The sequence below is a fragment of the Pseudoliparis swirei genome, chromosome 13 (genome assembly GCF_029220125.1).
Source record: "Pseudoliparis swirei isolate HS2019 ecotype Mariana Trench chromosome 13, NWPU_hadal_v1, whole genome shotgun sequence".
Lineage (NCBI taxonomy): Eukaryota > Metazoa > Chordata > Actinopteri > Perciformes > Liparidae > Pseudoliparis > Pseudoliparis swirei.
In genome coordinates, this window is record NC_079400.1 from 2,844,881 (window position 1) to 2,989,059 (window position 144,179).

The 144,179-nt window shown below is 42.1% G+C and overlaps 2 protein-coding genes across 5 annotated transcripts; both read right to left on the reverse strand.

Annotated features, from left to right (window-relative positions):
• Nucleotides 1–7,360: 7,360 nt before the first annotated feature.
• Nucleotides 7,361–62,746, reverse strand: svild (supervillin d). Its single transcript, XM_056429111.1, has 29 exons — nucleotides 62,390–62,746; nucleotides 47,705–48,176; nucleotides 42,435–42,469; nucleotides 36,140–36,192; nucleotides 33,722–33,813; nucleotides 31,377–31,476; nucleotides 29,826–30,352; nucleotides 29,162–29,279; nucleotides 22,066–22,213; nucleotides 21,077–21,160; nucleotides 20,389–20,475; nucleotides 19,551–19,734; nucleotides 19,288–19,460; nucleotides 18,317–18,478; nucleotides 17,642–17,778; nucleotides 16,667–16,814; nucleotides 15,857–16,002; nucleotides 15,134–15,309; nucleotides 14,876–15,005; nucleotides 14,102–14,402; nucleotides 12,385–12,539; nucleotides 12,185–12,287; nucleotides 11,539–11,746; nucleotides 11,315–11,448; nucleotides 11,023–11,178; nucleotides 10,465–10,608; nucleotides 9,807–9,916; nucleotides 9,225–9,380; nucleotides 7,361–8,611 (listed from the first exon to the last, which is right to left on the reverse strand). Exons 2-29 carry the CDS (start codon nucleotides 48,025–48,027, stop codon nucleotides 8,525–8,527), a joined length of 4,377 nt encoding a protein of 1,458 aa, XP_056285086.1. The 5' UTR covers nucleotides 48,028–48,176; nucleotides 62,390–62,746; the 3' UTR covers nucleotides 7,361–8,524.
• Nucleotides 62,747–64,554: 1,808 nt separating this feature from the next.
• LOC130204102 (glycylpeptide N-tetradecanoyltransferase 2-like) lies at nucleotides 64,555–73,292 on the reverse strand. Of its 4 annotated transcripts, none has more exons than XM_056430618.1 (12): nucleotides 72,972–73,269; nucleotides 72,773–72,875; nucleotides 72,388–72,532; nucleotides 70,396–70,514; nucleotides 70,187–70,278; nucleotides 69,214–69,330; nucleotides 68,883–69,053; nucleotides 67,925–68,033; nucleotides 67,602–67,772; nucleotides 66,672–66,839; nucleotides 66,417–66,554; nucleotides 64,555–65,489 (listed from the first exon to the last, which is right to left on the reverse strand). In XM_056430618.1, exons 1-12 carry the CDS (start codon nucleotides 73,178–73,180, stop codon nucleotides 65,466–65,468), a joined length of 1,566 nt encoding a protein of 521 aa, XP_056286593.1. In that variant the 5' UTR covers nucleotides 73,181–73,269; the 3' UTR covers nucleotides 64,555–65,465. The 4 variants fall into 4 exon arrangements, with proteins under 4 accessions (XP_056286593.1, XP_056286596.1, XP_056286595.1 ...); XM_056430621.1 differs by having other exon boundaries at nucleotides 72,753–72,875; nucleotides 72,972–73,261; XM_056430620.1 differs by lacking the exon at nucleotides 72,972–73,269 and having other exon boundaries at nucleotides 72,773–72,886.
• Between the last annotated feature and the right edge of the window lie 70,887 nt (nucleotides 73,293–144,179).

A 144,179-nucleotide genomic window follows, 5' to 3' on the forward strand; every position in this document is an offset into this window, starting at 1 on the left:
TGCCCGGCTATAGTTATAGTGGCTCAGGCTGTCAAGTCAATTCAGTTTATTTGTATTGCCCATTTTCACAAAATACATTTCCAGGAGTTTCCAGATCCTGCTTCCAATCTCGTTAGTCCAACTCCCTTCACCTGTTCTCTCACCTTCCTCTGGCCACGCCCACCTCGTTAGTCCCTCATTCCCTTCACCTGGTCCTCATGCCCGTCTCACCTGTTGCTCATTCCCTCATTAGTCAAATCAATTCAATTCAGTTTATTTGTATAGCCCATTTTCACAAATTACAAATTCCTCTCAGAGGGCTTTACAATCTGTACACATAGACATCCCTGACCTTTGACCTCACATCGGATCAGGAACAACTCCCGAACAACCCTTCAGGGGGAAACAATGAAGAACCCTTGAGGAGAGAACAGAGGAGGATCCCTCTCCAGGATGGACAGGTGTCATAGATGTCATGTGACCAGAAGGAATCATTACACACTAATTAAAACACAGGAACAACACAATGAAGATGACAGAGTGGATGAATAGTTGGTAGTCGGCATATTCCACCATCCAGACCTCCACGGTCCATCAGATGGAGGTAGAGAGGAGGAGTGGGCGGAGCCTCAACAGTGGGCGGAGTCTCAACAGGGCCATGTCGGCTTCACAGCAGCCCTCGCCGAGACCTTTCCCGCTCCCCGGGCTCATGCCGCTGCCCTCTCTCCTGTGGGGAGTGAAAGGAATGGTTTCCAAACACTGACCCTGTCTTGTTTACGACGCTTTGTGAGCAAGACTTTGTTGTTGTTGTTGTGTCATCGCCATTCATACGGTGTTTGGTAGACTGCAACGACACAGCAGACAGAATAAAGGAAACTTCAGCTCAGCCGAGTCCCCAGAGCCAGGATGAGACGCTGAGGTGGAGGAAGAGGAGGAGGAGGAGGAGGAGGAGGGAGGGGCCTGAACATCTGAGGCTTAAAGAGAAACACAAGTTTTCAGTGAGATGAAACAATGAGAGGCTTTTGTGTTCATATTGAGAGGCAGACGCACATTTCTCCAAGTCAACGAGCGCCTCGACCAGCTCTTCATCCCAAGGCTCCGGCGACGAAGAGGACGGAGCCTTGGGATGAAGGGACCAAAAAGAGAGGCTGTAACCACATAATGAGAGAGAAGGAACACACACACACACACACACACACACACACACACACACACACACTAATATACAGGCATCCAAGGTTGTTGCAGGCTTGTCTAGGATCAATAGTGTCTGTCTTGGATTTCTAAAACTACTTTTTGTTATCCTCTCAACTGAATCAGGAATTATTACTTTTGGAGTTTTGAGAATCTAAAGAACTGATTTATCTTCCTCAAAGCCATTTTAATCACTTCTTCTCCAGCTATAAACCATCTTGCAGTGAAAGAGAACTCAAGAAGGGGAAGTGAATAGTCCTCACACATATCTCTATTGTGACGTTTATTATGTATTTTATATTTTTCTTTTGTTCTCCTGCGGTTTTGTTGATGTATTCTTCTCAGCAGTTATGACCTCATCACATCTTTCTGTATTTTTACACACTAAAAAAACATTATACTGGTTTTAATGTCTGGTTTCATGATCTATTTTGATCTTTAAAAAAAAAATGTAAAAGCACGAAGAGGCGCCCCGAGTCAGCAGGGAATAGGTCGGCTAAATGACCGTTTTGGAAAAGTGGAAAAGCTTCGTTAAAAAGAAAGAAACAAACAGAAGACCTCCAGTCACACGGGGTGAGCACACATGGTCAACAGTGACAGCTGGTTTGACTTTAGTGAACCTGACAACAACGTTCATGAGTCACTTTAATGTGGAAAAGGACGCCTGCAACGAGTTATTCTGAAGACTTGGACCACATTTAGGGTTGTGCCAGTTTTGAAGGAGGGAGAATCTTTTTTAACCCTCCGGTGACCTTCAAATGTACCAACATCTTTTACCCGTCGGGTCAATTTAGAATGATCAGAATTCATATTGTTTCCCACGTTTAGGTGCCAGGTACTTTATGTTTGTTTGTTGACTACCTAAATAGCCCATTAAATAAAAAGCCCCCCCCCCCCCACACACACACACACACCCGATACATCCAGAATACTTCTTCACGACGATGGCGAAATATGCAGATCACCATTAGAATCTCACCGATTGACCTCAAATTGGAAATAGATATCTTTTTGGTGTTTTAATGGATTTACATTACTTCTAAATACATATTTTTTATGTCAAATAGACCCCAAAGAACACCGATGCGTCCAAGTCGTGTTCAGGACATTGGAAACACATCATGTGAATTTTATGTTTACTCAGTTGTCCCCAAAAAATTAGGAAAAAGTCAAGAAATGTGAAGCAGAAAAAGTGATGTTAGTAATTTGTTTCGAGATGTTAAACATTGAATGGGGTCAAATTGACCCCAAAGGTCACAGGAGGGTTAATCGGGTTTAGTTCGTGACATATCGCTGAGGCATGAATTCAGCCTCATGCTCAGTCAACATTTGGATCTTGATCCAAAAAAAAAGTGTCTGCTCGTTCAGCTCCATCATCTCCAGGGAGTCATTCCTCAAGGCGATGGGCCTTCTATTGGCAGCTTCATTGTTCGCCAGCGCGTCGGTTGCATTGTGGGCCGCTGTGGCACCTGAGCCAGAAGGCATGAGCGATGCAGGTGATTAATACTCACAGGACGGAGAGCAGAGCATAAATAAACAGACGAGGAAGCAGCGGCTGCCTCCTGCCATCTGTTGTGGAAACGACTGCTGCTGGCATCCATGTGACAGAAGAGAGAGAGAGAGCAGCTCATGTTTGATTATAGATAGATAGATAGATAGATATATACTTTATTAATCCCCAAGGGGAAATTTGTCGAGTCAGTAGCAGCAACACACAAGAATAAATAAAAAAAAAAAAAAAGATAGAAGAGGGGGTAGTGTGATCTGGCAGAGAGGAACTGTGTAGCCTCATAGCCGCCGTCGGCAGGAATGTTCTCTGTATCTCCTCCGGAGCGCGGAGGCGTGAGGAGAGTCTGGAGAAGTACTCCTCTGTGAGGAGAGGTGGTGGTGAGGGTCGTGTTGGTAAGTTTATGGACCAGTTTCTTCAACGACCTCCCTCTCCACCACCTCACCCAGGTGTTCAGCCAGCCAGATGATGGGCCCGCCCTAACCACCAGTTTGTTAAGGACTGTTACTGGTGCCGCTGGTGTCCTGCCAGACAGCAGCACCCCAGCAGACACCAGCACACTGGCCAACACTGGCCACAACCAGCTGCCGCATCAAAGTGCACATCTTGAAGCAAGAAGAGAGAAAGACGAAAAGCTTTCTTTGTCTTGGCGTGATGTGGCACTCAGTTTTTGTTGGCTGTCGATGGTCACGCCTTGGTACTCTGTACTCCACACTGTCCCTCCACCTCCCAGGACACCCAGAGTGTAGGAGCAGTCGCCTTCCCTCCACCCTCCACCACCACCTCTTCTGGTCTGGTCTCCACCATCTCTCTGGTCATGGCCACTTTACCACTTTAGTCACTCTCACCTGCCACACCTCCTCCTCCCTCCCCATCCCTCCCTCCGTCCTTCTGCAGAATCACAATCCACTTCTGCAGACTGCAGAGAATACAGAGAGAACTCACACTGGGCATGACTGGTGTTGTACTGGAAGTCACTGTGGTAGAGGGACAGAGACTGTGGGAACAGACAAGTTCCACCACGGCAGCATTCTGACAAACTGGTCTGCTGTGACTGGGTGACAGTGATCTGAGATGATGGTGGTGTGTGGTGATGGGCCACTGGGCAGGAGATGGCAGGCAGGGGCGGTGAGCAATGCACTGGAGAACTCAGTGAAAGAAGGGAGTCACAGACATCGTTCACAGAGAGTGCGAAGCATGGCCTGCTGCAGGGTAGTGAGTGGCCACGTCACTCCCACTCGAGGCTGGTGTAAGCAAATTGCAGGTCCAAGGTCCACCAATGTTTCAGAGGGTCCATTGGGCAGGGCAGGGCTCTCAGCACTCCAGCACCTTCATCACATGGGAGGTGAGTAGTCGAGGCGATGAGTCGTTGACCTTCTTGGGGGTGGGACCAGGCACGACGGTTTCCACTCTTTTGGGACGGGGACCTTCCACTGGACTTGGCAGCCGCAGACAGACCTTGAGAGACGGCGTGGTGGAGGTAGCTGGGTCTTTAGGACCTGCTGACCTGGGACCAGCTGCTTCAGCTCTGCGCTGGTGTCATCAGGACCTCCAGCTCTCACCTGGTCAGCCTGAGCAGAGGGTCAGAGGTGTCAGAGGGTGGAGGAGCCCATTGTTATTGAGGGCTCGCAGAGAGGGGGGAGGAGGGGGGTGGTGAGGGAGGTGTGGAGGAGGGAGGGGTGAGGGTGACGAGGGGTGAGGGGAACAGGAGGGCTGAAACAGTTCAGGAGCCCTCTGGCTGTCTGAGCCCCTCCCTGTCTCCCTCTTGAGGAGCCTGTTATCTTTATGCCAGACACACACCTCCCTTGTGTTGTTCAGCTGGAGTTTGGCCTCCAGCTCCCCCTCAGTCCTCCCTCCTCCTGCCTCACCTTTTTAGGTTATAGGTTATGCTCTCATCTCCTCTCCAGACAGACCTGAAAGCAGCTTGCTTCAAGCATGTTGTGGTCCCTGGTGTGTCCCAGGATCATGTTGGGAAGTTGCAGCACAGTCCGTGATGGGATGGTGGTGTGTTCACAGTGTTCATGTATTTTGATGTATTCCGTGATGCATGTGATGTCATGTCCCTCCTCCACCACACAGCACATCCCAGTCCGTTGACTCGAAGCAGTCCTGTAGAGCGTCGTTAGCCTCCATAGAGGAGGCACACCTTACAGTATTTCAGTGACCCTGGGTGTGTTTGTTCTACATGTTGGATGTTCAACTCATCACTTTTTGATTATTCATGGCCCAAAAGGAGGAGCTTTGCACTAGAGGATGGGCAGACATCGCCCCCTGGTGGTTGGATATCAACACCACTGTTACGATAGACGTTATGTGTGAGCTTTAAAAGAAGCATTACTGCTCAAAAAAGGGCCTCAGAAAAATTACAAAATATATTGTCTCCCCTTATTACACAGCAGCATGTTGTACTTTTCATTGTCTCTTTGTGTCCTGAGACAAACCCACAGAAAGCTGGATGTTCGTTCCCCTCTGACGCTTTTCAGCTGTTTTATTCACTTCTGTGTTTCCACGCCCACACATTTACTGCTTTGGGCCTTTTACTGTTTTCATAGTGTTTTATTGGCAGTTGGCCAACACATGTTTGGTGCATTACCGCCACCAAATGTTAAGCTTTTATCAAACTGGATACAGAATATTTAGCATTTAATTATCAAGTATAGCTCAACTGCCACGATGATGGTCGTCTGCTACCTTTTTTAGGAAGCCAGGGCCAAGTAAAAGCCACTTTGTATTAAATCAAGTCAAGCAAATGGTGGCCCTCTTGTCCCCTGGAAGTAGTTATGCCAGAGCCACAGAAATATTTAGTCTACAACCCCTCTGGGGGACTTGATGATCAGAGCTGGTCTAAATGGATCTCTCTCTCTCTCTCTCTTCCCAGCAGATGGATTGAACAGCAAGAAGATGATCAACAGGCTGAAGTGATGGATGTGTGAGGGAGGAAGATCTTTCGATCAATCTGTCATCCGTAGTTCCCCTCTCATCGGCAGGAAACAGGCAGGCCTTTGTCCTGTGTGTGCGTGTGTGTGTGTGTGTGTGTGTGTGTGTGTGTGTGTGTGTGTGTGTGTTGTAAGGTATCTACTTTTGTCAGAGGGTGGCTTAGGAATGGGGAAGTTCTGAATGTGTTGGTTGTGGTTTGTTTGTTGTTGTGGAAGTGTTTGTGCGTGGGCTTGTGTGTTACGCTGAAGTCAAGCGGGAAAACTGTCACCATCTGCTGCTCTGCTCATGGAAACATGTGTGTGTGTGTGTGTGCCTGGCAAGTGGTCGCTTGTTTTTAAATCTCATTTTCTCACAACAATTAAGTTCACTTCCCGAAAGACTTCAGATTAAATTAAAGGGAAACAAACAACACATTGAGTTTTTTCATTTTGTACTTTTTTAACAGAATTTATTTTGATACGTCAGGATAGGAACAACATAATGCAGTTAATGATGGCTCAATTCTATTCAGTTTATTTGTATAGCCCATTCTCACAAATTACAAATTACCCTCAGAGTGTTTTACAATCTGTACACATAGACATCCCTGACCTTTGACCTCACATCGGATCAGGAACAACTCCCAAACAACCCTTCAGGGGGAAAAAAGTGAAGAAACCTTCAGGAGAAAACAGAGGAGGATCCCTCTCCAGGATGTGTGTGAGTAGTATATCAAACATTTTATTGGTTTAAAAAAGAAAATGGATATTTAGAAAGTTGCTGCGTTGAAATTCTAATTCATTCTCGGAATTAAAGCCGGGATATTTCGGGCTCTGATGCTTTGACCTCTCTTCTGTGACCAATTTATTTAGTTTTGTGACTATGACGTAAAACAATACTACATACATTTGTGAAGTGCCCTTTTGAAATTGCATGGATATCCTTAAAAAAGAAGAAGAAAGGAACAATTGATATATTCTACAGGAAGCTTCCCTCTGCTCTCTGAAGCATTTCGGTGCCATTTCAATTGTAGTTCTGTCTTTTCATAAAGAGGAACACACACACACACACACACACTATTATTCCTCTATTTCCAGCACATCTTCACATTCTCAAATGTGAAGATGTTGTTCCTGAACACATTTGTGCTTTTTATGTTGTTTGACAATTTGACAAATCATTGTCCGACATGTCTGCCATTAAAAAAAACCTAAAAGGTGGTTTAGAACATACTATATATGTATGTATGTATTTATGTATTATCAGTGATATCTTCTTTCTTGTTATTTATGAACACTTTTTTGGATAAATGCCTGGTTAGATGTCTTTGGTTGTCATAAATAATAATGCATTTCCGTTGGTAAATATATTGATGTCTTTATTTGATCAATTAAATGTGTTGTCCAGTCATAAAGAGGAACACACACACACACTATTATTCCTCTATTTCTGCTTTTCTTTGTCTTTTAAGAGAAAGTTAACTGAATCTTTGTGTTTTGGACTGTTGTCGGACTAAATAAACTCTTTGAAGATGTCACTTTCGGCTCTAGAAAATTGTGATAATGAAAATAATGTTGAGTTGCGGCCCTACTCCTCAGCCTGAAATGAATTAATACGTCTAGTCATATCAAAGAAGTATTCTGATATTTCTACTGGCTGTTCTAATGTTGATCCCAATGAACCTTGTATGCAGAAAGCATAATCAGTTCAAGATCTGTTTTTTAAAGCAATGCTATGACAACTGTTAAAAAGACAGTCAGAACATGTTTTTAAATACTTTATTTAAAAGGGAATCTGGAGCTTTAATATCTCATTTCCCTTCCACCAATGTTTACTGTAATGTGCCATGAAATACAAGCTGGCCTGGACGTCGTCTGTAATGCCGACTTTATGCATCACAAAGAAAAGATGCTGCCTGTTGCAGCCAAATCAAACACCGTGAGTGGGCAACATGTTTGTGTGAACATCATGCAGAGAATTTACTCATCCGGACATCACAGGCAGCCATCCTAACAGTATCGTTGATGTGTAACACACCATTACATCACTTCTGCAGTACGCACTTGTGGTGTCAGCTCCAGCTATAAAAGGCAGTTTATACTCTTACACACACACACACACACACTTAATACTTTTTAAAGTTGCACATTCGCACACTCTTGCACACACGGATACACAACAACATGTAGGACAAGACAAAACGATTTGGTCCCTATCAACCAGATGATCAGAGACTGGTACACAGGAAGTATTCAGTACCGGACAAAAAAGTTATGGCCAGTTGCAAAGTCCCAGTTTCAGTTTTCTTTCGGATTTTAAGGTACATATTCCACATACAGATGCATCTACAATTACAATCAAAACTTAATATATTTTCTGTTCCGACTATAGAAGTGAGTATACCAACACGTTTCTGTCAAACGTCCACTCGTTATCGGGATTGCTCTGTGAACTTTGACTTGTTTGGCTTTTTTATTTCGTCAATATTTTTCGCTGAAGGACTTTATCCCATTACACACAGCTGTTTTATTCCCCATGCAATATAAAAAAATCCATGAATAACTCCCTTATTTTTAACACCACAGGCAATTCTCATACAAACACAATCTCATGAAAATTGACACATTAAAAAACATTCATTTATAGTATATTACATATTTATAATGTGAGGGTAACTGTTCTTACAATACAAGGAAAACATCTTGCCATCAAAAAGATTAACAATTGCACATAATGATTGGCTAAAATATTTCAGTGACAAGGGGAAACATACAAAAATGGGAGTTTTTCAAAATAGATCAATAGCTCAACTAAATTGTATACTTGCTGTTCTTATACATTACAAAATGAGGACACAGTCTTCTCTCAAATGTTTAAAAAAAGCTGCTGAAAACATAAAAAAACCAGAGTTGTGTACAAAAAGATGTTTTAAAACAGGCCCTTGCTCTTCTTCAGATTCTTCTGTTTCCAGTTTGGGAGAGCGTTGAACTCAACTCGACTCATCTCCAGAAGTATCTGAAAAACATCAAAGTAAGCGGAGAACACATGTTACATGAGGTCTGATATAATAATACACACGTGACGACATTGTGGTCCAGGTGAGCCGAGTTATATCATAATATATCGGATGACTCAACAGGCCTTACTCATCGGATCGGTTTGATATACAGGGTTCTTACACATGTTGACCAGTGGATTTCCAGGACTTTTCCATGACTTTAAACCAAATGTCCATGACCAAACTGAAATCTCGGTATAAACATGAACATTTTTTAAAATGTTGCGTATTGAGAGCGTACGCCGGCTTATATTTTGAGCGTCTTTCTTTAAAAAACGTATTAATTATTTCAAACTCGGCGTAAATGAACATGTGATTATAACAATTTTCATGACTTTTCCCAAACTTTTATGATTTAAGTTTTTTTCATGACTTTTCCAGGCCTGGAAATAACCATTTTAAAATTCCATGACTTTTCCAGGTTTTCCGTGACCGTACGAACCCTGGATATATTAAAAATAGTCTTTTCTCTCCGTATTTGGCCAGTAGTTTAAATCAAAACTCTCACACACTTTAAATAATTAACGTTAATGAAATAATGGAGCTAACACTTCATCTTGAAGTCCCTACCTTGAAGTCCGGGTCCGACAGGTAATCCTCCAGCCGGAGGGGGTCCACTCCCTCCGGCAGCGGCTTCCCGGTGAGCTCGTCGATGGAGTACTGCAGCTGGCTGAGCTGCGACAGCGCCTCCTTCACCAACACCACCTTGTTCCTGGAGCTCTGCGTCTGTGTGCGCTTTACACGTCAACAAATGACCAACTGACCTATTGCACTTTCCTCTATTTGTGAAAAACAGAATTATGAATGGCACATAGCAGATGTAAGTGAAATAAAAATATGGGCACATGGATAATTCCTGCAGGAAATAATAATAATCTGGAGTTTACTGAGGCTGAAATCACATTTTTTATTTAAAATCTTTGTTGTGCTCTGTTTCACGGTCTTGAATTTATACTTTACACTTTTAGTTTTCTTCCCTGACTTTACACTGAGCCTGATTCTGCATGCCAGGTTTACCCAGACGTCTCTGAACAGATCTGGTTGAGTGAGAGGATTTTGATTCCCTCCCGCGTCGACACAGAGAACAGCGGTCTCCTGTCTGTCGGACGTACTGGGACGTCACAAAACATCTCAAAAAAAGAAGTCTCCCACCTTCGTGATGCTGGTGTCCTTCTCCCAGTATGGGAAGATGTTGGTGAAGGTGAGAGGTTCACAGCCTGCCAGGATCAGATATGCCAGAGGGGGGCGCCGAGGGTTCTTCTCTATAAATCATTCCACAGTGAAGAAGAAATGACAAAAAAATATATTTTGATTTCAGTTCCATATTCAGATATCCGCTGTCCGGCGATGAGTGATCCTGACGGCGTCTAAACAAAAGTTAAAGCGGTTTATTTTTAAGACTAGGTGGGTCAGTGTTTAGCTCCTAAACATTTAACCCTCCTGTTATATGACTTTTCCTAATTTATTGGGGACAACTGGGAAAACCTAAAATTCACATGATGATATGTTTTCAATGTCCTGTACACAACTTATACATTTGTAAATTTGACCCCGGGTGTAAAACATATAAGAAATATCAACCTTTTTATTTATTTAAAGGGCTATTTAGGTAGTCAACAAACAAACATAAAGTACCTCACACTTAAACTTGGGAAACATTATTAATTCTAATAATTTTCTGGAGGTTTTAATTGCTGGGGTCAAATTGGCCCCGAGGGTAAAAGATGTGAGTAAATGTGAAGGTCACAGGAGGGTTAAAGACACACTGCTGTACACACGGACTCTTTCTCTCCGGTGGGCGCCCTCTGACCTTTGCAGTACTGCAGCACGGTCTCCATGGCACACTTCCTCTCGCTGTTCCAGCGCATCTTGGCAGAGCCGGTGCACTGCGTGTCGTCCGGCTGCCAGCCCTGCCACAGGTACACCTCCATGCGGTTGTCCAGCAGGAACAGGGCTGGAGGAGTTAGACGGGGGAGCACTGACATGAACATCCAGCAGCACCGAGGTAACATAGCGCCAATACGCCACGGCCCTGCTGAGGCTCCGCCCACTGATGAGACTCCGCCCACTCCTCCTCTCTACCTCCATCTGCCTGATGGATGGTGGAGGTCTGGATGGTGGAATATGCCGACTACCAACTCTTCATCCACTCTGTCATCTTCATTGTGTTGTTACTGTGTTTTAATTAGTGTGTAATGATTCCTTCTGGTCACATGACATCTATGACACCTGTCCATCCTGGAGAGGGATCCTCCTCTGTTCTCTCCTCAAGGGTTCTGACCTTGTTTCTCTTAATTCTCTGAAATGTGACATAGCTGCAGATGTGTGTGTGTGTGTGTGTGTGTGTGTGTGTGTGTGTGTGTGGTACCTGGCTGTGGTGCGGAGTAGAGGTTCTCCTGCAGGAAGGGCATCGCCATGACTCCCTCGGCCGCCCTGGCGGGACACAGCCGCTCCTCCCCTTCGAACACCCCGGAGCTGGCTCCCAGCCAGAAGAGGCGCGGTGTGAAGTTGTACTTCCCTGGATCTGGAGACCACACACACACACACACACACACCTGGTCAGCCATCGGCTCACACACCGAACACAAGCAGCCAGCATGGATCTCTCTCTCTATTGGTTGCCGATGGCTCGGCCTCGGCGTGTGACCGCGAGGACGCACCCTGCAGCATGACGTCGTAGGCCTTCTTGTCCTGCGGGCCCAGAGCCTTCTTGAACTCCGCGGGTTCAGATCCTTCCTCCACCTCCTCAAAGTCCACGCTGCCGCTGCCACTCAGACCCAACTCCGAGGGACACCTTGAAGACCCGGACACAGGACGGCCGTCAGTCCGCAACACTCGGTCCATCCACAGGTCGTCTCTTCAGCCACGCGCCGTGTCCTCTCACCTCTGGGTGAGTTTGTCCGCCGCTCTTCTGGCCACCTGCCTGGCGCCGGCGTGGGCTTTACAGCCGTGCCACAGGAAGAAAAGGCCTTTCTGAGCGTGAAGAAGGACCAGGCTGGCACGAGAGCGCAGACTGGCACGCTGGCAATCGACCTCCACCAGCGAGGCCTCCGCCTCCGCCTCCCCCCGGACACAGAACAACCGCCAGCCGACTGCAGAGGTCAACCAGACATGGTTGGGATAATTTAGGGTTTATGTGACGTGAGGAACGAAAAAGCGTTCAACTGTTTATGGTATTTCATAAAAGTAGTCGAAGTCTCAGTAATACGGTACATCACTGAAAACAAGAAAAACTAGAATGGGCACTCGGTAGAGCGCATACCTTCGCACATCATAAGATTGGGCATTGAATTATGAACATTTTGGCATTAGTTGCATGACAATTGGATAACAATGGTAAATAAGATTTTGACCTTTTCATGACCTTGACCGTGACCTTTGACCCGATCGATCCCAAAATCGAATCAAATGTTCCCCGGATAATAACCAATCATCCCACCAAATTTCACGCGATTCGGTTTAATACTTTTTGAGTTATGCGATCAAAACATAACCTTCCACATTTTCAATGCGAAGGTAACCATATGTACCTGTGTTGTGGTCATTATCGTCTCTGCTGCCCTTGTGGATGATCAAACCTCCCTGGAAGAGCTGCAGGAAGCACGGCGACTCGTTGCCCTCGCTGACCAACACCTGGACGGTCCATCAGATACAAGACACGCTGAGATGAAATTGTACTTGAACTCACAAAGGACATTTTCTCGATGGCGTGTGATGAGCCGATACCCACTTGTGCCCCCCTGTGGCTGCCCAGCTCCACGGTCATCAGGGCGGAGGTTCCTTTCTCGCTGACGCTGGAGTCGCTGCCTTGCCAGAAAAAGCAAGCGGTCCTCTCTCTGCCTGGAGCTCCGGCACTCAGCTCCCCGGGTTTCTGCCGCTTCCCCACTGACGGCACAAAGCGAGAGTCAAGCCGGGGGATACAATCTGAATTGCTGCTTCCACATCTGGACTGAAACGGAAAAAACACGAAAGAATTTCTTCTTTCAGACCTTGTTAACCGCACTTAAAACACGCTTCTGTTGTTTCTTCTCGTCGACCGGAGAATATTGAAGAAAATGATGACGAAGAGGAAAATTCGAGAGGCTCAGCACTTGATAAGAATACAAAGTGTATTCTACAAGATACAGGTGAAAAACAGACGCCTAGAACAACTGGAGACTTCCAGGAGCCGAATTGAGAAAATCTAAAGATATGGCATTTTGCTACAGATTATATACAAGGAAGAAAAGAGGCGACTAACCCTAACCCTCAGGTGGGAGGGCTTCGAGCGGGCTTCTAGCCCCCACCCACATGATCATCTTCTACACAAAAGGCCCCTCAGAGCTTCCTCCGACCTACAGATTTTGATCCCTGACATCTTGTGTGGTGGAAATTACACGACGCTTCTTCAGTTGCACTCCATCACGACGAAAGAAAGTGAAGTCGGGCAGATCAAAGGCATCCATCTTCTGCCAGGTCTTACCGCTCCGTCACCATATGCATTGGTGAAGCATCATAAGTAACGGTTTATGGGGACAAGTTTTATTTGTGTTTTGTTTATTGTTTTATGTAAATATGTATGTGTGTGTGTGTGGTGTATGTGTATGTATTTATGTATGTGTGTGTGTATATGTTTATATGGGTGTGTGAATATGTATGTACACTACCGTTCAAAAGTTTGGGGTCACTTAGAAATGTCTTTATTTTTCAAAGAAAAGCACTATTTCTTCAATAAAGATAACATTAATCAAAAATACACTCTATATATTGTTAATGTGGTAAATGACTATTCTAGGTGGAAACGTCTGGTTTCTAATGAAATATCTCCAGAGGTGTATAGAGGCCCATTTCCATCAACTATCACTCCAGTGTTCTAATGGTACATTGTGTTTGCTAATCGCCTTAGAAGACTAATATCTGATTAGAAAACCCTTGTGCAATTATGTTAGCACAGCTGAAAACAGTTATGCTGGTGATATAAGCTATACAACTGGCCTTCCTTTGAGCTTGAAGTTTGAAGAACAAAATTAATACTTCAAATATTAATCATTATTTCTAACCTTGTCAATGTCTTGACTATATTTTCTATTCAATTTTCAATTCATTTGATAAATAAAAGTGAGTTTTCATGGAAGACACAAAATTGTCTGGATGACCCCAAACTTTTGAACGGTAGTGTATGTGTATGTATAGGTATATGTATGTGCATGTGTATATGTGTATATATATATATATATATATATAGGTATATGTATATGGTTCTCTGAAATAAGTTTTTTCGTGAGATCATAGGTTCGGGCACTTATAAGCTTGATAGCTTCAGCCTCGACCCTTTCGGTCAGCCACTTTCTTCTTTTGTTGAAATTTTGATTTTTGTATATTCTTGCTGATCGAAATAAACTAAACTAAACTAAACATTGACGTCTCCTATTTGACACATCGGCCGTCCGCGAGCTCGGTGCCCTCACCGAGCGTGGTGACGGAGTACTTCCAGCGGATGATGTAGGCGTCGCCCTGGTGCAGTTGGCCCAGGCTCTCCGGAGGCAGCTCCTCCTCCCCGTGCTCCTTGATGTGCCAGGCGTCCACGGCGACCGTGGCCAACTCCGCCTGCCGCCCGTCGTCCGCCCTCACCAGGCCGTGGCCGCGCTGGACGTTCACCCCCTCCAGGACCGTCTTCACCGGCTCCGGCTCGTTGTCCAGCAGGGCCTTGGCGTCGCACGGCTGCAGCTCCAAGTCCAGCGAGGGGCGCTCGATGCAGTGGATCGGGCTCTGACCGAGAACATTCGTTGTTAGTTCAAATGTGTCGCGTCAGGCGGGATATTCATTATTGTGTTTCTTCTTAATTGTTTTTAAAACAGATTGTCAGATACCTGCAGACAAAATAAGACATGCAGATTTATTGGCGAGGACTATGCCGACACCATAAGAAGAGGCTTTGCAATCTTGGGACCCGAGTGATTCTGTGAATGATGGTTATAGTTGGTTCAATATGGAAGATGATGATTTATCATTGATGTTTTTCATTTTTTTCTTCCTTGTCTGATTGTTCGTATCGTTGGTTGGTTGTTATGTCATTTTTATTTATTCACTGTTGTTTTTGATTGTCTGGTGTAACTTGTAAAAACTTAAAATAAAATGATTAAAAGTGCAGATTTATGCAAGACGTCACCGATTCATGTATTACATGAACGCGGAGTCACTGCCGGATCAAACACCCAAACACCCGAAGCCCAATCACAGACCTTGATTTCATCAGCTTCCTCCTCCTTCTTCCTCTGGGCCCAGTCCAGGAACTTCTCTCTGAACAGGGCCGTCTCATTGTGCTCCGACAAGCGGCCGAACAGAGTCCAGCTCGGACGACCCTCCCCTTGCCTGGAAAATCACACGGAAAAAAGTTCACCTCTACGCAGCTGTACCGGCAAGATAAAACCACTAGGGGGCTACAACAGCACAACCGATATCGCAATTCTGTTCGGTGAGGATCAACACGTGATGCTCACTGAGGCACATCCGAATCGGCGAAGGAGGCATCCAGAGGGTTGACCCGGCAGCCGCTGTAGTCGAAGCTGCCGCTGTAAAGCTGCTTGCCCAGTTTCACGGCCACTTTCCTGTCGCCCAGGGACACGTCTTTCCCGTGCCATACGTACACTTCGCTGCCAAAATCAAACACTAAGACCTGGTGTGGGGCAGCGGGAGAGGAGATGAGGAGCAGTTATTAAAAACAACGGATACAACGTGTATTCAAATGTCTGTCTGGATTATCACGGCCGCTTTGTGAATGTTTCGACCATCTTTTTTCAACCTTTCTAAGCAGCCGCTAGACTTTCGCAGGTGTAGAATGGTCATTATTTCCCAGACAGGTGAAGTCATAGTCAGGGTTCTTACACATTTTGACCAATGGATTTCCAGGACTTTAAACCAAATTTCCAGGACCAAACTAAAATCTCAGTATGAACATGAAAACTGTAGAAAATGTTGCGCATTGAGAGCTATCGCTGGCTTATAATTTGAGCGTCTTTCTTTAAAAAATATATTAATTATTTCAAACGCGGCGTAAATGAACATGTGATTATAAAAAAATTCCATGACTTTTCCAAAACTTTTAGGATTTAAGTTTTTTCCATGACTTTTCCAGGCCTGGAAATGCCCATTTTAAAATTCCATGACTTTTCCAGGATTTCCATGACCGTACGAACCCTGCATCGTAGAGAAGGGGGCGTTACCTCTTTGGAGTCGAGCAAGGAGACACTTGGAATGGAGGCCCAGGCCTCTTCATGAGGCACCAGTTTCTCTCCCTGCAGCCTGTACACCCCGGTAGAGTCCAACACCCCGCTCTCGTACAGCTCGTCCTCGTCCGGCTCCCCGGCCCCTATAACACACACACACACACACACACACACAAACCGGCAACACGCAGAGTCAGCATATATGTCGGCCATCAGGGTCAAAACAAAAAACAGAACGCGTTGCATTCTGAAGATGTGTTATGAGACAACAAAAGACATCGTGATGACTTATTTTCAGTGTCAAGTATTTGTGCCTGAGCTATATAAATACTACTTTTAATGATGTTGGAAAGACAGATATTAAGTAGGACTACTTAATATCTGGTGATATTCAAGAAAAAATTTAAAGACATGACTCTGGAGAAGTACAGGCGTATCAGCATTGATGAAGCATCATAAGTCACGGTTAATGGGGACAATTTTTGTTGTTGTTGTTTTGTTTATTGTTTTATGTAAATATGTATGTGTGTGGATTTATGTATGTGTGTGTGTATATGTATATATGGTTGTGTGAATGTGTATGTATATGTATGTGCATGTGTATATGTATATATATGTATATAGGTATATGTATATGGTTCACTGAAATAAGTTTATTCGTGAAATCATAGGTTAGGGCACTTATAAGCTTGATAGCTTCAGCCTCGACCCTTTCGGTCAGCCACTTTCTTCTTTTGTTGAAATTTTTATTTTTGTATATTATTGCTGATCGAAATAAACGAAACTAAACTAAACTAAACTACGAACCTCTGTATTGGGTTTGTCCGCCCAGCAGGCTCCAGAAGTCTTTGGCCCATCTGCTGTCGGTGTTGATGCCCTCCTCCAGCACCGTCACCTGGGACGCCTTACAGCCGAGGTCCCTCTTGGCCTGGACGAACGCCACCATCTCTGACGCCTGGCCACACGAAGCACATTGTACGCGTCGCATCGGTGTTCAATTCAATTCAGTTTATTTGTAGAGCCCATTTTCACAAATTACAAATGTGTCTCAGAGTGCTTTACAATCTGTACATGTAGGCACAGGGTTCGTACACATGTTGACCAGTGGAATTCCAGGACTTTAAACCAAATTTCCATGACCAAACTGAAATCTCGGTGTGTACATGAAAACTTTTTGAAAATGTAGAATTCAAACAATGAGAATTACAAAGCATACAATATACCTTAAATGAAACAAGTGAATGAGAGACAATAGTTTGATTAAAAGAATATGATATTATATATATGATACATGATATAAATGGTTATTCTTTTAATCAAACTATTATCCTTTATGTGCAAATCCACCTGTTTGGACTTGGCGTACGTCGGCTTATTTTTTGAGTGTCTTCCTTTCAAAAACATATGAATTATTTTAGACTCGACGTAAATGAACATGTGATTATAACACATTTCCATGACTTTTCCAAAACTTTTGTGATTTAAGTTTTTTCCATGACTTTTCCAGGCCTGGAAATAACCATTTAAAAATTCCATGACTTTTCCAGGTTTTCTATGACCGTACGAACCCTGAGACATCCTTGACCTTTGACCTCACATCGGATCAGAAACAACTCCCAAACAACCCTTCAGGGGAAAAAAACCCAGTGAAGAACCCTTTAGGAGAAAACAGAGGAGGATCCCTCTCCAGGACGGACAGGTGTCATAGATGTCATGTGACCAGAAGGAATCATTACACACATTATACATGTTCGAGTGGAGCATCTCTGGTGTTTCCTCTACCTTAGCTTTCTCGATCACGTTGGCAAACTCTCCGCTCCACATGTAGCACTGCTTCGGCGTGATGAGGAGGAAGCAGTCGCCGCTGTTTAACGAGTGCGCCGTCGGCTCCACCAGGCGCACCTGGACGTGCCTCCGCCCTGAAGACAAAGACGGAGCGGCGGATACTTCCAGACGTCAGGAGCCTTCATCGCATGCATATAAATCTGTAATTAATCATTTGTTTGTGGTTTATTAATTAACTGAACAATTTAACCCTCCTGTTACCTTTAGGGTCAATTTGACCCCATTCAATGTTTAATGTCGGTGTTCTTTCGGGCCAATTTGACCCCAGGCTGTTTTTCACTGTGTCAAACATATAAGAAATATCAACTTTTTTATATATTTAAAGTAATTTAAAGGGCTATTTAGGTTGTCAACAAACAAACATAAAGTACCTCACACTTAAACTTGGGAAACAATATTAATTCTAATAATTTTCTGGAGGTTTTAATTGCTGAGGTCAAATATGTGAGTAAATGTAAAGGTAACAGGAGGGTTAAAGTAATAACACCTCGGGGTTTCCCTTGAACAGCGTTTTTTAAACTACGTTTCATCATAGAAGCTCGTGGGTGATGAGCGCCGTACATAATCCAAAACAAAGACGCAGGTGACGTGCACGGTGCACGCGTCGCTGACCTTTGATGCGGATGAGCATGAGCTTGTTGAAGGGCAGCGTGCTGTTGTTGGTCACGACGTCGGTGGATTTCACGCTGCGCAGGCTGACCTTGCGGAAATTCTCCTTGCTGGCGAGGCCCGCCAAGGCCTCGTCGGCCAGGTTGGATTTGGAGTGTTTCGCCACTTTGAGAAGAGAAAGAGGACCGGAGACTTTAAAGAAAGAAACGCAGCTGAGTTCACACACCGATCAGAGATATTGATCTAAATCTGCTATCTCACTAATTGTAACAAATAAAAACCAGATAGAGCATAAGAGATATAACATGTTTTCTTATTACTTCTTTCATGTGAGCATTGCTCGAGTTTCCTCTTTAACTTTTGTTATGCCAAGAGTTTATTAATAATAAACAACGTGAGCTGTGTTTTAGGAAGGGGACAGGAGATAACGTGCACGTGAAAATATAAAAAATGATCATTTCTGACAAATGATTCACCTCTACAACTGTATTTTTGGTTAAAAATAACAAAATAATAAACTCATACTTTTTAAATAGTTTTTGCCGTTATGCAGAGCACAGTGCAGCCTTCAGAAACCACTAAAAGCCACTGGGTTGTTGTAGGTTTACCAGGAACAACACAACCGGCCTCGGGATCGTCGTTAGAAAGCAAAGTTTGGTTGTGGCTTCAACTTTTGGTGAAAGCTGTTGAGCCAAATAAGAATCTTAATGGAGTTTTACAGAAGTTAGCTCGGGAACAATGACCACCCCGCCGACCTTCTCCCTCTCTCTCTCTCACCCATCTAACCCCTCTACCTCCCTTACCTCTTACCCCTCGACCTCATCCCCACATCCCTTCCCCTCGACCCCTTTTCCTTTTTCTCTCTTTCGCAATAAACCGTTCAAACTCATATCGCTCCCAGCGCGCTCATCGTTCGTGAACCCGAGCTCAGGGGAGAGCGTCCGTCGGGCCGGAGTCGGCGTGAGCGGTCTTACTCCTCTCCACTTGGATCCTCTTGGTCTCCAAGGAGGCCACGTTCAGCCTCTGCTCGGTGTAGACCTGGCGGAGGTCGTTGCGGGCGGCCAGAGCCCGCAGAGGGTTCCTGGAGCCCTGGTTCCTCCGGTTGGGTCGCATCGCTCGCTTGTGCTCCGTGACGGCCGAGGTCAGTCTAAAGACGGCACGCGGCGGTCATTGATCGGATGAGAAAAGTAGGGAATCACAAGTCATTCGTTATTGTTTACGACTTATATGAACTCACTTTGGTGAGTCGGCCTGAATCTGGCTGAGATCCTCCTCGGTCAAAACCACGCCGGAGTCCTGGAGGATCGACGGGGACACGGATTTGTAGAAGTTGCCGAACGTCTCGTCGTCGTCCAGGGTCATCACTTCTTTCTCCGTCTCGGCCGTCACCTCCACGGTGGAAGTCTTGCCTTTGCCCACGCCTGAGCGACCCGCCGGGGCAGGAAGCGGGAAGGGGAGAAGGCGACTCGGAGATGAGCAAAGTGTTTGGGATCTCCTGTCCTGTGAGCTCGCGGCTCGTCTCGTAAACGCTCATCAAGTAATGTTTCACATGCACTGAGTGGAGATGTCAGTGAAATAGTGTTCTGATTGAGATTATACAGATGTGGATTAACAAATGTGTAGACATACATCTAAAAATAGATCCTCCTTCACGACACATTGTTACCTTCTCATTGAAAATGCGGAAGGTTATGTTTTGATCGCCGTGTATTTATTTATTTGTATGCGTGTTATTCGCATAAGTCAAAAAGTATTAAACCGCATCGCATGAAATTTGGTGGGATGATTGGTTATTATCCGGGGACCATTTGATTAGATTTTGGGATCAATCAGGTCAAAGGTCAATGTCAAGGTCATGAAAAGGTCAAAATCTTCTTTTTACCATAGCGCGGTCAATTTTTATCCAATTGGCATGCAACTAATGCCAACATGTTCATAATTCAATGTCCAATCTTGTGATATGCGAAGGTATGCGCTCTACCGAGTGCCCATTCTAGTTTGAAATATTATTATCTTGCGTGGAAAAACAACGACAAACGTGTGTGTGTGTGTGTCGGGGGGGGGGGGGGGGGTACCTTTGTTGTGGAGCTTGTCGAGGAAAGACTCAAGCTTGTCGAGCCTTTTATCTCCTTCCACCTTGACGTCAGTTCTGCTGGAGATTTCTGTCCCGCGATAACAAACAGAGGACTACATGTCACAAAACAACACATTTACATTAATATTGTTTTAAAAAGGTACCAAATGCTCTCATTTAAATCTGTCATCCTTTGCCCAGAAGCGTGCGGTTCAGGTGAAAATATACGAAACAAAAAGTTACAACATCTGCTGTAACAACAGACGTATCAGGTGAATGAGTTTATGGATGAACTGAAAGCAGGGTTCTTACACATTTTGACCAATGGATTTCCAGGACTTTTCCAGGACTTTTCCAGGACTTTAAACCAAATTTCCATGACCAAACTGAAATCTCGGTACAAACATGAACATTTTAGAAAATGTTGCGTATTGAGAGCGTACGCCGGCTTATATTTTGAGCGTCTTTCTTTAAAAAAACATATTAATTATTTCAAACTCGCCGTAAATGAACATGTGAATATAACACATTTCCATGACTTTTCCAAAACTTTTATGATTTAAGTTTTTTCCAGGACTTTTCCAGGCCTGGAAATAACCATTTAAAAATTCCATCACTTTTCCAGGTTTTCCATGACCGTACGAACCCTGTGAAAGGTTTTACTGGTTGTAAGTGGAATGTTTTCCGACCTTCAAGTGGCTTCACAGGCGTGGTGTTGGACTTCCTGAGGGAGGTGGGAGCAGACTCTTCCTTTACGACGTCTGTGACGAGACCTGGAGGAAGACAAGGGGAAGATTTAGGGGTGCAACTGACACAAACCATAAACAATGTACCATGAACCTGCCGATCAATTGTTTGGTCTGAAAACAGGGGAAAAGCCCGAGGTAGCATATTATAACCGCCAAAGAATAAAATGTGGACCAATAATGACCTAATCAATGCAGCTCTACAGGGAATCGTACCCCACTAGCATTACACTATCCTAGTCATCCTGATACACAGGGCCTGTTTCTGGAGGGACACCAACGTGAACGATTGTTTATTTTCACAAAATCGTAAAAGTTAAGTTATTTTTTACTTATTCATTACTTCTTTTACTCAGCATTCAGCACAAGCTGAACACGACGTGTCCTCCAACGTGACTGTAAAGCAGAGGTGGAACGACAGGAACGTTACATTCACACGCAGGGATCTCGTATGTTTTGTTTCTATTTTAGGTCACGTTATACTTCTATTCCACGACATCTTAGAGAGAAATATTCTACTTTGGACTCCAAACTACATTTACTATACATACAACAGCTTTAATGCCAAGAAACTTTTCAGAGACATATTTTAATGTCCTTCCGAGCCAATTAAAACCGTACTTTTCCAAATTTTGATTCGATTTTTTTTAGAAATTGAAGAATCGCTGGAAATCCTGGCAAACTCGGCACTTTACTCTGCACTTTACTTTATTTTCCCCCTGTATATTTAGTATTTAGTATTAGTATTTAGTTTTTTTGTATTTAGTTTTGTGTTTTATATTTATTTTCATTGATGCTCTGATGTGCACCGCTGCTGTGATTTTTGACATTTCCCCACTGTGGGACAAATAAAGGAATATCATATATCATATCATGAGTAAATTTCATTCCAGAGAGTCTGAAGACGCCGAGTTGACGCACTGCCGGCTCACCTTTCTTGGCCATGCGTCCGGCCACAGTGAACTGGACCGAGTCGTTGGCGGCCCCCCGGCCTTTGCTCTTCCATTGCTCCTCCTTGTCTTTAAGGACCTTCATCCTGTCGGCCAGGGACATCTTGGGCCCCAGATCGACGCTGGACTTCTGTTGGAACATTCGGACGTTTATTTCAAAAAGGAAGTCGGCCACCCGGTCTACTGCCCGTTGGTTTCACCCGCACAGAGTTCAGAGGACACGGTGAAGAACTCACGGGGGAGCAGGAGGGACCACAAGGGGTGGGAGATGGTCAAGCAACGGAAAATTTATTTAAAAGTGAATTATGAATGATGTCACTACTTTCTTATTATTTCTGTGGGAGCGAGGCTACTCCCAAAAACAACACCCCGCCCCCCCCCCCCCCTCAAGGTTCCGAGTTACAACATAAACATGAAGAATGTGGAGTCCGAGACAATAAAAAACCTCAACTGCACTGGGGCCACATCTATCATCGGCTACTCATTATTCCTGACGTGATTTACTCCTGCTGCCATTTTTGCACCTGAACTCCACCATGAAACATTAATTAGCGGAGGTTTACTGCCCCCCCCCCCCCCCCCCCCGGTCCCACTGGACCCCAGGAGCCGTTTTAAAGTAATGAATGATATTCCACTCCGAAATATTTGAACCGTTTTACGGCCCTGCCGGAGCTTTTACTGGCTGCCACCCCTCATCCCTTCACTAATAATGAGCACATCCCTGCATGTGAAGCACCATGTGCACAGGACAGACCGACAGTATCTCCAGTCCACAGGGTGACTGCACAGGAGAAGAATTCAGTGCTGATAACACATGAAGAAACGTTGTTGATTGGACCTCCGGGTGTGTATTGGGTGTCTATAAAGTATTACATTGCTCCTTATTGGCTTTTGTTCAACTCTTGAATGACAATAATTTCTTCCAAACAATACGTTATGTTCTCTGTGCAGTTTGTTGATGCACTACTGATTTTAATTGTGTTGTGTAAATACTTATTGTTTTTTTTGTCTGTTTTCTTGAATGATTTTATGATGAGGCCGGTATTTTATCGTAACCTGTATGTTTATTGCATTTTTATTATGTTACTGTGTTAACCTCTCTCTCCTTTAGTGAAGGCTGTAACATCTGGCCACAGGGACCACAGCTGGAATTTAGCATTAGCTAACGTTAACACATTTACCCCTGGGTTGATGAATGTGTACGGTCCCTGTACAAATAAATAAATAAATGAAAATGAAATAATTCCTCGTTAGATAAAGCAAACTGTACATGTTTCGGCATATTAAGGCAAACGAGTCAGTACAATTGCCTTCAATTTGCACGTTTACTACTTATATTTAATACTATATGCCTCGTTGATGAGTTGTTTCTCAGTGAAAACTATTTTTGTACGAGCCAAAACATGCAAAACGAACAATTCAATCATCAGAATCCGTCAGACATGCATGTATATATTCTATAAATAAATATGACATGTTGTTATTTACTGTGATGTGCGAGGCACAGCATCTATTTTGGTCTTTACAACTGACAATGATGCATATTTACAACCCACTCTATTTTGTTCCTTTCCTCTATCGCTAAGTTTTCTTCTCATTTACCTTGAAAGGTGATTATTGAGATTTAACAATCAGAAGAGGGCCTTATTTTACAAAAAAGTATTGAACACCTGCACTGACATGTAACACACATCTAAAAAAGAAAAATAACAAGCCTAAAGAATCCTATGTGCTATGTTTCCTGAATTAATGTAGTCACAAAATGGAGAAAAACCCACCAGTGTCCCTCAAACCGACTTCCACTCACATCGTACCACGCCTGTTTCTACTATAATGCTGAACATGCTACACAGAGTGGTCAAATAGTAGCCTGGCATGAGACAGAAGTTCAAAGCATCGCATTGGATCCCACTGGCATGCACACGGAGACGGCACACTGGGTCCCAACTTCAAAGTGAACGCTTGCAGATTTCCCAACATGAGAATACGACACATCCAGAGCCGTCTCTGCACACGTCTTAACCGAACGAGACACACAGGAACTGAGGAATTCCTCTTTTATTACTTCAAGCTATTAATACAAGAAAAGAAAAAAAATCACATTAGTCCCTTGGTATAATAATGCGAGTGCTTATTGTGTATTGTGAGTGTATTGTGTATGCATATATGTTGTATATATACATATATATTTTACTTTGTATACTTCTTGTATACATCTATATCTTTCACTTGTATACATCTATATCTTTCATCCCTGTTTTTTATATTTTATGTTTTATTTTTTATTCTTGTGTGTTTAGTTTATTGGTGCTGCTACTGTTACGACAAATTTCCCCTTGGGGATTAATAAAGTATATATCTATCTATCTGTCATCTATCTATCTTATAAACAGGGTTCTTACACATTTTGACCAATGGATTTCCATGACTTTTCCAGGACTTTAAACCAAATTTCCACGACCAAACTGAAATCTCGGTATAAACATGAAACATTTAGAAAATGTTGTGCGTTTTTGAGCGTCTTTCTTTAAAAAAACATATCAATTATTTCAAACTCGGCGTAAATGAACACGTGATTATAACACATTTCCATGACTTTTTCAAAACTTTTATGATTTAAGTTTTTTCCATGACTTTTCCAGGCCTGGAAATGACCATTTAAAAAATCCATGACTTTTCCAGGTTTTCCATGACCGTACGAACACTGACTACAATATCTGTCCTCTCACTCAGGCCTAAAGCATTCTCACACACATATAGACTCACACTGCTCATCTCTGGAGTCAATCAGAGAGGGGAAATACCTTGGCCTGACAGGACCCTGGAGAGAAGGGGTGGAGGGGAAAGGGCCTGGGCCTCAAACCCACAGGAAACCATTTTTCTCAGCCGTGTCTCACAGGCAGCACCTCAGCCAAACCTCAAACACAGATATCGGCCGACTGAAGGCCGGCAAACGGCATCCGTGTACCGACAGCGAGTGTGTCGGCGGCTCTGATGTGTCAGTGAGAAGTTACCCAGAGCGCAGGTAGAGAAACAAGGGGCCACCATTACATTGAGATGATGTCCATGCAGAGAGGAACATACAGTACAGACACACACTCACCTGAAAGGGGCTGGGAAAGGTCAAAGAAAGGGGTAGAGTCCACAGGTGAGGACAGAGGATTACTGAAAAGAAGGGTTTAAGGAAGGAGGAGGAGGAGGAGCAAAAGGAGATAAGGAAAAATGATCAGCAAAGAAGGGGGGAGGAAGAGAATAGCAGGGCTACGTTAGACTGCATGGACGACTGGAGAGGAGACGTGGGTCATTTAAAGTCTGGCCAGATGGTTGGGAGGATGGGAGAGAGAGGAGAAGGGAAAGAGAGAGAGAAAACACCAAATAGTGGAAAAGCAACGCAGGGAATGAAACTCATGGTTTCATTTAATCAGGTGAAAATGTCTCTTTGTTGGTTTAACGCAAAAAGTTTGATTTCTTCTTGATATCTATTTTTTTATTTTTATTCCCTAATTCAAGGACATCCTTCAAATCAGTCGTAAGTATTGAAGAATGGGAACACACTCATCTTCTGTGGATTTCCTGGATTTAGATTCAACAAAGCAGCAGATTTCTGTAAATTGATTGATGATTATTACGAGCAACACTCATTATTTAAGACTCTTCAGCGTGTACGGCGAGCCCTCGCTTTACGACACAGCTGTGAGGTCGAGAACAACTTAGCAGGCTTAACAGGAAACATCTGGAGCGGGTCGAATACGACCACGGTGGGTACCGTGCATGTTACATTCCCTGGTCTCCCACATACCGAGCAGCAACAACATCTGCTCCAGATTGGCAGCGTCTGAGATACAATGACAAACCCACTACGGAGAGAGAGAGAGAGAGAGAGGAATGTAACAACTAACAAGAAGAGACACATGAAAGGGAATGCCCCATAGATAACTTTGACATTATTTCAATGCTAATTATTTAGCCCAACCTTGAATTCTCTACATCTCGTTGGCGAGTTAGTTTCGTAGAGTTCTACGGGAACGGCCACCGAGCGCGGCGGGTTCCAGATGAATTTACAGGCGGAAAAAACAAACTCGGATTGAATTAATGGAAGAAATGCGCAGACAGTTTGGCCGTCTTTCATGCCTGCGAGTGTCGAGGACGCAGTTTTGACTTTGTGTTGATCTATCGTAATGAAGACCGACTACTAGGGATGGGCATCGAGAACCGGTTCTGTTTTAGAACCGGTTCCCGGTGAACCGATTGTTTGGGATCGTCAGCCAAATTCTTTAACGGTTCTGCTAACGGTCCTCTGTGGCGTTGCGCATGCGCACATTTTTTTAGTTTCTTCAGACTGCAGCAAACATGACAACGAGGCAGAAGCGCTCTAAAGTTTGGCTCTATTTCACACGACAAAATGACAACTACGCCACTTGTAACGTGTGTAAAAAGTCTATTTCGTCGAAGGGAGGAAATACAACAAATATGAAGAAGCATTTGAACACAGCGTGGAATTAAATGACAGGAGTGTGTTCGCTGCAGCAGCTCAGCTGACGTCGGCGCTTCATCTCTTTCTGTCCAAGGTAAACTCCTCAGAAGTGATCACAACACTCACTGTGTGAAGCCATTTGCCTTTATTGTGTGGAGTCGATCAAGTTCTCTTCTGTCCCTTCGTTTGAAGCACACATTTGAGCTCCGGCATTGGTCCCATTATTGATCACTTCACGTTTGGATTGAAAGTCCAGTTTTGAGAAATGTTTGATAGTAACGGTGTTAATGATCGGAGGGCGTGTGTTATCAGCAAACGTTCGCGTTATCGTGTTAACCTATTATTAAACTGAGCATATCGATTTTTAATCCATAATTAAATTTAGCATATAGCTACGCTAGTTTAGCTATATAATCTTCCATTTTCAGCCCCCTACATTGAGGTTGTGTTCGCCTCCCCTCTTAATGTGGCTTTATGTCAGCTCAGCAAATTCAGCGATTTTGTCCGTGCCATTTGTTTCATTGTGTAAACCAGCTTTCACTATATAAATAATCTCCATTGCCATCCAATTTAGCTGATGAGGTTCAGAGTCAGACCGGTTCAGAGGCTGGTCGTCTGTCTGGGTCTCAGGCTACAGCACGTCTTGTCCACCTCCTCATATCTTTGTGTTCATCCTCCAGCCCATCTGAGAGAGTGTTCTCCACGGCTGGAGACACAAGAAGTCCTGAGAGATCGCGTATCCTCCCGGACAAAGCAGACATGCTTATTTTTCTGCACAAGAATTGTTGATGATCCATACAATTGATGGTTGCACACTTGGTATTTGCCACTGCTAGTTTCATTTTTGGCAGCTCAGTTCAAATACCCTTTAAAAAAAAGGAAGGAGCACTGTAATTTCTAGGAACATGTTTAAATTAAACAGAATACATTTTATTTAAGTTATGGAAGTTTTATTTTAAGTTCAAGAGGAATATGTATAAATGTTTTTGGTTATTTAAAAAAATGTAAATGTGTATGTATACATACTGTATATGGTGTGTGCAGCATTATAGAAAATTATATAAAAGAAAATTAATGTAAATAAACCCGTTTGTGCTCTTTTTTTCACCCCTTGCCCAATAAGAATCGATAAAAGAATCGATAAGGAATCGAATCGATAAGCAGGAATCGATAAGGCATCGGAATCGTTAAAATCGTCTCAATTCTCATCCCTACCGACTACGAAAACACAAAATCACGATTCAGTATTTAATTTATGGGGGTATTTGTTCAAATTGATGCCTCTCTGTACGGACTTATTAATGGCTTTTTCCAGACTATTAGAGGATTCATTTGAAGGTGAGCTCATCCTTGGATGAGAGATGAGCCCCAAACCAGAAACCCCAAGAGGACCATCAAACCAACTGATGCTCCGTGTGAATAAACATGACATCACTGCAAACTCAGGGTCCAGTGTTGACCCTTTTGGGGATCTCCATGTGCAGTGGTCCCCAAACTAAGGATACGGCCCCCTGAACAACACCAGAGCCGCGTTATGATTTTTTTATTTTTATTTTGGCCTTGCCACGCAAATCCTCGACTAGCCGCTCTCAAATAGAACGGAATAATGGCGAAAAGGTTAAGTAAGAGAATAAATAATGTTATTTATTTCCTGACTTTTTTCTGTGAAGATCCCGGAAAGGGTTATTAATATTTGGTTATGTGGCTTTCTGGAAAACAACACGTTTACATTTAGGCACCCTGCGTTCGTCACACTTTTTCTGTTACAAACTGACCCCCACCAGAGAAGGGACACGTTATGTGGCCCTCACAGGAACAAGTTTGTTGACCCCTGTCCACGTGCCACTCGTTGGGTTCTTCCACTGCTGCTCGATCTTTCGCTCGCACGTGGAATGGTTATCACGTTGTTTTTCCACTTCAAAAAACTCAGCAAGGGTGGTCTCGTGTGAGCGGGAGAATAGCGTGTAGAAACCTGCAAGCACTTCTATCACCACTTCCAAAATGCATCAGTTATCTTAGCATGTGTGAAACGTTGAAGTCCTCGACGCAGACCCGTGTAAAATTGTATGACATGGGTGTTTATATACATTTGTGAGACATGGAGGTCTATAAAGAACAAAACGCTCGGTTATGGAGGGGATTGTTTGTTTTTTGTACTTTGCGGCCCGGGTAAGAGAGGAGAGGGCCAAAACCCAAAAAAAGAACCGGGCATTACATTGCAATGTTTGCAGGTGTTAGGTCACGGTGTAGGATTGTATTTTCACAAGCGGAAGGGGCGTGTCTCCCTTTCACTGTGGCAGGCCAGCTAAGCCCTGGATCTCTGGGCTTTGGCGTCACCACTTCCAAATCGGCTGCAGCCCCAAAGTCCTCCTAACCTCACATCCTGATGGCAACAAGTCAGGGAAATACGCTGATTCAGCAGTGGAATCTTTCTTTTCCCTGCACACAAAGCTGAGGGGAAACCTCAGCCTGTGGCAGAAAAAAAACATGCACTCCAACTTCAGTCTTGTATACCTGTTATTTATTCTAACTAAACAACTCTCTCACAAACTACTGAACCAGACAACAAAAGGAAAGAGTCTGCTCAGAAAAGCAAAAGCCTACCTTCTTCATCCAGGCGTTTTCAGCATCTTGGAGCTTCCCGAAGCGGTCGGACAGCGGCGTGCGGCTCAACTCGGATGTTTTGGGCTTCTTCGGCGTTTCGCTCGTGAACTCTGCCAGTCTGAACACAGCAAAAGACACATTAGTTATTTCCAGGGTTCCTACACATTTTGACCAATGGATTTCCATAACTTTTAACCAAATTTCCACGACCAAACTGAAATCTCGGTATAAACATGAAAACTGTAGAACATGTAGCGTATTGAGAGCTATCGCCGGCTTATATTTTGAGCGTCTTTCTTTAAAAAATAAGTTAATTATTTCAAACTCGGCGTAAATGAACATGTGATTATAACAACATTTCCATGACTTTTCCAAAACTTTTATGATTTAAGTTTTTTTCATGACTTTTCCAGGCCTGGAAATGACCATTTTAAAATTCCATGACTTTTACAGGTTTTCCATGACCGTACGAACCCTGTATTTCCCCCCCGTTGAAATTAACCTTCCAACCTCCCTTTGCGATGCATTTCAGAGTCCGAGTATTAAATACATTTGTTTTGAATATTTTAGTAAATTCTTTTTTTCTCTGCAGAGAAACTAAAATGCCACATTTCGGCGTGACGATTCATCCCGATGCCTGCTGTGTTTGTGTACATCCGGTGACCTCTGTTTGAGGGAGGAGCCCTGGCTTCCATCCAAACTGCTCTCCAGTTCCTCCACGTCCTCGGACACGGAGGACGTCTTCTCCAGGCTCTCGCCAGGCGAGGGGCTCCTCGTCTCCTCCAAGCTCCCCCCGCCGCTGCTCCCCTCGCTCGGCTGCCTGTCGATGCTGAAGCTGCCTCCGTCAGTTAGTGACTCATCCGCTCTGTAATGTTCCCCATTGACATCATCCTCCATCTCCCTCTCCTCCTCCTCCTCCATCTCCTCCTCCATCTCCATCTCCTCCTCGCTCTCGGGGTGGTTGAGGGTGACGCCGGTTTGTCGGGCCGGCGCGCAATCCGCCGCCGACTCCTCGCTGTGGTCCGACTCCATGCTGGTGGAGCGGCTTTTCTTTAGGATTCCCTTGATGCCCCGAGACCCGGAGGAGTCCTGGCGCTGCAGCGAGGCGAGCTGGCAGGGAGGAGAGGGAGGGGGGGAGGCGTCTCTGGTCCTGCTGAAGGGGGGAGCTCTGTCGGAGAGGAGACTGGAAGGCTGATGGAGAGAGGGAGAAGAGAGAGAGAAAGCGGTTTATTATTTTTACTACCAGCTATAATATTTACAAGAGCTGGAAAAGCGGATTAAAGTTGCAAGACTACTGTGAGTGTATTCTACGGCCCCTGATTATGGCATGTAACTCCCTCTGACCAGACCAACTTTTCCACACAAACTCATTTTGACTCATTACTCCTGGACGTGTTGGAGAAGAAAAGAAGAAGGAGACTGAAGAGCGTGAGAAAAACAAAAGCTTTGTGATTAGAAAAAGAGATCAAGTGAATAAAATCTGCAAGACTTGTTTGAGATGTCACTCTTTTTTTTTGGTGTGTCATGTTAAGTTGTGTTTTTGAGACACAAGCTCTTTGTAGTCTGAGCTAACGTAACATATTAACAGTTTTATGGATGTGACTGAGTTTAAAAAGCATTAAGCACCGTTAAGCTTTTAAAAGAGTAATAGTTTAAAAATGCCATACAGACACGTATAGCAATAAACATGAGCATAACATGACACATCTAGACACACCCTTTTGTGTGTGTAATATGCCGCGTAGTAGATTCAACAGCAGCTGGAGCAACAGCAGACGTCCTAGTGACAACAGGTCAAAGGTCACGGGGGAGTGTTGATTTAAGAGGAGATGACGGAAGAAGCAGTTGATTAGCCAGCTGAGTGTGAAAGTGCAACGCAGCCTGGTGGTCTTCTTAAATTAAAGACATCAGTACAAAAGTGTGTGTGTGTGTTGCAACTGTACATCAGTGACATAAAGTACAATCCACAAGTTAACTTGAAAAAAAAATTGGAAATTCTAATCCAAACCAGACCCGGAGGAGAGCCAACGTTAAGGTGAGTAAGCGTTTTGGCTCGCACGCGGTGCAAAAAGCAGTGTTCAAAAATATGATCTTTCCAAAATACAATCCAGAGAGATGACTTTTATATTTCAGTCTATTGAGTTATGGAAACCATGTGCCATTTAAAAAAGAATATATAAAAACTAATGTATGAAATGGAAACAAAAATACTGACTTTCTCTTCGGCAGTGGAAGCATTCTCATGCCGCTCCTTCCACGGAGGTTCATCTGGGGCCTCCGTCTCATCCAGGAACTTGCTCTCCGCTCTGGGGAGGCTGAAATATGGGAGGAAAAAAGAGATGAAGATGAAGGAAACCAAGAGAAAAGGGAAATGTATATATACACTACCGTTCAAAAGTTTGGGGTCACTTAGAAATGTCTTTATTTTTCAAAGAAAAGCACTGTTTTTTCAATAAAGATAACATTAATCAAAAATACACACTATACATTGTTAATGTGGTAAATGACTATTCTAGGTGGAAACGTCTGGTTTCTAATGAAATATCTCCAGAGGTGTATAGAGGCCCATTTCCATCAACTATCACTCCAGTGTTCTAATGGTACATTGTGTTTGCTAATCGCCTTAGAAGACTAATGTCTGATTAGAAAACCCTTGTGCAATTATGTTAGCACAGCTGAAAACAGTTATGCTGGTGATATAAGCTATACAACTGGCCTTCCTTTGAGCTTGAAGTTTGAAGAACAAAATTAATACTTCAAATATTAATCATTATTTCTAACCTTGTCAATGTCTTGACTATATTTTCTATTCAATTTTCAATTCATTTGATGAATAAAAGTGAGTTTTCATGGAAGACACGAAATTGTCTGGATGACCCCAAACTTTTGAACGGTAGTTTATGATGTAAAATATCCAAATTATTCAGGCATTATACAAATGGACTTGCAGGAAAGAGCTAGCAGGCCACACATATACGTCATGCTCATTAGCACATCTTGTTTCTGTTATGAGTGCATCACTAGTGCTCAAGCACATACTTTAGTACCATTTGTATTTATGAGGCTATACAGTAAATAACTGGGGCCAGCATGATGATAAATACACTGAACTTAAGAGTTTGCTAAAACACCACCGAGCTCATCGTCATCTCATCTGTAGCGAGTGTTTTTCAGCCTCTCAGGCAGCGATGTCATCTCCTGAGCGATGTCTTTAAAAAAAATATTTATATATTTATTTATATTTGATAAAATAACACAAGACAGGACTTTAAGGATAGAATACAAAGGGAAAGGAGAAATTAAAAAAAACAAAAATAGATCAAAAATAATTCGAAAAACCACAGCAAGTAACACATTCACACATCACCAGTCTGACATAAGTACATCTTTAAGGTTACATCATCAAATCAAGTCAGCATCGGTGCCGGTGTTTTCCACCCCGGAGGGGTCCACCAGGTCTAAGACCGGTTTCCATATTTTGACAAATCCCTTTGACGTTGTCGTGGAGGGTGTGGGTCAACTTTTCGCGATGTCTTTTTTATGCAATCATTTTATTTTTGTCACAAGCTTAACTATCTATATGAAAACATTTGTCTTGTTGCAAGCAGAGCGGAGCTTTGCTGAAAAGCTCATCGACACCTCCACATCCGCCGGGTTCAGTTGTGAATAGTCCAACGTCCTGAAGTCCCCTCTGGGAACTGGAAGCAGTTTATCAGGGTTCTTACACATTTTGGCCAATGGATTTCCAGGAATTTTCCAGGACTTTAAACCAAATTTCCATGACAAAACTGAAATCTCGGTTTATACATGAAAAAGTGAGAACATTTAGTATTTAAACTGTGAATAACAAAGCAGACAGTATGAGAACTTTCCAGTTAAGGTGCGTTCACTTGCAACGCGAAAAATAAAATAAATTGCGCCGCCAGTAAGAGAGCGTGTGCCGGCTTATATTTTGAGCGTCTTCCTTTCTAAAACATGTTCATTATTTCAAACTCGGCGTAAATGAACATGTGAATATAACAAATCTCCATGACTTTTCCAAAACTTTTGTGATTTAAGTTTTTTCCATGACTTTTCCAGGCCTGGAAATGACCATTTTAAAATTCCATGACTTTTCCAGGTTTTCCATGACACACACACACTCACACACACACTCCAGCTCAGTCTCCAGTGGTCACAGTGCTAAGTACAGTTCTGCTCTCGCTGCTGCAGCTCTTAACTTCGGTCTGGTTGTGTTTGCGTCACCATGGCGACATCACAGCCCCGCTGTGTCTTCATGCGTGTGTGTGCGTGCGCGAGAGAGTGTGCGTGCGTGCCATATTAAAAAAGGCAAGCTCGGCAGGTTTATCTGGTTTATTCCTGCATCTGTTCACATCATTTGACGGCCGGTCTGTAATTACCTCTGCGCCTCGCTCTGCCTGTGTGTGAGAGTGCGAGTTGATTTGAATAAGTTTGTTCTTATCCGCTCGTGTTGCGGCGTACGCGTTGCACCGCAGACCACGGCGCCTATTATGCCAACTTGTGAAAAAAGAAGAGCCCATTAAAAAATTCAAACGCTACCTGGCGGAGGGTTCCTCTTCGTCAGTACTCATCATCTTCACCCAGTCGTCGGCAGGCCGGCCGCTGCTCCCATCCTCCGTCTCCTCCTGGTCCTACGGGCAGAAGGAAGGGCGACCGTAGCCTAAAGGTCGGGATTGTGTTTGCAAGGAATTCCGCTTGCGTCCTACACTAGCTGTAAAAAAACAAACTTTAATAGGGGGAGTGAATTAAGGAATGAGGCTCTGCCCACACACTTAAGCGAAGCAGTTAACCCGTCACATGCTCAGCTGAGGCGCTCGTGCCAACGCTGTAGTGTGTGAGTGATTGTGACGTAAAGCTACCCACCCAGAGCGCATGAAGAAAGAACTGAAAGAGAGAGACGAGCACAGGGTTCTTACAGGACTTTTCCATAACTTTTCCAGGACTTTAAAATCAAATTCCCATGACCAAACTGAAATCTTGGTATAAACATAAAACATTTAGAAAATTCTGCGTATGGACCGCGTACGCCGGCTTATATTTTGAGCGTCTTTCTTTAAAAAACATGTTCATTATTTCAAACTCGGTGTAAATGAACATGTGATTATAACAAATGTCCACGACTTTTCCAAAACTTTTATGATTTACGTTTTTTCCAGGACTTTTCCAGGCTTGGAAATGACCATTTTAAAATTCCATGACTTTTGCAGTTTTTTCCACGACCGTACGAACCCTGCTGGCACTGCATTTTCTCCATTGAAGTAAAGTCTCCTCACCATCTTCAAAAGGCTCAAACTCCCCCTCCAGACATCGAAGTCTGCACAATTTGTACCCGGTTAAAAATCCTTGAAATGATATCTCCTCCTCCCTCATGGAAAAATTCGGAATTTCTGAAAGTGCACATGTGTATCCTTACAACAGTTTAAACGTGTCCTGCTGAAAAGTCCATTCTCAGCGGCGTTCAACCTCACACGTGTGCATGGTGCACTTCTTTTCACACATGTACAGGGCAGACCATCCAGCTGTGTGAGACGTGTGTCAGTAAACACTTGACTGAGAACCCGGTGTGACTTGAAGATAAGTGGATCTCCAGCTGTTAGGCAAGCAATATTATACATGAGAGGCCTCTTTCAAACAGACTGATATTCTCTTATTATAACGAAGGAACCCCGGCACGGTCGCTCCGCTCGGCAACAGCCAACCGACTCGTGACTCCTGCACTTCGAGCTAATCACTCTACATCCAGACCTTATTGCTGTCCTGGCTCCTGATTGGTGGAACGAGCTCCCCACTGACATCAGGACAGCAGAAAGTCTCTACATCTTGCGCCGGAAACTAAAAACACATCTTTTCCGACTATATCTGGATTAAAACACAGATTACCACTTCAGTGGCACTTAAATAGCTCTTATTATGGTACTTTTGTCGTTCAACTATGTTGTGGAAATGTTACTTTCTGTGTTCTTGTTGTTCTTAGTTTGTACTCTAGGTTGAATGCACTTATTGTAAGTCGCTTTGGATAAAAGCGTCTGCTAAATGACATGTGATGTAATGTAATAACTTATTTTCCACCCGGCTGAAATGCACTGCTTTCTGAAAAACAAACAACCTTATTATTGCTGACGTAAATGAGCTGTGTCGTTCTCCACAAGTCGACATTTACAAAGTGTGCTGGGGAGCAGACATGCTGTCACCTCTGCTGCCGGAGACACTGACTCACCGGCCTCTCGACGGGGATCGTGCTGGAGACGTGAGCGATAAGGGAGAAGCGAAGACAGCTCGGGGCCATCTGTCACCGCCGATGGCTCTCGAGTGAGACGCGTAACAATAACACACGACTCGGTCAAAAACCCAGAGAAAACCAAAACTATCGTGTGATTGTGAGAATGCCTCTTTGTGGGAACTTGTTTTCCCAGCAGGTTTTCCTGCCATCTGGGTTCACTTGGCCAGCCTTGGCACTGCTGCTGGCCTAAGAAGGCCAAGTTAGAACAGCTATTTACATCAAATATGATGAAACCTAACCACTTCTGAAACAAAAGCAGCCTGGGAAAGACCGATTCATTTCAAAGCACACGTGTATTTCTCCCGCAAGATTGGGGGCGTTATCAAGCTTTTGATCCCGAATGGATCTTTTGGATCTCCAGACTTCTTCTTCCCGACCGTCGCTTTAAGACCTCCATAAACTACGTGTGTGAAGTCATGACGTTGGCCAAGTGTGCGTCCAGGTGCGGGGCGCTTCAGCGCTGTATGAAACGGCTCAACCGGTTATTAATGCAGCAAAGATCCAGCTGTGGTGAAAAGGGCTTGGAGTAAATCAGCAGGGGGAACTAAAAAGATCGAACCTCAGACTGTATAAAAACATAATTTACAGGTTTATTACACAAACAGACGCACTAAATCCATCCACAGTACGAAACATTTGCATGAAAGAAACAAGAAGACAAACCGAAAATACCGTACCTTTAAAAGAGACACCTTGGAAGTCCTCTTGGCAGAGTCCACATACTTCTCAACTGGAAAGAACACACACACACACACACACACACACACACACACACACACACACACACGTGGTTGACAATGAATACAACTTTTTGAATGACAGGGTGTCGCCTGAGAATGAAGGTTTAAGGAGGACTTTAAGGACTATAGATTTATGTTGATCTGCACTTCACACATTTCATTTATTTACACTACACACATACACACACTTTGCATTTTGCACACTGTCTATATTTAATATTTTTATATTTAATTTAATTTGTCATTAGTATTGTGTATTGTGTATGCATATATGTTATATATATACATATATATTTTACTTTATATTTTACTTTGTATACTCCTATATCTTTCATCCCTGTTTTTTTTATATTTTATTTTTTATTCTTGTGTGTTTAGTTTATTTGTGCTGCTACTGTGACGACAAATTTCCCCTTTGGGATTAATAAAGTATCTATCTATCTATCTATCTATTAATTCAATGCATGCCTGTGCATGACAAACATATCACCAGTTTTCCTCACTGTGGATAACGTCTTGAAAAATGTAGACCGGAAAACTGAAATTATTCCATTTCACTGGCTTTAATGGCGCTCCTAAGGCGTCTCTGGACCAGACAAAGGGAATGTACGAACGATATCTCGCTCTCCTCACGATGAGTGCATTCAGACAGTCAGTAAAGAGTTAAAAGTTTTAAAAAATGATGTTTTTATGCGAGTGGTCAAATCAAAAACAGCCCTGAGAGAATATACTCTTCTAATCCGCACAAAAGGAAACCATTAAATTTAATGATATTCCAAAACAACATACATTTCTTAAGTCAGCAGCACACTCAAATCCATTCTTCTCTTCCAAATCGTTTTGTATTGCTCACCTCCAAAGAAAACAAATTAGAAAAAAAAGTGTCCCTGGCAAACTCCCCATTTCCAGAAGGAGAAACAAGCTGCTCTGTCGAGCCCTAATACTCTAGATTTATGTTCCCGAGCTCCTTCTGCCGTCCAGAATTGAACGTGATTTAGTTCAGATGATGACACATTACACATTGCAGACTGTACTCTCTTAGTTTTGAATCAAGTCCAATATATATATTCTTCTACATCAGCATCCGTCCAACGTCCAAATGAAAAACTCAAGAGATGAAAAAAAAGAAAAAAAATCCACTTCAGTCCTCTGACTTCTCCATAAGTGTTTTCATCCATCTCACTAGACTGCTGAGTCACGGCTGCTGAGAGCTTATTGGATGGGCATTTCACCTCGTAATGACCAGGAGAGACGCACACGGTGAGTATGAGCCATGAGACGCCGAGGAGCTCGTCAAATCGGATAAATGTTCCATTTTCATCCGGTTATACCGGGGGCGGCGGACCCAGCAGGCCGACCCGGACCGCCACATGTTCCAGCTCACCCCGTCTCTAAGGCTCCTACAGAGGAAACTCATCTCCTCACCCCGTCTCTAAGGCTCCTACAGAGGAAACTCATCTCCTCGCCCCGTCTCTAAGGCTCCTACAGAGGAAACTCATCTCCTCACCCCGTCTCTAAGGCTCCTACAGAGGAAACTCATCTCCTCACCGCGTCTCTAAGGCTCCTACAGAGGAAACTCATCTCCTCACTCCGTCTCTAAGGCTCCTACAGAGGAAACTCATCTCCTCACCCCGTCTCTAAGGCTCCTACAGAGGAAACTCATCTCCTCACCCCGTCTCTAAGGCTCCTACAGAGGAAACTCATCTCCTCACCCCGTCTCTAAGGCTCCTACAGAGGAAACTCATCTCCTCACCCCGTCTCTAAGGCTCCTACAGAGGAAACTCATCTCCTCACCCCGTCTCTAAGGCTCCTACAGAGGAAACTCAGCTCCTCACCCCATCTCTCTAAGGCTCCTACAGAGGAAACTCATCTCCTCACCCCGTCTCTAAGGCTCCTACAGAGGAAACTCATCTCCTCACCCCGTCTCTAAGGGTCCTACAGAGGAAACTCATCTCCTCACCCCGTCTCTAAGGCTCCTACAGAGGAAACTCATCTCCTCACCCCGTCTCTAAGGCTCCTACAGAGGAAACTCATCTCCTCACCCCGTCTCTAAGGTTCCTACAGAGGAAACTCATCTCCTCACCTCGTCTATAAGGCTCCTACAGAGGAAACTCATCTCCTCACCCCGTCTCTAAGGGTCCTACAGAGGAAACTCATCTCCTCACCCCGTCTCTAAGGCTCCTACAGAGGAAACTCATCTCCTCACCCCGTCTCTAAGGCTCCTACAGAGGAAACTCATCTCCTCACCCCGTCTCTAAGGCTCCTACAGAGGAAACTCATCTCCTCATCCCGTCTCTAAGGGTCCTACAGAGGAAACTCATCTCCTCACCCCGTCTCTAAGGCTCCTACAGAGGAAACTCATCTCCTCACCCCGTCTCTAAGGCTCCTACAGAGGAAACTCATCTCCTCACCCCGTCTCTAAGGCTCCTACAGAGGAAACTCATCTCCTCACCCCGTCTCTAAGGCTCCTACAGAGGAAACTCATCTCCTCACCCCGTCTCTAAGGCTCCTACAGAGGAAACTCATCTCCTCACTCCGTCTCTAAGGCTCCTACAGAGGAAACTCATCTCCTCACCCCGTCTCTAAGGCTCCTACAGAGAAAACTCATCTCCTCACCCCGTCTCTAAGGCTCCTACAGAGGAAACTCATCTCCTCACCCCGTCTCTAAGGCTCCTACAGAGAAAACTCATCTCCTCACCCCGTCTAAGGCTCCTACAGAGGAAACTCATCTCCTCACCCCATCTCTAAGGCTCCTACAGAGGAAACTCATCTCCTCACCCCGTCTCTAAGGCTCCTACAGAGGAAACTCATCTCCTCACCCCGTCTCTAAGGCTCCTACAGAGGAAACTCATCTCCTCACCCCGTCTCTAAGGCTCCTACAGAGGAAACTCATCTCCTCACTCCGTCTCTAAGGCTCCTACAGAGGAAACTCATCTCCTCACCCCGTCTCTAAGGCTCCTACAGAGGAAACTCATCTCCTCACCCGTCTCTAAGGCTCCTACAGAGGAAACTCATCTCCTCACCCCGTCTCTAAGGCTCCTACAGAGGAAACTCATCTCCTCACCCCGTCTCTAAGGCTCCTACAGAGGAAACTCATTTCCTCACTCCGTCTCTAAGGCTCCTACAGAGGAAACTCATCTCCTCACCACGTCTCTAAGGCTCCTACAGAGGAAACTCATCTCCTCACCCCGTCTCTAAGGCTCCTACAGAGGAAACTCATCTCCTCACCCCGTCTCTAAGGCTCCTACAGAGGAAACTCATCTCCTCACTCCGTCTCTAAGGCTCCTACAGAGGAAACTCATCTCCTCACCCCGTCTCTAAGGCTCCTACAGAGGAAACTCATCTCCTCACCCCGTCTCTAAGGCTCCTACAGAGGAAACTCATCTCCTCACTCCGTCTCTAAGGCTCCTACAGAGGAAACTCATCTCCTCACCCCGTCTCTTAGGCTCCTACAGAGGAAACTCATCTCCTCACCCCGTCTCTAAGGCTCCTACAGAGGAAACTCATCTCCTCACCCCGTCTCTAAGGCTCCTACAGAGGAAACTCATCTCCTCACTCCGTCTCTAAGGCTCCTACAGAGGAAACTCATCTCCTCACCCCGTCTCTAAGGCTCCTACAGAGGAAACTCATCTCCTCACTCCGTCTCTAAGGCTCCTACAGAGGAAACTCATCTCCTCACCCCGTCTATAAGGCTCCTACAGAGGAAACTCATCTCCTCACCCCGTCTCTAAGGCTCCTACAGAGGAAACTCAGCTCCTCACCCCGTCTCTAAGGCTCCTACAGAGGAAACTCATCTCCTCACTCCGTCTCTAAGGCTCCTACAGAGGAAACTCATCTCCTCACCCCGTCTCTAAGGCTCCTACAGAGGAAACTCATCTCCTCACCCCGTCTCTAAGGCTCCTACAGAGGAAACTCATCTCCTCACCCCGTCTCTAAGGCTCCTACAGAGGAAACTCATCTCCTCACTCCGTCTCTAAGGCTCCTACAGAGGAAACTCATCTCCTCACCACGTCTCTAAGGCTCCTACAGAGGAAACTCATCTCCTCGCCCCGTCTCTAAGGCTCCTACAGAGGAAACTCATCTCCTCACTCCGTCTCTAAGGCTCCTACAGAGGAAACTCATCTCCTCACCCCGTCTCTAAGGCTCCTACAGAGGAAACTCATCTCCTCACCCCGTCTCTAAGGCTCCTACAGAGGAAACTCATCTCCTCACTCCGTCTCTAAGGCTCCTACAGAGGAAACTCATCTCCTTACCCAGTCTCTAAGGCTCCTACAGAGGAAACTCATCTCCTCACCCCGTCTCTAAGGCTCCTACAGAGGAAACTCATCTCCTCACTCCGTCTCTTAGGCTCCTACAGAGGAAACTCATCTCCTCACTAGGGATGGGTATCGTTTGGGTTTTTTCCGATACCGGTGCTAAACCGGTACTTTTAAAACGATACCGGTGCCTAAACGGTGCCTGAACCGATACTTTTTTTTTTTAAACGCACAATGAGGACATTAAAAACCTCTTTGGTCATATTCCCTGTAGAAGCCGTTATCATGGAGCACTGACACACAACAGATATCAGACTGTTAACATACACAATACATGTTCTCCATTATATGATGTGATATGTATTGTCATGTGCAGACTTTATAGGGTTAATCCTGTCACTGTGTTGATGGGCAAAGAGAACAACCAATCAGAGGGACTGAAGATGACACGTGACAAATAAAGTTTTGCTTCTGACAGCGAGAGTTACACTGAAACAAAGTGACGCCCCACGGTCTTTATTCCTCAGTCATTATATTCCCGGTAACACCGGGTATACAGCCGGGACCGCTGTACATCAACACATCTGCTAGCAGACTGTCACGCTCGTAGCTAGCGCTAGCTACGAGCTAACGCTAGCTACGATCTAGCTTAAGCATGGTTATAATGGCTAATTTATTATTTCTTGGGCTACTTTTATGAATGCAAGACTTGCAATCAACGATACGGTACTAATCTGAGTTAAGGCTGCTCGTCATCATCGGTCTCCACGTGTTCAGGGGACCGGTGACTGTCTCCCCATCGCGCCCAGCCTGACGCTGGTGTGCTCGACACGGGCTCACAGTCACACACGGCGCAGCCTCCGCTGTCAAACTTAAATATGAGAGGCTCGCAACCTGCTGACAGGGCGGAGTCACCAGAGAAGTTCACAACAATAGTTCTTTACAATTTCAATCGGCTCAGGCACCGGAAAGAAGCACCGAAATGTGCGTTGCGTTTCGGTCCGGGTAATACCGGTTGTATTGGAACCGGTACCATATTGGCACCGGGTTTCGGTACCCAACCCTACTCCTCACCCAGTCTCTAAGGCTCCTACAGAGGAAACTCATCTCCTCACCCCGTCTCTAAGGCTCCTACAGAGGAAACTCATCTCCTCACCCCGTCTCTAAGGCTCCTACAGAGGAAACTCATCTCCTCACCCCGTCTCTAAGGCTCCTAGAAACTCATCTCCTCACCAGTCTCTAAGGCTCCTACAGAGGAAACTCATCTCCTCACCCCGTCTCTAAGGCTCCTACAGAGGAAACTCATCTCCTCACCCCGTCTCTAAGGCTCCTACAGAGGAAACTCATCTCCTCACCTCGTTTTACGTTCCACAACACTGCTTCACATGCCCTGAGACACTGAAACCTGGGACCTTCCTGTCACCTCTCTCTGTCACTTTCTCTCTGTCTCTTGTGCGGTCGAGCGTTCACACACACACATAGACACACACACACACACACACACACAGACAGACTGACAGACTGAGGATGTGGGCTCAGATGGATGAATGGGTTTGTAAAAGCAGCCGGTGGGCCGTGGGTGAACTGAACTATTTTCTCTTCTCCAACATTTGTCGATGATGCTTCCTGCATGTGATCTCACAGAAAGAGTGTAAGCTCGCGCCCGCTAAGCCTCGGCCTTTGGACCGAACTCGTCAGACACGTGTCAAACATTATCTCCTTTATTTTTGGAGAAAGAAATCCATCACTCGGGGCCCAACATTCTCTTCACATTAGAAAGTGAACAACACAAAGCCAGAGACACCAGCAGATTGTTGTTTTCTTTCACTCCTCTAAACCAGCGAGGTGATCTGACGTCACCAGTGAGCTCAGTATTCCTTCAACGTCGAGTAGCAGAGACACTAGAATGAGTTCAGGGATACAGCCGTGGAACAAAGGAGCATCTGAGTGCAGTGAAAGTGAAGAGTTCGTCTTACCCGTTGGCTCCTCTGGATCATCAGTTTTCAGCAGACTGGAGAGAGAGGGGGGGGAAGGAAGAGAGAGAGAAAGACAAATGAGGTCACTCTAACACACTGATGTGATGACAGTGATTCGAGGTTTGAAAATTAGACGGAAAAAATAGAATATTAAGTCAACTATAATCCAAACATGTTCACTAAAGCCACATCAAAAGGTTTAATACAAGCCGACCCGTCACCAGCATGCGATGTGCGTCTTAGTCATCACTCGTGCCGCTCCTCCAGTCCCGCGTCGCCGATGTTAAACAGCGATGCCTGTGCAGCCTCCAAAATACGGCCTTTCATCTCTAAGTAGTGGGCGTTAAATATGGATGGGGACGGCAGCTGCCCGTGGGGTCGCAGCGATGATGTAACGGGAGGAGGGGAGAGGGCGGCTTTTAACACAATGGAGACTTCTGGTGGACATCTGGGAGGGGTCAGAGGTCACCGAAGAAGGGGAGCTGCCGCGAGCTATTGTGCTGGTTCAGGGGGAGGACGAGAGGACGAGAGTTCGGTCAGTTTCCGAATCCCCCGGTCCGGTCCGGTGTAAAAGCTGAAGCCAATTACATTTGATGCAAACCGGCTGAACCGCCATTTGTCCTGGCAAATACGTCTTTAGTCTCATGATGTATGTTTTAGTCTCATTATGGGAGCTTGGTATCTCACTGGTTGGAGACATTTGTATTTCCCAACCCTGATAAGGACGAATGAATCAAATGTAATATATTTAAAGGCTCCGTTTAGGCTAAACACAGTCGGATTCCATTTCTGATCCGTATAAACTTTTACGAGACTCCATTAAATTGCAAACCCGCAGCGCTGTGAGCGATGGATTATGGAGGATTACAAAAACACGAGAGGATATCACATAATAGAGCAGACGTCATTGAAAGCTGTGATGCAGTTTTCATTTCTCAGAGTTATTCAGCCGAGACGCGTGTTAAACCCCTGCTTTCGTAACTTTATTGAGCGAAGGCATATCGAGTCCAAGGCTGTCAGAAAGCTGTTGTTACCTTCGCATGTTTTGATCGCCGTGTATTTATTTATTTATTTGTATGCGTGTTACTCGCATAACTCAAAAAGTATTAAACCGAATCGCATGAAATTTGGTGGGATGATTGGTTATTATCCGGGGACCATTTGATTAGATTTAGGGATCGATCGGGTCAAAGGTCAAGGTCATGAAAATGTCAAAATCTTCTTTTTACCATAGCGCGGTCAATTTTTATCCAATTGGCATGCAACTAATGCCAACATGTTCATAATTCAATGCCCAATCTTGTGATATGCGAAGGTATGCGCTCTACCGAGTGCCCGTTCTAGTTGTTGTTGTTGTTGTTGGTACCGAAGCTATTTGACAGTCCGACGAGCACCTCTAATGGAGGATACTGGCCCCTAATGTATTATATAGGAAATGACAATAATTAACTGGATCTGACCTGTCATAGTCTGACTTTGAGTCCCAAAACAGTGTTGAAAAGTAGTTTCTACAGAGCAGTATATTATGAGTAAATGTGGGCTTGGGTTTGGCCTTCACAGAAGGTTTTGTCAGTTTCGAGCTGGCACGCTTCAGGCCAGCCGTGTGACGGAGAGGAATCTAAAAAGTACACGCCACGGTACTTATTGCATTTAAATGTGGTGTATTTGGAGATGGGGAAATACGCTGGTGTCGGTGTAACAATAATATAACGAGTCATAAAATACACACGTTACTCTTTTGAGGCTTGCTTTCTAAAAACACACAACCAGCCCAACTCAATGTTTCCAGCGAGCATCCATGTCGTCTGGCTGTTAAACAAACCACTGGAAAGCGCTTGCGTTTTGATGTTTACCCTCATTTTTATTACTTTTTTTTTGTTTAACTTCCTCGTTCCAGAGTTGTTTTGGATCCCCTGCCCAGGCGGCGAGACACGGGGATGTTGACTGGAGGCTAATCTCTCACGGACCAGCTGGCTCCGTGATTGGCCACGCCGTGTGGCGTCCGGATGCATTTCCTCTGTTCCGTTTAGCCGCACGACCCTCACTCAGACCTGACCTGACGTGAACGCAGCCCGACACCCTCCTCTGCTACCCACACTTTATCAACCCCACTGAGGGGGAGGAGCTTCATGCACCGGCCCTACGCTGCCACCAAACTCACCATAGAAGAAGATTAAAAGGAGCAACAAGTTTAAGGCTAATTGAATTGAAGACAGGGGATTCATTAATCAAATAAAGTACAACTTCTCACTCTTGTTCTTTAAAATAATGTCAGACACACAACACATTAAGTGAAACAGGAGGAGCAGATTAAGTTAGAATATAGAAGGATCCTGAATTTGGCGTAGTTCAAATATGACATTTTTAATGTCTCGTATTTGTGCATTTTAATGTTGGGAAGCGATCAGTTCTTCAAACGTGAAAAGTGTGTCATGATTCAGTCACGTAAACAAGTATTAGTCCAAATCCCATTCAGTCCTGTGTATAATGCAATTGCCCAATTACTGGTGTTTACTACACATGCTTGATGACACGCCCATCAAACCCGACATAATGCAACATGCTCTTCACACCGTAGGGGAATAAAACTACGAATCAACCGCATGTGTGCCCTATGTAACATGCTTTGACGTAAAGATAGTTTAATATCCATTTCCAATCGTATCCCTTTCCCACAATCTCATCGTTTTTGAAAGAATAATCACATTTCTCTACAAACGGTGCACGTACATTTGCTCTACGGCTCCGTTGCTAACATTAACCAGGGTTCATACACATGTTGACCGATATATTTCCATGACCTTTCCATAACTTTAAACCAAATTTCCATGACCAAACATTTGTGAAATCAAACTTTTGTGTAATCTCGGTGTATACATGAGTATATCGCTTAAATGACACAAATTAGACAATAGTTTGATTAAAAGAATAAATATTTATAAAAATCTTTATTCTTTTAATCAAACGGTGTTAATTAACATATGAATATAACAAATTACCATGACTTTTCCAAAAGTTTTGGAGTTTCATTTTTTTTCAAGGACTTTTCCAGGCCTGGAAATAACCATTTAAAAATTCCAGGACTTTTCCAGGTTTTCCATGACCGTAAGAACCCTGATTAACGTAAACTACCAAAACAAGGAGCCTTATGTTCCTGAGTTGTCTCTGAAATGAGAGCAAAGACCAGAATGGCCAGAAAGATGACACTAAGTTTCCGTGGACAGGTAGTTAGGGTACAAAGTCTGTATTTTCCTAAAATTACCATGGGTGATTTTTCAGTAACAGATCATTGTAAATGTTTTGGAATGTCACCGTTCAACTGTGACTTCACGAGGAGAGGATTCTCGCCGGTTGACAGACAGTGTTCATTATCGACGGCTTCCGGTTTCCTTTGTGCTATTCCTGTAACAGACACACGCCGACGTGTCGCCTCCGGAGGCGCTGAACATGTGTGAAGTCATGTTGTCGTAACGCGCTGACAAGTCACCCAGGAATCTTTAATATTTTGTTAAATCTACAATTCAAGATTATCTGAAAGGACGCTTAATGAAACACACACTCCAATGACCCCTTATTCACACACTCTGTCATATTCATTGAATGGGTTTTAACTCTAATCTGTCCTTCTGGTCACATGACATCTGTTACACCTGTCCATCCTGGAGAGGGATCCTCCTCTGTTCTCTCCTGAAGGGTTCTTCACTTGTTTCCCCCTGAAGGGTTGTTTGGGAGTTGTTCCTGATCCGATCTGAGGTCAAAGGTCAGGGATGTCTATATGTATAGATTGCGGGACAAACACGCCGAGGCGTCGACCCCCTGTGGTGTTCTCTGTCATGACGGATGTGGTCCGTAACTTCGCGACGGACTGTTTGCCAACTGTTCTTTCTGCTGTGAAATAATTGCTTTTGCATTTCATCGTGTGCGAAAAGCCAAAAAAAACATCCTCCATATGCTCAATTAGACAAAACCGACGCTTTGACAAAATGTCGAACAATCGATTTAAATACTACATTTTGCTCTGAACGCATGTTTGACATACGCCGGGACATTCGACAACAACATGCACGAGAAAAAAAAAGCGTTCGGCTATCAACTCGAGAGCTGAGATTTGCTGAAACACGGCATTGCGACACACGTCTTTCCCAATCTCACGAAATAATTGGTCCGTAATATTTAACAAGCCATCCCTCCTCCTCCTCCTCCTCCTCCTCCTCCTCCTGCTCCTCCTGCTCCTCCTGCTCCTCCTCCTTTTTTCAAGAACAGACATGTCCGGCTGCGTGCGGCTTGATTGCAGCTCAAACATGTTTTTTTACTCCATCTATGCACACAAATCTGAAAAGAACATTCCTGGCAACCAACAAGAACAACTCCAAAGAGTCCTCCAGCTTACCCCGGCTGCCCGGGTTTTGTTACTCGCAGACGGGCGACACGTGTGAGGTCGCTGTGACTGTTAGGAGAACCAAAACAATCCGCAAAACATGGCAAAATAAACGCGGCCGTCCTCCGCTTGGCACGCACGGACAAAGCTGGAGATGTGAGCGGCCGTGTTTAAAGTGCTCTCCGAATGTGCCGACTTGCTGCCTCCCTCTCAGCCCTTTTATACCATATGATAATGTACACTTGTATTGATCCCACAGTGGGGGGAATTCTTCTCTGCCTTTGACCCGTCCTGAGTGATGAAGGAGCAGTGGGCTGCAGTGAAGCGCCTCTGAAAGGGATACTGGTTCACTTGCAAAGTGTTGCACTATTACTGGAGTCAAAGCTAAGATGCATACACGAATATCTAAAAAAATAAATGATTTATTGCAATCTAGCCGGGGTTCTACTTGCAGGGTTCTTACACATTTTGACCGGTGGATTTCCAGGACTTTAAACCAAATTTCCATGACCAAACTGAAATCTCAGGATAAACATGAACAATTTAGAAAATTGTGCCTATTGAGAGCGTACGCCGGCTTATATTTTGAGCGTCTTTCTTTAAAAAACATCTTCATTATTTCAAACTCGGCGTAAATGAACATGTGATTTTAACAAATTTCCATGACTTTTCCAAAACCTTTATGATTTAAGTTTTTTTCCATGACTTTTCGAGGCCTGGAAATGACCATTTAAAAATTCCATGACTTTTCCAGGTTTTCCATGACCGTAGGAACCCTGCACTTGTACTGGCCGTCTGATTCTCTTTCCTGGACAGCTTTGTGTTTCACGTCTCACGGCCAAGTTTGAGAAGTGTGCTCCGTCTTTATCTTGCGACAATGGGATAAACTTACCTCAAATGAGAGGACGATGACCCGGTGTCTGTTTTGAATTGAGCGGGCTCCTCCACAGCTTCTGCTACTTTGTTCCTGGAGCCTCTCCTGGTGTACGGTTGCTCCGATTCATTATCCTCGCATTTTTCCTTCTCCTTGGTTTCTGACGACACCGTTTCGGACGCATCTCCGATTTTCCTGTCCCTACGGACGTATTTGGAGGTGATTTCGTCCGTGTTGCCGTAGCGCTCCGCCAGCTCCCTCCTCCTTTCCGCCTTGTATCTCGCAATTCGCTCGGCCTTGGTCTCCGGGGCCGAACTCTGCAAGGTGCCTATTCCATCCATTCTCAAAGCTCGCTTCAGTTCAGGGTTTGAAGGCGGGGGGAGAAGCTTCCACGTTGCCGCTTCAGTCGTCCTACACCGGATATGTGGATCGGCTTTCTTGCAGATCTCCCTTGTCAGCAGTGTCTTACTCCATTCAAATCATCCCAGCGCTGTAAACGACAGAGGCAGAGAGGAAGACATCATTAAAGCGCCATGATCTTAAGAGTACAGTTTCAGATGACACGCACTCTAAACCTGTGTCAAACCTCTGTGCACAAGCAGCGCTCGCTCTCTTCCAGCTTTCGTAGGAAACTGGCTCAGCTGCAGAGCTGCGAGCCAAGCCCTGCCCCAGCTAACACCCCCACACACCACCCCCACTGTGAGAATGATGTCAGCCGGCTCTGCTCAAAGAGCGCCGACCACCGCAGCGAGACTCTCATATAACCTCGGTTCCATCGACTCACTTGGAGCCGGTTGGAAAGAGGGAGGAGAAAAAGTGAAAAAACACACCAAATAACAACTTCATCCCGTTTTATTCCAACGAGAAACCTTAAATTGCCCCCCCCCCCCCCTCCACCGGTCTTTTCACCTTCCCTGACCTCATCGAGCCATCTAGTCAACTTTGACTTCTCAAATACAATTTAGGAGGGTAAAAAGAAAATCAGGAGGTTGAGCTGAGCTCATTTTGTGCCCTTGAGTTTTCACACAGAGCAGAAATCCACACGTGTGGCTCAGATGCAGAGGTTTGAAAAAACCGCACTCCCATAAACGCACCGCCAAGCTGACAACGGCAAATAATAAACTATGTGCGCAGCGCTTCTGATTGCACCAAACCAAACACAGGGGCTTTCACACGGCCATTCGCCATAGAGCAAGTGCACTTAGGATGCTTTGGGCCTCCTGACCGAGGATGGCCGAGGAGAACAAAAATGATAAAGGGAGGTGTATTTATATTAGAGAGGGGCAGAGGTATGAAGTGACCCCCGAGCATCCCTCACACAGGGTTCTTACACATTTTGACCAATGGATTTCCATGACTTTTCCAGGACTTTTCAATGACTTTAAACCAAATTTCCACGACCAAACTGAAATCTCGGTATAAACATGAACAATTTAGAAAATGTTGTGCGTTTTTGAGCGTCTTTCTTTAAAAAAAACATATCAATTATTTCAAACTCGGCGTAAATGAACATGTGAATATAACATTTCCATGACTTTTCCAAAACTTTTATGATTTGAGTTTTTTCCATGACTTTTCCAGGCCTGGAAATTACCATTTTAAAATTCCATGACTTTTCCAGGGTTTCCATGACAGTACGGACCCTGCTCACATTACAGGGCATTCAGCACATCGGTTCTCACATGTATGGCCAGGAACAAGGGGGTAGGGGAAACATACAAATGAAAAGCACGATGTCTGGACCATGTTAGCAATGGGAGAAGTAATAGGGAAGGTGAAGAATGAGTCAAGACGAGAGGGAATAGAAAAGTGATTGTGGTCATAAGGTGGAATAAATGAGCTGCCTCCTCTGTAATGATGACAAACTTGAACCGATCTCTGACCCCGGCTCTGACCACCTGCAGGGCCATAAAACAAACCCACAATCAGGACTCGTGGTCCCTTTAAAGAAAATATATGTCTTTGAGATATTGCAGAGGCTAAACAGTGCTTCTCTTGAAACTTAAGTCGAACCATAAAATGTAACTCTGCGGGACGGCAGCGCACTCTCTTCTCCACGTTCCAGAACGGAGACGTCCAAGACGCCTTCGCTCTGGGAGATGTATCCTCTGCGCTGTGTGGAAATAAATTCACCATCTGCTTGCTAAATTAACAAATGAGCACCAAGCACTTACTATTACAGGGAGTACCCCCGGCCAGTTGAATCGAGCCAGAACACACCCTAGAACATTAAACCAGAATCAGATGCTAAAGCTTTTAAAAAAAAGAAGTTATTGGATATAATGAAAAACAAATGGCCGATATGCAGGCCTAATCAATCGGGAGCAATAAATCCACCTCGAGTCGGCCCTGGAGCCTTCAAGAGCTCTGCGGCCCAAAAATAAAACAATTTTGTTGGAGTTGTGTTACATTTCGGCTCTCGGTTATAAAGGCTGAGCATTTCAAGATAAGGTTCGTAATATAACGATAAAAACATCTCAAATTGAGGGAAGCGGCCGTTTTCCTCATCAAAACCTAATGCGGATTTGTTTAACTGGTCTCTGGGCAAAACGGTCCCGACTCAGGACGTCGGCTTCCGTCCCGTGCCCTCGCTCACATCATTCGCCGAGGTCGCTACCTATAAAAGGAGTGCTAACGCTCGTCCTCGGAGACCCAGAACAGCGAGGCTGCTTTGTTTGGAAGCTGCTCGTGTTTTTGTAAGTAAGGGGGGGGGGGGCTGAAAACACAGTTGTTAGTCATACAAGAACAATTATCATCCCTATCAGAAAATGTGAACTCACCCGGGAATTCGTTTCGGGAGGAGTTTTTACGCCGCCGAAACAGCCCGAGGTGTCTTTACCGATTTATGGTTATTTATTTAGAAGTACAGATAAGTGGAGCGAGCAGAGACGTGCAGGAGGACCGAGACGCAGCAAGACGGCTCCGAATGGGCTTTAGTGTGCTTGTATTGTTGTTGTTGTTGTTGTGTATTTTATTCAGTCAATCAAATCAAATACAATACAATATTATTCTATATAATATACAAAAGAGAAAGACTGAAAAGGTAAAGGTAGAAGCAAAAAATGCTTATAAATTCCTATCCTAAATTAAAATCAAATAAATCAGAAAATGAATATAAAATAAAGAAAAAAAATAACATAACAAAGAAAATAAAAGAATATATATATATACACATACATACATATAAATATATATATATACATACATATAAATATGCATACACACATACATACTTCCACATACATCTTCCATATAAATACGTTTTTAATCGCATTTATAACTCTCAAGAATTGTTTTATAAATAATTCCCTTGAAAACCAAAAAGAAGTTCACCATTCTCACATCCATTTCAACATTATTCCATATTGATCCAGCGAGTAAGAATGAAGGCGGACGGGGGGAAAAACCCTTATCACCGTCGAGGGGTCGCTGTCGAACAGAATGAAAAGAGATGGAACTGCTTTTGTAACTCCGGCGAGAGTTCGTCTGTCTTGCTCAGAATGCAGTTGTACCAGTCCTTCCAACAAATTCATACTGGCAAGAGGATTCTGCTCCTCTAGGGCATGTAAACAAACAGAGTCGTCCGTTTCCAATCACGGGAGTTTTCTCTGACCCTTTTCTGGCCGTTGGGAGTCGCTCCGAAAGACGAGAGGAAGATCCGTCCCGACAAAGCGCAGATGTGTCACTTCCTGACCCGTATCCTCCTTCACGAATACTGGATTCATCAGGAAGTGTTCCTCATAACGCTGGCAATCGTCCAGAAGCTTTGAGGGCAGTGAGAAAGGCTTTAGACATCCCGTTGGCTTTCAAAACACGATCAGATTTAGCATCATCGTTTCCTCTAATAGGGCTAAGTGCTCCATGATGGCCTCATATTCAAATATTTACTCCTCTGCAGAGATCTCCAGTGATTGTCAGCGGTTACTTTACATTGCATAAGCCTGCTCTCGGCCCACTGACCAATGCAATATACCACAAAGGCAGAAGTTGCAGAAGACGGTTTAAAGACGATTTAAAGTGTGTGAGGGGGATTGTTGTGCCGTTTTTCATTGAAGGTCAATTAATAGTTTCCTATTTGACCCACAGCCCGGTCATCAACTCCCCCCCAATGTTCCAAAGGTGTTCAGTTTAATTGATTACAAACTAGAAGATATTTAATAGTATGCGTAGGAGCCATTTTCTTATGTTTTTGTTACTTTGGACCTCCCACCACTAGGTGGGGCAAGTTTGCTTTAAGGTGTCGTTTGTCCCTCCTTAATGAGGTGAAGTGGGAGGCCAGGTGTTGCTGATTGACGAGACCTAACAGTTTTTGACCGTCAGAATGTGAGCCAGGTCTGTAGGTAATGTCTGAACTTAATGATTGTTAATAAAACCACAGGACAAATTATTGGGACTCTTGGTCTTACTAAAAACGCATCTAAACCTTCGACAATGAGCAGCCAGTAGTGGCCCACGTTAAGCAGGTAACGGGGCCACTACAATATGCATTATATAAACAAGTGTGTCCATACACGTGAACTGTTAATGTTTAGGTCAATTTGGTTAAGTCCCCATTGTTTTTAGATAACTCTTTAGCCAATGCACTATGTATCTATTACTTTTATTTCAGTTGTTTATCCATTTGTTTCATCTATCTATTTTAAAGGTAGACATTACTTTTCTCTGCGATCCTGGTTGTGAAGACTCACTGTGGTCTGTGGTGTGACTTACATTCTGTGTTTTAATTTATAGCAACATTTTGAAAAGGTGAGTGAGCTAAGAACATCAAATGCCAGGATGTCATTGTTACTCTCAGGCCACTGATGTCATCATCTCGATGGGTAATGACAAGCAGGCCTGCAAGGGGAAAGTAATACCTGTCACACAGATCCCAGAGCGAGCACATGCTCATTAGCTCACTGATTCATTCCAGGAGTTAGACAGAAAGCTGACCTGCGGCCCGCCAGCCTGTGTGTCTTTACTTCACATGTCCACACAAGAGGACAGAGCAGGAATGAAGGCTGCACCCGACACAGAGACAGTGGATTTGCATTGAAAGTATAGTATAGTATCGTATTTGACTCTTCGAGAGAAGCTTGAAGAGACAGAGCGATCTGGTCTCCTCATTGGCCCGGGCCAGAGGAATGCGCTTGCCAAGCTCAGCTTTTACATATTCAAATCGCGTGTCAAGTTGAACTCCACTGGATGTCGCAATGTTTCTATTATCTTCCCTGAAACTCTTCAGTAAGAAGATTTACACCTAAAATGTCCACCTCTGTGACGTTGCCCTCACGCTCCACACCGTGTGTGTTCCACGCTTTGTGTGAAGACATGTTGCCACTGAAAAGCTTCAGGAATCCACATAAAGTCACTGCAAACAACAAGGAGACCTTCTGTGCAAAGAGAGAGGAGGCGGTCTAAGACACGGCCGGCTCCAAATAAAACACATTAATTCCAAGGGAAGAGGGCGGAGAGAAGAAACTTTGCTCCGCTGAGAAAACCAGGTGCCGGTGCAAAGTCGGCAGGCCAAAACAGACCGACTGGCGCAGCTCGAGGGGAGTTTCCACCAAGGTCAGCGACAAAACAAAAGATGGAAGTCTCTTCAAGGCCGAGGAAATCGGAGGGAGTTTTTAAAAGTATTTTTACCTTGCCTTGAGGTTTGGTCACGTAATATATCCCAAAAACTGTCCAACATCTTGGTGTCAAGGTGGGAGTGGAATGAAAAACACTTTTAAATATATTATTCAGCCCATGCATCTTTAGAAAAGTACCAAACCAGACGAGTAGTTTGGTAAGGGCCCTATGATCTGTACACTGCACAGTATGTTGCACGTTTCTGTGCATGGATGTTTATGACTGCAACCAGGTCATGTGACCAATCATTGGTCATCAGTCCCTAATCCAATAACTCCATCTTGAAAATTACGCATTAGCTCAGGGGTCAGGAACCTTTTTGACTGGGAAAGCCATAAAAGCCAAATATTTCTAAATATATTTCATTGAGAGCCATATAGTATTTTTAACGTATAATAAATTAAATATGTCTTGCTTTTAATGCGACTTCTGGTGCTGCATGATGCTAGGGGGGGGGGGGGGGGGTGCAGGTGACTTTTTCTTTGCTCCGCCCCGATGTGCGCCGGCACGGCGAGCCGAGAAGTGTTAACGCGACACGTAGAGACAGAAATGACATGCTGTTGTTAGATACGATCAACAACACGTTTAGTTTAATAAAAGAACAAAGACGTCTTTAAGAAAAGGACCTTAAATTACTTCTGCTGTAATCTGGCGCGATAGAGAATATTACAGGGGGGCGGGCGGAGATATATATTTTTTTTAACTCAAAATTGTCTGGGAGCCATATGCCGTCACCGGAAGAGCCATAGGTTCCCGACCCCTGCATTAGCTGCTCAAGGATCCATCCAACCAAACGAATGCATCGGAAACCGTCTGGAGAGGGGGCGTGTCCAACGTTATCAAGCCGCCCTCAGACGACAATCAACCACGAACTGAGTGGGCCGTGTTTCTCATGAAATATAAATCGCTCGGGACGTGGCGGTTTAACTACTTTGCCTGAAACCACAAGCAGAGTGCAGTTTGAATTGCAATGGTAGAAGCTCTCCATCCGGTTGAAACAGGCCTTCTCTAGTGAAGAGCTTCAAAGCCAGATTGTGTTTGTTCCTCGTTCACATGACTCAACTCTCCCCTGGTTTAAAACCGTAAGGAATGAGGAAAGCGGGGGAAAAGGGGGTGTAGCGACAGGGAGTCGGGACCCGCATGTGGGGCGGGGGGGCGGGGGTGTTATGAGGGTCGTTCAAACCAATTGAAGGTTTATCTATGCGTTGAGCGTCTGAGCCGCATGAGGGAGCATGCAGGTTCGGACTGTTCTGATAATTCTAGCTTTCTTGTATCGAGTGGAATATGAAAGGCTAGCGTAGCTTCTCTTTGTTTTGCTGATAATACTACCAAAGGCCGTTAGCTCCGCCTAAATGCATTTATTTCGTCTAATTTATCAAGTATTTAACACGTGTGTTTTCAATCACACATGCAAAACACAGTTTGCCTTTTTTTTTTAAACGAGTCCCCAGAAAATATTGTTTGGGAAAGATGATGCAGGGTGGAGGACAACATAGGAAGGAAAGAGAAGGGCGGGTCCAACAAAGAGAATGAAGAGATCGGAGGACCAGGAAAAGAGGAAAAGAGGAAAGAAGATGGAGAGGGTTGAGGAGCGAATGGGATCGTGTGTGGGTGGATGTGATCACTTTGTGGGGGCATGTGTCTCCGGGGTGCCAAGGGGCCCCAGTCTGGTGGTACGTGGGTGGAGGGAAGACAAGATTTGCTGCTGAGGAGGAGGAGGAGGAGGAGGAGGAGGAGGATAGGGCAAATGCCTGGGCCCGAAACTAATCCACCTCTCCCCCTCCCTCCCCTCTCTTTCTCACACAGACACAAACTCCCTCAAATCCCTTTTACCAGAAGTCCTGCTGACTGTCGCCAGTCACCCGAGAGGCAGTTGACATAACAACCCCCAGGGTCCTGATGCCTGCGCTCGGCTCCGGCTCAGTAACCGACACTGTGAATACTGACCGGCTGGAGGCGGAGCTTCCTCTGTCACCGGGCGAAGAAGGTGTGCAGCTTTCCCTCCTTGAGGTCTTTGTCAAGGGGGGGGGACAACAGCACATGTCAAACTCAATAAAGCAAGAGCATTTACCACATAGGAGCATCTGTGTGCTCCTCTATTTATTTAGTTTTGCTTTTTTTTTTTTTACAGGCTCGCTCTTTGTCCGAGCCTTCCGGCTTTCTGTTTGTCGTATTCAAAGGAGCCAGTAAATGTGACGTATGGGAAGGCAAAACAATCAAACTAGCACACACACACAAACACACGCACACACACACACACACACACACACACAACTAGAGAATCACAATAACAGGCCAACAGAAATACACTCACACACACACACACACACACACAACAAGGCTGCAATCATGGAAGCTGCAGTGTGGAGGGAAGGGCGGCTTTACGAGGCGTTATCTCGCTCTGGGATCGTACGACGGCGCGCTACGTTGGATTCTTTTCAGGAGTTCCTGAGGGCCGGGAGCAAACAGCCACGCGGTTGTTTTACGGGACGGACGTGCGATAGGAGCTCGAGTTTGCTTCCCTTTGTTGCTCTCTCACGTACAGAGAGCGTCGCCTCGCTCGAGCAACGCTCCGAGGGCGCTCCATTCGCCACTCTCTGACCGAGAGTCTGAAAAATGTGCGGACCGACCGAGACGTTCGTCGGGACGCTCAATCAAAGTCTTTAACTATTTTAAAAGTCCAACAAGGCCAGAGTAGAACTGATGATGCATTGTTCCTCTTCTATGTATCCACCATTTATTTCACCGGTTCCTAAATGAAAGAAGAAAAAAATGGATGACAACGATTATTTTTATTCTATTTAATGTGTTGTACTATCTGGAGCTCGAGTCTGGAATAAAATATGAATATTACACTCACGATAACGTGCATTCATTGACATGTTTTAATCATTATAATAATATGACGGTGGTTTGACTTCTGCACCAACGCCATTTATTTCGTCCGTCGCTCTTACTCGCACGTCACTACAGTGAAAATACGGAGCTGTGTCGCCATAGAAACGCATATATATAACGCAATTGTCCCGCTTCTCAACAACTTCCCAACATTGACTTCATCCCCAGAGTGGGCCGCCTGGAGGAAACAGACAAGAGCGAACAGTGAGGGCGACATTAGGGCGGGGCGAGGGGGGGTGGGGGGTCAGTGGGGTGGAATGTCTCATCCGGTGAATCCTGCTGGTGGGGTCTCTCTCTCTCTCTCTCTCTTGCTCTCCGCTGTGCAGAGCAGACACCATCTGGCCGGCTGGAATGCCACCGAGCAGGGGGTGGAAGGGTTAACGGGGTCCTTGCAGGGGGATGGGTCTCTCTGGCTAGGAGATGCAGTGTTACACCGTCGTGGCGTAAACCATGTAATGCCAACTAAACCCCCTTTAAGTGAAAAACAATGCGCTACTAGCAGTGTCATACTGAAAATATCACATTTTACAGTATAAAACTGTCCGTGGAGATTACAGTTGGAACACTAACATATTGAACCATTGAAATCCTAGTACAATACATACACTTGTGCACATTTACTGGCAGAATAAGCGGCACGAGGGCAGTATTTCGAAATAATTTGTTGCAAACGTGTCCCTTAAAGATTGATGTTGAGACAAAATGACTTTGACTATATCCCTTCATATGGTTTACAAAGATACATTTGCATGTGTATGTTTTATTAATGGGCGACATCTGTCGCTCTCGAACACGAAGGCGATGTCACCCAGGTCGCCCAGATGCTCACTTGTTTCCCCCCCGAAGGTTTTACTTTCAGTCGTCGATGGCGTCGGATGAATTTCTGCTCTGGCGCTGAGCTAAAACAAAGTGAAATGTAGGATGGAGAGAAGCAATGCCGCTGCCCCCCTACACATGGAAACTATTATGGGAGCGCAAATCAAATGTAAAACTAAAGTATAACCATATGTTTATGTGCCATGCACATATTACACCGGCTGAAGGCGCTATTGAAGTGGGCCTCGTCTGTGCAGTTGCTGACCGAAAGCAGTTAGTGTCTCGGTGATGAAGCTGGACGCGGTCCATCCTAACTGCTGGCGAGGTTTATAAATATGTCTTGGGGGGATTAGCCTGAGGGTAACCCTCGAGCGCGCTCGCCTGAGTTCCTATTGCGCACTTTGTCACAACCCTTCCTGCTTTCTATAAATATTTGTACTGCAGAATTTCTTGGCTGTGCAGCGGACATCAAACCCTTCCGAGAGGAGAGCGGGTCAGACGGGAGAGGAGGGCCGGATCTCTCGCTGGACTTTCTGCTGCCAAGTTTTGCAGTTCATCTGCAGCCTGTTAAGTAACACATGGAGGTGAAGCTTCAGACTCACAATGCTCAGGTCAAAGATGAGCTGACCAACCAATACTTTCATGAATGCACTTCATGTTCTGGTGCGAGACGGATTCACAGTGGAGGACGTTTGAAGAAGGGCCACTGTTCCTGAGAGGTTTTATTAAGTAGGGCCGCACATATGAATGCAAGATAAAACACTGGGAAGCCTTGTGCTCCTGCGCTCTCGGTTTGAATCAGACACAGAAGCAGCTTTATTGACCGAGTATTGCTTCCACACAGCGGGAATCTGATGTGTGTTGCATCTCTGTCAATGTGCTGAAACAGAGAGTTAACAGCGAGAGACGAGGACCAAACAGTCCTGGGTAAAGACTCGACAGGACTGTTATGGAGACAAGTAGTAAAAAATATAAATATTATATAAGCATATACACCAAAGAACAAAAGTCAAATTAAAACCAAATGATTTTATACAATCCAAATGTTCTTTAAATTGTAAACAATATGAGGTTCGTCAGATTGACGGCCTGTGAGAAGAAACTGTTCCCCTGTCTGGTTGTTTTGGCGTATAAAGTTATGTCACAATAGTTGCAGGTATGCATGATATGAGAAGTTTCAATGAACTGACAAGAGGGACATTCGTTCATATGTAAAGCATCACAGCGCCGATCCAAAATCAATATAAATGTGAAACCGTGCTCATTTTGAACTAAACGGAGGCAATCTGGGCACACGAGTGCTATTCTGTTTCTTTCCCTCTCCAATCCTTGTTAAAAAAACAATAATTACTGATTTAACCCTCCTGTTATGTTGCGGGTCAAATTGACCCGTTTCAAAGTTTGAAAATCTAGGAAAAATACTTCTAAGTACTCTTTCTGTATAAAACTTCTTCTGCTTACCTTATTTAGTGTAATCAACGTTAAAAAAAATACAAAAAAAATATCATGTATTTGCAACCACCCCATGCAGGTATATATAACTGATGTTCCCGGGTCAATTTGACCCGGCTGTGAAAGTGAAGGCTAAAAGTCTTCAGAAGAGTCACGTTTAGACTATTTCTTTCTTTGTAAATGTAGGACAGTCTTTCTTACTCCCTCCCACCAAGTTTCAACACACACACTCACACCAACACACACACACACCAACACACACACACACCAACACACACGCGCACAGACACCAACACACACATGTCAGCACACACACAAACACACATATCAGCACACACACACACCCCGTTCACAACCCCATATATAAAGTTGTACACATTTCAAACTTCAAACAAAAGAATCAGGTGGTTGTTATGGGAACCATCTCTATCCTGCTGTGTGCCCATCACCCTACATGAGAAGCACACTTTACAGACTAAACAATGTTTATCATCTTCTAACTTCCCCCTAAATACACCTTTATTGGACATGGGACACTAATGTGAGGGTTTCTTTCATGTCTCAACTAATACATATGTAGTATAGTACTTCTAATATACTGTCTGTCTGACTGGGAGAGACACACACCCTGTCTCATCCCAATCTCAGACCCACACACATTCTCTTTCTAACGACCCCAGCTGTGCGAGAAATACAGATACTATTTTGACGGGAACCTTTATTTTTCCCTGCGGGAAAACTCCACGCACGCCTTAGCAGGGGAGGGCCAAACATACAAAATGGTTGCTGAGCAGTCCTACAACATTACACTCTGCAGATACATACGACTGCACCAAGAGGATGACTGTGTGCTGGCCTTTGGTCATCATTTTTCATATAATTTATGCATCTTAACACTAAAAATAAACATAACTAAAGTTTACTTTCAATACAAATCCTTTATGACTCATTTGGCTTGATTTTTAGTGGGCGGGTCATTATGACCCTGAACAGCACAGGTGTCTCATCTCTATTTATCTACATCACCCCATGAAATTTTTTTTTTACAAAATGCAAATAAAATTTAGGAGAAAATACATGTTATGGTAGACTAATGCAATTTAGATTTAGATTCTTTCAATGTTCCTAAAAAATTGTTTGAACATGTATTTTTCATTAAAACGAGTGAGTGCTCCTGATTGAAATCTGATCTATGGAGGGGTAAATAACTCAATTCCACTAAAAACTGATTTAATTGTTAGGAATGTTGTTGGTGATGATATACAAACTATAGTTTTTAGAATTTTTTGGTTTCTGACCACTTTTGGATGATTCAACATTAACCGGGTCAAATTGACCCGGGAACATCACGGCTGTATGTAAGAAACTAACATAACAGGAGGGTTAAATCTAATTTACAATCCTAATTTAACAAGAGGGTTGTTGACATCCTTTCGAGGTACACTCAGTCAGTGCACCGGACCGACTCTCGAACTTACGCCTACATGGAAGGAGGTTGGCAAGACGGCAGCAGAACCTCCACAATAAAAGCCCAGTGAGAGACCGAGAACTGCTCTGAAGCTCCCAGAGCGGGGGAAATCCTCCCAGGAGCCAACAAGCTAAAGTGAACAATTTCCCTCTTGAGGACTTGTTCTAAAGAAGAAACAAAAATAACAGCAAGTCGATGTGACAAGACAAGTCTCTGCAGCAGGAACCCTCGTCCACATTGCGTTCCTCCACGCTGCAGAAAGCCCTTTTCCTTTTTCCGTTGTTGGGAAACAAAATCTCTGTGGGGGCGACGCAACGCAACACCGCCCCCGGACTGACACGAGGCGTTCAGGCGAGTATAAAAACTCACCGCAACCACAAAACACACACTTCTGCTTGACAACAAAAGAGGATCTGTGTCATTGTTTGGGGTCTTTAAATGGTTCGCCGGTCAAGAGCAGCAGAATTATGTAAGTGTGACAGGAGCCACTCCCTGCTCCGACGAGTTGTGCTCCAGGCGCTAAACTATGCACAGGCTGGTTATCAACTTTCTGTTATTTCTCAACACAACATCAGTAACACCAAGTGGCATGCTCTGTTATTAATTAGTTATAAAAAAAGTAGCCCCCACACACATGTGCAGTCTTGCTCAGTGCCTGAAACTCAAACACAGTATCTCTTATCAAGGCCTGCATACATTTGCTTTTTCTGTCTTGCTCAACACCAGCTGCCGAGCACGTTTTTGGTAAACCTGTTGTGACACAGGCCGCCGAGATGCCAGGGAGTGGGAAAGTTACAACCCGGCAAGCCTCAAATACTATAGCCGTCGGATATGAAGCTTCGATCGGTTTCCTTCTATTCCCCATTCGAGGAAAAACATATATTTGTATCTACTCATTCACTGATTGATAGCACTTTTTCATCTGGTGATCTCCTTTCTCTCACTTGAATTACATTATCTAGAACAGTGGTCCCCAAACTAAGGCCCGCGGGCCGGATGGCTGAACAATACCAGAGACGCATTCGGATTTTTACCTTCGCATTGAAAATGCGGAAGGTAATGTTTTGATCGCCGTGTATTTATTTATTTATTCATTTGTATGCGTGTTATTCGCATAACACAAAAAGTATTAAACCGAATCGCATGAAATTCGGTGGGATGATTGGTTATTATCCGGGGACCATTTGATTAGATTTTGGGATAGATCGGGTCAAAGGTCAAGGTCATGAAAAGGTCAAAATCTTCTTTTTACCATAGCACGGTCAATTTGTATCCAATTGGCATGCAACTAATGCCAACATGTTCATAATTCAATGCCCAATATTGTGAAATGCGAAGGTATGCGCTCTACCGAGTGCCCATTCTAGTTTTAAATGTTATTATTATTATTTATTTTTTAGTCTGGCCACGCAAATCCTCGACTAGCCCCTGTTAAATAGAACGGAATAATGGCGACAAGCTTAGGTAAGATCCCGGAAAGGGTTATTAATATTTGGTTATGTGGCTTTCTGGAAAACAACACACTTTTACTGTTACAAACTGACCCCGACCCCCATCGGAGAAGGGAAAAGTTATGTGGCCCTCACAGGAACAAGTTTGTGGACCCCTGATCTAGAACGTAGACCTCTGAGTGCACAGCCTGGTGACGAGTAATACGAGGCAGGCCCGGGTAAAGTCATGGGGAAAAAACCTGCTGTTTGAAATGAACGCTGAGTAAACAAAGGCGACACCCCACCAAGAGTACAGTCGCCATATCGCCAAGGTCTCCTCCACCTCACACACAGACATCGCCCAGGCGGCCTGCGAGTATTTGCAGAGCCATGGCAGGTTGACACAGATAAACATGACTTTGATTCCAAACAACGGCGTGCCAAGTGACATAAGCTGGTCCCTGGTGGCATTACTGTAAGCCTGGTCAACACAGAAGAGTGGCAGACATGTCAGCTCTCACGCTTTCTTATCACGTCGTTTTCACAGGTGATATATACATATTTTTTGCAGAACTCAGTCCTAAATGCTCAGCCCTCTCTGTCACTGTTTGGAGAGGGTCTGACTCGACTCAGTGAGTCTCTGTTGACCAACTTGCCAAGTCCGAATGGAGCCAGTGCAAAGTGTGAAAGGACACAAACACAGCTGGCTTGGACGTGCTGTGATTTCTAAAAATATAAAAAATAAAGGCCTGATTTGAAGCGTCGTTCTCTTACATGCATTATGTAAAGAGCGATAATAAACCCTCCTCTGACCAATGCAAAGGCAGCTGTTGTGACGCGAGTATGGAAATAAACAACTGCGCCTCACATCCTTGAATGTAACATGTGAGATATGAGTGTGACTGATGTGCATTTCCTGAAACAGACAATTAACATCGTGGATGTGTGGCGACGCCTCCGGGGGAAGTCACCCTGCAACAACACGCTCGTAACACACTTACAACACAAACTGCCTCTGCAACGTACCTGCAATCCTCCAGCTCGAGCGTCCACGCACACACACACACACACACACACGACATCCACGGAGCCGTCGGCGTGGGACTGTTTGAAGGTCTGATTATAGCTGCTCGAACTCAATAAGCTTCCACACTATCCTGCACGTTACCGCTAGCTAGTGTGACGCCTGGGAACTTTCACGACTGCGCGAAACGTTAAACGCACCGGACAGGCCGACGGGACCGGGTCCTCGAGACCGAGTAAAGTATACGAAATATATACAAAATCGAGTTATTTTTGCGCCTTTATGAAATAGTTTGACTTCTTCTTCTCATCCTCCGCCGAAGCTAACGGGAGACGCGGCTCTGTCCTGCCCGGGCAGGGTGCAGAGGCGGCAGTGAAGGTTGCTGTCAGGTCCAGTCAGTCGCTTCAAACTTAAAATGCCTTCTAGCTTCTGATTGGCTTAAACTCAGCACGGTGATGCGTTCAGGCGCCTCTTGTAAATGGCGTCTCCGAAATATGACTCCAGCGTCTGTACGTGTAGAATGCAAAAGAAGCTCAAGGTGAGCGCAGAGAAGTTAGCGTCACTCAAGACCGCACGTGTTTAGCTTCGTCTACTTACCTGAGTATTTTTTAATTTAAGCTATTTTAAACCTAAAACAAAATGTGTTTTTCTGTAACTAGTATAATTTGTTGTAAAATATGTTTTTAAAACGTCCCACCCTTAAACCGTGTTTACTTGTTAGCTTGCATCCCGTCTAAAAGTTTATTTAAAATGGGATTCTCGTCTCAATTTAACAGAATATGTCTTTTTTTTTATTATTGTGAGGTGCCAAAAAATGTAAAAACTATCCGATATGGCTCACACACAATTAATGCATGAATGAGAAACAAATCCCCAAATTATGTGTTGTATCTCTCTTTCCTGTTGATATAATAATCATCTTTTGACACCTTGAATTAATATTGGGAAAGGAGCAATTTGGGAACAACCACCCAACGGAGCAATTTGGGAACAACCACCCAACATCAATAGATTAGTAGCATCAGCTACACAAATGCTATTAACAATACTTAAACAGACCGAAAAAAGACATTTATTATATGTTATTCCACTTACTTATACGTGTGTTACTGGGACTGTTACTTGTAGTGGGGTATTTCCCATTGTAAAATCCCTCCTGTGTTTTTCTGAATACTTGTTATTGCTGCAACTGGACTATTGCGTCACACATAGCTGGGTTTCAAAGCATGTTATCAACCCATCTGCTTTTCTTTGCCTTTGGGACTAATACTGCCCACGCAGGCACACATTTACATTTATATGTGTCTTTCGCTCTCAACAACACAATGCAAAGCAGATGATATCTGCATCTGCACTCCTAAAGAGTTGCTCGCAATAAAACGTCGTGATTGTTATCTTGCAATGCCCCCTGCTGTTTATATTTCGATACTGTATGCACCTCTTGATTGTGTAACTATGAGGGGATGTTGCGTGGTCCAAAACAGTGGTTAACTAGAATGGGCACTCGGTAGAGCGCATTCCTTCGCATATCACAAGATTGGGCATTGAATTATGAACATGTTGGCATTAGTTGCATGTCAATTGGATAAAAATTGACCACGCTATGGTAAAAAGAAGATGTTGACCTTTTCATGACCTTGACCTTTGACCCGATCGATTCCAAAATCTAATCAAATGGTCCCCGGATAATAACCAATCATCCCACCAAATGTCATGCGATTCAAGAAGATGTTTACCTTTTCATGACCTTGACCTTGAACTTTGACCCGATCTATCCCAAAATCTAATCAAATGGTCCCCGGATCATAACCAATCATCCCACCAAATTTCATGCGATTCGGTTTAATACTTTTTTAGTTATGCGAGTAACACGCATACAAATAAATAAATAAATAAATACACGACGATCAAAACATAACCTTCCGCATTTTCAATGCAAAGGTAATTATATTATATGTAGCCTGAAAATAATCACCATCTGTACTCACAAGTCCACCACGTGGCAGAATTTAGCAGCCTCAGCTCTACTTTTGATGGTGACGATGGTCTTTGTTATACTAGTTGAAGATTGCTGATGTGAGCATGCAGCTCACAGCACCACTGTGTCTCCGTACAGCTGTTAGTAGAACTTGTCTTTATATGATGGATTAACCTTTAAGTGCCAAGGAGATTTTTGCTTCAATTTAATGTATGCTGCTTGAATACATATTTGACTCAACAACAATTTGTGAAAACAATGTCCCTTTACACAAGATAATTCAATTAAATTGAATTCAATTCAATTCAATTCAGTTTATTTGTATAGCCCAATTTCACAAATTACAAATTTGTCTCGGAGTGCTTTACAATCTGTACACATAGACATCCCTGCCCCAAAACCTCACATCGGACCAGGAAAAACTCCCAAATAACCCTTCAGGGGGAAAAAAAGGAAGAAACCTGCAGGAGAGCAACAGAGGAGGATCCCTCTCCAGGATGGACAGAACAATAGATGTCATGTGTACAGAAGGACAGATTTAGAGTTAAAATACATTCAATGAATATGACAGAGTGTATGAATAGTTCATAGTAGGCATATTCCACGATGGAGACCTCCACGATCCATCAGGCAGATGGCGGTGGGGAGGAGGAGTGGGCGGAGTCTCATGTCCCCAGATGTTATGTAAAAATACTGTTATTAATTAGTTACTGGCTTCTCCATCATGTCAGAAATAATCATTTCCTGTCGCAGAAACGCTGAAAGAAAGACTTGATATCCAGATAAATAATGTATTTACAAATAGAATTCTTATTCAAGTTAATCCAGTTTATTTGTGTAGCCCATTTTCACAAATTAGAAATGTGTCTCAGAGTGCTTTACAATCTGTACACATAGACATCCCTGACCTTTGACCTCACATCGGATCAGGAACAACTCCTAAACAACCCTTCAGGGGAAAAAAAGGGAATTCAGCTTTTATTTCTTGAATTGATTGGTGACTGAGTTGTTTTACAAAATGTCTTTTTTTAGTCTCAATGCACGCTGGTGGTGATGACATTCGATGAGCACGATGGTTTCCATCTTCACCACTTCTCAGGTTAGTTGGGGAACATCAAGCCCACCTGTAAAACACACAGCCGGTAATGCAGCTGTCAACCACGTCCATCATCTCTAATGAACCTGCATGTGTTTCATGTGTGACGTTAAGTATTCAGCACGGCTGCACTTTGCATTTCTGTATTTTATCTAAAATGTTATTGTTTTAGTGAAGTTCACAATTTGCTGCTCATGTCAGAGTGATTTCTTTCTGCTATAATGAAATAATTTCCACCAGCAAACGGAAATGTATATCATGAATCTGAGCACATCCGAACTGTTTTCAAGGAATTGTTTAGCTTTTAACAAGGTAATTTTAGATAATGTGATTTAGTTTACCCCCTTATTAACTTATTGAAGCCCAATGATTCAATGCGTATATTAGAATCCTAATTACCTTCGCATTGAAAATGCGGAAGGTTATGTTTTGATCGCCGTGTATTTATTTATTTATTTCTTTATTTGTATGCGTGTTATTCGCATAACACAAAAAGTATTAAACCGAATCGCATGAAATTCGGTGGGATGATTGGTTATTATCCGGGGACCATTTGATTAGATTTTGGGATCAAGCGGGTCAAAGGTCAATGTCATGAAAAGGTCAAAATCTTCTTTTTACCATAGCACGGTCAATTTTTATCCAATTGGCATGCAACTAATGCCAACATGTTCATAATTCAATGCCCAATCTTGTGATATGCGAAGGTATGCGCTCTACCGAGTGCCCATTCTAGTTGGCCTATAGAATAGGGCCTCAAAAAACTCTGTAATGACAAAGGTATTCGGAGACATATTAATAATCAAGAGATTCATTCTACTTTCATATGATGAGCCTCAGATCATGATTGACTTCTTTTCAGCGGAGAGGAATGCTGTGGATGGCTTTGGGCTTTGAAATCACAGAATAACAAGTGACGTGTCTTGGCAGGAGGAAATATTTCAGTATTCTTTACCTTGTCTGGGCTCATATTAGGACACCTCCAGTTGTACAGATAGAAATGTAGACTCTTGTCCATGACGCTGAACTTTAAGCTTTCCAGGAAACTCTTGTTATCCATTACGTCGAGCGCAAAGAAGACGTCAAACCCTCTCTGTCAGCGAGGAGAGGGAGCATTTATTTTGTCATCACATTTTAAATACATGTAATCTTAACTAAAAAAAAACTTGTGTACTTTAAAAAAAATGATTATTTATTCTAACGCACTCACAGACTTAGCCAGGACCAGCGTGTCCTCCATCAGGTCGACCGGGTCTGTGGCGGTAGCGGCGACGTAAAGGAGATGAGCCGCTCTCAGCCCGGTGTGGACGGGGTGATTCAGCACCCTGGAGGAGACGCTGGAGAAACTCACCACGTCGGTCAGCGTGCCAGCTTCACCCTGCGTGTGAGAAGTGGAATACACTCTTACCTGCCGTGGCAAGATGAGTTAAACCCTCCTGTTGCCTTTCGGGTCAATTTGACCCCATTCAATGTTTAACGTCGGTGTTCTTTGGGGTCAATTTGACCCCAGGCTGTTTTTCACTCCGTCAAACATATAAGAACTAGAACGGGCACTCGGTAGAGCGCATACCTTCGCATATCACAAGATTGGGCATTGAATTATGAACATGTTGGCATTAGTTGCATGCCAATTGGATACAAATTGACCGCGCTATGGTAAAAAGAAGATTTTGACCTTTTCATGACCTTGACCTTGACCTTTGACCCGATCGATCCCAAAGTCTAATCAAATGGTCCCCGGATAATAACCAATCATCCCACCAAATGTCATGCAATTCGGTTTAAAACCTTTTTTGTTACGCGAATAACACGCATACAAATAAATAAATAAATACACGGCGATCAAAACATAACCTTCCGCATTTTCAATGCAAAGGTAAATATCAACTTTTTTATATATTTAAAGGGCTATTTAGGTAGTCAACAAACACACATAAAGTACCTCACACTGAAACTTGGGAAACAATATTAATTCAAATAATTTTCTGGAGGTTTTAATTGCTGGGGTCAAATTGACCCCGAGGGTAAAAGATGTTAGTAAATATAACAGGAGGGTTAAACTGTACGTAAAACATCGAGCAGTGCTCTTCCAGCTCCGAATAAATTTGAATTAACATCAACAAATTGTGAGACGCCAGACCTCTACGACATAGGTGTCGATCACACTCTCCCTGGGTAGCAGCCAGTGCTCTACTTCCTGCAAAGACAACATGGAGCTGAGGTGAAACTTGCGGAGGTTCGCCTGCAGCAGTGAGTGGACCCCCATCACGTCTGCTTGAGTCAGAGGGCGCAGACCTGGAGTCTTTGTCACCTGGGAGAGAGAGGAGGAAAAACACTGTCAGGCAGCTGAAGATGCTGCATCAACATGTTGGACGCAACCTTTTGGTCTGACTGCTGTCAGGTCAATGTCAGACTAGAATGGCACTACTGGGGTTCAGCCTCTAGGTGGCAGCACACACTAACCTCAGGCAGACGGTAGAACTTGAGAGCTCTGTGCAGCTCCATGTTCTGCCTCAGACCCGGGTAGCTCACCTCGGTCAGCTTTCGGAGATTCAGAGGCCGAAGCCAGAACCTAAAATATTGATACAAAAAGATTAGATGTACTCCTCATTGTTACAAACATGTTTGGAACAAATAGCACAAGAACTGTCCTGAAAACAGAGAGACTGCACGTGACAACCACAACCAGATATATTAGAGTCATAAAGATAAGATAAGATAAGATAATCCTTTATTCATCATAAAGATAAGATAAGTTAATCCTTTATTAGTCCCACAGTCGGGAAATTTCAGGATCACAGCAGCGGGTGCACGTTAGAGCATTAATAAAAATAAAACACAATAACAATACTAAATACTAAATACAGAGGAAACTAAATATACAAGGGGAAAACAAAGTAAAGTGCAGAGTTTGCCAGGATCTCCAGGATCTACTGCAGTTTGTTGTGCAGCCTGACAGCAGCAGGAAGGAAGGACTTGTGGTATCTCTCCCTCAGACGAAAATAAATAAATAAAAGATAAAGATAAAAGATTTAAAAAAATAAAGATCCTAATGGTGGTAAAGACCCTGAAAATGTATTTCTCCATAACATGACACATTCATGACTGAGTTAACAATGAAATACCAAGTAAGATTTGGGGTTTCACACTCAAAAACTCCTGCTTCACCAGGACTAGGTGGGTGTGGCTTACACAGATCTGATTATTAATTAACTGGGACCTGGCACTTTTCTCACCTTCCTCCAAAATGCAATCCGCTGCTCCGAGCGAGGAAACAAAGCAATGACAAAAACAGAAATCTGCAATGTCAAATGACCCAAATTCCTGTGACATTTTGTCCTCGAGTCAAAACGGCATTAAAAGTGCTAATTGTGTCGTCACTTTCCCTTTGAATCAAATGTGAATCAACCCCGTCTCTTACCTGCAGGAGCTCAGTGGTGTGGGCAGCACGATGCCGGCTGTGTAGACGGCCTGGTAGAGACCCTGCTGCTTGACCCGTCTGGTGAGCTCTCGGATCAGAACCGGGGTCATCCGCTTGTGGCGCAGCTTCTTATGAACACACAGGAATTTGACCTGCGACATGCGCTTCTCCCTGCAGGAGAGCACGTTTTGAGCATTCGCTTTGAGACACATAAACACAATTGCTTCAGTTTTTGTCTTCAAGTGCTCTGAATGCTGATATAGCTTATGATATATAATTCACACACACACACATACACACAGATCTTTGAATACATTTATGAGCTACTCACGTCTCATACATGCGCACATTTGCAGGAAGAGCGGCAATGAAGCCGACTAATTTGTTATTGGCGTGTACTCGTACGCCACAGTTCCACTGGGCCATCCAGTTAGGAGGTTGTAAAGCCCTTAAGAGGAAGAGAGGGACATAGTCTGCAATATGTGTCTGTGAACGCATACAGGGTTTAATGAACTCGGATTAAGGACAACTCTTGATAAAGGGATTGAGCGCGAGATGACTCAGCTGAATAAATACAGAAGATTTCTTGAACCTCAAGGCCAAAGACCTGAGCCAGTTCCTGGAATACTAATGTTAATTCTTCAAATCAAAGTCAATTTTTGTACGGTTTTGTTCCCTGAAGTATATCGTTTACGCAGATCACAAAGGAATCAGTCAGCAAGGTGAAGTGAAGCGATTAGAGGAGGCAACTTGTTTCTCATTCACGGTTTGTCGGAGGGTCAGGATGGAAAGTTGAAATGCATCATTCCGTTAGTGCAACTCAGAGGCTGACGTTAATGTGTTGCCGTTGTATAGAGCAGTTTTAACCCTCATGTTACCTTAGGGTCAATTTGACCCCATTCAATGTTTAAAGTCAGTGTTCTTTCGGGTCAATTTGACCCCAGGCTGTTTTTCACTGTGTCAAACATATAAGAAATATCAACTTTTTTATATATTTAAAGGGCTATTTAGGTAGTCAACAAACACACATAAAGTACCTCACACTTAAACTTGGAAAACAATATTAATTCTAATAATTTTCTGGAGGTTTTAATTGCTGGGGTCAAATTGACCCCGAGGGTAAAATATGTCAGTAAATATAAAGGTAACAGGAGGGTTAAACATTGAATGGGGTCAAATTGACCCTAAGGCAACAGGAGGGTTAAGGTGTGTTCACGCCAGACGGAGGTAAAAATGTTTTCAACAAACTTTATGAATTAAAAATGGAGATAACATTGGGAACTAAATGCATGCTTGAAGCTTACCACTGCAGATACTCCAGCGAGAACTCACACCTCAAAGTGTTGTCATCCTCTTCCCTGTAGTTCTCGTTGAGAAGAGTGCAAAGCTCTCTCAACTGCAATGATAGATGGACTGCATGTGACTCAACTTATCTCTAGATTCACTGAATGAAGTGCCGTTCCTCTGAAAGGGAGGCGGCTCCTCACGACATAGAGAGACGTGAGGGACGTACCACAGTCGGGCTGCTCAGGTCCAGAGTGTCCCAGGAGAAGCCTGGAGGGAGGGAGTAGGGCTCCCTACGGAGACCGGCTTCAGCCTCCACTATTGGGCCATGGCTCCCAAAACCGTCACCTGAGGACGCAAATATAAGAACCATGAGGTAACTTCATCCTCAATGTTGTAATTATAGTGAAAGACTTCTGGACATCTGGTCATGGTTTTTAAATGAATGCTCTGTAATAATGACAACATTAAATAGGATTGTAGGGTCTTCTTCTTCTTCTTCTTCTTCTTATTTCCATTTATAAGCATACATTAAATAGGATTTTAGGGTATTTTTCTTCTTCTTCTTCTTATTTCCATTTATAAGCATACATTAAATAGGATTTTAGGGTCTTCTTCTTCTTCTTCTTCTTCTTCTTATTTCCATTTATAAGCATACATTAAATAGGATTTTATGGTCTTCTTCTTATTTCCATTTATAAGCATACATTAAATGGGAATTGGACATTAATGTCTATATTTTTTCCACGGAGAAGTGCATCTATATTTAAAAATGCATGAAATTAGGGAAGTGGTACAGAGGCAGTGGAGATGAACGTATCCAGAACAGCGTTTTGATGAGCATCTATTTCTTGTGCCATGTTCTCTGCCAGCGTATACCCTCAGGTGCCACACACACACACACACACACACACACACACACACACACACACACAACCAGGGGGAATACGATCACACGTCTGCCCACAGATCGTGGTGGGAATGTGCCGTAAAACCGGAGCGTGCCACTAAAATGCTAGAAGTGGTTTGAATGTTGATGGAAACAATGACGACGTTAGAACGCTCAACGGAAGGATTTGCAGAAGTCTTGACTGAGTCACACATATCTTTATATTCAAAGGAATATGTGAGCATTTTTGGTAAATATGCATGCATTCCTTCTGCAGTGGAGTTATATGCGTGGATTCGTATCATTCTTCAACAGCAAGCCTGTCCAATGTAACACATTCCACCTCTAAAGCTCGCCAAATAAAATGTCATAACTTGCAGAAAACCAAAGTGTAAAAATGTCAATTTGCCACCATTAACTTCCTGAAGTCGGTGCGGGTTGCTTGGAAGCTGTTCATAATCCCGTACATTATATCCCATTCCAGCAAAATCAACACATTTTCTCTTTTCCAACTCCTCCAATGGAGACCGGCGCACAGGGTACCGCTCTAGAGTTTTGTTTCCCCACTTAGCTTTAGGTTTAAAAAAAGAGTGTGGTTGACGTTAACTTGACTGACAAAGGACTCATAACACCAGCGAGTGTCAAGCAAGTCATGTCACTCGTGACTAAAGTGACTTACTTTTTCGTTTCAGATGTCACTGAGAGACGGTCCTGTGTTGGTCTGACCTCACACCGCCCCTCCCACCCGCCTCCGCCTCTCACAGAGTTTATACTCCGTCACATCCGAACACCGAACACCAGACTGTCTACGGGAGGGTGGACGATGCGATGGGTTGAGAACCTGGTACGACCTATAGAGACGCTACAGTGGACTATTTCTGATGCCGAGGGGCAATAACCAAACATATTCCACTGGTTGACAGACGTCCTCTTTTCCCCGGACACGTCCTCTTTTTGAGACCTAAAAAATGTGTCCGGCAGGGATTCCAAAAACGTCCGGGATTTTGCTTCGTCGGATATTTGTGTTTCTCTGGGTCTTTCACAAACTAGTTCAGTCCCATACTGCGCACTACGCGCTGTGCGTAGGGCACCAAACTTGAGGGGGCACCACAAAATAGGCAACAAAAAAAATCCTCAAAGTTATAATCATTATAATGCCGATATTATTTCAGTCTAGAAATATTAGGCACCTTTTAGGCATGTGTATCACAAAACAGGCAGAACAAGAGAGATGTTTAATCGCTCAGCAGCAACACGGATATCTCCCAAAACTGTCAGACAGATTGCATTAGTATAAGTTAGAGCAAATTATTTCAACAAATATCATCTTACCCAGTCTGGGGACCGGCTGTGTGTCCCAGAAATGGAAAGTGTGTGTCCTGGCCTGCTGCAGGGTCTTCGGCAGACTCGGGCCGATGGAGAAGAGGCGGAGGGCTCTCTGGATCTCCTGCTGCTTCATCTCCGGAAGAGCGTCCAGCTAGGGCAGGAAGAAGGAACAAGTTGTTATCATCTCTCACATCGACAATTGATGTTTGACCGTCACACAGCAGCGAAACTCAAGTTGACCCCTACAGACAAAAGGTTTCATTTCAACAGACACATGGACCTGTTTCCTACATCCAGGGACGAGGTTAGGAGTATTCACAGAACAACAAACACGGACGAGCATACGTTCGTCACTGCACGTATGCACTCACACTCCGAGGAGGACACACACCAGAGAGAACGGATCCCTGGGTCCTTCTGGTTTCCAGGCATCTTCTTTCTCTTGCTTCTTTGTGCTCCCTTTCAGCCTCTCGTCCTCTGTCATCTCCTTATCCCTGAAAGACATTTCCCCGGTCTGACGATCTTGTATATTGTAAGGGTGTATTTTACGAACTGAAAAAACAGAAAACTGAAAATACTGACGTACTTACAACAAGTTTGAATCCGTCATTGGGAGAAACTGCGAGACCTTGAAGCTGAGGGTGAGTCGGGGTGTTTTCTTACACATTCGTGGTTTTTCAGCTCTTATCATGCTGAGCAGCGATGGGAGGAGAGTGACCGCCTTAGTCGCCCAACCCCACTCCCACCCAGTTGATAGATAACAATACGAACAATTAAATACACTTCTTACAATCTTCATATGTTTGGAATAATTATGGAATAATGTTGAAATGGATGTGAGAATGGTGAACTCCTTTTTGGTTTTCAAGGGAATTATTTATAAAACAATTCTTGAGAGTTATAAATGTGATTAAAAACGTATTTATATGGAAGATGTATGTGGAAGTATGTCTGTATGTATGTGTGTGTGTGTTTGTGTGTATGCATGTGGATGCATATGTGTGTGTATATGTATATGTATGTGCATGTATGTATGTTTATATATATATATAAATATATTTTGTTTTTTATTCTGTTTGTTATTCTTTTTCTTTATTTTCTAAAAAAATTCTGATTTATTTGATTTTAATTCAGGATAGGAATTTATACGCATTTTTTGCTTCTACCTTTACCTTTTCGGTCTTTTTTTAATTTATATTATATAGAAAAATATTGTATTGTATTTGATTTGATTGACTGAATAAAATACACAAACAAACAAAACAATATGTCAGACAGCTGCTGGCAGATTACACCTGATAGTAGCTTGATCCCGGATGCAGATTTCATGAGTTGAAGTTGACCAATTGCAAAGTTCCCATAGTCTTCCACTTAACAGTCAGCAGAACTTTGTATCTCTTGTAGACATGATCATCTTTGCCTGTGTTCAGTGTAATGCACACTTTGTATACACTGACTTTTAAAGGTGCTATATAAATAAAGTTATTATTATTATTATTATTATTATTATCAGTGTGAGAGAGGTTGTCTAAATGTCTGGGGAAGGCAGGAAAGGGTCTTTTAACATCTTTATTCTCAACCAAAATTCTAGCTTGTATATAATTCTTACATTGCATGTAGTAGACACAAATAATAACGGTATGAAAGAGTTTGTGCTGGTCGTGGAGATCAAGTCCATCAGCACCGAGCCTCCGCCTGGCTGTGTTAAGCAGCTCTTTGTGTACGTCCTCCTCAGGAAACCCAAGAGAGCTGCAGTTCCTGTTGAGCATGCTGCTCCGATTCCTCAGGTGAGCATGTCACTTTGTTCAATTAACGTAGACAAATCACAAATTAACCCCCGAGGTGCTTCACAACATACCACATCCTCACGAGTGCTGAGCCCTTTGTGTGTTATATATCTATAAACCCATTTGTGCTATGAATTCTCCAATCTCCTTTGATCTAAGTGTTTTAAGCTGTGATATACATGTAGGATGGATTTTCTTTCGTTTATAAAGCGCCGCCTGAAGCTATTTCTGTCACTACTTCCCGGTTCCACTTATCTTGCCACTGAAATGCACGTATAGGGAAATCTGCTAAAAAACACCTGTCACCATTTAGTGTTGAAGGAGTGGAAGTCGTGCACTATGAAGTACTTTGGAAAGCTCATTGCGAGGTGTTTCAACTCTTCTTCCCTGTGATGAAGAGGAAGCGCCACGTCTTGAGATGCGGGCGGGACGGCCGAACGGGGGGACCGGGCGGGCTCAGCTGCACACCCTGCAGGCAGAGGATGAAGGCTGAATTAAAAAACGTCCCCGCTGAAGAACACACAACGCGGCTCTGGTGAGACGACACGGCCTCAAATAGCCTTTGTGTTTGTGTGTAGCTCTAGATTCAGCATCTATTTCTGTTTCCTTTTACTGTATCTGTGGCTCGTTTCTTGGCTTTTTCATCTGATAAAGACTCAATGTGACCCCCGAAGGTCATTCAGATTTCGTCTCGTCGCCGAGCCCTCTCTCAGTTCAATTGAGTTATCATGTGGAAAAATCATTTATCCATTTTCTCCTGAAATAAGGGAGTTCATTACCTTCGCATTGAAAATGCGGAAGGTTATGTTTTGATCGCCGTGTATTTATTTATTTATTTATTTGTATGCGTGTTATTTGCATAACAAAAAAAGTTTTTAACCGAATCGCATGTAATTTGGTGGGATGATTGGTTATTATCCGGGGACCATTTGATTAGATTTTGGGATCGATCGGGTCAAAGGTCAAGGTCATGGAAAGGTCAACATCTTCTTTTTACCATAGCACGGTCAATTTTTATCCAATTGGCATGCAATTAATGCCAAAATGTTCATAATTCAATGCCCAATCTTGTGATATGCGAAAGTATGCGCTCTACCGAGTGCCCATTCTAGTTTAAAATGTAATTATGATTTTAGTCCAGCCGTGGTGATTGCTGTCATGTTCCTGTCACGTCGAAACTGATTAATTTGTATAATTTATGGCATAAACACTCTTGATATTTGATACTTGTTATTTGCGTCTATCTGAACTTTCTTCCTCGTCTCACTCCTGTATGACCGCCGGCATACAGTTTGGAGTCCTTTGAGAATATTGTTGAGTAAATGCAATTCTTAATCAATCATCATCATTGATCCAGAGTGTTCAAATTCAGCCCGTGCACATGCGTTTGTCTTGCAGCACATACACTTGTTATTTGGACCAATAACTATGATTATGTGATGGCATCTTATTGTTCTATGCAATTTATGGATCAAACTCCAGCATTTTAGGGTATTGAAATCGGCATGCCTGAGAAGAGAGGACATTAAGAACACAATAATGAGCTGGGCGAGCTCCCGTCTGTGTAGATTACACGAAGGAGCCATCAAGCGTCCTCTGCTTTCTCTAATGGACTTCTCTGATGTTTTCTATCCTGGTAGCTACACCTTTGGAAACCGCCTCTACACAGGTTACAACTGTGTGTTCGAGACATAATCACTCAAGATCCTGTTTTGATATTTGGGATTTTTTTGTGCTCCTGATGCGCAGAGATTCCCTTATTCTTGAGAATAAAGTAGCCTTTAAAATGCCAGATGTAACGCGCAGATAGAGTTTGAAGAGGCAGAGGAGACATTCAGAATGTTACTCATTGGTTCATGGGATACATTTTATTTGACTTGCCACCACAACACATTCATGCATTGTGTTTTGTCGATATACTTGTTGGAGATGCTTTCTCCCTGGAGTCCTTTTGACTTCACGTCTCATGGGGTCATCGGACCCGAGGGATCCTCCTCTGTTCTCTTCTGAAGGGTTCTTCACTTTTTTTCCCCTGAAGGGTTGTTTGGGAGTTGTTCCTGATCCGATGTGAGGTCAAAGGTCAGGGATGTCTATGTGTACAGATTGTAAAACACTCTGAGGGGAATATGTAATTTGTGAGAATGGGCTATACAAATAAACTGAATTGAATTGATTTGACTAACGAGGGAATGAGCAACAGGTGAGACGGGCATGAGGACCAGGTGAAGGGAATGAGGGACTAACGAGGTGAGAGTGACTAGAGGAAGGTGAGAGAACAGGTGAAGGGAATGAGGGACTGACAAGGTGGGCGTGGCCAGAGGAAGGTGAGAGAACAGGTGAAGGGAATGAGGGATTGACGAGGTGGGCGTGGCCAGAGGAAGGTGAGAGAACAGGTGAAGGGAGTTGGACTAACGAGATGGGAAGCAGGATCTGGAAACTCCTGGAAATGTAATTTGTGAAAATGGGCTATACAAATAAACGGAATTGAAATTGAATAGATGACTCTGTGATTGCAATGAAATGTATGCACCTTAATTCCTCAAACTCTTAAAATAAAAATGAATGCCATCTGTTCATTACCAGGCCTATAGATGGTGCAAACAAGCTGCACTCATGAAAGACACCTTTATTAAAGCCAACCCGTGACACAGTGCAAAGTGGATGTAATGACAACCATGTAAAGGTGGGTTTGTGTGTGTGTGTGTGTGTGTGGGTGTGCAATCATGCATGTGACTGTTTTGATCCCCTCCACACACACACACACACACACACAGTCAGAACCATCACTAATCTGTAAATAGATCTGTATTGCTGTGATCTCTCTGCCGAACAAGATCCTCCTCGCTTTCTTTTCTTCTTTCCCCGTCTCCCTCGTCTGTCAGGTGTCTGTAACTCTGATTGGATGAATGAGAAACAATCTCTGCATCTCTCTTTCTCTCCGCTGACTCTTGTCTTTCAATTTCTCTGACTCACCGTGTCTCAGATTTCTCTTTCAGCGCGCTGTCGCCTCCTTGTCTCATTCTCGCTCACATATGCATTTAACTCAGCTCCATTTTTCCTGACAGCCGTGCGTCTGCCAAATAATGTCACGATCTGCATATGTGTAGTGAGTATTTCTAATCAATGCAGAGGAAGGATTAGGCCGTGACACATCTGTTTTCTTTGTTGCATGAATAATAAATGTCAATCTCCCGTTTTGAATGTGTCAGTTTGTTTGTTTCTCTTTCTTCCTCTAATTGTTTCTTTCACTGTCACAGTAAGTGGATGAAGATAAAGCGCGAAAACCTGACATAGCACAAGAAGAGGAGAGTCAGAAGGACAGCAAACTGACTCAGGAATGCTCATTAAAGCCTAAAGTATGCAATAAGAAGCCGCTAAAAACTAATGACATCACCAGACCAAGTCAAGCTGAGCTAGAGACTGAAGAAAGAGTGCATTTGAAAGGCTATGATTTAAAATATCTGTTTGTAAGTGGAAGAATGTGCTTTTTCTTCTTTCAAAAGTTACTTCGACCTAGTTGTCATCGTTTAACACAAACCACCCAATAAAAAGTGTATCCTTGTATAATTGTGTGTTCCGGCTGTTTATTCACATTACCATAATATTGTAGCAATGTTCCCCTTATATTGATTTCAGATAGATTGAAGGTTAACATGGTTCCCCCCAAAGGTTCTGGAAATTCATCAACCTCCTCTCTCTCTCTCTACTCACCAGCTTACAGGTGATTTTCAGGTATAATTCGACACTTTTAGTTGAGTTAAAAAATGATGCATTTTGCAGACTAACCCAAAAACAAGAGGCACCTTGCAAGAAATTAAACTTGACAAAAAGCAAAGGTGAAAAAACACAACTGAATATAATTTAGCATCCTCCGTTTTATTTGACGAATAGGTTGTGGAAACAGTAACGCAGCCTTGTCTCAGGGCAGGAAGTACACACTCCATTTCCTCCCACACACCTGTCACTCAACTTGATGGGCTGTCTACCTTAAAAATTGTGTCTGGCCTGAGGCTGAGCTAACTGGCTCCGCCCCCAAGGGCGAGGATGAAACCCACTGACTGGGTACTTTCGTATGAACACACAGATTTAAATTGATAAATAATCCGACCGTCATACTTTTGGTTGTTTCGACAACGTGTCGTGACATTTCAAGTAAACAAACCTGTGGGATCGACGACTGGAAAGTTTTTTAAAAACTTTTTCAAAATAAGCCAATACAAACGGAGCTGAGAGTCTAATTATCTTGTAGGAATTGGAGCAGGCAGCGCTCGTCTCTTTCCTGACCGTGGGATTAGAGCAGGCCGGGCTTTCTGGGTTGAATTCAAAATCCTTTAATCAAAGAGTTCAAGATGCTACTTTGATGTTGCCAACAGCAATTAAAAGCGTGGGTTTGTCCTGATTGACGGATCCTCCTTCCTAAATCATGCTACTGCAGGACCTTGTTTGTTGATATTATTTGGCCATGTTCCCGGGCATGATGAGTGGACTGGACTCATGCGTCTCCTTTGAGCTCCAAGCTAAATACTTTCTCTCTCTGTCATCAGACCCTATGAAACGTCATAGGTCCCATCCGCCTGATGGATCATCGAGGTCAGGATCGTGGAATATGACGACTACCAACTATGCCATGGCCCTGTTGAGACTCTGCCCACTGTTGAGACTCCGCCCACTCCTCCTCTACCTCCATCTGCCTGATGGATCGTGGAGGTCTCCATCGCAGAATATGCCGACTACCAACTATTCACACACTCTGTCATATTCATTACCTTCGCATTGAAAATGCGGAAGGTTATGTTTTGATCGCCGTGTATTTATTTATTTATTAATTTATTTATTTATTTGTATGCGTGTTATTATCCGGGGACCAGTTGATTAGATTTTGGGATCGATCAGGGGTCAAAGGTCAAGGTCAAAGTCATCTTTCGCAGAACTCAAAAAGTATTGAACCGAATCGCATAGAATTTGGTGGGATGATTGGTTATTATCCGGGGACCATTTGATTAGATTTTGGGATCAATCGGGTCAAAGGTCAAGGTCAAGGTCATGGAAAGGTCAAAATCTTATTTTTTACCATAGCACGATACATTTGTGTCCAATTGGCATGCAACTAATGCCAACATTTTCATAATTCAATGCCCAATCTTGTGATATGCGAAGGTATGCGCTCTACCGAGTGCCCATTCTAGTTGAATGTGTTTTAACTCTAATCTGTCCTTCTGGTCACATGACATCTATTGTTCTGTCCATCCTGGAGAGGGATCCTCCTCTGTTCTCTCCTCAAGGGTTCTTCACTGTTTTCCCTGTGAAGGGTTGTTTGGGAGTTGTTCCTGATCCGATGTGAGGTCAAAGGTCAGGGATGTCTATATGTACAGATTGTAAAGCACTCTGAGACAAATATGTAATTTGTGAAAATGGGCAATACAAATAAACTGAATTGAATTGAATTGTGCCAGATTGGGTTGTTGAAGAGGTCTAACTTCTAATATTAAAGCTGGCCTGCTGTGTTATTGTAAACTTGTCGATTCTGTCCATCTCTGTCCATCTTACGTAAAAAGCATTCCTCTGGCAGCGCGGAGACAGGAACAGCGAGCGAGCGGGATTCAGAGTCTTGTTCAAGGACACAGGGGATAACTCTTTGGAGGAGATGTCTGTTGTGGGAGATCGAAACATTGACTTTACAATAAGGAGAACTACATCTACAACCATGGATAACCTCCATCTCACCTTTCCTTTCTCTTCTCCGTCCCACTCTGTCTCGTTCGTCGGCTTAATTTATTCCCGCAAAGGAATGACGAAGAAAAAAACACAGTCGCACTCTACCTGCCTGTCCCGTAAGTAAAAGAAAAATAATTTGACCTCAGCTCTCAAGGACAAACAAGGAACAGCAATCAAATGAAAAATGTAATTATGTCATCACCCTTGACTGCTCTTCAAGGATGACTGTGCAGTCCGGGGGATCTATTGACATTTAGAATATAATATTAATGAGCATGTTTTCTTTTGTGTATAATCCCCTGGAAATAAGAAACTTTTAGATGTATTAAGCACTTTTAAAGTTCAGGTTTACAGTTTTTTCTACATCTTTTCAACATGTTTCCCGAAAGTGTATCTCAATTACTCAATACTCTTAACACAAAACAGTTTTAGTCAAAACTCCAGAAATCTCTAGCAAAATGAAATCCTGCACTCAAAACCATATTCTAAAAACGGATTCTTCCACACACACACACACACACACACACACACACACACACACACACACACACACACACACACACACACACACACACACACACACACACACACACACACACACACACACACACATCCCCCCGCCCCCTCCCTCCCAGAGTCCATTGTGATTATGTTAAGACGTCTTGTAAGCCACGTTTGCACTGCTAAATGTTTCATTAAACACTAGAAAGTAGATATAAGTATGTAGCTAGTGTCAAATAACATGACGCCAACAGAACTGTGTCCCTCCTGGAGGCCTTAACTGGGAGAGGTCAGTCGTTTGGCATCGGAGGATTTATTTGAACCGCAAGGGGAACTTCTGGCACACCGAATCAGAGCCGTGATGTCAGAGCTGGGTGTTCATTTTCTCTTCCGTGGCTTCAAACCCTCGGGTGCTGCCTCTCTGACAGCTACAACACACAATTGTTTAAAAAATAAAAAAACGCTGCAGAGAATGAGGCCACAATAAATCATAGTACAATGAGAGTACACCACGGTGTTTGTGGCGTACCTTTTTTTTGTTGTGTGTGTCCAAACTCCTGTCATGTACATAAGAAGACCCCAGGAATAAGCTCAGAGTAATGTGTATAAACGCTGATGTTATTCCTTTGAGCTCAGCAACACCCTACATATTTGATCACTTACAAGTACAGTACATAGATATATATATTTGGCTATGAGTCAAAGTGCATATTTCATTTGAAACACTTTTATAATTGACTGTTTACAATTTATTGTCAGCCTGTTATTCCTTAGCATAACTCAGTCGAATCAGTTTTAGACCTCAGTAAAAAAATTAAAAGGTAATAAAGCAAGCAGTAACTCAGGTCTGTGTCTGAAAGTCAGGAGCTGGAAAGATTTAAATGTCCATAATTCTTTCGACAGATTAACATAAAGCATGTTTTGTCCAAGGTCGCTCTTGAATTTATTTAATTTCATCAAAATGGATTACATTTACTTAGGGAGTAAAAATAGAAACGTTTGGCATTCGGGGAAATAAACATATTTGCTTTTTTGGCAAGAGTTTGATGAGAGGATTGATAGCACTCTCACATGTGTCAGGAATACATAAGACAGAGCCAGAAGCCAGGCAGCTTAGCATAAAGACTGCAAACAGTCTGTGTGAGTCTTATGATCTGGGTGTCACCGCAAGGTAGCATCGTAGCTTGATGCTATGCTAAGCTAACCGGCTGCTAGTCATATTTGTTTGTTTGTTTGTTTGTATTTTATTCAGTCAATCAAATCAAATACAATATTATCCTGTATAATATACAAAAGAGAAAGACTTAAAAGGTATAGGTAGAAGCAAAAAATGCTTATAAATTCCTATCCTAAATTGAAATCAAAATAAATCAGAAAATTAATATAAAATAAAGAAGAAGAAAAAAAGAAAACAAACAATAAACAAACACATTTTTTTTCTTCTATTTATATATACTACCACATACATCTTCCATATTAATACGTTTTTAATTACATTTCTAACTCTCAAGAATTGTTTTATAAATAATTCCCTTGAAAACCAAAAAGGAGTTTAAATATATTTAAATAAACAGTTTAAAATATTAAACTAAATATTTCCCTAAATGTCTTAGTTTTCTTATCTCAGTATTGATGGTGATATGCTTCTGCGTTCGTTTGTGTCACCACTTCATTTTACAAGGTTAAAAACACAATTCAAACCTTTTCATTGTGTTTTATTCGTCACCTGCGAGTTGAAAACACACAACTGCACCGGCGTGTGTAGCTGTGCCTATTTATGCCACGGCGTAAACTCCCGACTCGATCGTGAGAACAAATCCTCTTCCGGATTGTTTCCATGGTGGTTTGTGCATCCCGAACTTCATCAGTCAACTCCATTATTCTAGCAGCCGAGCTGATTGTGTGCGTGAAGTCAACCTCCTCTATGCGGATGCAGTTATAGAAGAAGTAGACAAAGCTTAACAACCGCAGTCAAATGTACTCGTATTTACTGGCTGCAATTACTTTCCCAAGCTGATTCTGTGCAATGCACTTCATGTGAGATGGAATTGGAAAGAATATGAAAACAAACACTTACGTCATACAACACGATGCAAACTAAAGCCTGCCAATAAAAGCCTGCCATATGGGTTTGCTTCTATTTATTGTCACATCTATCTTTACCTTCGCATTGAAAATGCGGAAGGTTATGTTTTGATCGCCGTGTATTTATTTATTTATTTGTATGCGTGTTACTCGCATAACAAAAAAAAATGTAAACCGAATCGCATGAAAATTGGTGGGATGATTGGTTATTATCCGGGGACCATTTGATTAGATTTTGGGATCAATCGGGTCAAAGGTCAAGGTCAAGGATAGGTCAACATCTTCTTTTTACCATAGCACGGTCAATTTCTATCCAATTGGCATGCAACTAATGCCAAAATGTTCATAATTCAATGCCCCATCTTGTGATATGCGAAGGTATGCGCTCTACCGAGTGCCCGTTCTAGTTCCAACCTGCAAACCTGCATTTTTAACCCTTATTTCTGTGATTTTTCTGAAACAAATATCTCCAGGATAATTTCGTAACCCATTTGAATGAGCTGGTGACCTCACTGAAGGACGCCGAGCCGCTCTTTGAGGAATGCTCAGGGAGAAAAGTTGTGTCTTGAAGGAAGACGATTTCCTCTCCGACAGCATCCTTAGCATCAGACAGGAAATAGTTTGGCTCCATTTGGGACACTATTTCATCCAAGTTTCATCACAACACATACTGACAGCTTCAAGAATTCTTCTTACACCCTATTAGTACAATGTTCTATGCGTTAGTTTTAGAAATCATCGCACATCACCACAATTAATCCACGTCTTTCAAAAGTTTACTGTAATCCCATTAATCTATTACCTGTCAAAATATGTTATTTCATCAACCTTCAATTTCAGCTGAAAAACTAAGCATCATCACAGTGTTCTGGAAAACCTTGGGGTGAGACGTACACGTGTGTTTACGTTAACGATGTGGGTTCGATCTAGTTTAGATTCCTCCGTTCTTACATCTGAATCTCCCCCGAAAATGAATCTCACAAAAGGCAGAAATAGACGGATGAACTGAATAAATAAAAGGAGGAGTTGAGGGGTGAAATTAATAAAAGAGTTGTTTTGGAGTGTCTGTGAGGGACCAGTATGGGAGCTTCCCAAATGACTTTGTTTGGAAAATAATGAAGACAATTAATAGGATCCTCTTGGTTGTGTGTGTGTGTGTGTGTGTGTGTGTGTGTGTGTGTGTGTGTGTGTGTGTATGTATGTAAAGTATAAGGCTACAGTACCGTGTGCATGTTTTTACACATTTCTATTGTGTGTGTGTGAGTGTGTATGCCTAAACGTAAAGTCATGAATTTCATTGAGCATAAGATGTTTCTAACAGACGTCCTTACTTTTCACCACTGTTATGAATGAACTACGTGTGTGTGTGTGTGTGTGTGTGTTTGTATCCCCAAATGTCTTCAATGTAAAACTCATGATTCTCCATGAAAGCGTTTTTATTGTTCATCTTTGCGCATGAAAACTTATTTACTGTAATGGGGGTAAACATTTGTTACCGAGTGGGAGCATGAGGTCTGTGTGTGTGTGTGTGTGTGTGTGTGTGTGTTTTTGTGTGCGTGCCGATTAGCTTCTGATCCCTACGTAAAGCAGAAATCAACAGGTCTCGGTCTGTATTCAGACGCTTAGACAGACTGCTTCAAAACATCCTAACATCACTTCTACTTCATATTCAGAGCGCACACATGTTTCTCTGACATCTATGAAAGACAGAGAGGTAGAAAGAGGAGACGAGAAACAGGAGTGAACAGGTCTATTTTTGACATCGGTAAAAGATGTGTAGCAGCACACACAAAGACAGACAGATGGACGAAGAGTGAGGAGACGTCAGCTCAGTTAGAGTAGAGATGGAGAGAAAGGGGGAGGAGAGGGGAGAGAAGAGAAGAGAAAGAAGAAAAACACATATATATGTATATAGGTATATATATATACCTATATACATATATATATATGTATACACATGTATATACATGTATATACATATATATATGTATATACATATATATATACATATATATATGTATATATATACACATATATATATATAAATATATACATATATATATATATATAAATATATTCTGTACATATATATACAGGACTGTCTCAGAAAATTAGAATATTGTGATGAAGTTCTTTATTTTCTGTAATGCAATTCAAAAAACAAAAATGTCATGCATTCTGGATTCATTACAAATCAACTGAAATATTGCAAGCCTTTTATTCTTTTAATATTGCTGATTATGGCTTACAGCTTAAGAAAACTCAAATATCCTATCTCTAAATATTAGAATATCATGAAAAAGTATACTAGTAGGGTATTAAACAAATCACTTGAATTGTCTAATTAACTCGAAACACCTGCAAGGGTTTCCTGAGCCTTGACAAACACTCAGCTGTTATAAATCTTTTTTTTTACTTGGTCTGAGGAAATATTAAAATTTTATGAGATAGGATTTTAGAGTTTTCTTAAGCTGTAAGCCATAATCAGCAATATTAAAAGAATAAAAGGCTTGCAATATTTCAGTTGATTTGTAATGAATCCAGAATGCATGACATTTTTGTTTTTTTAATTGCATTACAGAAAATAAAGAACTTTATCACAATATTCTAATTTTCTGAGACAGTCCTGTATATATATATATATATACTGTATGTATGTATTAAAACTGCAAGCAGTTAAGACTGGACTTTCGGACCATGGAGCCCCTCGAGGGTTCCTGAGTCCTGAAAAGGGTGGAGCTACAATGCAGAGGCGGAGCAAACCAGAGAGTGCAACTCGCTCACCGGAGGGGAAAACATAAATTTGGGGGCCTAAATGCTCCCCAAATGCTTTCATTTAACTAAAGACTTTACATGTGTGCATGCCAACGGGTTATTTTAGCACCCTTTGTGTACCAAGGGTGCAGTTGATAACTACAAGGATGATGTGTGTTAGCCATTAGTGAGCCAATGTGAGATATGTATTAGCAAGTCATGGAGTTAGCTAAGGAACTTGTAAACATAATAACATTGCGTGTCGGATGTATCCAGATTCCACCACAACACAAGTTGCAGACTGACTGAATGCTTTCTGCACACGTACCTTTTCTCTTGATCCTACGGTTTTCCCATTCGAGGAGCTCAAAAGACTTCAGAACCACAGAATCCAGGGCGACGGGCCTGTAGTCATTAAGTCCTGTGATCTTTTAATTTTTTGGGCATGGGGATGATGGTGGAGGCTGTGAAACAGACCGGTACGCGGCATGTCTCCAGTGAGGCGGTGAACATTTCTGTGAACACCAGAGACAGCTGGTCAGCCCAGTGCTTTGTGGTCGAGGGAGACACAGTCTGGGCCGGCTGTTCTGCTTTGAACACGGCCGTATGCACATGGGCAGAAACCCAGGAACATGAGACAACATCCTGGTCTTATTGACTGGGACCACTATATCTAAGGACCAAGGAAATGAATCACCATAGGTGTAAAAAGTACTTGTTATAGTCAATTTGCTATAGAGAGCCAAAGTGAGAGCAGAACTTCTTGTCACAATCTGGGTATTTTGTCTCTTGTCTCTTGTTTCCTGTTTTATTTTGTTAGTCCCTCACTCCTTAACTCCCCTCACTCGTCCTTGTTCCCTGCCTGGTCTCCCCGTTATGACCTGGTTTCATCTGTCCCGTTGACCTTGATATTGCCTGCCCCTTGTCGGATTTGTTTGCCGGTTTTGATCCAGCCTGAAACTAGTCAAATAGTTTCGCTTGTCCATCAGCCTCTGGGTCGTGCTGGTGAGTTCCAGTACATGTAACTCTTACACTTCTGTGTCCAACATGAAGAAAACCTCCTTCAAAATCCCACTAACTTTTGTTATCACGATACAAAGCTACATCCTTGGAACAGAATCTTCTCAACAGTATAGGCTTATGCTACGTGACTCTATTCATATGTTTGGATATGAATGATAGTTTCTCTAAAAAAATACGTTTTTTTCCCAATGCTTATGTTTTTAGCTGGCTTTTTGTTCAATAAGTCCCAGATAGTCACGGCTGGACAGATGAATATCAAAAGTCCCTTCTGTGGGAGGCATGGATTTGGGGGAGCTGGCAGTTTGCCCTATGATTGGTGCTGGAGGAGAGGTCATAGGGTCAGTCAAATTTAAAGGATACTTCCTAATACTTAACATATTCACAGGTTTGCATATACAATTGAAAATGTAGACTAAAATGCTCAAAAAAAAGTCAGGGGATGGTCTTCAGTTTGATCCATCTTCACATTTCGTGTAAATATCTAGACAATTTAATGGGAATATGCTTATTACTGTTGCGGGTATTCATTTAGGAACCAAAGTGTTGATAAAGTGGAAATTCTGGTAGCTTTAGATGAAATGTCACTATGGTCATTAGGATTCAAACTTTAGGGCCGTTCACTTCTGTGCCACATTTCATGACAATCCAGTTTTGCGATATTTCCCTCTGGAACAAAATGACTGATGGAATGCGCACTGGCTGACTGAACAAGCAATTTTGCTGCACTTTTAAAAAGAGGAGGAGAAGCAGTCATAGTGTCGTAAATGGGATAACTCAGGATAACAGAATGAGACGACATGCACTCACACCTGTGCACAGATGGCAAAAACACATGCACGTGTATGCATATGGATGTGAACATGTAAGGATTACAGGTACTTGAACCCAAAGGCACAACTCGGAAACAGGAATGCAAGAAGAGGATCTTTACTTGTCTTTTCAGGCAGGGTCAAAACCGGGTGGTCAGTCCAATAGGGCAACAAATCCAAAATTCTTAGGTCGGGTAAACAGGCAAACAAGGTCAGAACAGGTCGATCAGAATCAATATTTGGAATAAACTGGAGAGCTTGGCAATAACACACAAGGCACAAGGAGATCAAGGACGGCAGAACTACAGACAACGAGACAGCCCGAGACAAGGGAAAGACTGGCACAATATATAGGGGGTGGGGGGGTGGGCGGGACAGGTGTACGGCATGAGAACATAACGAGACAGGAGTGGCTGAGGGCAGATGAAGGGAATATAGCAATGCAATCAAGGAGACATGAGTGGCTGAGGGCAGGTGACTGGAATGAAGCAATCAAGGAGACAGGAGTGGTTGAGGGAAGGTGGAGGGAATGAAGCAATCAAGGAGACAGGAGTGGCTGAGGGCAGGTGACTGGAATGAAGCAATCAAGGAGACAGGAGTGGTTGAGGGAAGGTGGAGGGAATGAAGCAATCAAGGAGACAGAGGAGTGGCTGGGGCAGGTGAAGGGAATGAATCAATCAAGGAGACAGAGGATTGGCTGAGGGAAGGTGAAGGGAATGAAACAATCAAGGAGACAGAGGATTGGCTGAGGGCAGGTGAAGGGAATGAAACAATCAAGGAGACAGGAGTGGCTGAGGGCAGGTGACGGGAATGAAACAATCAAGGAGACAGAGGAGTCGCTTCAACTAGTTGTTGCTTTCAGTGGGCAATAGAGCATCCTTTGGACCACTAGTGAGAAAACAAGTGTCTTTTTTTGCGAGCAGAATTAGTAATTCATAACACTAGAAGTTGTTCGTACAATGAGTCCTGCTTTAGTTTACTATGGATCTGTATTAAAACAATGTGCATCAATGAGTGAAAGTAAAACATATTGAGCAGAGCTGCCAACTTTTCAAAAAACCTTGGAGTGAGATTTTGTCGGGGGTGACCAAAATGTTGCCGCGCACGCAGCCACACACGTTGGTGGCTCAAATATCAGGAGATTGGAATTAATGTGGCGTTGTACCCATGTTGTCTCCATGTTGTACCCATGTTGTCTCCATGTTGTACCCTGCATTCTGGCCTGGCAAAGGTCTTTTACAAGGCATCTTTGACACCTTAAATAATTAAAGTGTTTTTTAATAACTCTACTCTCATTTACAAAAACATGCCTAATTCTATTGCACAAATGTCCTGTCTTTATGTTAAATTCTTTATAATACATCTTACTTGTTCAAAGAGCTGTTTGGAAAATTTTTGAGAGGGTCCTTTTCCTGGGCCTGCAAATAAAGTGATAAATGCTATGTGGGCAGCTTTAATAAACAATGCTCTGATGTTTTGAGCATGCAGGATACCAAGAGGTTAACAAGGTGCTCTCCTGCTGCTCCTTATGACAGCTGAGTTTACATCACCACACAAAATCACACGCACAAACACAACGCATTATTTCAAGATTTAAAGTTTAAGAGTGAGTACTTAATTGAACCACATGTCATTAACAGGGCTCTTAAGTTTTGAAGACAGGCAAGAGTGACATATCTATCCAGGATGCTTTATTTTCATTGGTTGCTGGATGAAATCTTACCCAGATACAACAGATACGTTCTTTTCTGATTGGCTATTGTGTAGCCCATTTCTTTTTTTTGATTGGCTGATAAGTGGCTCCTCACAGCAGAACTCCAGGGGAGCGCTTGATTCCTCCACGGTGAGGGCAGCGCGGCCAGCTCATGTTGGCGCGCTGCGGCACATTAAAACATTAAATAGCCTAGAGTTTTTTCAGCGTGAGAAATACGATGTGTGGCGGGAGTGCGTGACGTAAGACCGAAATGCGTGAGTGTCATGCTCAATGCGTGACACTTGAGAGCCCTGCATTAACATACCGTAGTCTCTGCTCGTTGTGTCTGTTTGAAAATCTTCTTCTGTTGCTGACTCCGGGACTCTTTGGGGTAAATAGGATGTCTATGCAGCGAATAGGTTTACAGATGCGCTCCTTAGCGCCATCTATCGTCACGGAGTTTGAAAAGAAACCAACGCGCCTCGGCCCAAAATCAGAATTTCTTTTGCCGTGAGATATTGGTTGTGTGGCGTGAGAGCGTGTGAAAACATGCAAAAGCGTGTGTCACACGGCGAAACCGTGAGATTTGGTAGCTCTGTATTGAGTAACGTGACGGGTAGGAAATCTATTCACTGTGATGTATTTGTGATGAAATGTTAAACTTGAATGATGAAACTTTTGATATTTGTCTCTTTAAGGGAGCAATTGTGAAAAAGAAAAGTCAGAAAAAGGTTAAATTGGATTTATGGTTTCTAAGGACATGGATAGTCTGGAAGTTCAGAAGGGTTTATTGGAGCATGTAGATGTAATACATGTTTCTTCTTACTGAAAATAAAGAGAGTCCTTGAGTTTCTAGGTTTGCTCCTTCTTGGACTCCCAACGGATTCATTCAGCACAAACATTGCAAGTTAAAGAGGGACAACAGGAAATAATGGGGTAGGCTATACACGCATGTGAAGATAGGGAATGGGCTACAAAAACTATCTTGGCAGACACAGAAATACGATAAATAACAGGCTCACAAACACACTCATGTTTTCAGAAAACACAGCCACAGAAATGGAAATGGTTGACAGTGCAATTTGTCAGCGATTGTTCAATCAGTATCACGTCTGTCCAACTATCAAGTAGAAACACACACACATCCACACACACAGGTAATTGAGTCAGAGTGTGGCAATGCTGTGCTTGTGTGTGAGAGACAGCGAGGGGCAAGGATAATTGCATTTTTTTATCTTCTCTTAAGACCAGTTGAGGGATTTCAAACCAAGAATTTGTCTTCTTCGAATGTCAGACTCACAATTCAAAATCCAGGTCAAAAACACGATCCCAATTGACTTTGCCCATTAAATCAGCTTTACTCATGATTTATGAGACTCGATAGAATTGCTACGAAAAAGATGTCTTTAAGGTCTCAAGGTCTCTTCATAAAGAATGCAAGATGAATTTGAGGGAAAATCTTTTGAATACAAAGTCAAAGGAAAGTTGCAATTTGCCTCAGGGAGCGCACACACAGAGTCATGCAGCATCTGCAAGAGTTAAACACATTTATTGAGTGAAAAATGCTGTTCCCATACCCAACCATACACAGAGTTGGCGACAGCAAGCAACTGTACTATTGGTGCATTGGTTGATCCATAAACTAAAACTGTGGATACATGTTTGACTTTCTTATGCAGAGCACGTAGTGGAAAAGGTTGCACACTTGCAGGGTGGAAACACCTGAAGACGGGTTAAAGGCAGAGCAAAGCACATCAAGCAAGACAGATCTGAGAGGTCAGAGAAAGAGAGGGCTCGCAGTGGGCAGTCTGCATGCATTCAAAGCCCTCCAGCAAAGATGGTTGGAAATTCGGTTTTCTGTTTTTCTTTTTTTTAACCTCTCCACAGGTCTGTGGAGGTGATGAGTTTGGCTCCTACCAAATGTTTTCTACTGGAAATCAGACGTTGGCCTTCCAATATTTTGCATTTTACCATGAGATCCTGCTATAGAGGGTTCATATGTCACACGAAAAATACAAATACCTCTCGTCCGGCTTCCAGTCTGCCGGGTAAGCTACAGGTGTGTGCGAGATGACATAGAGACGCGACTGTTTGTTTTATGTCAACGCGTAATGAGGTTAGCGTAGATCGTGCCATAGCATCAGTTATATCAGAACTGGAGATTATTTCTTCATTGAAAGAAGAGCAAAGAGCGGCACTGAAGGTTTTCCTGTGTTTTCACTCAAACAATGAGAACATTAATAAATCTAAAAGTTTGCAGCAGGTTTAACAGTTAAAAAAAATAGCTAAAAATTCACTTTGCATTCCGGTTGGACGTCTTTGTGGCAGAGAGGACATTGCTCTATATTAGACAGGTCAATCTCTTGGTAGGGTTTGAATAGTTTGTGTTTAGAGAAGTGAAGATGAGGCCAAAAAGTGAAAAAGGAAACCTCTTTGGTTTCAACGCAGCAGAATGATGTCAGCCATTAATAATGGCTTTAGTTTAATCCCAAACCAACCCGTTGTCAATGCCAAGGTGTCAAGTAACGCAAACAGAGGACTTTCATCCAGAAAACTGATGTAATGTTCATTTCACATGCAAAACTTTAAGCAATCATTGACATTTTACCACAGTTATAAGTCACGTGAGTCGTTAGTGTCGATATTCATATTCAAGTTGACATCAAACATCCTCTTCTCCTAAACCGATAACTAAGTTGTTTCGTTGACTCAACTTCGTATAACTTCTTATTTTGAAAAGACGCTCTGCATATGGCGGTGAAGTGAGGGAACTCTGGGACCTCCAATAGATGTCTGAAAGGTGTAGTTGTTGGACATGATTGGTTTTCTTACCACTGGGTAAAATAGGTTTGGTGAGCCGTGTTAAGGTGTGCACTGCTGGGGGGGGAAGTGTCAGAAGTAATAAGTGAATCGCTCTTCCTGAACTTTTGGGCATGAATTCAAAATGTGTAAGAAATTGAATGTGCAGTTGTTATTGCAGAAAAGGGGGTCAGGCAGAACTGATTATTTCTCTCCTGTCCCTCAAGTGTTGGCTTCTCTTACTCACAGAGACACTTCCAGACAGACACACATATTCTGTTATCAGATGTTGCACAAAGGTTTCACACATTACAACCTCCACACTCCAGAAGTGACCCATCAGAAACCAGGGTCCAATTCATGTCTCATTTAGCTTGCAGATCAAGTGTTGGACTACAGAGACAGACACACATATTCTGTTATCAGATGTTGCACAAAGGTTTCACACATAACAACCTCCACACTCCAGAAGTGACCCATATGAAACCAGGGTCCAATTCATGTCTCATTTAGCTTGCAGAGGATCCAAAACCATTAAATCACATGTGCACCCACGTCATTCTGCATGGATCTGGCAGTTATGACATTCAACCAACATCTAGACTGTTTAGCAGGAAGACAAATAGTTGCAGTATAATTATGCAATTTTAACTCCACAGATGATAACTTGATATGCAACATGTGTGAGAGTTACTTGTAGTGTAGGGATGCAGACAATGGAAGGTCTAATTATTAAATGCCAAGGAACAGACTCTCAGAAATTAAAAAATGAACTGAGCGGAACAGGAAAAGCCGGTACTAGATGAACACCATGTGAGAAGAGGTGGTTGTCTCTGACTCCAGAGAGGACTGGCTGAAAGTAAAATATAAAAAGAGAGAAAATAATTAAATGATAAAGGGAACAAAGGCTGTTTAGCAAAACAAATCAGAAAACAATGCATGTTTTTGAAACCAGAAAAACAGGTGTCGAAAAGCCCGACTAACCTCCAGACTATCGGAGCAAAAAAAAAGTCACTTGCACCCCCCCTCCCAAATAAATGAGCAATTATCAAAGTATTCCAGCAGCATTGACCAAAATAACGTCCACTTAACCCTTGCAAAGTTTATAATTTGGTTGACCCGATTCAATGTTTCACCCTCTGTAGCCTTGGTCATATGACCACGATTCAATAACCCTCCTGTTACCTTTATATTAACTAACATATTTTACCCTTGAGGTCAATAAATCTTACAACTATTAAAATCTCCAGAAAATTATTATCATTAATATTGTTTTCCATGCTTTAAGTGTGAGGTACTTTGTTTTGTTTGTTGACTCGAAAAGAACACATGGGACATATTTAAAAGTGTTTCAAAAGCTCCTGCAGAAGATCCCTGCTGTGGTATCATAACACATGTACCCTGGATGAGCATCAGCATCGTACATATTACCTCCCAAGCCTTTTCCAAAATTCAATTCAATTCAGTTTATTTGTATAGCCCATTTTCACAAATTTTAAATTTGTCTCAGAGTGCTTTACAATCTGTACATATAGACATCCCTGACCTTTGACCTCACATCGGATCAGGAACAACTCCCAAACAACCCTTCACGGGGAAAAAAAGTGAAGAAACCTTCAGGAGAGAACAGAGGAGGATCCCTCTCCAGGATGGACAGAACAATAGATGTCATGTGACCAGAAGGACAGATTAGAGTTAAAACACAATCAATGAATACGACAGAGTGTGTGAATAGTTGGTAGTCGGCATATTCCACGATCCAGACCTCCACGATCCATCAGGAAGACGGAGGTCGAGAGGAGGAGTGGGCGGAGCCTCAACAGGGCCATGGCGTAGTTGGTAGTCGTCATATTCCACGATCCAGACCTCGATGATCCATCAGGCAGATGGAGGTAACCATTGGATGAAATACGCCTCCAAAGAGAGGAAGGAGAGCACACTCTTTGGAAATGCGGTTGTTCATTGTCATGTTAGCGATCAGTGACACATTGAACTCTCCCAGTAGGAAATTGAACATTAATAGCTTGTATAGCGCATTTCTCGTCTCTCAACCACTCATCGCTCTTTCACACATGTCAGCGTCACAGGAGCCGCCATGCTAGGTGTCACTTGCTCATCAGGATATCTCACATTCACACATATTCTCACACTGTGCAGCGTTTACGGGAGCAAATTGGGGTGTTCAGAGGAGAATCCAAAATGAAATACTTTGTCCACAAAGTGGACGAAGCATGTGGACATTTAAGAGGATCATATAGTTGAGCAAGAAAGTCATTGCATAGGGCGTAAGGCATATGTGGATTTATTATAAATGAATCAGATTACACCTAAATCCTAGTCCCTGTGCACATTTCTACCATATCATTCCTGATCTTTCTGAAATCCCCAAATGTTCTCTTATTTTCTCTCGTCTTTTAAAATAATACAGTTAAGAACAAAATGGTCAAGATGATAACCGGCAATCCAGTGGAAATGTAGTTAGAGCGAGCACATCGAGGTGTTTTTATAGGCTGGATCTTTCATGCCTCTTTGGAAGTCATTATACATTTGACTTTAATACATGAATGGCATTGTCCTACAATGTATGTACATTTGCAAATCTGTAAACGGCCAAGTTTACAGGAATGACACGGCACCAAAGCAAATAATCTCCTGCGCCGACTCCAGAGGCCGAGTGAAGACACCTCCATGTGTTTCATGTTTTATTTTTTTCTCTGCTGCTGCAGTTTCCCCCTGAAGATCAATAAAGTTCATCTTATCTTATTAGTATGGTTTAGGGCCATTAAAGGGAGCACAATTAAATGAAAAACAAAATGGAACTGCGGAAGACAAACTTTAACGCACGCACACTCTCACACTCACACACACAGACACACCGAAATGAAATGGCAGCTTTATTGATTTGTGATCGTGCCTGCAGTGGCATTTCAATCATTTAAAACCAGAAGAGGAAATTCCGTTAAGCCATCTATTGCAAATGTCACGACAACTGCTCGGTGCGCATGTGTGGGTAGATCATACATGGAGGCGCTCGCTGTTTCCTGGAAGTTTAAGTAAGCCCGCGAGGGTATGTGAGAGCACGAGTGTCTCTTTGTTGTATTGTGTGTCGTATTTATATAAAGCATCGGTTTGAAATGTATGTGTTGAAGGTGAGTGTGTGTGTGTGTGTGTGTGTGTGTGTGTGTTCAGCCTGCACCCATCCTGCAGGGAGTTCCAGAGAAGGTTCAGACGAGTGTAGAACAGAGAGAACTAGAATGGGCACTCGGTAGAGCGCATACCTTCGCATATCACAAGATTGGGCATTGAATTATGAACATTTTGGCATTAGCTGCATGACAATTGGACAAAAATGTGTCGTGCTATGGTAAAAAAAAGATTTAGACCTTTCCATGACCTTGACCTTTGACCCGATTGATCCCAAAATCTAATCAAATGGCCCCCGGATAATAACCAATCATCCCACCAAATTCCATGTGATTCAAGAAGATTTGACCTGTTCATGACCTTTGACCTTGACCTTTGACCCGATCGATCCCAAAATCTAATCAACTGGTCCCCGGATAATAACGAATCATCCCACCAAATTTCTTGCGATTCGGTTCAATACTTTTTGAGTTCTGCGAATAAAACGCATACAAATAAATAAATAAATAAATACACGGCGATCAAAACATAACCTTCCACATTTTCAATGCGAAGGTAATTAGTCTCAATGGGGGCAGAGAAAGAAAGAGGAGATAGAGAACAGGAGAGTTGGAGAAACTAAAAGAGTGGGGGACATATAAGGTTTGTCAGACTAGATAGAAACAGTTGGAGAGAGAGCTGCAGACACAAAGATAGACATGGTGCAGCTGTGAGCTGAAAGTCAAGGGAAGACATTGGCTCTAACCATCACCATTGTCATATCAGGGCTCCAGAAGAACCGTTTCCACTGGAACCGCTCGCTCCCTTCTGAAAAGCACTGGCACAACATCTAGAGCGTCACAAATAAATGTGCTGGGCTTTAAGAGACCAAATCAATCAGGGAAATTTGGCTTTTACCTCTCTTTTTTTAAATAATAGTATGTATGAGTCGAAACAAGACACTCTCTCCCCCTCCCCCCCCCCACAAACACACAGTTGCCCACTGGTGAAATTGTATTTCTTTGTAGAGCTGCCTCGAGTGCATTGATTTGCTCAGCACCTCTCAATTTTTGCTCACACAAAAACATTGAGGACAGAACAAAACTCAATATCCAAAACCCAAAAGACAAAACATACGTCGACAGTTAAATAGTCAGACAAAACACGGAGCCAATCCATTAAGGCCAAATCGTCCCTGATACTCATCCTTAGTATCGGCTTGGGAAATCACTGCTCCGGAGGGAAAGAGACAGGGAAAAATCAGATATCACTTTATGAATCCTGAAGGAATTTCTTGTGCCAGAGTTTCATGAAAGAACAGAAGAATAGCAAAAAAACAATAGAATGAAAATATAAGCATATATGAATATGTTAGCAACTGTGAGGGATGAGAGGAAGACAGGAGACCATGGCAGCAGTGAGAGAGGAGAAGGAAGAAGTATATGTCTACAAATGGGTTTGAAAGAAAATGTATGTGAAGTTTAATATCGAGAATATAATTATAAGAATAATACAAAAGAAATGTCAGTGTTGAATTTCGGATTTTTCAATCAGTCTTTTACATTCTGGAGCTCCGAGAAGACATCGAAGAAAAAGCCCTGACGTCCAGTCTGTTGCAACAAGCACGACTTCTGAGGTAAGGAGAAAAGAAGTTGTTGGATCAGACAGAAAGCTGGGGAAATAGTAAGAGAGTCATTACAGCAGCACTTTTGACCTTTCACACACTCGGAGACATTTTATAACATTTTTTCAATGAAAATGTGGCTTCATTCGTCTGCTTTGTGTGTCTGCATGCAGCGTCTCCTCCTCATCCCTTTGTGTGTGTGTGTGTTGAGGCTGCTGTCTCTGGGCATCCCGTGCTGCCTCTCCAGCAGGGCACAGCTGCAACCCTCCACTCAGCCCCATGGTATTTTTAATTTTTAATTGAATAAGATTTTTTTTTGGCTTTTATGTTTTCTGCATCTTATTCCGAGGGGTTAAAAAAACAAAAACAAAAAAAGACCAAAATGGGAAAAAAAAAGAAAAATACCTCCCCAACAATTAAATAAACGAATAGTTGAACGAGTGTCCGGCCCTAAAAAATATAAACGTTCACTTTTAGTGTCGCACGGGATGCAAACGGTGGTTTTCTGGACCTAAAGCACTGTTTATTTGACCCCCCACCAGTCACCACCCCTGAGACCCCCCCAGTGTGCACTATCTGGCCCTTTGACCCACGTCAGGTCCTCTGAGCGTGAAATAAAGACGCAACCGACACCGACTTTGGATCTAGATGCAAAGCTGGCCCGTCGCACACAGACGTTAAACGGGAGTGAGAGCGGTTTGCATTTCAAATCCTCCCCAACTGTGGTTTTTATTTTATTTTTATATCAACTGCACTGCGTCAGATCTTCTGCAAATAGTCAACTCCTCTCTGCTCTCGGGTTATTTCCCACGCGCCCTGAAAACCGCAGTCATTAAGCCACTAATAAAAAAGAATTCTACAGACGACTCACTAATGAACGATTACAGCCCCGTATAAAACCTACACTTTGAAGTCATTGAAAAGGCTGTTTTTAGTTAACGCAACACTTTCTTGTGCTTTAACAATATATTGGTGTTTTACAGTCAGGATTTGGAACCAACCACACTGCTCTACTCGAGGACTTTCTGGCACCGTGATGAACTGGTTTGAAGTCCGTTTGAGGCCCGGCGTCGACTCGGTGCACGTCAGTGTTCGTTTGAGCTCTGGCTTCCTGGGTTTCAGAGACTTGACTTTCATATTCCACAGTTGGTTTACACAGCGCTGAATGGTTTGGGGCCAAGATGCATTTGTGATCTGCTGCTCCGTTATGAACCGGTAACACCTCTCAGATCGGTGGCCTGCTCTGTTTACGGTCCACAAAACAAGACATGAAAAAGCACCATTCAGCTTTCATGCATCACAAATCTCAAACAACTTGAGATCTCCTCCTATACTCTTTTAGATTTCCCTAATTTACTTATGACTATTTATAGATATCTTGCAGCTGCAGTGTATTCGTGTAATGTTACTTTTTTATTCATCCTAGGTTCTATTTAATAAAAACATTTTCTAATTATTATTACATCCTAATTGTGCTTAAATATGACCTTGTTCTTTTGGATACTTCCTTGATGCCAGTCCGCCATATGTTACATATTTTTAACTGCATTTTAAAATACATTTTCCTTGCTTATTCCTAGGAAATGCAAAATAACACAAGCAAACTAAATCATTTCTTTCCACTCTTCTGTACCTTTTTCATTATGAAATAAAAGCAACAAGATGTCAACAGGTTGTTTGTTCCTCTCCGTTGCCTTCTCCCAGTTCCTCCCCCCTCCCTCTCTGTCTTTTTCCAACATAAATCATTGCTGACAGTCAATAAGCTCCTTGTCTAAAAGTTGTAAGTGGCCACCAAAAGGTCAGAACGTCTCCAACCCCTGAGAGAGGTACGAGAGCCCAGATGCAGACTATCTGCTGTCTAAGCAGCCAGAACAGTGACAGTGATCCTGCAGCTGGGGCCGTGCCGTCAGGATACACAACACATCTGGATCAAAAGCTCACGCCATGAATGACAGTCAAAAATGTCTCCAATCCGATAAATCTCCTCAGATTAACCCAGACGGCGCTGGAGCACCGCTCTGTCTGGGCTGGATTGATTCATGCAGTTTGTGAACCCAAGTGTATGAAAATGTCTAATTATCTAGCTGTTGTTGTTGTTGTGTATTTTATTCAGTCAATCAAATCAAATACAATACAATATTATTCGATATAATATATAACACAGAAAGACTGAAAAGGTATAGGTAGAAGCAAAAAGTGCTTATATATTCCTATCCTAAATCTATATCAAATAAATCAGAAAATTTATATCAAATAAAGAAAAAAATTATAAAATTTAAAATAAAAAAATGGGGGGGGGGGGGGAAATGGGAAAAAACAAACAAATGCAGAATAGTCACATCGGGGACAAAGTCTTGAATTTCTGGTTTGTTTGTTTTTTTGTTTTTTTATGTATATATGTATGTCTGTGTATACAGGACTGTCTCAGAAAATTAGAATATTGTGATAAAGTTCTTTATTTTCTGTAATGCAATTAAAAAAACAAAAATGTCATGCATTCTGGATTCATACAAATCAACTGAAATATTGCAAGCCTTTTATTCTTTTAATATTGCTGATTATGGCTTACAGCTTAAGAAAACTCTAAAATCCTATCTCATAAAATTTTAATATTTCCTCAGACCAAGTAAAAAAAAAGATTTATAACAGCTGAGTGTTTGTCAAGGCTCAGGAAACCCTTGCAGGTGTTTCGAGTTAATTAGACAATTCAAGTGATTTGTTTAATACCCTACTAGTATACTTTTTCATGATATTCTAATATTTAGAGATAGGATATTTGAGTTTTCTTAAGCTGTAAGCCATAATCAGCAATGAATCAGAATAAAAGGCTTGCAATATTTCAGTTGATTTGTAATGAATCCAGAATGCATGACATTTTTGTTTTTTTAATTGCATTACAGAAAATAAAGAACTTCATCACAATATTCTAATTTTCTGAGACAGTCCTGTATATGTGTATGTGTATATATATATGGTTCTTTGAAATAATTTTTTTGGGAGAAATCATAGGTATGGGCACTATTCTGATTGTTGTATATTTTGCTGATCGAAATAAACTAAACTCAAACTCAAACATCAACCAGTGAGTTACAACGCTTTGCCTAAATTACACATGTTTATCATCTCGTCATTACCAGTATCTGTAGTTACATCAACAGTACAAAAACTACACATACATCGCACTGTAGTGCATTAATAGTGTGCCGTAATTAAAAAGAAATAAGGTTAGAACATAGCAGCTCGAAGACAGGGAACTGAATACCGATATGACATTATACACTGCATTATTTTGCATAGCAGTAGACTTTATTTCAGTGAGTAACCTTTCCTAACCCGAAGCTCTTCTCCTCCACCTTGGGTCGCTGCATCTCCTGACAGAGCAACCACACAGTTACATGTCAGCCGCCCTGCCTGCACACGTTTTATTTCTTCAGTTTAGCATTGTTGAAATAAAGCAGCTAGCGCCGGTCGCGGGAGTAACCACCTAGCGGTCCATCTCAGCTCCCGAGGCGTGTACGTAAGCTCCGCCCTCTGGGAAACGGAGATGGGAAGAGAAAAAGGGAACGTTAGAAAGAAAGAAAGAAGCACGACACGGCAAAGAATGAAAGATGAAGTCAAAAAATCACAATCATGCATCTAAGAATCCAGAAATGTCCACAACTCTACACTATATTTGATTTTCAATGATGTTGTTGAACTGACCAGCTGCTTGGACCTTCCTTTTTTGTTTTGTTTTTTTGGGCTGTTTGGTCAAAAAACTCTAATCGAAGCAGATGTCAGTGAGTTTCTACTGTCCAGTTGAATCATTGAACAAATACCCGAAATAATTAATTTCTACCATCTGTTTTCTTCTTTTCATGAATTCATAACTTTTCTTGTGAACCACAGGACAGACACAGTACTTTCTACATTTGTTCTAGTGTGTGTGTGTGTGTGTGTGTGTGTGTGTGTGTTGCATGCTTGCACACCTGTTCCTTAAATTTTGGAGATGGATGGCGCAGTCGGAGAAAATCTATAAACTCATCTTCTTTTGACTTCAAGGCAAACCGACTGGTTTCATATGTTCAGTTTTGAGTTTGTTGCCACTCGACACATGCACACACACACACACACACACACACACACACACACACACACACACACACACACATGCAGGCGCACACACACAGTTTCCGAATCTTTCAAACCTACAGTCTGTCTGACCACCCGTGCCTTTCTTTAAAATATCAGGACATTTATTCCCTTCTTCACCGTCACATTCACACGTGTGTCACCTGTGTGGTTCTGACTGATGCTGCTCATACTCAGGTGGTGGTGGCCGAAGAGGAGGTCTTAGCAGCCATTGTGCTCGTGATGAAGATGTCTGTTTATGGTTGGATGTGAGTGATGTCACCTCCACAGAGCTGAGGGGTGCAGTGTTGGATGTGTGTCGTGTCAAATGTTACATTGTTCTATGTGGATGGATGAGTGATGAAGGTTCTTTTTGGTTCTTCATCGCTCTGGTTCTCCACTGTATAGAGAATCGGGGCGGTCAGTGCTTTATTATTATCTTAGTTTGCACGAAGCCACAGAGTCAACTTCAGGCCCGAGAAGGGGGACGGACACCAGGCAGCCGCAAAGAAACTTATACAGTCAAGGTGTCCAGAGTCAGTAGTCTGAATAATTCTGAAGCTGCTGGGGTTGGCCAATGTTTTAATTTTAATTTTAATATCGTCCAATCAGGGTTACTCGAGAATTCTGAGAGGAAATCAGACCGCCTGAGATCAGCAGCGTCTGTTGGAGCTTTGAAATTAACCGAACCCGAGAGCTTTTTTTCCAATTCATTATTTTTATTTAATTTTATTGGGGTCGGAAAGTTCAAAGATGGGTGTGGTCTGAGCAAAGGTTGCCGGAGGAAGGGTGTAAGAAGTGGGGAAGTGGGGGATTTGCTATAGCGGTGCAACAAATCATAAAACTCACGGTTTGGATCGTCTCCCGGATCTGAAGCAAATATCACTTTTTAGAAATCCCTTGTCTCGTACTAATTATGATCATTAGTGATCCATACTGCCCGTTACACCACTAGTCATTCTCTCTATTTCTCACGCCATTTCAACACTCGCTAAAATGAGAATACGTCAGGAGATTGGAGAAGGACTGTCGACTCCGGCCTACAGCATCTCAAGCAAAAGATCATATTTAAATATGTATTAGTGCAGAGTACTTCATCATTTGTGTGGTAATGTAATAACAATATAATCATCTAACAACAGTTGGCTAATAGGTCCATTTTAAGTCTTGCAAAAATATCCTAACCTCTGGCCTCAAGCTCTCGAAACGCCGTCAGTCCATATACCGGAGGTACATATAGGTGATGATACATGATGCACAGTTACTGAGGGGATATGTTTTATTTAGCTTTGCTTGATGAGCATTATCAGTGGAAGAGATGACTGTCTACTTCAGAGAAACCACATCTGGGGTGAAGCCCATGTTTTCATTGGTGAACTCACAGCGGACGAACATGTCTGTCCATCTCTTTCTCTCTTTCTCTCCTTTTGACTTCCTCCCTTCTCCGCCCACCACATGCAGCGTGCAGACACATCAAACATGAGGCTGTACATAAATGCTGCATGTGATGAATTCTTTGGGACTCGGACCCTCTCTAAATATTCAGCAGCTCGGCCTCCTTGAAGAAGATCCACTGTGATGGAAAAATGCCAAAAATCTTTAAGATTCAGACTGGATACACACAGCAGCGCATCATTTATTTAACAACCCTGTGAGCCATGTGATTAGACCAGGTTTGCTCTTTTTATTGCTCTATTGGTAAAGTCGGCTCATTTCTACTGCCACCGACAGAACAGTGTCATTTAAATATTGTTGACATGTCTTCTCATGGTTTATAGATAAGGTGAATTGGGTTGCAAAGAATGATTTAGCTCTTCCTCTGTTTGTTGTAATTTGAGTTTTTCTGTGTTTTTCGTGCATGTGAGCGACACACACAGTGCTGAAAATGTGTCCCAGACAACAACAACAACAACAACGTGGTAGCGAAGGCATCAAACTCCATCCCGTCGGCTCCGCTCCTCTGATGCCTGTTAGGATCTGGAGTTTGTGTCTCGTTTTGTGTCTTGTTTTGAAGTCCTTGTGTCGTCTGTCTCTGTGATTGGCTGCCCTGTTCCTGATCGTTTCCTTCTGTGTGATTGCTGGCCCCGCCCTCATTGTGTTCACCTGTGTCTCGTTCCCCGTTGTCCAATCCTCTCACCTCGCCTGTGTATTTAAACCCCGTTTGTCTCATTCCCAGTGTGGCTTCGTACTGTTTGGTCCGCGTTTTTGGCGTCCGTTCTGGTTTGTTGGATTAAATATTGTATTTTGCAGTTATGTCGGCATTTGGGTCCTCTCTCGCTGCGACAGCCGTGACTAGTCATGACAGAACGACATGAGCGTAAACTGGCCAGGCAGGAACCGTGCAGCGGAAACTGAAGGCTGGGTCCTTTATTGGTGGCTTCGTTCTGAAATATGGGTGAAGCATGTGTGCACGCCTCCACTGAGGGAACAAGGCAAGACAACAAAGTGTGAGATTAGATGTTCACAATATCCAGTCATATATAGTTATAGTGAGCACAAAGAGTCGGAGGAGAACGATCTCATCAGTTCTATGAATAGTTCCATACACTGGACTTCCATTGACATGTTCATTTATTTGATAAGGTGATCCTGTCTGATAAAGGTAGACATCGTTTGTACCAACATAGACTCGAATAAGCCACACAAATAGTTTAGCATATGTTTAAACAACCTTATATGTTAATCACTTTAAAATGCTGACGTATTTGGTTTTGCATGTCTGATGAATAATGAATGCCTGATGCTTTTAGTTTTCCGCCTACACAGCAATGACTTCTTGCGTATGATGTATCTTGCATTAACACAGCATTTCTTGAGAGAAATGTATATAAAAACAAATGGTTGTCAAAAGAGATATACAATAAAAGTGTTTCAAATGATGCCCTGACATGCTATCATTAGGTTCAGATTATGTTCTCTCAAATTGCACTTGGTGGAGTGTCATTAGATTTCAGCTTTCTTCCTTCAGTCTTTGACCTTCTGTGGATGCTTCTTAGAGTTTACATCAGATACACTGAGACATGTCATTATAGTTTACAGTCTAGACTTGTAAACACTAATATGCAGCTCTTTTTTTTAGCACTTTTCTATCATTTAGAAAAGGCCAAATAATATGGGACATATGCCAGACGGAGACAAGTACATCGTAAGGCCTCATTTGATCTTTTCAGCCTTAACGAATGCAAAATAAATAATACATAATGAAATGTTTTGGTGTTTTGTATCCGTGCAATATTTTAATATGACCTATTTAACATAAATTTAATCTGTAATACAAAGATCGAGTGGAGACAGTTCACATGGTGGAGGTTATGTTGACTTCCAACTCCAGATGTGGTGTAAGATGTCAAATGTATTATACGGTTCAGAAATGGGAGGCAGGAAGGCCTCGTGAGCAGGGAGAAATTCACAGAATCAAATATAACGAGTTGATCTCCTGTTTATAGTCAGAGTTTCTCTCAGGGAACATGTACACTTTGTAAAGTGGGCCGATGAGAACCACCTGCGGCTGAACGTGGCCAAGACCAGAGAGATGGTGGTGGACTTCAGGAGGAAGGCGACAGCTCCTACACCTCTGAGTGTCCTGGGAGTGGACGTGGACATGGTGGAGGAGTACAAGTACCTGGGCGTCTCCATCGACAGCCGACTGAACTGGAAGGCCAACATCAACGCTGTGTACAAGAAGGGATGAGTCGACTTTTTTTGAGAAAGCTTGATCCTTCAACGCGTGTGCAGCAAGATGCTGGAGTTATTCTACCAGTCGGTTGTGGCCAGTGTGCTGCACTTTGCCATTGTCTGCTGGGGAGCAGCATCGAGCCGGTGACACCAGCCGTCTTAACAAACTGGTTAGGAAGGCTGGCTCCATCATCGCTGCCAGCTGGAGCACCTGGAACAGGTGGTGGAGAGGACGTTGAAGAAACTGGTGTCCATATTGGACAACCCGGACCCTCTCCACCACCTCCTACAGGACACAGAGGAGTACTTTCTCCAAACGTCTCCTCACGCCTCCTGCCACAAGGACAGATACAGGAGAACATTCCTGCCGACGGCTATGAGGCTCTACAGTTCACAGTTCACCTCTTCCAGATCACCCTTCTTATATTCTTATTTTTGTGTTTATTTATTTTATTTTTATTCTTGTGTGTTGCTGCTACTGGCTCGACAAATTTCCCCTTGGGGATTAATAAAGTATATATCTATCTATCTATCTATCTACACTTGAACGTAATCCTGGAACTGTACACTCATTATATTAAATTAAAAGATAGAAACGGATATGATATATGTATGTGTGGATATGATATGATATGATATTCCTTTATTTATCCCACAGTCGGGAAATTTCAAAAATCACAGCAGCGGTGCACATAAGAGCATCAATGAAAATAAATATAAAACACAAAACACAAAACAAAAAATAAAAACAAAAAAATATATATATATACACTACTGTTCAAAAGTTTGGGGTCACTTAGAAATGTCTTTATTTTTCAAAGAAAAGCCCTGTTTTTTCAATAAAGATAATATTCATCAAAAATACACACTATACATTGTTAATGTGGTAAATGACTATTCTAGGTGAAACGTCTGGTTTCTAATGAAATATCTCCAGAGGTGTATAGAGGCCCATTTCCATCAACTATCACTCCAGTGTTCTAATGGTACATTGTGTTTGCTAATCGCCTTAGAAGACTAATGTCTGATTAGAAAACCCTTGTGCAATTATGTTAGCACAGCTGAAAACAGTTATGCTGGTGATATAAGCTATACAACTGGCCTTACTTTGAGCTTGAAGTTTGAAGAACAAAATTAATACTTCAAATATTAATCATTATTTCTAACCTTGTCAATGTCTTGACTATATTTTCTATTCAATTTTCAATTAATTTGATAAATAAAAGTGAGTTTTCATGGAAGACACGAAATTGTCTGGATGACCCCAAACTTTTGAACGGTAGTGTATACAGTAAATATGTGTATGTCTGTTATATACACCATATATGTTTGTTCTAATGTAAATTGTGTGTATACCCTATGTGTTTGTATCCTGTAGCTCTCTCATTAAACTCTTTTTGTGAAACATATATTGAGCATGAGCTTGTGTATCAAAGATAAGATGAATATTATAAAAACACATGCTGGTTTGTGTTAGCCAATATTATTATTTCTCACCAACGAGAAGAGATTTCATACTTAAACAGAATCTAGAAATAAATGTTGAAAGTCTACTACTGGTAACTTGACTAGAAAAACATCTTCTTCTTTGTATGATTTAAAAATGACTATTTAAATTGTGATAGAACCGTTGTATTGCATTTCATGATCAAATAAAGAGTATGCTAATACTGCAGTGAACATTGATCTTGGAACCGATGCATCCGAGAAGTACAGCGCAGCCCAACCTCCTTGTGGGATCAACATAATTGAGTGTTTGTAATCAACTTGAAGCCTTTTAATGATCAAATATCACTGGATGTTGAATGTGTGTTGAAACCATGGGCTATTCTAATGTCTGCTGTCCCCCTCCTGTTCCGTAAGACTCCTTCTCAATCCCGCTGACTTTCACGCTCTTTCAAATCCCTCCCGGCACCTTTTAATTTCCTCCTCTCGATCTTCATTCACCCGCCGAATTAAAGCTAGTTTTATGGGAGGGAATCTGCCGTGTTGTTATCAGCAGCGCTGAATGATGTCGCCCGACACAAACATTGCAATTCCACAATCAATAAGAGGCTTCAATTATTGAGTGGGTATCGGTGTGCATTAGCAGTGGTGGAGACTCATAAATGATTACAGTTTTTCTCGATTGCTTAAACACATTTTTTGAAAGCATGCCTCGTTTTCTCAAAACTCTAAACACAAATCCCAAAACCACTCACACAAAATGCAAAACCCTTTATATCTCCTGCAAAATACAACTTTGTTTTCAAATGACAAACACAGCCCATTATTTGAGTAGACATTCTGAGCATCGATTGAACACTGATGTGCTCAATGGAAAACACTACGATGAAATGGGAAAACACCAGTATGAAGGCCTTATCAGGAGCATTATGCCTTTTCATGTCCAGTGGTACTGTACGCTTTCTCCTGTTGTAAAATATTGTGAATGTATAATGTTTTAACTCAAAATATAAAACACAAATATACAACAAAAATGTTTCTTTCTTTTTTCTAATTTTTTCACAGAACAAACAATAGAAAATAGACCACTACAGTCAACAACAACAACAACAAAAGTGTAAATAAAAAAGGGGAAAAAAAGACTCCTCTGCCTCTCTAGTCTCCTATACCTTCCATGTTTTCATCCATTCTTCTTCAAATCAGGAGGTCACCTGTGGCCCTGATATTGTTTGATTCCAAATTGCACAACAGCTGTGGAAATGGAAGTTTTGCCAATTGAATAGCAGTGTGTTCTGTCTAAACACAAGGAGGCTTTGGCATTGATGACGTGTGCAAAGTAGAGAGGATGGTGTTTAGTGTTTTGAAGAAAGTGTGGCTAACAATTGAAATCTGTGTCTAAAGCAGATAATTGTGCTTATAGTTTAGCAGAATTGGTTTAGGGAGTTGGCACATGAGTTACAGGTTGTGGTCATTGGGTTATAAGTTCCAGTTTTTGTGTGGAATCAATCGAGAAAAACTGTAAACAAATGCAGTCTGACCCAGCATTGTGTGTGTGTGTGTGTGTAAAAGAGAGCGAGGGAGATAGCTTTATCAAGACATTCTTTGCTGTGTCGTCCTACAGAAAGCCTTTGACTTGGCATGAAGGAATGTTGTATAAAGTGATTGAAAGTGGTATTGATGGTAAACAGATCTATGACTGCTCTGCATCAATCCCAACTGTCAGCATCCATGATAATAATCTCATATATACATTTACATTTACTGGATTAGCCTATATATTTGTATGGAAACTTGAGAGGCGAGAAGACTCCAAGGAAGAGGTATAATTGGTAATGTGCAATTCACATCTTCAGAGGTTGATATATATATATAAATATATATATTTATATATATATATATATTTATATTTATATATCAAACACTGAACTATTCCTGGTTGTTAAACTGACCTGAAGAGCATTATTAATGTAGTAATAAAGCAGAATGAAAGTAAGAAATCAAAGAAAAAAGATTGAAAGTCAGTGAGTCCGTGTGATGGGTTGTGGCTCAGTGGTGTGTGAGGTGTGTGATTCTGAGCGTCGGCAGGTGTGAGTGGATGAAGCCTCCCCCTGTGTGTGTATGCAGTCTGAGCATGTGTGTCAGAGGGAGTGTGCGCATGCATGTGAGTTTAAGTGCCCATTACATTCCAATGTGAGTGCACTTCTTAAACCGCTTCATCTTGACAATCAATTGGTTCATTAACCATTTATGAAGCAGCATTATGCAAATATAAAAGTTTAACTGTAGTATTTTTTTGGGACAGATGTTTTTATTGTTTTTTCCCCCCACATTACACAAACACAAATCATAACAAGGCACATCAAAAGTACATAAAGGCACTTGGAAATATAAAATAGAGATCTCCGTGGCATGGTTAGTTTTTGAGCTTAATTGACTGTTTTTCAGCAGTAACTCAAATTTAAAATAACAGTAGAGGTTGACAGATAAATACATGCAGGGATAAATAGATAGTATACCCCCTAAATAGAATGATCCCACATTCCCAGATGTGACCAATGAGAGAATAAATATGAAAAAAACTAAATTTAATAAAATAAATGAATACATCTGAGTTCACCAGTCCGGCTTCTGTGTGATAAGTTAACAGGTGCTCTACTTTCTGCCTTGCATTGAGTGATTTATTATTCTTTTTCCTCTTTTCAAACTAACACACAATCACACACACACACACACACACACACACACACACACACACACACACACACACACACACACACACACACACACACATATATACGCCAGAGGCTTATTACGTATTTACTGTTCTCTCTGAATGTGGAATAGTACTTTGACCATTGACGTTTTTCAATTGGTCCCTGATTCCAGGGTGGTGCCTCGTTATTATTAGGATATGTTAATAATAATATTTGTATACATGTCAATCAATGTACACATGATTGACAGCTCGTCCAGGTGTTACATAAGACATCATTCTACCCCCAAGCAGTCGTGCGCTATCTCTGAATATTGATTGGCTGCTTGCTCCTCTCACACATAACCAACCGTGCCATGTTGAATACCTTTTGATTTAATTGGTGGACCGTTTCCCAGAAGGGAACGTCGAGTTAGGCTGTCCACTAAAGAGACAGAGGCGGCCAGAAACAGGAACGATGTGTGTTATTAGGCTTTTTACTGCTCGGTGCTTTTATCGGTGATGTGACGCTCTCAGGAAATGAGTTTGAAAAGGCTTCGTTGGCAGTCAGGGGATTATGAGATTGCGGTCCCAGAAATAGTTTAACTACACAGTGGCGTACTACACTGGTACTCAATTATAAAATCTCTCCTGTTTTCTATGTCCTTAGTGTCTCTTTTTGTCCTTTGCATCTGTCTCCATCTTTATCTGCCTATTCCCATTTCTTGCATGCTTTTAAAGAGTGCATGTTATTTCTCTGCATATCAATATTGTATACATTAATCACTTTACCAAACGGCAAATATATCAACCTTGAGTAACCACAATCCTTTAAAGATTTCCGGTCCCCATATGCGAAGAAACAGAAATTTCTTTTAGGATTATTTACTTTTTGTCCATTATTCATAATTCAGCATGAACATTGTGTGCCATCGCTCTTTCCTTAATTTAAGTTGTGTTTTTCGTGATATTTTTATGGATGGCAGCACAGAAGAACGCACTGGGAAAGAAGGGGCATGTGATCAAAACCATGCTACATTAATGAATAATGAGTTATGAATTAGCTTCTCAGCATATTTCATGTAGATTAAAATATGATACTTTTTTTTAAATCAAGCAATCAATTTTTTCAACCAACAAATACATTTGTCTCTTGCAAACAAACCAATCATGTTTACACAATGTGGAATGTGAAATAAAACAACATTTTCTAGATCTAGTGTTGCAAATCTTCTACTAAAGCAAAGTCTATGTTTTGGAAAAAACAACTGGAAGGGGGTGAAATCATTTCACTTACAAGCTCTTCACTAGAGTGTCGTCTGTGTGTGAAAGAATAATGAAAATGAATTATTCATTATTTTGCTGGGGGGCTTCTCAAAGCTGCGGCAGCACCCCAAATTGTTAAATGATGAAGTGCACCTACTGTGTAAAACAAATATAGTGTATTAATTGTAAAGAAAAAGAAAAACGTCCATATTCAGTTTACAACAACTCAACTATTGGATTGATTGCCAGGAACTTTGGTGCAGACATTTATGTCCCCACCTCCACATTTTTGTATTATACTTTAATATTTATGATTAAATACCTGCAAAAACAAATGCCATCCCATCAGCCTAAACTTTAATTTGTCTTTAGTGCTAATTTGCATGAATTAGCATTCAATTCCACTCTCTCTTTATGTAAATGTTTTTTAAATGTATTATTGTGTTGAGTTTCGCCTCATCGCACTGGCTTACCTGTTACAATTCCTGTCAAATTAGCCTAAAACGCCGATCCAAGGCATCCCGAGATATCGGCAATGTTTACATGAGAACTGGAGTTACGATGGAAAATACATAAAACATTATGCAACAGCAGCCCGTGGGTATTTATTGATGTCATAATGTGTTTTGGACTAAATATTTCAAGAATAAAAATAAACAAGACCGTTTTTGAGTCTGATAGGCGTTGATTGTAACTGCTGTTGGGATTGTATCTTGAAATGGTTTGTGTCTATTAAATCACAAGAATCTTAGCTCTCCAAAGATATGTCACATCAGTACCTATACATAGCAGGTGTGTGTGTGTGTGTGTGTGTGTGTGTGTGTGTGTGTGTGTGTGTGTGTGTGTGTGTACATAACAGTCCAACGGCCCGTGAGACAGAAGTGTAACAGGTTGAGATGGTCTTTGTTTTCATTTTTGGATTGCCGACTGATTTATGAAACAAACATAACCATGTGCATTTAAATAACTTGCTACACTCGTACTGTAGTTCGGATGTTGCCGACGACTTCAGATTAGAAACCGGATTTGCATTCGGATCACTCTCAAAGTGAAGCCTGTGTAGAATTTGACAGTTAAACCATGACATGAGATTAAAAGAAAATTGCTTCACCATTTTATGCTGATTTCAACCAGCATGAAGCATTTCAATCTACATTATATCCTTATCACCTAGAGCCGCGGGGGCAGCTTGTCTCTGTCTCGCGTTCTTTCGTTTACTCTCTCTCTCTCTCTTACTCTCTCACTCTCTCGTCTCAGTCCTGCTCCCACTTTGCATTTTGCACAGTCCGTGTTTCTCTCACTCTTTTTCTCATTGTGTCGCCCTCTCTGCCGTCATGAAAAAAGATGAATCGTATGAGAATGAATGTCATGAAATCCACATCAGCTATAGCGTGGTCAGATAGATAAGAACATCATGATGAAGATATCCTCACAGAAGTCCCACATGTGTCTAAATGCTAACTTACAAAACTTGGAAATTGTATATTGCGACGTATTTTGACGACTTACTACGTGATTCATATGTTCTACATATTCAATGTTCTTTCAGTCATACAAATAGCAAAAAAACGGCAGTAACTTAGTTGTGTACGATCATATCTCATTGAGTTATGCGCACAAACACACCCTCCCGTTCCTCTCCTATAGATTTTTTGACAGTGGCCACAGGATTTAATTGAGTTCCTGTCAGAAATATCAATTGTTCAATTTCTCATCTGTCACAAGGTTGGGCAGCAGAGAAGTGAGAAGTGGGAGAACGTTCACTTCCATTGTGTACACACTGTCAGTCAGAGGGCCGGAAGAAACTAAGTGAGTAGAAACAGAGAGAACTGAATGAAATGGAAATAGCATATATTGATGAGAGGAACTCCCAACTTCTGACTGACTCACCCAGCCTGCTAATTAAAAGTAAGAGCCTGTTGGTGCTTCTCGTTATTTACAGACTTCAAGGGATAAAAATGTGACTTTGTTTTTCTGGTGGTGTTTCTTTTTTTCTTTTTTTCTGAACGCAGCATCAGGGTCTGAAAATGTCTTCTCTAATGTTGAGCTTCTTCAAAATGCAGGAGCTGGATTGGACCACTGATCAAGGTTTTGGCGTCCTTATCTGTCACTTATAGAATAATTATTATAAAACCTTGCTATGCTTCTGCTACCTTTCATTTCTTCTAAAGGACTTTAATCAAGTTTAACCTTTGAAAATGTACAAATCCTGACGGATTAGAACTGTGTAAACCAGTGGTTCTCAAACTGAGGCGCGCCCCTCTAGTGGGGCGCAGTGGTACTACAGGTGGGACGCAGGAGGAAACGCAGAAAGACTTTTATTGAGAACTTCACATGTATTACACAAGTTCAAAGTAAACAGACATGAAACTAAGTCTTTAAAACATGTACCTTCTTGTACATCTTTACGTTACACCGTTAACGGGTCACACTTGCTCAACGACCAATATTCTTGCCGTTTTGCCAAAAGCCAATCTCTGTGTGATCGGCTTTTCTGCTATAGCCCTTCAAAATAAGAGCTCAACAATGAGCATGAATTGAAAGTGGCCGTATCAAGCCTGCAGCCCTGTTTTTAAAGAAAAGATTTGGAGTGGAAAGCAGGCTCATTGCAGCCATTAATAATAATAATAATAAAAGTTGACACTCATATCTGCACTCATTTTTGTGTGTGCACATGTTGCACGTTATTGTTTTGAAAAGGTATGCAGTTTAAAACTCTTTATTGCCAAATATTTGAGTTTATTTAGTTTTTCACTTGTCATTATCTTGAAAAGATATCCAGTGCTAAACACGTTAATTGCAGTAATTGCACATGTTTACTTAAAAGTGATTTCAATTGTCTTTATTATTTGAAAAAGCTCAGATGGAGGAGACACAAAAAGTCATCTCAATAAAAAGTCAGCAGAGACCATTTTGTTGGTGGGGCATGAACATTTTTCTTCCTCCAAAGTGGGGCGTGACAGAAAAAGTTTGAGAACCACTGATGTCAACGAATGAGCCTCACAAATCCAGGTCAGGCTATATTCTCCACCAACTCCAGAGAAAAATAGCTTCTAAATACTCTATATTCTTAGCCTCAGGAAGGAGCCACGAGGCACTATTTCTGAACTGTACACAACATCTTGCTATCATGATTAATGATATAGTTATTGAGGTACTTTAATAATGGTGTTATGCATCCGTCCAACTGACAACATGGTTCAGCTACCTTCAGCAAAAGGCCCCCTGCTGTTCGCCCCTTAGTTTTCTGCTGCTGCTGTTCTTCCATCTATTTTCTCGTTCTCTCTCTCTTCTTTGGCACGGCTCTTGAAGTCTCCCGATGCGTCTCAGTGAGGTAGAACAACTCGTGATCTTTGATGCTATCGCTGCACGCAGGAAAGAAAGGAAACTTTTTGGCCTGGAGACTCCCAGGCAGCATAGAGTAGAGACTCGTGTAAACAGCATGAGCTTCAACCAACGAGCACAACGCTGCTTCTTCTTCTCTTCTCCTATTGGCCGGTTCATGTACGGGGACCACCTAAGGTGGAACTGAATCTCTTTGTTCTTCATCTGCTGTGATTGTACATTTATTTAAAACTACCTTTTATACAGTCTGTGATTTGTCTTCGCTTGATATGGCTTATAAAAAATACGTTGATATTTCTAGGTCAAAATCTGATATTTATCTAGATACTTTTGAAAATATTTTGTCTAAAATCTTTTTTTTAAACCCATTGGTGGATCTTTTCATGGTGAATGTATTTTTTCAGAAATAAATCTTACTTTATATTCACATATAGAATAATGAATTGTATTTATTATTTAATTTAATTGATTTGTATTTATTTATTAATCATCGACCGACTGTCTGACTCGTTATTGAATGAATGTAACATTCCCTTTCTTGACCACTAGAAGGTTTCATACGCTCATACCAGGGTTTACGGACTATTTTCTATTTTTTTAAAGCAAATTTGGCAATTTACATCCCAGAATCCCGTCAATAGACGTGGATGTAAACTGCAACTCGACTGGTTGGCGGAGGCATTCAACCGCATGACGGTAATTCTAGTTTGAGGGATTAATAGAAATAATTCATCAATGATTTTATAAACGCTGTTCCAGATGTGAAGAGCCATGGCGTTCTATATTGTGTTGGCTCTTTTCATTCAAAATTCATCTTTTTCAATCCTGTCTGTTTCCAAAATCCTCCAAGCTTCTCCTTAATTCTCTTCACTCTTCACCTCTCCCGTGTTCCACGGTGTTCTGTCCTACTTATCTGAGCCAAAGGGTTTTCCTTTGATGTTCCTGCAACAATGTAATAATAATAATAATAATAATAATAACTATATTTATATCGCACCTTTAAAAACAATGTTTTCAAAGTGCTCTACGGAGAGTCAAGGCAAAACAAATGGAATAGTAAGAAACAAATATAACATTTATTAAAAAATAAAATTAAAAAAAGAATATATATATATATATAACATTTATTCTAAAAATAAAATTAATAATATTATTAAATATTAATACAATTAAAAAAAGAATATATATATATATATATATATAAATTGTAAGGCTCTGTTCTGTGTATCGTGTCTTCTCTGTCTCCTCTGTCTCCTTGATTGTTTCATTCCCTGCACCTGCCCTCAGCCACTCTTGTCTCGTTAATGTTAATGTCGTACACCTGTGTTTCCCCCCCCTATATATTGTGCCACTCTTTCCCTTGTCTGTTGCTGGATTGTTGTCTTTTTCCCGTTGTCCTGTGTTGCATGTTGCTATCGTGGATCCTGCCTGCCCTGACCGCCGATCCTCTGCCTGCCCCTTTTGGACCTTGTTGTTGTTTTTGTAACCCTTTTGGTCTCAGTAAAGTGTTTTTTTGTTAATCCACACTGAGTCCTCTCGATTCCTCTGCGCATAAGCTCCTGCACCTCGCTACCCGTGACGTCAGGCGTGACACAAATTCAAATTAAAAATAGTCAAACTAAATTTGGGGATCCAAAGTTCTGCATAAAAGGACGAGATCACTAAAAAGCTGTTCTATAAAAATGGGTTTTAAGAAGTGATATAAAAGAAGTTACTGATTTTGTGAGCCTTATCCCCTTAACACACGCATCTCTGCTTTTGAAGTGTCCCTTTGATTTGAATGGTAATAATTTGCAGCGAGAAATTAGAATGGAAAACCATAAGAATAGTAGGTGTGCATATGTTGCCCACTCCTCCTCTACCTCCACCTGATAGATGGTGGAGGTCTGGATGGTGGAATATGCCGACTACCAACTCTTCATCCACTCTGTCATATTCATTGTGTTGTTCCTGTGTTTTAATGCATGTGTAATGATTCCTTCTGGTCACATGACATCTATTGTCCATCCTGGAGAGGGATCCTCCTCTGTTCTCTCCTCAAGGGTTCTTCCTTTTTTCCCCCTGAAGGGTTGTTTGGGAGTTGTTCCTGATCCGATGTGAGGTCAAAGGTCAGGGATGTCTATGTACAGATTGTAAAGCACTCTGAGATACATTTGTAATTTGTGAAAATGGGCTCTACAAATAAACTGAATTGCTCACGGACCTTTATCCACACACACATGCATGTTGATAGTGTGTGTATGAACCCACAAGCATGCTACTGTGGAGACACACATGCAGGCTTTTAGTTTTAATAGGTGAAGCACGCTTCTTTGCCCAATAATTCTTCTCCTCCATCACACATCGTATTGCATATGAGTCCTCTCATAAATATTCTTTATGGACAGGCTGGGTTTGCTTATGATAAAGCATAATGTGTTATTTAAGCTAAAAGGTTTTGTGGGATTCGGCAGCGACTTAAATCTCCATGAAAAGTGAAAAGAGGATTTATTAAGTAACCTCACACACTCCTAAACCTGCGGTTTAAAGGTGCACACTATCTCTATTTCACATTTAAATGTACATTAGTTTGATTTTCTGACACATGCAGCCACAGTGACTCTCTGTAATCTGATTTCTTCTTCAGTTAATAACACAAGCACATACAGCAATAAAGATGCGCAGACTCATTCAAACTGTTTCATCACTCACAGTTTGTCATTTCCCACTTACATCCAAAGTTGATGGTGTGTGTTATAACGTCTTATGACCACTGTTGTGCAAATGTGTTACGGCGCTGTCTTCAGAATGAGAATTTAAGAATATCTTCAGTGCTCATCTGGATTCTTGAGTAACTTTGTAGTGAAAGTTGTTTAACCCTCCTGTTACCTTAGGGTCAATTTGACCCCATTCAATGTTTAACCCTCCCGTTACCTTAGGGTCAATTTGACCCCATTCAATGTTTAATGTCGGTGTTCTTTCGGGTCAATTTGACCCCAGGCTGTTTTTCACTGTGTCAAACATATAAGAAATATCAACTTTTTTATATATTTAGGTAGTCAACAAACAAACATAAAGTACCTCACACTTAAACTTGGAAAACAATATTAATTCTAATAATTTTCTGGAGGTTTTAATAGCTGGGGTCAAATTGACCCCAAGGGTAAAAGATGTCAGTAAATATAAAGGTAACAGGAGGGTTAAACATTGAATGGGGTCAAATTGACCCTAAGGTAACAGGAGGGTTAAAGCAGGTCAATGAAATGGGAAAGCAAAGATTTAAATGGCCATTATAAGTCAAATGGTTAGACGACAAGGTCGAGGGCCTTACATCAACCACTCATCCCTCTTTACCCTGTTCAGCTCAAATCTTCTCCTCTTTCCTGAAGTCTTTCGCTCCATTAACCTTTCTCAGCTGGTTGATTCCTTCCTGTGTATTTCTCACCCTCAAATTTCTTTCTCGCTCTCTCTCTGTGCAGCGCAGTGTAAATCTCAGCCTCCAGCCAGGTCCTACTGTGTGTCTGCAGTGATGAGTGTCGGACATCATGACGGGACAATCACTTCTAGTGTTCAGCCATCTGATCCCAGCATAAATGAGTTTACTTAGTGTTGCAGAGTTAATTTTCACTCCGGATGAGTCGACAGTCGTAATGAGTCACTGGGGTAATAACTTTTAACGTCACCTTTTTGTTTGGAGCGGCTTTTACTTGCTGGGTTAAGAGTGCAGTATAAAATCCATCTCGGGTTTATATGTCAGTGTCCTTTGTCTCGACAGTGCCATTGATGACTTTACTTTATTATCTTCCGGTATACCGGCCAAAGCAAGGAGGAGACCAAGATTGTTTTTTTCTTTAATCCTCCCATTACCTTTGGGGTCAATTTGACCTCATTCGATGTTTAACGTCTCTAAAAAATTATTGACCATTTTTTTTGCTTCATATTTCATGACTTTTCCTAATTTATTGGGGACAACTGGGAAAACATAAAATTCACATGATGATATGTTTTCAATGTCCTGAACACAACATGTACTCATCGGTGTTCTTTGGGGTCAATTTGACCCCAGGCTGTTTTTCAGTGTGTAAAACATATAAGAAATATCACCTTTTTAAATTTATTTTAAAGGCTATTTAGGTAGTCAACAAACAAACACAAAGTGACACTTAAACTTGGGAAACAAAATTAATTCTAATACTTTTCTGGAGGTTTTAATTGCTGGGGTCAAATTGACCCCAAGGGTAAAATATGTTAGTAAATTTGAAGGTAACAGGAGGGTTAATTTCTCAGTCCTATAAGCGGAAATAGAAATAGAATCCAAACACTGGTTGCTGCTTGCATCACCTCCATTACACATCCGAGTTTACCGGTTCTACCTCCAGCTGCCAGACTCAATTGATCTTCACCGACTCTTTTCTCGAGCGATATCGGGTGAAAATTGAACTTTCAGAATTCACTTAGACTTTTGTGGGGATAATATTTCACCTATCTATCCAGGTACAATGTCACAGCAGGACCGATTTTGGATTTAAAAAGGAGACCTTTTTTCTAATACCAGGATCACGGCGCCTGTGATTTTTGTTTCTTCTTCGCAGCTCTCGGCAGGCCTCAAAGGAGACTGACGGGAAATGTTTTTTGAGTAATGGTTCTCGTGCAAGTCCAAGTATAGTGTGTCTCCAGCGGTTGCAGCGAGGCTGTCAAAGTGTAAGAACCTGCTGTCGCTTCTCTCACACGAGGGCGATGACCATAAACACCTCGGCAACGGCCTGCTCGTGACATCACAGTTAATGCCCCTTGTGGCTTTCCTGGCAGGGATTCGGACGAAACTGGCGGACATCTCCTGCTGTCCGGGGCCAGGAGGGCGGTCACAGCTGACTCTGAGAGTCATGTGGCGGTTGCAGCTTTCCTGTCCCTAGCAGATGAAATCTGCTGGAGGGTCAGTAGATAATGCCACAGAAGCCAGTTTTAAAAAAATCTCTTGACACTGTTTACATTTGCCTTGACATGTGGTTGGATTAAGAGGAATGGGATGTGGGCCTCTGTGTGATAGACTGGACGGACTTATCCGAGAGTCCCGGAGAGGTTTTATCCGGGAGTTGCTGGAGCCTCTGGTCGGTACAGTCTGAGGAAATGTAATTATTACTTTTGGAGTCGCAGGTTGGGGTCATATGTTCAACTTTGAGCACGAGGCAGTTTAAACAGACGCAGCATTGCAGAGGCCTTTTGAATTGTTGAACACCGTTGACCACGCCAATGTCGCTCAGCGAGTCGGCTCACGAGTTCGGTCCACACCGGAACGCCTCAACAATTATTGCATTGAAGTTTTGTGTCACCCTTCTTGGGGCCCAGAGGATGGATTTTAATGACTTTGGCGATCTCTTCAAACTTTCCTCTTGCGCCAGCGGCAGATTGACATTTTTGGTTGAGAATGAAATATCTCTACAAATGTTGGATGGAGTTTAATAAGATTTGCTACACACATTAATATTCTCCTCATGGTGAATTGTATTAACTTAATTGATCCCTTAACTCCACCGTCAGCTCAACATGATAATTTGTCCAAAAGTCTAGATAATTAACCAAAACTCTGTAAACTTAATACGATTTCCAGCGCCCTCAGCCGTTCTTCAGGTTAATTGCTAGTTCAGAGTTGGCATGTGTGCCATAGAAATGAACACAGTCACCGTGATGTCACTTAATAATCTGTGGGCCGCCCTATCATAACCTCGTGTTCGACTCTTTTGCAACCAGAAGTGATGCAAGAGAACGGAGCATAATGCAACCGAAGGCTGAATAAGACATTTGAAGCTTTATGGTTTAAAAACGAAGCGAAACTGACCAAGCATGGACAAGTCTGATGGCTTTTATTACAAATTAGAGGAGGGGTCAAATACTCAGGGGTCAGATTTGGGTTTTGAGGGAAATGCAAATATAGATGCAGGGTTGTGTATACACACTTACAACTAAAAGATAATTAAGGGGGTGCCGGGGTTGCTTTTTGTTGTTGTCTCTTTGTTGTTGTTGTTTTTTTGGGGGGGGGGGGCATGTGTGTGTATGTGTATATATGTGTGTGCGTATATATATGTGTGTATATGTATATATGTGTATGTGTGTATGTGTGTCTGTGAATGTATGTTTATATTTATGTCTGACATATTTATACTTGTTTTATGTTTATATTACTAAACAAATACAAAAATGTAAGTGACAAAAAAAAAATGAAGCGAAACCACTCACTGTGAAAGGGTTAAAGTTGAAAGACGTAAACACAGACAACCTTGAGTAGCTTGTAAAGCGCTTTACAAATAAATACATGTAATATAAACTCTATATAATGTTAAGCGAGGTAATACATCCAATAAGAAGTAGGATAATTTGTTTCATAGACTTCTAAACAATAAGACTTATTTTTGCAACTAGACGAGTCGACCCTGCTGGCCGTAGGAAGTATTGCACGTTAAAAACACTTTGCATGTTGGCCTCACTTCCCGCAGGTCGGCACCTGATCTAACACGCTAAATCTAGATGTGACCGTGGTAACCATTATACCTGCTAAGCATCACCGTGGTAACATTGACATGGTGAGCTTGTTGCCATGCAGACATTAGTATTTCTGCCAAAGCGTTGCTGTGCTGGAGTTCAGCTTCAGATGTGTTGGCATGGCTGTCGGCTCTTAGTCTTGTAATGCTCACTGCTCACGGGAATTATTCTACGTTATGCTCCAACGAGCAGAAAGAGCTGTGCATAAGCAAAAAGGAATGACAGACTATATGTTCAACAGGCATTTAGAGTTAAATGAACATTAATCAACTGCATCAATCTGGTGCATTTTGTGTACAAGAAAGTACCGTGAGGTTTTCCATTAAATTAGAAAGTAAGTAAACTAAGTAGGTATTGAAGAAAGACTGAACACCTACTAGACACTTGACTACACCGACGTGAACAGGTAACGGCTCATTTCACGTCATCTGATTATTGAACCAACCCTAGGGCCAAGTTTCTGGCAGCCTACATTTTTCGGGATATTGTTGGAAATTTGATATCAGCCAATTCTCTTAGCATTAGCAGGATAGTAATTTGCTTCTGACACAGACAAGAAAGCCGTTTCCAATCTTTGATGACCATCTCGGAAGGAGATCTGATGAGCATTTCTTCTTTTGACACTAAAAATAAACACAACTAAAGTTGACTTTCAATATAAATCCTGTATGACTCATTTGGCTTGATTTTTAGTGAGCGGGTGATTATGACCCTGAACAGCTCAGGTGACTCATCTCTATTTATCTACATCACCCCATTAAAAAAAAAAACTTACAAAATGCAAATAAAATTTAGGAGAAAATACATGTTATTATTGACGAATGCAATTTAGATTTAGATTATTTCAATGTACCTAAACAATTGTTTGAACATGCATTTTTCATTAAAACGAGTGAGTTCTCCTGATTGAACTCTGATCTATGAAGGGGTGAATAACTCAATTCCACAAAAAACTGATTTAATTGTTAGTAATGACATTGGTGATGAGGTATAAACTATAGTATTTAGGATGTTTTGGCTTCCGACCACTTTTAGGTGATTCAACATTAACCGGGTCAAATTGACCCGGGAACATCACGGCTGTCTGTAAGAAACGAACATAACAGGAGGGTTAAATGTTGAACAAGTTGATTTGACTAGTGCCACACAGAATCCAGTCGGCATTGGGGAAACCTATGAACATGTGTTTCAGAGTTCAAGCTCATCACACATCATCCTGATGAGATGATGTTGATGGAGTCCGTCCTTTTTTGACGCATTGATGGATGTTTGGGGGACTGTGGCTCACTATTTACAGTGAGAGGAGGACCCAGTGCTTTGAATTAATATGCATTCTGTCTCGGCTGCCAACCTTGAGGATAGTAATGCATTGAGTTCTATGGTTGAGTTTGGGTGGAGGCTATTGATATCCACCCCATCTCCTCTGAGTGCACAGCTTTGAAAGGTCTTAAAAAGTGGGGTGAAGAGAAAGAAAGCGAGTGTGTGATTTATGATGGATCACCAATCTGTCCTTGAGAACACTTTCAATTATCTGGTCGCAAAATCTTTTGGTTTCATGGAGCCAGGAGGGAAATACCTGCCCTGGCGTCTCTTGAGGGGCGATGGGAAATACAACACGGCTGGGTTAAGATTGAGCCCCGAGCGATGCTGCGGGACGACCATCTGAATCTGGGAACCACAGGTGCAACTCAGCTACCGGGTCAGCTACATGTTCAAATCAAATTAAATATAATAAAATGAATATATTAAGTCAATTAATTATCTAAAAATATACTTGAAATGACGTGTATTCTAGAGTTATAGATGTGTTCGTACAACTGGGTGAAAGTTGATGTGAACATTCTGGACTATTCAGTTATGAGATAAAGAGAAGTTATTATTCTAAGGAGTTAGAGTCCAAACGGTAACAAACAAACACGTCACACTGACATCTTGGACTCATAAACACAACTCTGTTTGCATAATAATGTTGCTGTTTGGCTGCAGGATGTGTAAACAACTAATCATTTGTTTGTGTCACGATTTCCCCACCTTCATAGTTATATTCATCCTGCCTCCAGATCCTGTCCTCCTCACCTGATTGTCTCATTCCCTTCACCTGGTCCTCACGCCCGTCTCACCTGCAGCCCCTCCCCTCATTAGCCCCTCACTATTCAGCTCAGTTATGTCTCATCTTGTTCTGCTGCCTCAACTGGCGAAAGAAAAGTTTCCATATTTAGCAGGACGAGGTTTATCGATGTCTGTCGACCTCGGGGATATGTGGGGATTCAGGAGAATCTGGTCGTGTCCGGGTTCAAGGACCTTCTGTTTTTATTTTATTTTCTGAAAACAGCGTGTCATCATCCTGGACTAAACCTCCCCTGTCATTATCATTCAGTGCACACCTTTGTGCACCAAATGTACTTTATTCTTTGTAAAATAACGCACACACACACACACACACACATACACACACAAGACACAGTTCAACAGGAAATGGAGGCGATGATGAAACCTATGTGTAACATTGAGGGCTCCAAAGGACAGACAAATGTCAATCATACACTCAGAATAGATTATCATCCCTATTTCAGTCCAGGTGTGTGTGTGTGGGGGGGAAGGGGGGGGGGGGGTCAGAGGTGAGAGAGAGTCTGTGCATATGCATATTTTAGAGAGGGATAGAGAGATGTACACAAAGAGGTCTCAGATATTTCTGAAGTTGAAATCAATAAAAGGCCAGAGTACTTTGCTCTTCTTCTTTTTTTTAAGACCCTAAATGTTCAGTTTACGATAAGAACAGCAAAAAGCAGCAAATTCTCACCTTTGACCTGATGGAACCAGCAGATGTTTGCACTCGTGCTCGAAACGTGACTAAAGCGGTGATGCAGAAACGGGACAAGTTCGTTTATCTGAGGAATGGGAGGGAGAGACGAGAAAAAAAAAATCAAAATATATTTTTTGCATTCATCCATTAGTTTCATTTGGTCAATTTGACCAACTTTGACAATCAGAATATTTTCTGTCATGAAAGTGGAACCTGGAGTTGAAACGTATGACCGTTGAATCAAGAATAATAACGATGTTTTATTTTAGCGCTGCGCTCACTTCTGCACAGACGGGGGAAAGCGTCTTAAAGTGTTTCCATCAGCTCCATAAGAGTTGATATGAGAAGAGGAGCTGAAGGTTTCATTCCAGCTGTTGCACTGAATCACTGAATATTATATCTCTCGGCAAACGGCGGATCACTATTTAGAAAAATATATATCAAGAAATAAACAAAGTGAAATAAAACACGTTTTTGTCATTTCATGAACACCCAGTCGGGTGTTTGTGGGCCGCCTCTCGTTTTCTCCTTTACCGTCTCGTCTCCTCTGAGCCGCTCTCTTGTTGTAGTTTACGTTATCTGTACTCCATCCACCTCCCTCTTTCTTCTACTCCTTCTTTCTTTCTTTAACTCTCTTTCCTTCTTTCTTCGACTCCCTCTTTCTTTCTTTCTTTCACTCTCTCTCCTTCTTTCTTCGACTCCTTCTTTCTTTCTTTCACTCCTTCTTTTTCTCTTTCATTGTTCCACTCCTTATTTCTTTCTTTCACTCCTTCTTTTTCTCTCTCATTGTTCCACTCCTTCTTTCTTTCTTTCTTTCACTCCTTCTTTTTCTCTCTCATTGTTCCACTCCTTCTTTCTTTCTTTCTTTCACTCCTTTCTTTCTTTCACTCCTTCTTTCTTTCTCTCCTTCTTCCACTCCTTTCTTTCTTTCTCTCCTTCTTTCTTTCTCTCCTTCTTCCACTCCTTTCTTTCTTCCACTCCTTTCTTTCTTCCACTCCTTCTTTCTTTCACTCCTTCTTTCTTTCTCTCCTTCTTCCACTCCTTTCTTTCTTTCACTCCTTCTTTCTTTCTCTCCTTCTTCCACTCCTTTCTTTCTTCCACTCCTTTCTTTCTTCCACTCCTTCTTTCTTTCACTCCTTCTTTCTTTCTCTCCTTCTATCTTTCTCTCCTTCTTCCACTCCTTTCTTTATTTCACTCCTTCTTTCACTCTTTATTTCACTCTCCTTCTTTCTTTCACTCTTTCTCTCTTTATTTCTTTCACTCTTTCTCTTTTTCTTTCTTTCTTTCTTTCTGTCTCTCCTTCCCTGTCTTCTTCTCTCCCAGATTATATTGATTTGATCCTACTGCTTCTCCCCTAATGCTCAGCCATCTTATGATGCAGTGAAATGTCAGTTACCTTTGGGAGGAGAAGATTAGAGAGCTCAGAGCGATCCGTCTGCCCCCCCCCCTCCTTTGCGTCTCACTCCTCTCTTCTGGGTTTTATCTTCATCTTCTCACTCTCCAGCTGTCTCTCTGGGCGTCTCACTCTCCATGCCTCCTCCTCTCCTCTCCTCGTTATTACTCGTTCCCTCTGCTCTCTGTCTTCCTAAAATAAATAAACTTTACTTACTTACTGACTAATCCTCTCAAGTGCTCTTTATTCAACCATCTTCACAGCGGGCTCATCTTTGTCTCGTGGTATTTAAATGGAACGGAGAGTGTCTGAGTCGCTGCTGTCAGGTCTAAACCTTGTATCTGCAGAGGAATTAAGATCAACAGCTTCATGTTTTCTTTTCCTTTTCTTTTCCACTCAGTTGACCCGTCTCCCCGTCGGTCATGAACAGTGGTCCCCAAACTAAGGCCCGCGGGCCGGATACGGCCCCCTGAAAAATACCAGAGACGCATTCAGATTTTTTTGTCAGTCTGGCCTCGCTAAACTTAGCTAAACTTTTACCTGTTAATGTTCAATAAACTTTTTTTCTGTGAAAAACCCAGAGAGGGTTATTTGGTTATTATTTATTTCATAAATAGTGTTATTTATTTCCTGACTTTTTTTTCTGTGAAGAACTCAGAGAGGGTTATTTGGTTATTATTTATTTCATAAATGGTGTTATTTATTTCCTGACTTTTTTTTCTGTGAAGATCCCGGAAAGGGTTATTAATATTTGGTTATGTGGCTTTCTGGAAAACAACACATGTTTACATGTAGGCACCCATGCGATCGTCACACTTTTTCTTCTACAAACCGACCCCGGCCCCCATCAGAGAAGGGACACGTTATGTGGCCCTCACAGGAAAAAGTTTGGGAACCCCTGGTCATGAACTTGACGCGTGGCGCCGTCGTGACGAGGTTTGGTTTCCATGAAAATGTGACGTGACCAACAACAGTTGGAAGCACGAAGCCACCGTGAGGTCAAAGTCAGACAGCGCTGAGCCTCATTCTTCTCTCCTCTAATTAAACAGAGAATGGATGTGGGAGCGTCTTTGTGGAGGATCTCTGGAGGTTATGAGAGCTCTAAGGCCAGCCTGAGGGAAATTACTGCTGCTTTTATTGAGAGGGAACTGACTGTTGCATTAGCAGATGGATGGTTTAGTCCTTTTTACATCATTTGAATGTCATAATAAAATAAGTTTAAATACATTATTAGTTCAATAATGATTCGAGAGCCTAAAGCGTGCTTATGTTAAATTGTAATCTTTTTAACCCTCACAGGGCCAGGCACGACACTTAAAATCCCACACTTTATTTTTCCCAGTCTTTTATCGGCTTTAGTTTAAATATTGATTTATTCCAATGATTCTTTTAAGCAAGGGCTGATTAAATGATGAAACCGCTGACGTGAATGATTGCACTTAATTTGATTAGAAATCTGGCATTACAGAAGGGTGGTCAACCTGTGACGCTTTTTGTGAAACAATCTTGACAGATTTACAACCGCTGCATCGAGTTTAGACCCGGAACATTTACAAAGAACTGTGCAACAAAAAACAATCAAAGTCGCTGCTCGCCACTCGTCTTTCTGACTTCAAGAGTCAAGGTTCATCGGCTAGAAGATGATTTGTTTTTCCAGCAAATCCAAGAAATAACATTGATTGCACTTTGCAGACTCTTACCTGGGGAAAATACTTTGTTTGTTTTTACTGCTACAGTTCTTTGGAGTTAGAAATATACATTCTCTGGTGGCGTTATGAAGTACACCTCTACCACAATCTAATGCAAGTACAACAGCTTTTCAAAGGCCTTCCTAGGCATTTGATTGAGAAAGATATATATTTATATATATATATATTTGCATATATATATATATTTGTATATATTTATATATATATATGTATATATTTATATATACATATATATGTATATATACACTACCGTTCAAAAGTTTGGGGTCATCCAGACAATTTTGTGTCTTCCATGAAAACTCACTTTTATTTATCAAATTAATTGAAAATTGAATAGAAAATATAGTCAAGACATTGACAAGGTTAGAAATAATGATTAATATTTGAAGTATTAATTTTGTTCTTCAAACTTCAAGCTCAAAGGAAGGCCAGTTGTATAGCTTATATCACCAGCATAACTGTTTTCAGCTGTGCTAACATAATTGCACAAGGGTTTTCTAATCAGACATTAGTCTTCTAAGGCGATTAGCAAACACAATGTACCATTAGAACACTGGAGTGATAGTTGATGGAAATGGGCCTCTATACACCTCTGGAGATATTTCATTAGAAACCAGATGTTTCCACCTAGAATAGTCATTTACCACATTAACAATGTATAGTGTGTATTTTTGATTCATGTTATCTTTATTGAAAAAACAGTGCTTTTCTTTGAAAAATAAAGAAATTTCTAAGTGACCCCAAACTTTTGAACGGTAGTGTATATGTATATATTTATATATATATACTGTATTTGTTTTTGTTTTTCATCACTGGGGTGTAATACACTTCATTTTTAATTTGTAATAAGAAAATAAATTGACAGCAGTGTAGAGCTGCTCTATCAATATCAATAAAAGTATTAAAACATGTGTCACTTTTTCATTGGCTGTCTCTCACATTCTTTGAGAACGAGACACACACACACACCTACACACACACTGACCTCTTGCTCAGCAACTTAAATAGGATGAATAAAACTTTTAAAAAACACCTTGCTGCTGAAAAAAGTCCTTTGATGCAAAAACAGAAATTATTTAATTCAGACAAAAGCCACTGATCACAATAATTAAAATGAAATAAATAAAGAAATGTGTCACAAGAAAGGAGGACAAGTTCATCATGGCCGCTGGTTTGTTTACAAATGAGGGAACGGGAAGATGACAGATTGTTTCACATCAACACTGTGTGTATAAAAAGACGTATCATGAGGAGAAATAAGAGGAAAAGAGACAACAGAGATCCTCAAGGGAGGAAGCTTTCCCCGGCGGATTACAAGTTATCTTTGATACTAAGCTGGTTTTCCTTCGAGGACAATTATAGAGTTGGTGTCATCACAAACAAAGAAGAAAAACAACAATACCAACGCATGAATATTTGGTCACATTCTCCAGATAACATAAAGCTTCTGTGTCACTGTTTAAAGATGCTCTCCCTCTCTTAAGGGATAAATACAGTTGTTGAAGGCAAATTATCCTCCCTTGGACCTCTCACTCATTCCACCGTCTGTCATTGAGAGAAGCTCTGAAAGCTTTAGCTCAATTTGCACTGCGAGAACAGCACCCTCTTACTTTTTGGTGTTCCACATCAATCTCTTTTAGTGTCACAGTGGTCACGAAACGGCTAGAAATCAATAAGACAGGATTCCAAAAGAGCCGGTTGGCAATCAGCCATGGTGATGAGTAGACACTCAGGCTGGATGCTTTGTTTCACACCGAGTTGTTATTACCTGAGAGAGACATTAACATCTTGAATAACTTGATTTGGTATACTTTCAGCTTAGTTGGCCTGCTACCTTGAGTCAGTGGTAGTTTGCACACTTTGAAGCTCTGAAAACAACTTTTTGAGCGTATAACCGGGATCGGCTACCACCAACTGCTGCTTCTAACTTGTTTGTTGTTGTTGTTGTTGTTGAGAGTTAGATTAATTCTGTTTCCTCTAAACCCTGCTTGATCTCACCTCGCCCACACGAGCACCAGCTCATTATAACTCTTCACATTGCTGCTGGCCCGTAATGATTTGAGGGATAAACGTGTTTCTACCAGAAAACATCCCGATGTCAGCTGGAGAGGAAAAGTTCAAGAACTTCTCTTCATGGAGCAGAAGTTGTAGTTCCACCGTTTGGCCACTGGGCTAGAAATTTAACTTATACAAGTAGGTAATACACTGACTATGTACAAGTACCTCATACAAGTCAGTAATACACTGACTATGTACAAGTACCTCATACAAGTCAGTAATACACTGACTATGTACAAGTACCTTATACAAGTCAGTAATACACTGACTATGTACAAGTACCTTATACAAGTAGGTAATACACTGACTATGTACAAGTACCTAATAGAACACAACTTGAAAACACCCAGACAAATCCTTTAATGTCTGAGGCGTTTACAAGTTGTTTTTTTATTTAGACAAATTCACTTTAATTCTGGAACATTCCTTCATTAGAAATGTGCAGAATGTTAAATTGTCTGTAAAGAACTGTGCAATGATATGATGCTCTATATGAACATGATGCACACGGCATGTTTCACCCCACCTGTGGTAAACACCTGGATCACCCGGCTGCAGCGAGACACTAAATCCTCATCTCTTTGCAGCTGACCGTGACCGCTGACGCCTCCTGGGCTAAACAAGACACTTCCCCAAGGTGATGGGAAAATATTACAGTGACACACACACACACACACACACACACACAGACCCAAACCCCCAGATGCTGAAGCTCTTGAAATGTAAGAGTAAAGAAACAGAGCCAGACACACTAATATGGACCTTACACAAAGACAGCTGCAGTGACTGGCAGCCATTGTGTTTCAGTGTTCATGTTCATCATGTACAACAAAATGTTCCATTGTGAGTATTTAAATTAATGTAATCTGCGAAGAAACTTCCACAAAAAAAACCTGCCGGCTGTTCAAACTGTGTTTTTTTGACCAAACAGACAAAAGGTATTTGTTTCTCCGTGTTTTAAAAAAAATATGCCGGCTGTTCAAACTGTGTTTTTTTTACCAGACAGACAAAAGATATTTGTTTCTCCGTGTTTTGCATTTTTTTTTTCACAACTAATGGCAGCGTGCACACTCTGGCTCTTAGTGGCGGTTTGTGTGAGAGTGTGTGTGTGTGTGTGTGTGTGTGTGGTACCCCTGCAGTTTTGTTTCATGAGTATTTGTGCTTGTTGAGAGGGAGGTGCTTTGGTGATAGCGTGTGTATTCACAGCGTGTGGCTGTAAAGCAGACACACACAGCCAGCCAGAGGAGACACATTTGGATTCAAACACACACCTACACACCCCACACCCACACACACACACACACACACACAGACATATAGTCCCATAAAGAAACATACACAGAAATACAAATACCAAGCGCTGCGATGCAAATAGCAAAGCAGAAATACAAATAGCGACACGCAGTTATCCGCTCCTCTGTGATCTCTGGTTTGCTGCCAAAAGCTGCTCTTGCTCCAGGAGGCAGTTTAATGACTCAATGAATCACTTCCAGTAAAACAAACACTTAACTGTCCGAGTGTTTTCTTTTATTTCACTTCTATAAGCACGATGGTCAGATACCAGGTGGAAAGCTTCGGCATCTGCTTGGAAGCTCTTGGATGAGCATCCAGACGTTGACCGATCCCATTAAATGTATCGCACGCCTTCAGAGAAACCCACGCCGTACCTCTCATCGGGTTTGAATGAAAAGAAAAGGATGACAAAAGTGCTGTCTTTGAATAGTCTGAATAGCATCACACATTCTACTTGTTGTGGGATGTTTACTTTCATATATATTAACCTGTGTGTATTTTTTTCAATTCAGTTTATTTGTATAGCCCATTTTCACGAATTAGAAATTCCCTTCAGAGTGCTTTACAATCTGTACACATAGACATCCCTGACCTTTGACCTCACATCGGATCAGGAACACATTTTTCCAAATTGCTTTCTGAAGGTCTAAACAAACAGAGAGAGAGAGAAACATGTTAATCTAAATGTTAAATGACTTAAAACAATAATAATAATTTCCAACGTTGCGTCTGTTGTTTTAATGATGAGGTCACTGTGGAAGTCAGGAGTAATTTCATCTACTCCTGGCTCTGTTTTTGGAGACACACACACACACACACACACAGCATCCAGTGATGTAGAAGCCACTGATGCAGAACATATATATATATTAATCAATGTAATTGTGGGTTCAGGCATGTAGTGCATGTGTGGTGTTGGTACACAGGAAGTGTGCACGTGTTTATCGCTGTGTTTCTGGATGTCTGCCCGGGGTTCACGCCGAGGTCAGCGTCTCTCTCGACTCGAGACTTTTCATGACCCATTTAAATGCAACTCTTAATTACCACTGTGATAATTACACAGACATTCAAACCCAGAGAAACACGTGGATGGGCATGCGCACGTGAGCGCACATATTTGTGTCTTAAGGTGATTCAAAACATAATGAGATGGAGGAAGAGAGGCACATGAATGCATAACGGGGATGACGTGATGTTTAACGAGTAGCTTCTCGTGTATGAAGACACAATGATGGAGCTGACGTGTCGCAGTAGATATTTAACTCAAAGCAGACGTGACTTAAAATGTTGTGACGTACACATCAAACTTCATCCAGTGTCGGATTGATCACCATCTGTACATCTTTAGCCCTCCTGCTACCTTTACATTTACTAACATATTTTACCCTCGGGGTCAATTTGACCCCAGCAATTAAAACCTCCAGAAAATTGTTAGAATTAATATTGTTTCCCAAGTTTAAGTGTGAGGTACTTTATGTTTGTTTGTTGACTACCTAAATAGCCCTTTAAATATATAAAAAAGTTGATATTTCTTATATGTTTGACACAGTGAAAAACAGCCTGGGGTCAAATTGACCCCAAAGAACACCAACATTAAACATTGAATGGGGTCAAATTGACCCGAAAGGTAACAGGAGGGTTAAACAGTTTGTTTACCATTCCCATGGAAAATACGGGAATATAATAACACGGAAAATCAAGTATGTTTTTTATCTTCATTTACTGAGTGAATTTAGTTATATGTTTGATTCTCTTTGGCCATTGAATAGGCAACACAGGGAGACACATTGTAATGTTCATGTCCTGTTTGATGGAGTAGTTTAGTGCTTTCTCAGCTCCATAGAAGACTCTGAGTTAGAAGACAAGGAAAATATCATACGATGGTATATATATATATATATATATATATATATATATATATATATACATATATATGTGTATATATATATATATGTATATACATGAATGTATATATATATACAGTATATATATGTATATATATGTATATATGTGTATATATATATATATATGTATATACATATATATATATATATGTTACATCAGTTTGGAAATACCTACACAACCCAAATATTACTGGGAACCTTATTAAACTAGGCCGAGACACCCAACAGTGTGGACATCATCAACAGTTTCCATGGAGATCTGCATAAGGACATCATCTGTATATTAAAAACAACTTCCTGTCAGTGCTAAGTGAAAAACAATTAGTTCTGTAATCATTCCAGTGTTCACCATGTTTAAAACAAACTGTTGCTCTGATTTCCCTGGAACTTTGTAACAAATGCTTCGCGGTGGCGACATTCGCTGAGTCACACGCCTCCAAAGCAGCTGGAAAACAGTAGGAAGAGAAGCAGAGACTACAGACATGGCTACAGGTGGATTTACAGCTAAATCACTGCTGTGAAAAAGAGAGTTGACGGAGTTCACAGTTCTTGGCCAGAGTTAAGCTGAAGCTCCTAATAAGGCCGGTATAGAGGGGAGGAAGGGTCACCGATGACTGAATATAACGATGTCATGCACACATGAGTTGTTAAACCCAGCTCCTACTGTATGTGACGCATGTTTTTGTACAGATATTTTCTTCTTGTCTTTTCATTTGTCTTTGTTAGTCTCTTCTTCTTACCTGCCTGCTGCAGTCTCTCCGTCAGCCTGCCAATCTGTCGGCTTAATATGAGCATGCGTTCTTATTATTCTGCCTGTAGCCTCCTCTTCTCTCTCTTCATCTTGAAGTTGCTCGACTTCAACAAGTTTGCCTCGCTCACAGCTATATTTAATTGGCAGTTCCTCTTGGCAGGCCAATCAAAGGGACCAAGAACATGAAATCGTCCTTTTTTCCTCTGGCTGCTGAATGAAATGGTTCCTGTGCTGTCGGGATGAGTGTGTTCCCATGACGACCATATGAGGTTGTGTTCCCGTGGTGATACGAAAGTTATTCAAGTTCTTTTGATTTCCCAACGGACCAAAACGAGGGAGAAAAAAAAATTGTGTAAAGGAGGGAAGAAGAGGTGACACACGGAAAGAAAGGATAATAGAGTGAGAGAATGGAGTGGTAAAGAGAGATGGATCCAGGGAAATAGATCGAGAGAAAGAGAAACCGAGAGAGACTGGACAAAGAAAAGGAGAGGGAGAGAGAACTGCTGGCCGGGCTGGAGGATGAAAACAGATTGTTGTTTTTCTGGCTTTCAGGATCAGTGGATTGAAACTTGCAGAGAAACTAAGTTTATTGTCGAGTATTATTGCAACAGAATCTGCTCATCCATCAATTCGTCCTCCATCCATCATCAATCCATCAATGTGTCTAAATCAATCCATCAATCAATCCGTCCATCTATCCTCAATCCATCAATTTGTCTGTATATCCATCCAACCATGAACCTGTCTGCTTTTCCATCTTTGATGTTTTGCTTTCTTTGTTGTGTTTCTTATCATCTTCCAAAGTAAAGACTCAGGGAGCAGATTTAAATTGTTTGTTTCTTTTCTTTTTCAGCCTCAGTAGATTGAACCGGCCTGCACCAATCAGCCGTTATCACAACGTTTCCTGGCAACCCTCGGTCATGAGGAGAATTACCCTTCTTTCATTCGTTTAGAGAAAGAGCAGAACATCTTTAAAATGTCAGTGTTTTAAAAAAAACAAGAAGAGAGAAGTGAATTGCATTTCTCAGAGCTGAGTGACGCCTTGTTGAAACAAGCTAAATCTGTGATAAAAAAAGTATTACATTTGAATTAAAATCCCCGGATTAGTTCTGTTATTCTGGCCGGACAGACACACTTTTAAAAACTCTTCGTCAGTGTACTAAAACATTCTTGACTAACATAGAGAATGTTTGTTTGTATTAGCAAACAACGGCTTATGTCTGCAAACAAATATATTGCTGAGTTCAGTCAGTGACTGAGGAATAGTGGGAGAAATAGAGCAGAGAAGAAGACAAAGCGATGGGAGATGGAATGTTTTTATGTTACAGAAAAGTAAGTCACATCTTGTGTCGCGGCCATTTGTCGTCCGAAATCAAACAAAAACATAAATCAAACCTGTTTAAATATGAATCAAGATTCATACTGCATTGCGTATTTCTCGCTTGAAATGTATTCTGTATTGTTTAGCCGTAATATGTAAAAGTTAGTCACCATGTTGAAAACAGAACTGCCGACCTGCAGGACCAACCTTTAACATTTTTCCTCAAAAAAGAAAATATTGTAGCCAATTCCAGTTCTCAAAAAGAAGAATCAGAAGGTCAGACCTGAATAAATCCACCAAGAAAATAAGTCATTCATTCATTATTATTATAAATCCATTTAAAATATGTAATATGACATTTATAAATGTCCCCGCTGCGGGATTGTTATTATTATTAGTTATTATCTCTAGTTTATCAGCATTCGCTGACACATTATCTTGAGTTGATTTTAATCATTGAAATATACATATCCATTCTTTATGTCGGATAACATTTATATTTTACACGTAATACTTCAAATGATGAAAGCACTTGGTTTTATCCGTACATGTCCTGAAGCTATTGGAAGTTTTCTCAGTTCATTCAGATTCATTCTTCACATTTCTCATGTGCACAAACAAGAGATTCTAAAGCAACTAATTCTCCGCCAAAGGCATCCTGTTGCCAGGTAATCTCTAGTGCATGTCCGTCAAGTATGAGTTTCTAATTCAGTTCTTTCATCTAGCATTGCATACAAACTTATAATTAGGCTGGAACGCACACACACACACACACACACACACCTACCCACGCACACACACCGAATACAAGCTGATTGGAAGTGTGCTCCAAAGGCTCTTGCACACCTGCTACTGCAGGAAATGGGAAAAGACAGACTGACAGAAAGACACACACGCGCACACACACACACACACACACACACACACACACACACAGTTGTTGTGTTTGCAGACGCATTTCAAATGTGTTATTTTTTTAAACTGACCAAGTAAAGTCAGGTTTTATAACAGACTGATTTCTTCAATTTGATTCAATATTCTTCACAGTTTGTTTTAATAATTCCAAAGCGTCGTTGATGTAGCCGGTGAGCACGTATTGAGTTGCCTTTTCAGGTTGTACCTTCTTAGTTATAAACTTGAGCTGCTTACGTAATACTATATTTAAACAGCCTTTTTGGAATTTTAAGACCGTTTGTGGATGACATGCTCGTGCTAATTGACACAGGACTCAGGATTTATAAAAGACAAGGGAGTTTGAGGTTTTGAAATTTGCTATGGCCGACTAGATTGATAGATAAATTGCTAACTCCTAAATAGAATTGTAAAAGGTAATATTTGAAATCCAAGCGCATTAAGTAGATAGAGAGATATCCAACAAACAGTACTGTTTTGTTTGTGTGAATACTTCTGTTATCACTTCATTTGAACTTGAGACAACCAATTTTAAGAGCTTTTCTAAAAATAACTTCTTATTTCTCTCTCTTGCAGGAGTGCGTGATGGTTATTTTTGTAATCCTGGGATCTTTGACAAAACATCATATTTTTTAAATGTTTGGCATGTTTCAAATTGACTTGAGGTTTTGTTGGCTTGTGTATTTGTGGCAATATAGTTGAAGGCTCTGATTTGATTATCAGAGGCTTCTTGAGAGACTGATTTCTTTGCTTTTTTTTCTCTGTGTCCCATCGCCGTCTTTTGGCAGTGACTAACAAAAGCGTCCCTGTCTGTTTGTTCACGTATTGTCAATTCTTGAGCGATAATGGAGGCTTTTAGAAATGCCAAGAACAGTCAAACAGGGACAGACGATTTGGCTTAGCAAAGATGCGACAAGGAAAAGCAGACAAAGGCTTTTTAGTAAGATAGTTGACAAAGGTTTCTTATTTCTATGTAATCAAATGTATAAATAACAAAAACTGAGATCTCTTATCACCTTGCAGATAGACTACAGTTTCAAGTGGTAGCCCAACTAATGTTACCTGTTAGCTACTACAGAAAATGTTAAATATTGAGTATGTATTTGACATTAAAACAACAGGCATAGAATTATGACCATTGCACAATCTCTCTAACGTTACAAATTTGAAGGTCATGTTTAACCATGAAAACCAAATGTCCACTCACAGTGATTAGGTGATTTAACAGAGGGATGTTTCTTTCCCCTCTTAGTAAAGACTGCTTTGCATTTGAGCTGTTACAGGATCAAAGTTAATTGAATGCAGTTGATATAATCTGTGGTCGGTGATGTTTGTCATTCAACGAGCAGAAGCAGCGGTCAGCACTGAATGAAAATGAGAAGCGGACTACTTTACGATTAATGCAGTGCTCCTAGCCAACAACAAAAAACGAAGTGCAAGGAAAGATAAAAGGGTCAAAAAGAGATTTTTTTAACATCCAATTTCAACAAAACATTCTGCCAACTTCAAAACGTATCTGAAATGGAAACGACTCGGAGAAATCAACTAATAACCAGCTAATCCTTTAATCTGTTATGTCTATAATTGCTTATGGCTGTTCATTAATGTTGGTATGTGTTTTCTACTTAACATTTGAATGTCCTAACAGGACTCTTTGTACAACTCTAAACTGAAACTATATTTAAATCTGCTCTAGAAATAAGCCTTACCTATTTACTTAATTCTTGTGAAACATGCTACGGCGAAAGTACATCACACACCCACCTGTAATGGGAGAAAATCAAACATTGCTAGGGCCGAAGCAACCGCTGAGGCGAGGATCCAAAAGCACGAGTCGGTACAGATCTAAAACAAACAAATTATTGACTAAGCAGAGGTTCAGTACAGAGGCAAGCAGAGACAGGTGGTGGGGGAACACACAACGCCAGGATGTGTGGTGACCCGGAACGAGGGAAGGGGTAAGTGACCCAAAATGAAACAGGAAATAATGGTAACTGATCAAATGAGGACATTTTTATTTGCATTTTTTAAGAAGGCAGGACGAGACATGGCAAATATTTCTCGAGCAGCAAATCTAAGAGTTGTTTGAACGCCCTATTAGTCCATAGAATCTTCATTCTTCATTCATACGCCTTTTTAAATACGCCATTCACTGTTCTTCGTCTACATTTTTAGGTATTTGTACACTACATGGGTAATGTACATTACATGGGTAATGTACACTACATGGGTAATGTACACTACATGGGTATTGTACAGTACATGGGTAATAGGTATTGTACACTACAAGGGTATTGTACACTACATGGGTAATGTACACTACATGGGTAATAGGTATTGTACACTACAAGGGTATTGTACACTACGTGGGTAATGTACACTACATGGGTAATGTACACTACGTGTGTAATAGGTATTGTACACTACATGGGTAATGTACACTACGTGGGTATTGTACACTACATGGGTAATGTACACTACATGGGTATTGTACAGTACGTGGGTATTGTACAGTACGTGGGTAATGTACACTACATGGGTAATGTACACTACATGGGTATTGTACACTACATGGGTAATGTACACTACATGGGTATTGTACACTACATGGGTAATGTACAGTACATGGGTAATGTACACTACATGGGTATTGTACACTACATAGGTAATGTACACTACATGGGTCATGTACACTACATGGGTCATGTACACTACGTGTGTAATAGGTAATGTACACTACGTGTGTAATAGGTAATGTACACTACATGGGTCGTGTACACTACGTGTGTAATAGGTATTGTACACTACGTGGGTATTGTACACTACATGATTCGCTTACAGCCAGCAATTGCAGGGTCCATGACCCCTATTGTCAAAGGCATAAGATTGTTTTTATCGCATTGTAATTTGAGGTAGATGATGTCATAAGTACCTTCACATTATTGCTGTGAAACCTTTTCGATTGACCAAATCTGCCTCGTTTGGGCCAGAGGGCGATGTGATGGCTCAAGAAGGTCTTGTAAACAAATGATTCTCTCTGGGCAGAATCAATAGCGCTCGTATAGGAAGTCATCATAGCGTGATAATGGATCCTGCCGATCTCGAGGAACTCTCTCCCTATAAAACGCTAATCTAGCTAATATCGCTCCTTCATCAATCGGATCTTAGAGGAAGGGAGCTGCCGTTTTCTTTCGGGGGAGTGGCCAGCTTATCCAGCTAACTTAAGTTAGCAGGTTAAAGTTTATGGAGCAGGTTCAAGTTTATGGATGTGTCGCTGTCGTGATTTGGCTAAACTTGCTTTGTGGGCCTGACTTATCCTGAAAATGATCTCTCTACCTCCGTCAGCCAGGTACGAGGACCGGAGCCTCGGTGCAAAGAGCGCTGCACGCCTTCATTTACCATTATCTCCTCTCCACAGTTTCTGTCTAATTATGAGCGAAATATGAAGGCATTCCAAGACTCTAAGTATTTTTTTACATTTCCACGGACACATACACAAACACACTAACACACACACACACAGACTGATTCTGTTTAAATAATTATGAGGAAACATTAGAGCATACAGTCGGTTGGTTCAGATCAATAACTAATCACAGTATGACCTTCTCATATACACACACACACACACACACACACACATACAAACACACACATGCATGATATACTTGGCAGTTAGTGTTGGTTGAAGAACTTAATACTTTCACCCTCATGCTGTCTCCTCTGTGCTCGACTCCCACTGAGCTGCTCGCTGTACCTCCTGCCACCCATCCAGCCCCTCCCTAAAGGTGCTATGGCAAACATTTAGAAATCAATAAGTTACCGTTTCCACTTTCAGATTGAGTCATTAGGATAATTACTCTTAAATGACCCATCAGCGAGAACACAGGTAGCTCTTCAAGTGTCTACGTTGTGCATTTTGGATTTTGCTTATCTGCTGGATGGCTTTATGATTACAAAAAACACTCAGTGCTCTTCTTCATTTGGCAAATTAAATTGTCAGATACTGGAGTTCAAGGATAAGAAAGTGTCATACTTATTCCTTTGATTGTGTCCCTCATATGTGGTTGGCTTATAATTAAAATATTTCCAACGGCACTTGAAAGCATCATAATAGCTGGAAGTACAAGTACATCATTATCTTGCTGCGCATTCATTTCAACAGACGTGACACTTGTTTCCCTCAAGTTGTACGCGACAAAATAAGTAAACACATTTCTTACATCTGGTCACATCTGCCTCGAGGTTTATTATTTATAAATGTAATGAACTATTTAATCACATATTGGTTCTGCTGCTTCTCTTTTTTAATTTATTAAGTTGTATTCTGTTATAATTAATGTAAAACACAACGGCAGGCTGTGAGAAAGAAAAGAGTAAAAGGTGAGAAAGATGGATCAGTGCCGCTTGGTTGGTGGGGGGCAAATAGTTACCTTGATGTAACTCCAGGTCTATGACTCTGTGCATCGCCCTCTAATAAGCGACTGGCATTAACCTCTTCAGGCTCTGCCTCCACACCTGAGAAAGAATATCTGCACTCGCCACCAAATCTATAAAGCCGCGGTGTATGCATTGCCGGTCTCCCTTGAAACTGAGCAACACCAACTGGGAGCAGCTGGTGAGCACAGCACATCCTGATAGGTCCAAAACAACATTTCTTAATTCATGTGTGCTACTTCTTCAGGCGTTGCTTCTGGTTAAAACCCAAGATGAAAGCTGTTGAGGTGAGATGTACTCCTCGCTCGGCTCAAACCAAATACTCAAAAAGTATTCTCAGTCTGGAACCTTACCAGCTCTGAGCACTGAATGAGACACGGAGACATCGTTATTAATGTACTTGAGATGTGACTGCACAAAGGTTGAGTGGAAGTGGCAGGGCAGCCAGATGACACACCCCTGAAGATCGAGGATGCCTTTAGTGAGATTATTAGCCGCTCGGACTGCCTGAAAAATAATCTGCGCGTCCCTTTTAACATCAAATTGCATGCACAGGGCTCATGGGAAGACGTTTCTCCTCCTTGTCGGAGGGGAAGAGACAGTGAAACGCTGCTATTAATCTTTCAAGAAAACATGCATCCACATTTCTTGCGGAATCGAATATCAATATTTTTCACGGTATTTTATCGTACAAATTCCAATGCTAGTCTTACGTGAGCGAATGCTTTTTTAAATTTATTTTTTTATAATGGTTTATTTAATAAGGGACCGTGCACATTGATAAAAACATTGCAGTAAATGAGCCAGAGTTAGCCAAGAGGCTATTTTTCATCTGTAGTCCCAATGATGCTGATGTTAAGAACAAACCTAAAAACATCAGATTACAAATACAATCTACAGACAAAGCAAATAAAATAAGGGAGAACAATGTTAAAACGCTAAAGGTTTGCCTGACCCGAAGGCTTGAAAGGTGGACGTGTGAGGCCGCCCGGCGCTGTGTCGAGGTCCCATTGAGAGTCTGAGCAGCAGCCTCAGCCTGCGGGCCCCTCAGAGGAAGTGTTGCACCAGAGGGGGGCTCCTGGCCTCGAAGCGGCCCACAACGTAATTGCCCGACTTAATTGCAGCTTTAAAACATAAAGTGGGTGCAGCACGACGGTTATTGATCAGGCCCTGCAGAATACCCTTTAGAGCGCGGGAACCGGATTCAGAATTGTCTCCGAGGTATTTCATTTCGGTCGCGTAAACTCATCGTACAATTTAGTTGAAAAGAGCATGGGTTCTATTTTTGTCTCATGCTGAACTGACAATAGAAGACGACATAGACTGCACGCAACAAGTCAGCAGTATACTGGTGACTGTGAGAAATATCAGTTCAACAAAACTGAGTGAAACCCACTGATTGGCTCAGGGAGGAAACACTTTTAATTGGTCAATCCAGGACCCGAGTCCTGATAAATATCCGGGTCAAGGGAGGTCACTTCCTGTTTCGATTGGGTGCAGACAGCGGTGAGTGCAGCGCGAGTTTACCTCCATTACTTTTAAGTGCATTTTGTGTTGTAGACTGTGCAATGTGCTTAGTATATTTTGTGTAAATGTTAGACCCCCATTTTGTTATCGTACATGGGGTTTTTCTTTTCCTTTGTATTTCCCTGACTGTCAGCGCTTTGGGTTTCTGCTATTAAAATTTTTTTGTGTTTTGAATTAACTGTTTTTATGTGACCTTTTGTACAGGTCAGAGTTCTGAGATGATATCAATGTTTATCAAATGAAGATGGTGAGCTGCCCACGAGTTGGATGAACACAACTGCCCACAAAGACAACGTTTATTTTTCATTATAAATGTGTACTTTATTTATTTTTATGTTCAGTAAATTCAGTTGATTGTGTTTTTTCCACACTAATTGAGCTCCATAGCCGAACCTGGAGACAACATCATAGACTTTGGTAAACAAATATTGAAATTGAGCCACGGGTTACATGAGCGTCATTAACAATTGTACAAATAGCACATTCAGAATTTCCATAAACATTAAGATGTGAACAAAACTGATTGTAGAAATTACTATGAAAACAATGTCTATTAATAACAACTTATTATCCAGTATCACAACTTCAGTTGGATAGATACATGTTGCCCTTTTTCCCCTCATGGTGCATCGCTGCCTGTCAGATATCCCAGGGTCTAATCCCATGTGACTAAATTTAGCAGCAAACTGGTCACAGCTTATCACATATTACTTGCTGTGTATTTACACCAGTGGCGACACAGTTGGCATCCAGTTTGTGTGTGTGTGTGTGTGTAAGTGTTGCTGATTGAGAGGGAAAGCGAGAAGCTCAGGAGGGTTCAAGGGTCTGTCCGTCCATATTAAAAGTTTCCCTCAGAAAGAGCCCTTTTTTAATTGTGTCTAGAGGGTGTGTTTGATTTGTTTTCACTGACCTCCCTGAGAACACGCAGATGGTGCTTCGAACAACTGACACCAGGGCTCACGTCATCCGGTTTGGCCGGGTTCCTGTTTATCTCGATGGTGTTTAACTCGAGCTATTTACCGGGATTATTTAGATGGATGCGCAGAGCCCTGACCCCCTCGGCATCCAACGCCTTTGGGATGAATCGGAATGCCGTCCGTCAGCCTGTCCTTATCGTCCACGGGCGAGTCCATTAACACTCCTGGTTGAATGGGACATCCCTGCAGCGAGGTTCCAGCAGCATATCAACACCTTCCGATTCCAGCTTCTCACTGGTGAATATTTGCTACTTTTCTGAGCCATATCTTGTTATCCATTTGGGAGAATTTTATAGTAAAATGCGGACATGTAATCCATGTTTACTAGTGTGGCACATTACCTGGAACCGAGGTGTAAAGGTGTGTTAAGATTGAATGGAAACAGTTTTTCGCTTCACTTCACTCGCGCGAATTCAACTGTTTATTGGATTATTTCGCAAAGGTGCTGGTGACGATAGATGACTTGATTAAAATATAGTTTAAACACACACACTCACTCCCTCTCATTTATTATGCACCAATACACATGTCACACTGTTTTACACAAGCTACAGGTCGCCTCACATCGTTTCACCCTCTGAGTCGTATGTTACACACTTACTTGAACCCCTCATCAAAACGGCCTTTTCCTCTTTTTCTTTTGATAAAATAGTGTCACTTGTGTGTGTATATATATATATCAAACGAATGCACGGGAGAATTTACGACAACTCTAAATGTGTTGCCTGAAGCAAACTGTCAGGGGAAAGAAAAAAGAAAGATGTCGTGCTTCACAATTTGATCAATAACGATCGAAATTGCTGTCACAAGCAGGCAAGTCACAAAGTAATACGCTGGGTGAACGTGTAACATAGCATTCAATCTTTCCACAAACAACCAAAATGTATTTTCTTTCTGAACTGGTGAAGCTGGATTGACTGGAATACCATATAATCTACAGTAGCTAATGTAGTGTACTATAGTGTGTTGCCTTAAGCCGGTGGATAATAAACGGCTCTCCTTCCTCACAAGGTTGCATGAGAGGATGCCAGCGCGAAAAGAAAATAACTTTTACTCAGCCCATTGAGAGTGTTTTCTTTCTTAAACCGTCGTTGTAACACCCTGTTCTGTTTCTCCTGTGTTCCGTGTCTCCTGTGTCTCCTCTGTGTCTCCTCTCTTGATTGTTTCATTCCCTTCACCTGCCCTCAGCCACTCTTGTCTCGTTACTGTCTGATTTCGTACACCTGTGTTCCCCCCCCTGTATATTGTGTCAGTCTTTCCCTTGCCTCCTGTTGGATTGTCGTCTATAGTTCTGTGTCTTTTGGCCGTAGTCCTGTCTTTCTTGTTAGCGTTTATTCTGCCTGTTTGACCCTGCCTGCCTGCCCTGACCGCCGATCCTCTGCCTGCCCCTTTTTGGACCTTGTGGTTTTTTTTGTTGTAAACTTTTGCCTCATTAAAGAACGCCTTTTGTTATTCACGTTGAGCCCTGCCTGTTTCTCTGCGCCTGAGCCTCACCCCGCGACAAGAACCTGACAGTCCTTTATATTTTTATTTTATTTTACGCGTGTCACTTAAACACTCCCAGCGTCTGTTGCCGAGCCCGACAGATAATAATAATAATAATACATACAATTGCTATCGTGCTTTTCATAGAACTCAAAGACGCTTTACAACACATGATTTAAAAAATCCTAAAAGCTATGCATTAAAAATTACAATAAAAACAAACGATAAAAGCAAATAAGAACGTTCAGAGCACACAATCACACATTAAAAGCAGTTTTGAACAGGTGGGTTTTGATTAGTGATTTAAACGATGAAAGTTCGCTGCCGTCTCGGATGATTTTGGGGAGAGAGTTCCAGAAGGAGGGGGCAGAAATGGAGAAGGCTCTGTCACCTCATGTCCGGTGCTTGGTCCTGTGAGGAATGGAGAGGAGGTTGGCATCAGAGGAGATACATTACATTTCTTGTTGTAGGTTTAATGTCACAGATGATGGCTTCGGTGACTTAGCAGGCCATGGATTACACGCTCCTGATGTTTTTGATCTGATTCAGTTCAAGGCCTTTGTCACGCTTCATCCACATTATTCTTTTGTCTGGTTTCTGTGCAGTGATAAACCAACAATGTAAAATGTTTGGATGAACTCAACACAAGTATCCCCTACCTATCAATATATAAGAAAGGGGAGGTCGGTAAGTCGGGGACAGAGAGCCAGGGCGAGAAAGAGGGAATACATGTCCCTCATCTCTTCTTTAAAATGCCTCCTATGCTTAGGTGACGACCTGCTGGGGCTTGACGTGAAAGACTTCCTTCTCTGAATTTAGATTGACTTCCTCTCAGATCCTGCAGAAGAATACTGTCAGTCAGAGTATTGTCAAGGCCATGCAACCCTGCATTGTTTGCCCAAGGTCTCCGACATGTGGTCGATAATTTTCACGAGGCTGTGATTATCCTAGAGGTCACAAAGGGTCATTTTAAATAGCGATGTCAAGTTTTTTTTAAATGGTCTGAATACGAGGAGAAGGCTATTATGAGGAATAACATCTTCACTCATGAATACAAATCGAGCTCAAAGAATCCACGAGTCTCAGCTTTTATGCAATTCCAAGACTGTTTAGGGACCACGTTATGCAGCGTTATATACACTATTCTAAGAATAAGCAAAAATAGCCCATTTATACTGGTTCAGAACTGCTTGGTACCCACAGGAACAATTTCCGAGATAAGTCAAGGCGCCCTTTAAAAATGGCAATGCCAGTTTTTCCTTCACCAATATTTTGCCTCACTTTCTGGCGTATCGCTCCATCCACAACCAGCTAGCATGACAAGGCTGGTGCCAATGAACGCTTTGGGTTGTGCAGTTTCTTACCAATATGTTTACGGTTAAATGAACTGTCTGTTTTCGTGTATTTCGCTGCTCCTTGCAGGTATTTTTGTCATATTTGTTTTGTTCCGTAAATCACCAAAAGGAAATTGCCTGTGTATGCAAATGACCCATGCAGTTAATATGATATAAATGTACCTTGAGTTGTCATTTCCATCCGCACTAGTGAAGGCCAACAGATAAACATCCCTTCACTGCATGCTTTTACAGGTTTCTGCTACGATGTGGTAAAATACAAAACACTTTCAGACATTGAAATGACTGAAACCACCAAATACAAAGCTCACATTGCAGTTTGGCCTGTAGGCTGCTCAACGCATAATCGCTTTAAAGATGTCTGAATTCTCCCTGTAACTGGAAACCTATTTTCCGCCCTGTCGATGTATCGGAGGCTCTGGATAAATGTGTGTGTATGTGTGTGTGTGTGTGTGTGTGTGACTACAGGACGATATGTGCATACTAATGTGTAAATGGACTTGTGCGCCTGTTTGTGTGTACTTATTTACTTGTAATATCTCATAAGTGGCATATAATACAGACTGCACAAGACAAAGCCCGACTGAACCCCAGCACTATAATCATAGCCCTGTGTCAGGGAGAGGGAGAGAGAGAGGGAGGGAGGGAGGGAGGGAGGGAGAGAGAGAGAGAGAGAGCCCCTTGGTCCGTCTCGTCTGTTTGCCCACTTGCTTGTCTCTCTGTATTCGTTCAACTCCTTTTTGTTTCACGATCATCAATCTCCACGTGATATTCTGTGTGTTCAAGAATTGATGACATTTATTCATCTATTAGGACCAAGTTGCCAGTTTGGGGCGCTGCATTGGAAAATCTGTCCGTCCGACTGTCCCTCTGAGGGATGAGTAATGAGCGTTTCACGGGTCACAGCTTG

Excerpts from the sequence above, each read along its gene's own strand:
- svild (XM_056429111.1), bottom strand. The coding sequence starts at position 48,027 with ATGGATGGAATAGGCACCTTGCAGAGTTCGGCCCCGGAGACCAAGGCC. Across the intron at positions 15,006-15,133 it reads GCCGATTCGGATGTGCCTCA|GCAAGGGGAGGGTCGTCCGA; the intron begins GTGAGCATCACG and ends GTGATTTTCCAG. Across the intron at positions 11,747-12,184 it reads CGATAATGACCACAACACAG|TCGGCTGGCGGTTGTTCTGT; the intron begins GTACATATGGTT and ends TGACCTCTGCAG.
- LOC130204102 (XM_056430618.1), bottom strand. The coding sequence starts at position 73,180 with ATGAAGATTGTAAGAAGTGTATTTAATTGTTCGTATTGTTATCTATCA. Across the intron at positions 69,054-69,213 it reads AATGTGCGCATGTATGAGAC|GGAGAAGCGCATGTCGCAGG; the intron begins GTGAGTAGCTCA and ends GCTCTCCTGCAG. Across the intron at positions 67,773-67,924 it reads AGTTCTACCGTCTGCCTGAG|GTGACAAAGACTCCAGGTCT; the intron begins GTTAGTGTGTGC and ends TCTCTCTCCCAG.